General features: G+C 40.3%; 1 protein-coding gene across 1 annotated transcript; it reads left to right on the plus strand.

The window, feature by feature from the left end:
* The first annotated feature begins 16183 nt into the window (after positions 1-16183).
* On the plus strand, positions 16184-96105 carry LOC114453052 (cadherin-12-like). Its single transcript, XM_028432692.1, has 12 exons — positions 16184-16295; positions 42737-43152; positions 56779-57073; positions 60015-60134; positions 62645-62812; positions 64825-65012; positions 79512-79765; positions 84365-84501; positions 87350-87471; positions 91470-91587; positions 92774-93025; positions 95281-96105. Exons 2-12 carry the CDS (start codon positions 42907-42909, stop codon positions 95790-95792), a joined length of 2412 nt encoding a protein of 803 aa, XP_028288493.1. The 5' UTR covers positions 16184-16295; positions 42737-42906; the 3' UTR covers positions 95793-96105.
* The last annotated feature ends 48074 nt before the right edge of the window (positions 96106-144179 follow it).

Below are 144179 nucleotides of genomic sequence, written 5' to 3' on the forward strand. Positions count from 1 at the left end.
TCTACTGGAGATAATTTATTGTTTCCTCCTTAACAAAGTAAGAATTTATTTATCTATTCCTATCCAGGGTAAGCATATTTGCAATAAAAAAGCAGCATTGATGTATGTTTCAGACACCTGACTTTGCATCGAAACAACAATAATGTCCTCCACCTTGGGACACTTCTTAAAATTGATGGTATCAATATAATAGAGGACCTTTTTTTTCTTTCTTCTGGGACAGAGTCAACAGTACTGTCTCCTGAGCAAATACTGTTGCTATTCATGAAAGTGTTCTTGTTGAAGAGGTATCCTGGGGAATAACACGTCTGGAGCTTCCTTTCTGCTCTCTTCACCAGCTTGGCCAAACACCCGTGACCTCTGTGACACCATCATGTCCCAGATCTTTTGGTGAAAGCTGCTGGTTGACTTTGGACAGAGATTATATTACGTGTTTGTTTGAGTTTTGCTGTTGACATGCTCAAAGGATTAACGGCATCAGCAGTCAACAGGCTCTCAAAGACAGGCCAACTGAGACTCAACCGTTGTTCTCCATCTGTGGATCCTGATCCCTTACACTCATGAGTAAAAAAAGAAGCACAGTACTCACTGTAATTATCATTATTCATCGATACCATAGAATGACATATTTATAATCCAGCAATTAGGGAGCAAAACATGTCAAAGTTAAGTATACTTAATTCAAGGAAAATCATGCAATTTGCCTAGATATTTCACTGAGATGAAAAGACCAGATCCAAGCCTTCAGGCAGACATCTCTGGCACTATAGGATGGTTTAAATTTCTTCTGTAAGAAACAAACAAAGTTATTGATTGCCATCTGTTTTTGAAATGAGTGCTGAGAGATGGGTACAAGACACATTGAAAGAGCTAGGCAACAAAAGTATACGCTTTACGAGAAGACAATCTAGGGGATAATCCTATATACCAATGAGATTTTGTTTAAATAACACAAATATCACAAAGACGGTCTCACTCTTAATGTCCAAACTAGGCCTGCATAGGATTTCCCATTTCCGTGTCACAATGGGCTGCTCCTTTTGCCTGGCAACTTGCTGACACTTAAGTGTACTCTTTCTTTAGTCTGTCATATTCCCCAACCATACCTGGTGTGCAATAAATCCTGGGATAGATTGGGTCCACCCGTTGGATCCTTTGAGACTGAGTCACATTTCAAGGAACCATCAAAAAGTCTTTTTTAATGCCTCCTTTGAAGGATGCAGTCCCTCAATTGACAGCTTTACTTGGGACTTGGTGTTTCTCTAACATGTTTGATGTATAAATTGTATCATATAGTGTTTCAAAGTCAGACATTTAAGGCTATAAATACATTCAGAAAACAGAAAACTAAGCTCAATAATCATCTGCATATTTTTACTGACATTCAGAATCATTCATAACTGAACTAATAAATGTGTGCTTCCAAACCATTTTAACAGTTTTGCACAATGTGTTTTTATTACTATCCCAGATTCATACAAACAGGGCCTTGGATGCAAAAATTGCAATCCACTACATAAAATGGAGACATTGGAGTATTTCTTATCAAATAGAATACTTATAATAAAATGAATAATGGAACACAATCTGGCAAAGGTTGCTGTTCAGCTTATAAAAGCAATTAAAATTTATGTGCTCTCAGAGTTAATTGAAAGGCTGTTGCTCTCCTCATTAGTCGGGTCCTTTGTCTGCAGTCTCCAAAGGTATCTGGCACAAGTCAATTCTCTTCAGTTTTATTAGAAATCAACAAACAAGTCAAGAATGTTTGATTTCAGAGCAATCTGTCATTTAGAACAGGCAGAGCTCAATATGCATTCATTGTAAAAGCAGTGAAAAGCATGAAACTAGAAGAAATGTAAAGCAACGTTAAGTACTGGCAGCATTAGATTTGTGTTGGGCCAAGAAAGAAGCAATCATAAACACTGTGTAAAGCAGCCAGTGCCCTCTGGAACTCTACCAGCACCAATTATGCTACATCACTAGCATGCGTGTCTTATACCTCACTTCTAAACAGACCATGAGGGAAAAGACAGGCTCAGTTGGTCAGCTATTTATACAGAGGCAAACAGTGTTGCTATGTATACCCAGCACACATACAGACACTATGATCACCACCGTAAAAACATTATTTGAAAAGGACAGTGAGGTTTGTAAGACTCTTTGGTAAAACCTAACCATGATTCACCTGTATGGTGGCTTGTAGCTAAATTCACTTTTATCTAGTAACATGTCCAAGAGTTTAAACTCAGGCAACTGGACTCATGGATATATTTTTCTGAAGACGTTTCACCACTCCCCTGAGTGGCTTCCTCAGATCTGCTGAGTGTGGGGTGAAATGTCTTCAGAGAAAAAAATCCACGAGTCCAGTTGCCTCTTGGACATAACATTGAGTTGTAACTGTGAGAACCAAGACACAGACAGTGATATTTTACCTTAAAGTAACCTCAAGTAACCATCATTTCTAAATAAGAATGAATGGAATGGAATACATGTGTTGCAAAAAAAAAACTAATTAGCGAGTGAAAATAAAACTTAAAATGTGCCTGTCAAGACTCACTCATCCAGTAGTGTTTTCACTACCATTATAGCAGGGGTAGCCCACCGAGTCAGTTTTATTTTCTATAAAGCACCAGATTATGCACTCACAAACACACACGGACATGTGTGCGCACATACAGGTGAGAAAAGCATCTGTAACTACAATACTTAGTTCCAAGTAATTCCTGAATAATTTACAAGGGCAAATGTGCAACTAACTATGAATATACCGTATATACCAGATTTCTACATTAGTCTTGCAGTAAACCCATACAGTTATTTGTTCCCTGCAATATTAAGAGTGCTTTTAGGTGCTTCAAACTTTCTTGGAAGCACTCTGTGACTTCTGAGTGTCAGTAGCACGACAGGGCTGAAGATAATGCAGCCATCTTCTCAACGGTCTTCCTCCAATATAACTTCACTTTGAAGTCCAGTCAAGGGATCAAGCAGAACATTTTAAGTAGTTAATCCCTCATTTCTAGTCAAATGCGCACTATCCGCTTAATATTTACCGCAGAGGTTTCTAATTGTCCTGATTACTAGCTCCAACTTAAAGTGCCATACTGATGTTTTATGTGGCCACTAGAGAGATATGAATTGTATGCTGAAAAATTGGGTTTAAAATGCTTCCAAATTACATAATTAACATACCTTTGAAAGCGGAAAAAAAAATAGCATCTGCTTTTTCGTTCCTTGCGTCAAGGTCATGGTGTGTAAGTGTAGTAGTTTAATTAAATTTGCTGTCCATAAAGTTTTTGAGGAGCATTATGCAAATAAGATTTTAATTACTACCATTCCAAGTGTCATCAAAGTGCTTGTCGAAAAGGGAATACTGTAGAACCAGTCCTCTGTGATTTCCTCTAGCAGCCATTCCTGCCATAAAATAGGAAAACTTCCAGTTTATCACAACTGCAGAAACTTTTTTTTACCCCCCAAGAAACTGCCGTCCAGTCTCCAGAAAATAACTCCAAATCACTTAAATGCTCACTGACTCACTAAACTGTGAAGATGAACATCCATTCTGCTTTGTTCATTAGCACTTTAAATGTGCTCGTGTGACTAAGCTCACAGCAGATGTGTGGGCACATGCCTTGAATGCATTTATAGATCACAATCTTGGGTCAATTCAGAGTATGAGGAAGCTGATCATGCCTGAAATTATACAGTTCAAAGGGCACCGACTGTGGTTACGCATTTAGAAAATCAAATATTGGCAAACGCTGCCATCTCAGTTTAAGGGATTCACACATCTGGTCAGGGAATTAAAAGTCAAAATGGAGATGCATAGGCTCTTATGACTAGAACCTTGATCAAATATTGATTGTGTGGCACAGTAGGGGAAGGTGAAACTGCTGCGAAATCCTAAATCCATATGGTGGAATTTGTGAAACGTGGGCTTCCATTATTTAATTATCATTTCCCTGAGAGAGATCAGCTTTCCAGTCAGGCCCTGTCGGCTCCTCTTGAAAAGTACCTGCCAGAGGAAGCAAGGACTCTAATTTGCAACTTTTCGCTTTTCTTTCATTTCCGCATTACTGGTTCACACTGAATGCAAGAGTCGATTCAATCCCTCTACAGAGGGGAACACAGACCTGTTCCAGCATGAGTAATAGGCACTGGAATTGGGATTTATCACCAGAGACTGAGTGTAAAGGGTAGGAAAATGCGTACTTTTAGAACTCTTAGGCGAGCGTTTAGGGAAATGTGGAATTCAAATAGGAAGACTTTACTGTTAGTAGAGGCGATGACGCTCTTTTTAGCAGAGCTATCCCAGAGAATGGGTTGCATGTACAAACTTTTCAAGGTTTATGTATGGAGGCTAATTTTATTCAGTGTTTTTGCTTGTTTATGTGTAGAGCAATTCATGTTGAGTCACCTAATATTTTTTTATGAGGGAAACAAACAGATCTTCGCAACTTAAGAAATGCTACTGTCAAGGTTTTTCAGCCATACAAATTTAGAGACTTATTCAGTGTAAAGCAATAATTACACTGCCTGCATGTTTTAACTCCAGAACAGATGGACAGAAAACGGTTCAGTTCACCCTCTGATGACACTCAAACAAAGCAGGATTTATGATTTACTGTTCCACAAGCTTTCATGATCTAAATAGCAAAGAAAAAAAGACTATGAGGTGCCATACTATAATGGTTTTTGATGAAACAAGTCTCATACGTGTTGTCAAGTTCAAAATACTGCAGATTTATCATTCTACCATGACTAAATACCTGTCTGTACCTTTCAATTCTAATAAGCTGCTGCAGGCCACACCCAGTTGCGCCTCATCTTGCTAGTACCAACATGCCTTGGGGAAAACCAATACGGCTGGCTGATAACAAGAACACAAGAGTTCATCTATACACCAGCTGGGAATTGGGGTTATCCCCTTATGTACATAATAAGAGGCACCAAACTTTAATGGCTTGTTCAGCTTTGTGGGTCCCCTGACACAGTAATGTTGTTATGTTTAAAACAATAAAAAGATAGATTTGGCACATGCTGTCCCTTTTAAACAAGAAGAACCAGGACATCATCTGCTCAGCCTCATCAACAACTCAAGCAAGTAAACCAGATGTAAATTAACATGATACTTTTTCCTCCCTTGTGTTTCCATTTTTTAATGGTTGGTGTGAATAAGCTTAAGCTGCAACAATTAACATATTTTGTGTCCTATATATATGTGGGTGTGTGTATGTGTGTGTAGGCAGGCACGTGTATGTCAGAGAAATACATCAACAAGAGTAAGCCTTAAGCCCTGCTCTCATGAGGCCTTCATTACGTGTGGGGACCTCAGGTAATTAATGAACTATGAACAACCTCTGTGGTTTGTGATTTACACTATGAGATGATAATGAAAATCACTAAATCCACGAGCATGATTCAATGGAACAAAATGCACCATTTGTTTTGCAAATGCATTGAAAACTGTCTTTTGTCTTACTGTGGCCTAAATCTTTATGTCAGGTGAAATACAGGGCGTCAACAACAACACTATTTGAGATTTATGTCAGATTAAGAAGTGGAATTTTCTGCAATATTTAAGCCCTTTTTGTGGGATTTTGGCTAAACTACTACTATATAAAAGTGTTGCACAATAATCACAGCTACAGTAGATTTTTATCATATAAGGGGTTTAGTGATTGATTCTGAAGGGGTAGAGCTTAGTGACTAGGCAAAAGTCAGCCAATACATTTTTTTTTCTTCTTCTGTTTGGTGGATGAAATCTTAAGGAGTCAACTTGTCAATCAAGAGAAAGGTCAGGAGAAACTCAATAAAATGATAAGAATGTCTCAGGGCCTTTGGATGTTTTGGATCTATGGTGCAACTTTGAAGAAACTCTCAACCTGTAAACACACACATATGGAGAAACACCCCTTCGTGCATTGTGGGAACCGTTTTAGAAAGTTTGTCACTTAAAAGCAGCTGCCAATCCAATTTCAATAGGATGAAAAAAAAAAAAGTAATATGTTAACTCCCAAAGGACTTCGGACTCGCCTTCATAGAGAAAGAAGTTACCGCTGGCGCACGGCGCTTATTGCAGTTTATGAAATATCCTTACCCAAAAGGCTCAAATGTCCATCCTGCACTTCCTGTGAACTGAGCCCTAAAAGAGTAAATGCATGAAACAGATAAATAAGTAAACACACACTCAGCTTGATATTCTCTGTATATCCACCTTCTTTCATATTGTTGGGACCAGCTTCAAACAAAGTGAAAAGATATACCCTTCCAGACTTCAAAAGTGCATCTGATATCGCAAGCTGGACATTTGGTACATAAATAATAGATTGCGTGATTTTATTATTTAAAATGAATGAGTGTCTGTTCTTCTAGAACTGTTACCTTTTCATCATCTTTATGTGCAAGCATGAAGAACACCAAGAAGGCAACATGGAGTGTAATAAAAGGGGGGAACTGTCAAAACGGCACAAACTGACCTCCTTTATTTTTTTCAAAGACTATATGCCGCGAGAGGCATAATGCATTTGTTCCCCCACAACTATAGAAGGCGGAGGTGATCAAAGGGCAGTAATGGTGAATGACTCACAAAGCAATTCTCTCCTTTCTCTGCACATATGTATGTGGATGGCCTGCAGTTCACCTGTAGCATTCTCCGCTACTTATTGGCTTTCTTATTACTGCGACTCTCAGTGTCCATCTTTGTCGTCAGCCCCTTTAGAACAAGCAATCATAAAACAACAGGCTGTAATTCACAGAGAGCGAAAGTTAATCCTCACAGTTTACAGGTCCAATTGCAGGCCTGCAGCCGTCCTATATATTTATGTATTATTGATTTATTGAATTATTGACTACATGTTATCTCTATTTGCCAAGGAAAAGTACAGACTGCAAAGGACATAGATTCCGCTCACAGAAATGAACCTGCATTGTATGCATGTAGATGCATTCTGACGATAGGAACAACACAATCATCCAAGAAGAATAGCTGCAAGCTACACATGCAATACCAAACCTTATTATATAATCTGATTCTACAGTCTATGAATTTCACTGGTTCATGAAATCAGTTTGACAAAAGTGAATTTTTAACTCATTATTATTTTCTGAGGATATTTTTTAGCTGTATTCAAAAATGGCTTCTAATACTGCTTCACTATTCTTGTTTACCTTCCATGCAAGGACAACTAAATAATAGCAATATTCTTAGACTTTGTTACTCTTACAATGCAATGCCTAAACTAAGTATTGAAAAAAGAGAAAACACAAATATAACTTTCAATAAATGAAATACTGCAGTGGAATTTTCAATGTCATTTCAATGAAGTTTGCTGTAGTAGTTTTTTTTCTTTCCTTTGGCTTGGTTCTTTTGGTGAACTCATTGCACGTTTTTGCGTCATACAATGGCCTGCTCTACAAAATGGCCATTTATAAAACAAAATCATTAGTTTGTTATGAAAAATTATCAAAACAGAAAACGGCTATTCCTTATTCACATCCACATTTGGTATAACAAATAATGTTTTGTGTTTGCCACATGCAAAGATCATTAATATTCCATATTGCGGTTTTTCACTCATGACAGCACTTCGTTTCTCCTCTCCACATGCAATCCACTTCTTTCCCCTTCTTTAAATTTGTTTCATTACCAGAGTTCCTCTCTAAGCTTTGAACACTGTTGCGCTGACACATTCTGGCCTTCCTGACAGAGAGCAATTAGTGAGCGTAAGGTTGAACAGCTTGAGACCTAAGGCTGCCAACACTACTCTTTGGCTGTGCCTGTTGGAAGAAGCCATTTTATAATGGCGCCACCCACAACATCGCCACAATTTAAGTTCAATAATGACTAGACCCCTTACCAAGCTGGCTGCCACTGTTCATGATGGGTCACACAAAAAGTATGCGATGAAATACTGCGAAGTGACAACTATTCTTTAAAGCCCGCTCTAAGATGTTGTGCAATGCCACATAATAAGCCCCCAACAGATGCAGCGAGTATCCACAGCAGAACCAATTTATTTGGTCTACTTCAGTTGAAGTGTGCATGGCTTTTTTCCCCGGATTTGTCTAAATAGAAAAAAAAAATACATGCAGATTAAAATCTTTGAGTTAGTAAGAGCATTCGAGCAGGACAAGCTTTGTATGTGCCATACAAGCCTGATGACATAGTTGAAGAATGCCACGTAAATTTCTCGGGTCAAACAACACATAGAATGCAAAAGATCTAAAAACTTAATTTCTTTTGGTAAAAAGAGAAAATTGAAAATGCCCTTGCATGTAGGGAGATCACACAATGTACTGGCTCAAAGAGCCCTGATTCCAATATCCAAAGCTTGTTTCCTCCTTACTATGATGCACAAATGTGCGTCAGAAAAGAAAAAATACTATAAAGTATGAATTATATTCACAGCCAAGGACCATATCAAATGATATTCCACTATTAGCTTTCACATTTAGAGGCCACAGTAAGTCCCAATAGCTCATGGTAGAGATTATAGGAAGGAATGTGGTGGCATTTTAGCAACTACCAACACCATGTGTAATTTTTCCCCCTTTCCAATTTCCCCATAGAATCTATATAAATAGGGAATAACCCTTCATTTAATTTACCACACGTTGACCACCGTGTATGCCTAATGGATTGGATGATTCATGTATCCAATCTGCTAAATGTTAAAAGTACAGAAACACATGTTGCTATGTTATTTGATGAATTGCATTAAAAAAAAAAAAAAAACATGCTTATGGATGTTATAACCACCTGCTTTTATGGCTGCAAGATGTGGCTCAACATAAAACAACAACATCTGGCAGCTTCAGTCACTAAAACAGCTAGCTACATCTGATGTGTTTATGAGTTGTACTAATGAAATGACAGCAGGTGATAGGAGTTTACGAAGTTTATGTATGTATTCCAAGATTTTGGAGTCCCTTATTATTCATGGTGAGAACTGCCCCTCAAGGAGAGGTGAAGGAAGTCATTTGCCTGTGTCAATACCATAATTTTTAAATAATCGGTGTCTCCCATGGTCTTTATCTGCCTCACCCTGTGTGTTCACGAGTGTGTGTGTGCATCCAAACCAATCCAGCTAAATATTAATTTAAGCCCTGCTTGCCAAGAATGGTGGATGCGGCAGTGCTACAACGTGCTATCGCTCTGGCTCTAATGACACAGCGCCAAATGAATTAGACTGACAGCAATTTATTGACCCAATTTTGAAGCAGAATTGCTGGAATCAACTTCTTTAGTGGAAAATTGGGCTCTGTATGGCAAATGCTGCAGAGGTACCTGCACATCTTTAGTATGTAGGAAGAAGCAGGAATACCCGGAGAAAACCCATGCAGGCATAACGAGAATGTGCAAACTGCACATAGAATGGCCTGTAATGCAACAGTGCACCACGGTGCCACCCATATGCAATGTATTTTATAATGCATATCTTAAAGTATATTGTACAACTGTAATTTATGCAACTACAAGCAACTCTCAGTGTTTTCCTTGATATGTTTGTTACAGGATGGAGCATTCGCTTGGTGTCAATACCAAACGTCATTTGCAAACAATACCTTGGCAATCATGTTGAATTCACCATGTTCTCCTAAATGATATAATACTCCTGGTTGGAAGGAGGAGCTTGTTGGAAGGGAAGAGACATTCAGTTTAAACACATCTGTTGATTGGCCACACCGTGGGAATTTAGACAATAATAACCCTGTGAAGGCAGTGGGAGAGAGCTGGGGATGAGGGGATCTAAATCTGTGCCGTGGACAAACAGGAAAGCCGTTTCCCTGGCATCGTTCTACCCTCAGAGATTACATGTCTCTCATTTTCATCATAACATCCAAGTTGGCTTGCCATCATTAATAGGACAGACCTCAGTACTTATCCTATCGCTACGGACTGGCCAGAAAAACAAGACCACATCGGAGCAACTGTGTCACCACTAGGTCTTGACAAATGTACATCATAACACTGCAGTATACTTAGGGATATTAAAGTATATTACTTCTTTTCAAATGAAAAAAAAACAATAAAATTCTTTTCACAGCACCAGACAGAAGGACACAATTATGAAATACTAAAATACTTTCAATAGGCTTTAGTGTGAGGCTGTGGGCTGTATTCAGGTGGACAGCTAGAAAATGTAATGTACTGTAGCTGCAGAGCACAATTCAGAGCCTGCGGTGAGCTGAGGCAGTTTCTGCACCGCAGCCCTCCTGGCTGTTCATCCCGTCTTCGTTCACTCGCTCAATATACCTCCACCTCTGCAGGCTGGAGCCCATATACTGGTCGCTTCATCTCTCCACAGTATTTAATGTGTTCCTTCCTTCCCACTCTTACTTCAAACCTTTGCCAAACCCTCGCCTGACAACACATCCCTCAGCCTTTTTTTTCTTTGCGGCAGACTAGTAATACAGACTCACTCTGCAGCATCCCATGGAACTGACAGGAGTGGGCTTGTGTCTGCCAGAACTCATTACTTGCGAAGATTGCTGATCAAATTGTCAAATCATCCAAACTTTTGAGACTTTTTTTTTACCCCTACCTGCTGAAAATGCAACCCCATTTTATTTGCGGGGCAATTTCTGTGACATCACATACTTTGCAGATGGAGACTAAATCGAATTGTGTATCGAAATGTGTGTGTGTGTGTGTGTGTTTTTTTTCTTCTATATGACCAATATTTTTTCGACTACGAAAATAAATCCCATTTTCAGTTTCTGGAATCCTGGTCGAGAATAATTCGTCTCGTGTTATTACCTTGCTTTTATCTTCATCTGGAGGAAGCAAAACATCATCAGGGACACACGCACCAGCCTCTCTCAAATAATCGTTTTTAATCTCTTTCATTAGGTTGGCATTACAGCTTTGAGAAACTGATTAGATGTCTCATTCCTAGTGCCTGCACTGATTGTTGTTAATGGCAACCTGTATTGCAGGGGCATTGTCAGACTGAGTGTTTGGCACGCTCTGTTAAAGCAACTCTCTGGAACACATGGCTGTTTTAATTACTGCTTCGTTCAGATCAATGCAGCATTGGTGCTGTGATTACTATGCTGTACTTAGGCTTTCCTTTAAAAACTCTCTTCACTGTGCCTCAGGTCTTGATTGTGAAGAGCCTGTTTTGTATGAACAGGCATAATGAAAGATTCTGTTCTGGTTTCACAGTTGGGCTGCAGATGAGCTCCGACAACTAAATACAACTCACACAAACACAAAGGACTACTGTAAAAGAGATGTACAAATCTAAATGTTGATGCTAGCTTTTGCTTGGCTTTCATAATGAAGATGTTTTGTATGCAGCAATAATGACGGGTGTTAGGACAGCATGGATGACATGATTCTCTGGGAACCTTCAAAAAACATTTTTTTATAATATCATAAACAGCCTTAGCAGTACTAATGCATAATAAATAAGTGAAAGGGCAAACTGTGTACATGTAAACAAACTTGTAATATTAATGTCATAGCTTATAAGGATTCAGAAAAGACAGCAACACTAAAATAACCATAGGAATAAAAATCCAGGTTCATTTTTATTACTGCAGTTCCAACATCTCTGAAGCCATTAAGAAACAGAATTTCTGATTTGTTTTTTTTTATGTGTATTGTTTACAGGAAAAAGCCTTTGTTTCTCCCACCAGTAAACGCAGTGAGCCAGAGAGAAAGAGGAGGAGGCTCCAGATGCCCTCTTCTGGGCCAGACCTCCCTCAGGACAGACTCGTCTTGTCTGGAGCTGCATGATCCGGCGAGAGGCAGGCTGGTGATTCCATTAGCCTAGCCTCTAATAAGAACTACACCTGGGTCCTTGTTGGATGGGGGTGTGTGTCCTGCAGCACACACCCCCATCCATCTACTCACTCATGCTTCAGGAAAATACTCAAAGAAAAAGAACAAAATAAATATAGTCTCTTACTTATCTAAGATTAAAAAAACAGCCCCCAAGATTCATTGGAAATTATTAAGATATCTCCATCATAATATATTTATCTTGTTTTGTCTTTAACAACGTGGTTAAAATTTAATGTGAAGCACCTTCTCCTGCCTCGTGCAATATTCAACTATAAGGAGAATGCAAAATTCCTCTCTTTTTCCATTAATATTTGACCTCTTATTTAACTTCAGTAAAGTACCTTTGCTCTAAGATAGTCACCCACTGAAAGAAAAAATGAGCCACAGCACTCCACTGGTGGCCAATTAAAATGAAAAGATAATTCAAATGCAATTAATTGGTAATTATTACAGTGCATTGGCTTTACAATGCAAAAACTCCCTTAGCTTATTAACAATTCACAGACATAATTCACTGCTGCTTTTGATATGTTATTAACATTTCAATAACTTCTGACCACCACACTCATTTATTTTAAGTATATTTTCGGGCCACTCTGGGACCTTTATTTATTTCTATACTCATTTATATTGTTTATTAGAAAATTGCAGGTGCTTATTTTATTACCAAACAATCATAAATCTACAAATCCACTTCCTTGTTGTTGTTCAAATTAGTCATAGTTAGAAGTTTCAGAACACCAAGCACTCAGAGATTTATTCAGTAATTCCCATATTAGAAAAAAAAAATATATTTGACTTGTTTTTGTTTTTCTGTCGTTAGGATTCTCTGTGGACTGTGCATTATGTAGGGCTCAGGGCAGAGCTTCTGGAGGTTGTGTCTTCACTGCTGGAAACTCCATCATATCGGCGATACGCCTACAAGCCTGGCCAGTAACAATGTCTCATGGCCTTCAGTCACTCTTTTGTGTGGAATGACAGCAATGCATTTTGTCCTGTGCGTAGGCTACAGTAGTGTGGGCCACTTTTTTGTCCCATGCAGCAGTGGGGCAGTCTGAAATGCTCTGATTGACGCCTGACTCTGAGCATCCGTTCCACCTCTTGCTTAGCAAAGCTTGTGCCAAGAGGATTAAAAATGGAGTCCTCCAGGGCAATGCCATGCCATCTGGACAGAGTTGATCTGGGAGCAGGGTTGTCAGCCAGGACTGCTGAGTGCATAATATACTGCATAACTACATTCAAAAACAGCTTTCAGCTTTTAAGAATTATATGTTTTTTTAAAGCACTCTTTCCACATGACTCACTCTTCTTTTTTACACATTGTTCTCCCTTTATGCTAAATACAGCATTTTCACTGTCAGTTGTCACATTAGACGACAGTATGGTGAGAATATAAGAAATCAGAGTCATTGGGGCTTTAAAGGCTGCTGCAAACTATGTAGGGAGAACAATAATGCATCTTCAGAGATAAAATCAGTTTATTGTGAAACATTTTAATTTCACAGTTTAACAACAGGTCTTATGTGGTGAAAGGCAAGGGGGGGGGGCTATGTGAATCCTGTCCATCTTCAAGACAGTGAAAATGAAAAATAGAGAGGACTAAATGCTAATGCCTCAATAACCTTTTCCATAGAGTGATGTGTGCCACATTCGATCCCCTCTCCCCCACCATATCAAGGTCTAAATTTAAAGGTTAAAGCAGGAGGTTGCTCCTCTATATGCCAGAGAAGGAAGATGACATCTGTGTTCTGCATGACCAAGGAAGGCAAGTAGCAGAGCAATAAAATGATGAACATGGAAAATAAGGGAATTTAGGTCACAGTCAGTGACAACTGCCAGACTTCAGAGAGACCCGTAAAGTTTTGATGTTTAGATGATGTAATACTTTTTCTGGGGTGATCTCTGTTGGAAAAGGATGGGAAGATGTTGGCTTTTTTATTAGCTCTGTCTCTTTGAGAGGCTATGGGTATTAGCAGGAACCAGCTGATGCCTCCTTTTCTAACTAGATTCTCCCACCCTTGATCTACCCCAGGGCTATTACCCATGTATTTTATCACCTTTTTTTAGAGCTCACATCCATGTAAACAGACTTTTCACATTAATAATCTGCAGATGCACACGAATAATGATCTTACATTAGCAAGCCAACATCAGGTAACATTAGCCATGCTCCTAATCTTACATTAATCCTAATATTTACTCCAACCTTAAACCCCGAACCTGACCCTGATCTGGTACTAACATAAATATGAACCTTTTTAAATACATTTCAATCCATTGACTGTAAATAAGATGGACGATATGACAGCTTGTTGGCTTAAAAAAGGAGAAAATCACATTACAGTCAGCAGCCAAAAAAGGAGCCAAACTATGGAAAAGGCTAAGGGAGGGGTGGGCTCCAAGCAGAAGTAGATCGGTTTCCTTTCTGGACTTTTACTGTGTAAACTCTGGTGTCATGATGGCAGTGTGTTCAGGACATGTGCATCAAGTAATACAAGAAGGCATTTTTACTATGCATAGCATGAAGAGGAGTGTTGGCAACTCTCGCTAAATTTGCAGACTTTCCAAACCTTTTTTTTTTTTGTCAAAAGCAACTAGCGACTTTCTCTGGTTACTTTTAGAGGTCGACGTAAAAGTACGTATCATTCTGCCGTCAGGCTACTGTCCTCGATAAGCCGAGACCAAGAGCTCCTCCCTCTACCTTAAAACACTCACAGGTGGTCAGTCACTGTAGCTTCATGCAGCAGTTTCAGCTGCAGTAGGAGACAGTGGGAATATGTGCACAATATGTGTGTGTTGGTCTGTGCATGTGTCTGTGTGTGTACGTGCATGCCTCTGTGCATAGGCAGCAGCAATGAATTGTAAACATGCAACCTTGTAGAGACAGAAATGACATGCTGCCGTGAAAATAAGATAAATAACATACGGCTATTTGGTTTGTTTAAAAAGAGAACAAGAGAATGACTTCTGTTATCATCTGGCGCTATATAGAAAATAAAATGAAATACAATTGACTTGACCTTCTAATACAATGGTAGGGGAAACACTGAACTGATATAGTAAAAGCTGATGTATGGTATTTTCAGAGTGTTAAAAATAGAAAAAATCGAAACCATGTAAACTGAACCGAAAACTGTGAACTCAGAACCGTGAAACAAACCAAATTTTGTGAACCATTCCACCCCTAATTTGTATGTATAAAGATTCAATCTGGGAATGAGGCTGTAATTTCTCTAGATTACCCCTTTGTCAAGAAGCTATGGTGTGTATATCTGCAGTAAAGTTGGGTAAATTACTTCCGTACACTATATTTGCACACAACACATGATATTATGTCACAAATTATAGGTGCAAGTTGGTTTATTGCACTTGTTTACAAGCCTAACAGACAATTCAACAAGCATTTTTACCATATTCTTGGCTTTTCGGTTAGAGGAAGGATTTTCAGATGCCTAAAAATATGACCACTATCACTGTTTTGAAGCATGGCAACACTGGACAAACACTGGCAGTAACTACAACACAGTTTTTAGTGATTTAGCCAAAGCTGGAGCAAGTCTGTTTACATTCTCCTATATCAGTAAAGAAGAATGGTTACTCCCAGCACCCTTTACTCTGACGCCAAACAACCTCAAACCTCCCCAGATCATTACTGCATGTATCCAAAGGAATCCTCCATTTCAAGAAATGAATAATTAACACTTCAGACTGCAGAGAGAGACAAGTTGTCAGTAATTTCAGTTAGACTTTTAACGATCAGCAGCCACATGAGCTCCAGACAAAAGAACCATTTCCAAGTGTCTCTCTGATTAGAATATCCCCAGTGACCACTGCACACACCACTGGTTCCGTGTGTGGCGTTTTTTTTGGGGGGTGGGGAGACTGCTAGCTGGCTGTAATCTGTTGATGATGAAGATCCCCAGTGCTCAGGGGACCTGGTGGGGGGGATGGGGAAGGGTGGGCGCTAGGGGGGGTGTTGCGCTACTATCTTACGCCAATGCAATCACGACTGTCGCTCGCCACTGAGCCAGCAGCGCTCACAGACCCTCTCTCTCTCTCTCTCTCTCTCCTCTTCATACACACTTCCTCTCTCACTCTCACTGAATCGGATGCATGCACACACACAAGCCTCTTTCTCTCACTTCACTGCTCACTCACTCACTCACTCACTCACTCACTCGCTCTCAGTCGTCGTTCTGTAACCACACGGACACACTCCACTTTGGTACAGCTCCTGTGTATTCTTCAGCTATTCCAAAGCAGCTGTCTCTGTACCGCGCGCAGTGCACACACTTGCAAGCATCACTTCTGTTCCAGCGTGGGCTGAAAGTGAACACAGAGAAGCGGGATAATGAAAGAAAGGCACCAAAGAGGAAAGCAGGGTAAGAGAGGGAATTAAAGGAGTAAAAGGAGACAGCTCCAGCATTAAGGTGGGAGGACAGTTTGATTCAGTGAGAATTTGGATTAAACTGGCGACGTCTCCACTTTAAAGTTATCACTAAAGGTAAGTGTATTGTTTCTTTAAGCTATTGCCATATATGTTTCTACCTGCACCTTACATTTCCTCTTAATATATACTAAACTGATTTCCAGCAAGTGGCACTTCGTTCATGTAGTCGATATACAAGCTTGTTGACAGAGCTTGGCAGAGCAGAGGATGCTTTATTTGATTAAGTTTGTGGTATCATACCCTCAGCAAACACAGTTGAGAGACTTGTAACAGCTGGTTAAGTGTGATGAAATATGGTTCGTCTGTGCCCTTGACAATGCTGTAATGCTGCTTAAGTCAGAAGCCTGCAGACACTTAGGCAGGTGTGTACCTCGTGTGCTTTGCTTGTAAAACGAAAATGAGACTTCAGTGGGTGTCAATTAGACACATGTCAGGGACCACTTCACTCTGAATGTGCTGACCCCATTTGTAGGTCTGAGTTATTTTAGTTCATCTGCATATGAAAGGCTATGTAGCTTTTTAACTCTGTGCTGGAGAGTGTTCAACACTGATTATCACACCATGGCGTGTCAAGTGGTTTTGGCAAGTTGGGCTAACCTGCGCTTATGCCTATAAACTACAAAAATGATCACAAAAATAACGCACCATACTACATCCAGACTATAGGCTCAACAACAATGCTACTATTCAGTTTAAATGTAACAGATGTGTCGCATCTGTTTACACAGTGCAGTGCTAGTAAATTGTGTTCAGTTAAGAGTGAGAGCACGCAAGGTCTGAGGGCTCAATCACAAGCTTGGGATTATTTCTTTTGTTTGCACACAGTATATCAGCAACATTATTAGCGGGTATGACCACTATTGCAGTGTGGAAAGGGATTAGAGAGAACAATCTGTGAGGATATGAAAGAGGCTCGACAGAATCTGATTTGCTGAGAAACATGGGATCACAGATGCCACCTTGCCCCCATTCTACCGTGGCAGATGCTGAAATATAAGGAAAAAAAATAAAAAGAGATTTAGCCTCTAGTGATACCGATTTACATACATCTGCAGTGAACTTAGGCATTTGATTGTTACATCAGCAGTCCCACTGCAAACTTGTAATTACATTAAATCTGCATCTCTCGCAAGAATGTATCTAGAGTGAGCAACTGGCAGCCACATGGAGAGATATAATCCACTTTATGGACTTGTGGAACAATGAATTGCATACCAGGAATAATGCAGATCACTGAATTGCTATTCTCAGTACGTATTTAACATTATTTCAGAGATGCCTTTTTTAAGTCAATCCCATATTCACTTTTAGATTAGATAAAAAATAAATAAAGCTTCTTTAGCACATCTAATGTAACTCACTTTAGTGTCAGAGGCAGTGAGTCCTCTTATCAGCATTCAGCTGTAAACACCTGCTTTGGAATAATCAAATTACGCTCCAAGGAGTCTACTTCCAGAGGAAAAGAGGAGCTGGACCCTTTTGAGTACACAGAGGCTACTGTGCAGAAAATGAGCATTCAGGGCATGCAGCCACCAACCACTCAGGTATTATAACTGCATTAGAGAGGATAAATGAAGAGACATGCAATATGTGTGTGCTATATTAAGTGATGACAGTGATATTAAATGACTCAGGTCCATATGGCAATTATTTCACCTATCTAGTGTCAAAAAGGAAAACATTATTTTTACCTACAGAGGCCCCTTTTTTTACAATAATTATTTCTGTGCTGCCCTTGACAGATACAAGTTTTCTGCAAGGACAGAGAAAGCAGCACCCCCTCACAATGCATTGTATTGAACAGCATGATGATAGCATCAAATTGCCTTGTTTCACACTGTATCACGCTGCCTACTATTTACACAAACTATTGGTCTTGACCCATGGAAATATTGGAGCATAATCCACATAATCATGTTTTTTTTAGGTTTATGGATTTAAATACATTTAACCTAAGGAGGCAGTGATACCACTCATAACATGTAGTTATCAATGACCTTCACAACCTGACAGCTATAGATTACCACAGGATGTCCACTTTCTCAGAGAATTGTCAAGTCAACCTGCTCCTTCTTCCTTCCTTTACACTGTATGCATGTTAATTTAATAGTGAGACAAAGTTTCTGTGTAAAGGACAGCATATATGTATAAATATACACACATTAAGCTGTCATCATATCTGTAGATCTGCAGCTGTATTTGATAAGAGTGAGCCGTTATTCATGGATAGTCCACAGCCTTTACCGTAGGCACAACTACAGTGATCAGTCATACGGATATGCCACCTATCCCTGCATTTTAAAGTAAGTGTCCATCAAGTGCCCTGGGCTTAAACTAAATCAATACTCAAGATTATTTGGAGTCTCCACACTCCCTTTACCTTGGGCTCTTCAATCTCCGCCCCCACTCAATGGACTCATTTTGACATCATTCCGCTCTAAATGAGGTGTGTCTGAGTGAATGTATGTGTGACTCTGTATGTGTGTGAGCACCAAAGCATGTCTGTGTGCATTTCTGCAGCACCATAAGATGAAATAAGCTAACCGTCAGGAAATAGCATCTTGAATGCTAATCAGACGGTGGATTTGGTTGTTCCGTCTGCAGGCTCAAGGCCAATCTCGGGCCAAACTATTGTACTTGTAAGAACGTGATTTCTGTCAGGCAGCAATTTCTCCCACAGTGAGACACACTCAGCCAAGACTCCCGCAGACCTCTAAGACCGGGCTCTCCCTGGCTCTCAGACAATCATCAGCAAGAGTCCTAAACATCTCAAATTAAAGTCTCACAGTGATGGATGACTCTCAATCTCCAGGAGATATTGTGCAGGCTTCTGCTCTGAATGATGGGCAACTCCTCTTCACTCCACTTAGTAATTATTTATATAGATTTGTCTCTGTTCGTTTGTCAGTTTTGCGACATGGTGTTGCTTCCTCTCTGTGGAAGAAATATCCTACAGAGGTAAAAGCCCCACGGTCTCCACAGTCTACTGATGCCGAGGCTTTTTCAGGAAAGCAAAGCGAAAATAAGCTTCCCTGTAGTGAACACATGCTAGTGGTGGTGAAATAGATGCAGGGAGGATGCGGTTACCTGATGATACCGTGTTATATCAACGACACAACCATTCTGGCCTGAGAAAATACAAAACAGTCAGCTCTGTATGGTGTGTGAGATAAAATGTGAGGCTGGGCCTCTGAAACTGTGCAGAGTTTGAACATTGATTATTACTCATATCTGAGCGATGGTGCGGCTTTTCTTAGATTGGCCACAGTTGGAGAGGTCAAAGAAAACATTTTTTAAACCTCACTGACATGGTTAAACTGATTTTCTCACTCTTTTAAATGCTTTTTTTAATTCATCTGAAGTCATTTTAATAAAGTGAGGTCAGTCTGTCCTTTTGTTCAATTACTTTATGAACTTTCTCTTATACATGTTATGAATATTGAGGAGCAAAGTCTATAAACATCCCAAAGAGACCCTGGGGCTCGGTGTCTTTGAATGTATTTGTGCCATCTCTCTCAGAACTGCACTACAGAATTTAAGCCAACACTTGTAGCTATAAAAATCACTGGAGGGTCTATGGACAGGCACATGTACCAATGAATTAAGCAGGGTGTCTGCTTGCCAGTGCATTTCATAAGTTGTTCTTTGTTGTGTCTCCATATTTGGCAAACCCTCAATATTAGGTTTTTCACCAGTTGCCAGTTTCATAAAAGACAGGCAATTAGCAGGTTATATATGTAATCGCCATCCTTTGCGATTTGTGATAAAACGGCTTCCCATCTGACACATGTTTAATCATCGGGATCCATCCAAAGAATAAACAGTCATCTCTGGCTGGACTCAACTTTATAAACTTCAACACAACCTCACCGGCCCACAATGGCAACTTGGAAAAGATTTTCTGTCACACAGGTGAATGACTATTAGTTTACTGACCCTAGAGGTAGAGGGAGATTGTAATGATTTTTAGAGAGGGTGCTGGGGGGCCTTTCATTATATGGGCTGAGCTGTGCTATAGCACTCCTGCAGGAGACAGTAATGTAAAAAAACTGATATGGAATACTCCATTCTGGTGAACTGATTAAATCTTGGAGAGGACTCAAAGACCATTAATATATGCCTATTAAAAAGATAATTGCTTGAAGGGATCAATAAAATTAGAAATGTATTTTCAGTTGAGATGGTCTCAGATTTTCAGTTAACCCTTTAGTGATGATAAGATGACCAATGTGATGCAGTGCTATATCATTTTTTTAAGATACACTAACCATTGTTAATATTTCAGCTGGATGAATTGATTCATTTTGTTACATTAATTTTCTCTGATCCTGAACTTTTTACCTTTAACATTGCTAATTACTTTGGTAAGGTTTAACACAGCACCATATGGTGGAGTCTTATCACAGCTAAAAATAAACCCAGGTCTGTGATCAAATCATCTGAAGTAACAAGCGACAGTTGTGTTGCTAACTGCTTTCCTGTTTTCAACACGCCTGTGCAATTAATTCAGTCTTCTTCTATGTGTCACATAAAATTTTCATTTTTATTCATCCATGTCAAAACTCATCTTCATTTCATTAAAGGAATATGTGCTTCTTAAATGACATCATTTCCCAGTGCACAGCAGAGACCCCATCCCTGTGAGGTACTGCTCACAAAATATAACATTTCACATTTTTTCTTAACACACTTGAGCAAGCTAACCTCTGCAGCATATAGACTAAATGTACCCAGAGCAGAATAAATGTTTCAGTCTATTTCAGATCTGTTCAGGAATCCCATCCCTGCATCTTACAAGTTCAGGTGTCTGAAACACTGTGTTGAATGCTGCCTGAAGATATTTGAAAAACAGACAGAATGTACACTGTGTATCATTCACAAACTTCCATTTGTAATTCTGAGTGTGTGTGCATAGGAAGGCTTGTGTAGGTGCACAAGTTTGATTTGAAATATTTACCTGCGTAAGCCGCTCTTCCTGGTATCTCCTCTCCTTATCATTATCATGACAGAGAGGGAAATTACATCATAACTTACTGAAGTAGAACAGAGGCAGAGCTAGCACAGCAGCGGATATGCAAGCTAACTGCAAAACTCAGCTGCGCTTATCCATGAAATATCAGTCTGCTCATTTATATTATTATCATGCTCTGAGATTATACCAGGTTTAGACTGCCAGTCATGTCACACACTGCTGATATGATGGAGGTTCCACTCTTTGATCACAGCTACAATACTAGACATGCCACAGGACTTTGTTGTGTTTAGTATTATTATTCATTACATTAAAGTCAAACTTTGTTTTATTCTGCATTTAGAAGCAACTTCATTTTCATGTATTGACAGCAGATATGCTGATTTAATATGAAAGGAAAAGGCAACTGAATTCTCTTAAAATCTGCATGTCGGAGGAACCCATCTGCGATGAATGAGAGACAGTAATCACATTGTTAATGTCATACTGAACAGCAGAGCTTTCATTTCAATCCAAAACTTTTGTTGGAGTAAAACAATCCAACTTAGAAAAGCGGTCTTAGATGAGCGTAAGGACAAAGAAACACTTCCCTCTGTATTCATTCATGCTTATCTTCCAACCAATGCCTCCGTGGAAAATGTCATTGAGGAGATAGTGGGGACACTGTCGCCTGTTTCTTTATTCAGAAGAGTGCAGATCTAACATAAAATTATCCATTAAACCCCCACATGCCCCACCCCCTTGCACTTAAATCACTGTGACTCTTAAGGACATCTTTTTTGTATACAAGATTTTTTCAGTTAACAGCTCGCCATTTCAAACAGGTTTGTGCCTTATGCCTTATATAAACCATGAACCTGGGGAGTGATAAAGCGTTGCACTACTTCCATTAAATAGAATAAGAAATCATCCTGACAGACCCTAGATCTTGGCCTGGGTGAGTCTTCTTATGAACGAGACTTCTTCAAGGTCAGCGTGATCGTACTTTCCTCAGTGTGTGGAGAACCTGTGATGAATACGACACAGTGTATAGGGGAAGAGGACGTGAGGGATGAAGATTCAGGTGTTTAATGTATTGTGTTTATCTGTAAGTCGAGGCCACAGAGAGTTGCGTGCCTTTTTGTAGTTGCGACTGCGATTAAAAGGACAGCAAGACCAGAGCCCTACTAACTGTTAATGTCACTGCATTCACAGACATTAAGTTAATCATAATGAAAAGAGAAAGGAATCAACACTGAATGGACGATGTCAAAGGACTTCACAGTTTGACGTCTGTATTGAAGCAGTTTGTGTATGTGTATACATTATTTTCACATGTTAGGTGACTTTGAAAAATGCTCTGATGTAGTTCCTGTCTAATAATTAAAATATAGTGTTTAATTACAAAGGCTCATTCAGAACAGGAAAAATGTGACAGGTTGCATTTACGTACTGTTTATTTGGGTGTAGGATTACAGTGACAATCTTTTTTTTTTTCTCCTCACCGTGTCTCACCTGAGTCCTAACACTAGAAAAATAAATAAAAAAGCTTACTACTGGAATATTACACACTACAAGACGGCAGCTTTTCTCTGGAGGCCAGAGATGTGTCTCTAGTGTGCTTCAGAGAAAATAAGAACAGTATTTGAAAATGAGAGGGTTTGAATTCAGAGTCTGGATTGGAAGAGTCAAATGCTTTGGTTGCTGCAACAGACAGATGAAACTGTGGCAGAAGCATCAAACGGTGCTTCCTGCCTTGAACTTGGTTTGGTATAACTTGTGCCAGCATCAAATGTGGAACTGAACAGAGCCAAATTATATACACATGTATATACAAAATGAAAACGTGCTATATATCTGTTTCAGTCCACAACTTTTATCCATTGTTTTGTTGTTGGCCATGAAAATGTATCAGCAATGAATGTCACATTACATGTGGAGCTTGGAGCTAGATAACAACAGTGACTCAGCTACTTTAAAGAATGGTAGCATCTGTACGTGTTGACGCATGTTTTTAAAGCTGTAACTAATTTGTGTTAAGTGCTACTTCAATAATAACCAGTGTCACTGCTGTCTATGGATTCTGTGTTTTACCAAAATTCAAAATGAAACTCCCAAAGGCATAGGACTCCGTGTCTGACAGCTGTGACCTAGCCTGCTGAGTTTTCCTGATGAGGAGAGGTCCGTTGACTTCATTGTGTAGAGGATAAAACAACAATGTGGGCAGTCACCCTTCTGCAAGAAGGCCTCTGCCAGACGCATTTCCGACTGTCAACACAATCCACTGGACTGACAGATCTATCGTTTTTCTCATATAGAGCCATAAATCACTTTATGATTTGGTAAACATCTTAACTTAAAATTGGATAAGTTTTTGATAGTTCAGAAGCTGCAATGACAAAAGCTGCACTGGGTTATTACAAAATTTAAAAGGAGCTGGGAGACGAGGATCAGCAACGATTTGAGTGATCGCAAGTAGATGATGCCTTTGCCAATGTCAACATTACATAATATATATGACAGCATCCACTGCATATGGCCAACAATTGTGACACAAGACAGACTATGCATTTGGGTGGCAGCCACTCAAAAAGACACATTTTTTCAGGGTATTTGTGTCTGATTGTTTCATCTTTAATCATCTTTGACATTACAAAGCCCAAACATGTTTTTGTCCAAGTGAATGGCTATAAAGTCATCCTAAGAACTACACAAGCGACAAAAGACACTTCCAATTATTTGAAGTTTAACCTGCTATGTCCTATAGTACAGGGTTACAGTTGAGCTCGAGCCTATCCCAGCTGTTAAGGGGTGAGAGGCAGGGTACATCCTGGATAGGTCTCCAGTCTATCACAGAGCTAGCATAGAGAAACAAAACAACACTCACATCTATGGACAACTTATCAATTAACCAAACAGATACCACTGAGGTATGTGGGAGGAAGTGGGAGTACCTGGAAAAAAAAAACCCATGCTCTCCCTGTGCCTGCATGGCACCAGCATGCCATCCCCTAAGACACTGATATTTAAATGTTCACAGTTTGACACAGGTTTTGGAATCTTATGATCTTCATGTATTTGATGTTCATTTCCTTCCCTTATGTTACATCATATATTTCCCATTCCCTGCTGTTTTTTGGAACACTGCACCTGTGGACCAGTGAAATTACAATTACTACTATACTGTTCTGACACCAGATACAAGCTGCCCTATTACAATTCCTCAGGTCTTTAGTAGTGTGATCACGGTTCAGATAAAGAAATACCTGCTGAAGGTTTAAAGTTGCTGAAAGAAAAAGCATGTACTGCAATTACAACTTTGTTTGCATCACTCCTGCAGAAAGCAATTAAATATGCTGCAGATGTTTTTAGAAAGAATAGTAGTGATTCTCTGCTGGATATGCGTGATAATTGTATTTAAAAAAAAGAAGAAGAAGAAGAAAAAAAAGACACAAAACATGTGACTTATTCAAGAAACCCATGGATGATCTGTTATCTTATCATATGAGCATGAATTACATAATTAACATTTGCTCTGGGGAAATCACGATTTGATGGTTGAAGCTGCTGGAAAAAAGAAGCTGCATCGTGTCGTCACATTAGACAGATGATGCCTCAGAGTAGCAGCTCATCAGCCTTTAATCAATTTCTTCCTCATGTTTAAAAAAATCCATATGAAGATTCATGTTTTCAGTTATGCAGCAGACTGTTACTGATTGGTTAGGGACTCTAATATTTGATTTATTTTCAGTATTATTTCATGCAATTTACAGTCACTAATAGGAAACTAAAATTTACCTTGTACATGTTAAGAAAATCATTGATGCACCGTCAACTGTGATTACAGATTATAACCATGCAATAACATCCGACTTTATCAATTCAATTTATCACTACACATTAAAATTAAGGTAGATTGATGCATTGTATCTGGTGCAGTTATTACAGCCCAAAGTGAGAGAAAGCTTTCAAAAAATAGAACAAACAGAATAGTGTTATATTCACAAAGACTGTCAAAATTATGGATGAACTGTTTGTATTTTCTGGGGAAAGATTTTCCCATTTTCAAGAAATTCACATTAACCTGCTCCAGTTTGAACACATGGCACAATAGCTTTTCAGAGTTTACTTGCTAACTGGAACTGAATAATGTAGAGGAGATGAAATGCGGTACGTGAAGTTATTCATAAGCCTTTTATACCCATTGTCAGCATTAGACTCCATCTATTCAATATTTCAATACAGCCTGTGAAGAATAAAGTACAAATAGAAAGAGAGCCAGTGAAAAAAGTTCCTCCCTATGGGACTTTTAGGGCCAGTACTGTTGCCATACAGACCAAAGATATTATACTATCTCAAATCGTGAATAATCCCTTCCAAAATTCAGCATAGAATGAGAGAGGGTTTCCATTTCTAAAAGTTCAGAAAAGCGTTTCTGCAAACACTGTGCACTCAATGTTTTTGCAACAAACGCAGACCAGCACAGATAGAAAGTGACAAATAGAGCTTTTAAACCGGTGGAAACAAACTGACACAGACACACTATCAGGTACAGGAAACAAACATTGACCTCTTCTGTACTCTTCAACACCGTATAAGGGACAAATTAGTTCCATTCTCTTGTCACAGTGAGTCATGAAACCTCAGTGCAGAATCCTGAAATCGTCTTCCTCACAGTTTGGTATTCTATACCATTATGCAGCATTGACCCAGTGAGCCAGAGCCATTACAGAAAAGGCTAATTCTTAATCTGGGATATTGCTTTCTCATTATTCTTTCTCCCTCTGGCCTCTTGCGTGATAACTGTTTGATTAAGGTAGTTATGTCACTTGAGAGCCTGAGAGAGTCCACCTTTTAATATTACCTGGCTGACTGATTGTGCTGCTAGAGGATAATAATGTTGAACTGTGATGCTTGATTACGAATGCTGATGGGCCCCTCAGTGACAGCCTTCAGAGTAGCCTTCAAAATTTTTAAATGTTAATCAATAAACATTGCAAATTAATTTCCCAAACACTAGAAAGTGAATCTCATGGACAATTCGTTGGCATTTGTTTAATTCCACTGTAAGCTATTTCATTTGTAGCGCTACCTTTCAAACCAAAACCTGAACCACTTCAGCAAAATAACGATCGTCATACATTCAAGAATACTTTGATTAAACACTCTGGGAATTCACTTTAATTAAGTACTGAAAACACTGGTGCTTAAATAGCTTTCAGAATGCTTTGAGGTCAAATCACTCCACTTTAATACTGAGGATCAGTTGAGGGTCCATTAGATTATTTGTGATTTGAGATGGATGCTTGACAACCTAAAAAAAGGACCCTTATGAAATGGGAGAGACATGGCAGCCAAACTGGGCTTAGAGACAGAAAAGTCTCAAAGGAACAGATTATCAAACACTAAATAAAAGGTGCATGTTGCAGCTTGTTATTCACTAATAAAATCTGTTTTCAATTATAGACCAGCATCAGGGTTGCAGGCCGTGCGGTTACACTAAGTGAGATGACTCAAAGAAAAAAATACATCAGTTTTAATTGAAGTGCACCACCCTAGCCGGTCCTAATGTTCTGTCAGGTTTGTGTCTCTTATTGTTTTCAGTAATCAGCCAGATGACAGCAAGCAAAGGGAAGTGGCTAATAAACAAGATCACAACACTTTCACAAAGATAATCCCAAAGAACAGCCACCTCAAAGTCACTGACTGGAGTGCTTCCTCTCCTATTTGCACAAAAGGTTTCACAGGTTAGAGTGGACCTTTTTGTTGGCACTTATCTGAGAGTAATATCACCCAGCAGTATGGAGTGCAATGCTGCAAACATCAATAGCTGCAGTGCAAATTGCTAAAGGGGAGGAAGATGAGATTCCATGAGGCGTATCGTTTTTATCACATGCTGTGGTCACCGAGGGCCGCCTAAGGCGAAATCCTAAACACATTTTCTTTTGCTTGCATTCCTTTGATCTTCATTAATTAATTAGAAAATTATTAAGCTAAATTTCCAGTGTCTGCAATGTGCATAATGGCCCATTAGTCTGAGACAATGTGATTGGATCACTGGGTTTCTAACACTTGCAAAGTCAATGAAAAAGCTTTGAGGACATGTTTACTGCTTCGTTTGTCTGTCGTTTTACATTAACACTCAGCACGCTGAGGTACTCTCAAATTCCCATAGACATATAGCTATGCACTCACAAATACATTGTTCATGGCTGATGAACATGACCATTAGGCTAGGGCATAAACACATGGAAAACACAGGCACCCATTAGCATAACCAATATGATGATCGTAACTGTACATCACTGAGTTCCAGCCTTAATGCTTTTGAAGTTTCTCTTTTGCCCTGATAATGGGACTCGGCTTAATGTGACTCTGTGTGTCTAATAACCCATAGCACCATGAAGAAATATTTGCTTTGTTGCATCTCTTTTTAGTTATGTTTTGCAGCACAGTTGAGCAGAAAATGCACATGAACATGTAAGAGAAAAACAAAGAATATCGCAAGTGGAGGATGAGCTACAGTTGACTGGATGTATAGTAACCTGGTATATAGTTGATTTTCTCCCAGCCCCTTCCTCTCCCTCCCTGGCGCTGACTGGGGAGCAGAAAGTTCAACTGCATCATTTTAGGTTCACTGACTTGGCAAAAACCTTCTGTTTAATGAAATTAGGTCTAGAGTGCTTCGTCTGGAGGTTTCATTTCAAGGACATCACGCCAATAAAGAAGAAATCAGCTCGGTATTACTGTTCTACTGATAGGATACTCTCCAACCAGCTTCCAACTCATACTTTTGCATTTATTATCTACTGAATCCACATGAGTCATAATCACATTTGAGTATCATGGAAAAAACACCTTCATGCAAACCGTTTAGGCTCTTCTTTAAATCGGTTCTGTGGTCAGTTCAGCAAAAGTGGGTCAATGTTACTTGCATGCACTTTTTACACTTGAATGTGCCAAACATGAGATTGTTACCAAACACCAAGGCCAGAACTCCACAATAACAGTTTTCAAGATGACTCGAATAAACAGATTTAAATCACTGGCAACAATTATGTTTTGCATGGGTGATGCTGCTGCGGAGGTGTATTGTCCTTAATGGATTTTTTCAGCTACACAAGTAATCATTCTGTTAATGTGACAAAAGAAGCAAACATTTTATCAAATCTTAGAAGATTAAAGTAGGGCTGATTAGATGACACACACAGTTAAATAAAATAAAACAAATACAACAAAGCGAAAGAACAATTACAGCAGTTAAACAACAAACTCTGTGCCTATAGAGAAAACAACAGCTCACACTTGGTAATTTTTAAATACAGAGTCACTATCAGTCTGATCTAACAAAGTTAACTGGCATTTCATCTTCTCTAAAAAAAAAAAAAAAACTACACTCATTCCGCTCCACAGTAGGGTAAAACAAGCATCTCAAAGATCTATATGTCATAAAAACGAAACTGCTTGCTCAGATTTTGTCTTCTATGGAGCATGGTGCTAAAAGTTCACACAGCAGTGTGAATTGCTCTTAAAAAAACGTATACACTGAAGTTGTTTAAGTTCCTAATATAGGCATCTGCAACAACTTGCTGTAGCAGTGGAAAGCATTATTGATCAACCAGCAGACTGACTCTGGCTGTTGGGATCACACTGCATAGTTTTCCCTTGAAAATGGCCATTCTATTGGAAGGACAAACTAAAAGAAGTGAGGATTGGTACAAAGGACTTGTCACTCACCAAATAACAAAATCGGCGCAACATGCAAGCCTTGAGAGGATTGCATTTGATTCCTGAGTCACAAATTTGTTGCCGTGACATTGTGCCACTTTAAGCTGAAGAGAACATCGATTTGCAGACTCAAGGGGCATTTGTTTAACTATCCGCAGTGTAACCTCCACACATAATCTAAAATCTATAGGAAGTGTAGAAAATATGTCTATTTATAGGGCTGCATATTTGTGGCATATTTTCTATGACCATGGCCACGAAGCTGAAGCTGCACACTATGATGATTATTATTTTATTTTATTTTACTAATTGTACATTAATGCCTATCTAGGCCTGTCGCGATAAGCAATAAATCAATTAATTGCACGATAACTTTAAATGGGCTCGATAAGTTTTTCGGCCACGATAAATTACATTTGCACGCTCGTTTGTTTTCCTCTCTCTCTCTCGCTGCCAAAGAGGCTGGATGACAAAATAAGGCGTCACTCCGGTGCGTCCTGGCGTATAAAGTGTGCAAAGTCCGGCCGTTACAGCAACACAGAGAGCTGTGAAGCTGCACAACACCGGTTCGACACTTGGACCCAATTCACCATGAGACTAAACATGCTTATGTATACAACGTGCTATCAGAGAGAGTCCGCGTTGTACGAGTGAAGTCCTCTGTCTTCTTACTGGCGGCACTCGCAGCAGCGCCACCAATTAGTCCTCTTGCCCAGTCCTCTTGTGCCATCTCTGCTATCAGTTTATTTTATGTGTTTCTGTCTACATGGTGGCGTTTTTAAAATTCACTGCAGCTGTCTGCAGCGGCCGGATGCGCATACACACAAACACATGTGCGCACAGGTGAGCCCACTCCCAGCAGCAGGTAGAGAGTGCGTGTTGTTTGGCTCTGTTGCTCATGACGTGCTAGTTGGTTTGACTTAACTCCATTGACTATGCTCAGATAAGCCATGGTAATAGGCCTACCACCTACTAATAATAATATCAACATTAATATTAATATCATTAATAAAAACAGTAACAATAATGTTGATGATTAGGGCCTTTCCAGTGTTAAATGTTCTTTAGAAATTAACGTTTATTGATCTTTGAAAGGGTGTACTTGCATTATATGTGGTTATCATTATATTATTTTATTTGAACATGGTCTCAAAACGACAATATTATCGCTTATCGCAATCATTTCTCTTGGCAATTAATCGTCCAGCAAAATCTGTTATCGTGACAGGCCTATGCCTATCATGTTTCCCCAAGCTTTGTAAAGCAAGGAAGAGTTTCTGTATAGAGATGATTCTTTTTTGTATGAACTCTGGGACATTCCTCTTAGTTTCAGAACACTGCTTGAAGTAATTGGGGTCACATAGGGCAAACAAAACCAAGCTGAGTACAAAACTCAACCGTAAAACTACATGCAGTACCCTCCAACAGCGGGTTATGATCACAGATCCCAAGTGATGATTCAGCAAGAAAGGTGTGAAACAGAACGTCCGGATCTGAATATTTAGTCCAAGGTGTGACATGCTCGCTCTCAATCCATATTCATCTGAAATGACATCCCTTTGGATGGGGGTTATGAGGTCAGGATCAATTCACTTTTCCTTGTGCTGAAAGCATTATTCTAATGCTTCTAAAATAAAATGTCAAACAATCAATCCACACTGCAGCCATCAATTGTTTAATCATATGTCATGCAGCATAGTTAAGACGCACACTAAGCCTATGAATGTACACAACAGGTCTGCATCATAAATCTAAATGTTAACGTGCTCCTTCCTGTGCCAGGATTATCATGGACTTCCTGCAGTTACACTGTATTTTTCTTATCATTTGCTTCAACAAATGTAGGACAACAATAGCAATACCTGTGGAGTCGCCTAATCTTCAATCTTTCAAAAAAATATATAAACTGACTAGAGCATAATCAGCTTATCTGTTTTGATTTTGCATGTGCACTTTTTTGTTCTTTTATTCAGTAACTCATTGTTATCACTCTGTGCGATAATAGCAATCATTGTATTTTTTATATTACTGTCGGTTTGATCATATTTGGGAGAAGAATATGTGAATAGTCATTCATTTTTTTGTAGAAAGTGTTTCCTATGTACAAAACTCAAATGAATTTTTGTTGCTCATTCCATTTGTTGGAGGTTATACTAAATCCATTGTAGTCATTTGCAGTCATTGTAGACCTTTATCTACATCAAAATTCACTCATTATTTATTTTTAAATGATTACTGAACTATGCTCTCAAACATAATTAGTTAAATGATTAAAATACCCATTTCTTACTACATGGAAGCAAAACAGAATAAACTCAAATAAATGCACTGGTATAGATAGTTGTTGGCAGACTTAAGACTTTTAAAACTGACTGGCCATCTTAGGGAAAGACAAGACTTCTTTTTCATGCACATTCAAAGACACTGAGAACAGAATAGGAGAAATCAGCACTAAGAACAGAGACAGAAAACTAGACAGACTAGACTGGAGGCTTAGAGGAATCGGGCAAGTAGGCTGTGCATTCAAGGAAATAAAACACCTTTTAGAAAATTTAATTTTATCTAAATTGCCCTCTTACTAAGTTGTAGTAGTCTGTTAATTATCTTGTAGTACTTAAATTCTTGTTACTGTGCATTTGTCTGATCTATGTTCCCACTACTTCTGAGTTATTCCTGAGCAGAGCTGAATTATACTACTAAATGTCAAAATGTTAATTGAAACATTAAATCCCCTCATTTTTACATTCCAATAACAACTCACTGACAGCACAGTTTGTCAGCAGCTACTGTAAAATGTATAATTAGCCTTGACTGAGAGAGCTTATTTGCACTCATCAGTCTCTTATCAGGTACTTCTGGCTGCAATGATGGCACCCTCAATGCCCTCACTACTCTCTTCTTCACTTTAAAAGAAAATGTGAAGATGCATTGAAAAGTCCTGCTTTTCTGACATCCATGAGAAGAATCAAACTCTTTTGAATTTCTCAACAAAACCAACTATAGTTACTATGTAACTATTACATTCACAGCCTCCCCTCACAAAAAGTTTTTTTCCCCTGATATGTAATTATCACAGTCTTGTAATTCTTTAGAAAATCTTTAGAAAATGCACAAAATTGAGCATGTGATGTCGATTGAATATGAAGAATTCCTTCTGGTAGGTAATGCACTCAAAAAACATGCACTGTAGAAGTGTGTAATCTGTGTTTTTTATTACCATTTTAAACCATTTATTTCTAAAATTTCCATTGTTAACAAGATGATAGAATTCCCAGTGAGATTTAATCTGATAAAATCAGCTTTTACATCTGCTCAAGTATTTCAAAAACATTTTTGAAATATTTTAAGTTAGCTAAATTCACTTTTCATGTAACAGAAATATTTTTAAATCCTTTTGACCAAGATCTAGCATTCAGGCAAAATGCCTGCAATGAAAACCATGCTATTGTGACATAGGTACTTTTTGGGCGTTTTGTTGCTAGTAGCATGTGTAGCCATGGAGCTGCACCCTTCCCAGCCTCCAAATGAAGTAGAATCTTCTATGAGACTTGAGGTCAGTTCCAGTGTTGGGAGCTTTATTTTTTCTATTTTCCAATGAAGCATGAGTTCTGTTAACTCAGTGTTTACATCAATTTATTGTTTTCTAGCGCTTTCAGTCACATACTTAGCTGGGTTTAGAAAGTATGCCTAGTTCACCAGAAACACCAGAGTAGGGTGAATGACTTTTGTCTAAGTTGCAGACTGACTTCAAAGTAGACTTAGAAGAAGAGGCCAAGGACTTTTTTTCAGTTAGATGTTACTATTATAGCACAGTAAAAAAATACGCACCCCTATCCATATTCCACGTCATCCGGTCACTGATGAATAGGAGTAGATTAGGAAAGGCCATGGCCGGCATTCCTGAACACAATGACTTGAGTACAGCTAAGGGGCAATGCCAGAGTAGCAGAAGAAGATTATCTGTATCAGACCACGCACACGTGGGTTACACAAGGACGGGCACATTCAGTTCCTGCACTGTACACGTATTTACAGTGCTGAGGTGAAGAGACGAGATAGGAGAACGCAACTCACCAGGTGTCACTCAGCACCATATCCATCCAGGAAAAATTGATGACAGGGCAAGAAGGAAGCAGGAATGATGGAGCCTTTCATTGCCACCAATCCATATCAGTGTGTCCAGAATGTCTGTGGCTACACAGTGTGGGTTTATTAGGTGGTTCCACATTCCTTGTGCAATGAGAGTGACACCTTTTGTCAGGAATGACCTTCCCCTCCCTTTTAGCTTCTGATAGAAACTTAGAATAAAGTTCCAGAAAATTCTGTAAATCAATAGGCAGTCTAATCATAATTTCTACATGATAAATTAAGTATATGTCCCAAGAATCACTTTTTAATATTTTAGGGTAAAAGGTCTAGGTGCTGAAATAATATTTTCATGAATTTAAAATTAACATCTGAATAAGAGTAACACCCCAAATCTCTGATTGGGCCCTGAAATATATTGATTTACTTTAGCTTAGTGTTCTCTTCAATGCTCTCTGCTCATAGAGAGGTAGATGGTGTCAGAATTTAACTGTAGGGCTTATAGTCAAATAGTGGCATCTTTTCTTTTACAATATGTCAACATGATAAGGAGTCTTCATTCACAGTTAAATTTCCATATAACAGAGGTAGGAGGGGAAAAACACATCTCAATTCTAGAGCACATGCTGTGCCAGAAGCATCATCCTGGTGGAAAAAGGGACGGTTAAAATTTGCATTTAGATTACTGTGGTAATAGAAAAACCATGGTGATGAATCTTGTTCTGAAAAAGAGACTAATATGGCTGTATTTTGAATAAAATTGTAAAGTTAAACACTCTGTGTGAATCTGTATGAAAAGGATGTGTAATGGAATCGTCGTAATCAATCCATCCTCGTTAACAATAGCAGCTCATGTGTGGAAAACATAGTGGGCAAATAGACATAAAGGTTATGATGATGAATGTAACTTTACACTTCTGTACATATTGTGAAAACTAGCCAAATTGCTTGTTGCTACCATTGTTGATGCCAGGATCTGAAGTGTGTTTGGGGACATAAGAAACTCCAAATCTATTGTATTTCAGTCATGAGACCAACATCAAGCGTTGATTTTCATATTCATGAGCTGCACATTGTTTGTCAATAGTGCCTACCAAAAAGGCTTAATTTGTTTTCAGTTCTCCCTCATCCTCCAATCGCAAAAGTGACGGCTCTGCAGCATCAGAGGCACTTAATTAAGCATCGCCAAGCCTCTGCGTGTACACACTTTTTAGAGCTGTCTCAAATAATCAAATAATAAGGCTTTCATTGGGTGAGAATTCCCCCGTCGACTGTAGTCATTACTGTGGAAGGGAGAATGTAAACAAAAGGCAAGAAACACAATTGAACGCATGAAAATGTATTCAGCATGAACTTATTTTATGGGTTTTAAGTTGAGTGAGAAGTTTATATTGCAGTCCAGCATGGCAGCGAGCCTGGACTGAAGTCCATACTGCCTGCCTTACATTTTTAATCAAAGTTGAGTGTAATGTCAGATGCCATTAGCATTCAGTTGACTTCAGAGAAGGAAATGTTAGCCCTATTAAGCTTCAGTGGATTAGAATATTCAGGAGTTTACTATTCATGTATTTGTAAATGAACAGTACACATTTTTTTCTATCTGGAGAGAGTAGTTATCTATTCACTACATCAACATAAGTACAGCAGAGAGGCTGTGGTTGACTTGCAGACAGTTACTGAGTGAAAACCTTTTGAAAATATTGAATGTGGAATATATGATGAAACAATAAAGCAGACACCAATAATAGCTGAGCTTTTAAGTATTCAACCTGACTACTAAATGAAAAACAAAATAAACAAAATGTAAAGAGAAGGAACTGTTCGTAATATCTGTTCCACAACTGTTGATCAGAATAGATACAAGCACCTTTTCTTCCTGTCACCATTACAAAGGAGATCAGAAAATGTTTGGTCTCATTTCTGCCTCTCGCCGTCTCTCTCTCTCATATCTAATTTATTGCCATCTGCTCAGCCTGGGTGTAAATCTGAACGCAGACTGACTTGCTCGCCCAAGCTTTATCTGTTAACATTTAGCAATGTCTAATTAAGCAAAAATGAGAAGTGCGTCAGCTGAAAAATGCTGCGGCCGGATAATGACAGTCATAACAGTTCGGGATGTGTGTCTGTCATGGTAAAGCAAATGCACTTGTTAGATTCAGGATAATTAGACGACGACAACAGCTGTAAAAGGCAAAAGCTGTTCAGCTGTGATTAAAGAGGTCAACTTGCACTGCATCAGTTATTTTCTTCAGCTGAAGAAGGGTCAAAAAAATGGCAAAATAACTCAAAATGTGTGTATTCACTAAGGGTGATAGACTATTTTAAATCTGATAAAAACAACACTAATTACCTGTGCTGCATGTGTTATATAATCACCAATTTTTTTTAACATCCACAAGCATGCGGAAAGGGCAACATAGCTCAATTATTTATTTAAATCCTTTTATCACAAATTGCGTTCTTCAATGTTCTGCCTTTTTCAAATACTTTAAAGTTGAGCAGTTGTGTAACTGTCTTGAAAATAATTACACCGCAATCTGCTGCCCCCGTAATTCTAATCAGAACAATGTCACGGCCTGGTGAACAGGGGCAAAGGAGTGTTAAAAAAAACTCCTTATAAAACACCTTTTACTGTTTGCCAAATAAGTATTTGCATGGCAGGAGTTGTCTGTAGGAGTCCAGGGGCAGAAAGGCAGGAGATATTTCAAGTAAATAACAGTTAAATATCCAACACTTTGTTTAGTTTTTCTGCAAAACCCCTTTAACTTCCAAGAATATAGAAATTTAACACCCCCCCCAAAAAAAACCAAAAACAAAGGGGGGGGGGGTCCTAATTTGTCTTTCCACCTAGAGCAGAACAGGTGCTTGACCACTTGGCTGATGCCATCTGTCTTGTTATAATCGGCCTTGCCTTCTATAACCTTGTCTGTCAATAGTGAGCATTGCCTTTGGCAGAATTTAATGGCGCGCTCTGTAACACTACAACAGGGTTCAAAATTCAGCCTTCGAGTTTCTTTCTTTTCTTAGTTCAAACTGAAGCAGCAGGAACTGAAGCACTATCTGAGTTTGCACTGCATACTGTGGAAGCAGGTAAAGCAAGATTCCCCCTACTGTCAATTTGGCTTCTGGGGTTGCAGTCAAGCTGAGTACCGACAGGTCTCCACAGTCATGCCATTTATTTTAATGTACATTCATTCAGTTCAGATCAGAGAACAGCAGTAGCTCTGACTCAAACAACAGGAACCAGGGATCGGTGTGTGTGCAACACATCACATTATTCCATAGCTTCTAAGGTTTTAATTCAAAATTCCGATCCTTAATGCAGTTCTGAATTTTTATACCCATTTCCCCTTTAATCATACCCTTTCATTGGAGCAATATCTGTTGCATCATCACAGATTCTGAGCACAGGGGATCCAGACTTGTTCACGCTGGGGAGAGCTGAGTCAGTGTGGTGCTTTTTTATTGCCTCAGGCCAGTTTTGTCTCTACAGCTAAGCCTTCCATATCTTCAGGGGGGGAAAAGTTCAGTTTATAACAGAGAGGTATCCTTCGTTCAGTAGGACAAACAGCTAATTTATTTATTTTTTTCTATCATGGCTGGATCATATTTAAGATCAGGCTGGGCCGAATCCAGATAAATATTTAACATTCATTTTCAACTAAGGTATCTAAGTAGCCCCTTTTTTAATCTTTTCAGGGTTTTCTAATCATTAGGGTGGCCGCATTGACAACAAATGCACTATGCCTTGTACATACTCCACTACATACCCCTGTAAAACCCCTATTTTCTGCCGCATCCATGCATGCATAGACAATAAAATATTTAAATATGAGTGCTGCTGAAATTTCATGGTTCATTGATATTACAATTAACTGTAATCGACAAATTGTTCTTTCTATATGGCTTGCACGGTGTAAAACACAATGGAACGCATGAATATACAAACGAAATACACACATTGCTTGATTTATCCTCTGCTTACGACATACATTTTGAAAGGGTGACATGTTACACGTGTGTTGACAAAGGCAGGACTGATGGCATCTGCGCTTTCAGGGCCTTGTGAGCTCCTGTGAGTCATTTCTATTCTGTCCAGCAGTCCAGTTTCATGACGATCATATGTTAAAATCAAACACAAGGATGAGGCTGAACAATAATGGATGCCACAGGGCCTCAGAGACAAGAGAAAAGTTTCAAAGTGTTTTCAAGAAGCACATGTGTCACAGGGTCAAGAATTAGTTGTAGCTCTATGTGCTTGAAACCTGTCTGCCTGGATGACAGCAGTTACCTGTGCAGTGCGCACCAGTGGCACTCCATAGCTGCCTTGGGGCAACAGGACTATTTCATTTCATCTCAGTAGCTGCCTGTCTTTCACTGCTCCAGAATAAGATCAGGCATGTCTCCTGACTCTGAATATTTGTATCTGTCAAAACTTCAAATGTCAGAGATGTGATAAAAGATCACTCAGTACTGGTTTATCAGGACAAAGGAAACCTAAGGGAAAAAATATTTATTGATATTATTCTTTACCGTGCACAGATGTAAAATAAAAATAGTATGAGACCTAAGGGAACAAGTTTATTAAATGTCGTCCTAGAAATAAAGAGCTGTGCTGCATGGTCCCGTTTCTGTTATTTGAAGTTTCAGTCCGACTTTACAATTAGAGATGAGTGGAAAGTTTCACTGTGAAAGACAACGAATGTCCTTACTCTTGACTGTTCCCACTTTATGTGGAATAGGCATTTGTTTTGGATTAGTTTTGACACTATTGTCTTTGGCAGGAATGTGTCAGTTAAAATGGAGGATTGATGGAGTGACAGATATTTCACATAACAAGGGGGAAAAATGACATTTGTTGTATTTCAAACTGTGACAAACCTAACCTTGTCACATTTGTTTTTATTGTCAGACAGCTTTCTGGCTGTTGTATGTCAAGGTGTCTTCATTATAAACAAAGTGTATTTTTCTGAAAGTAAGCATGCCACGCTCTATTGAGCATTTGCTGAATCTTAATCAGATACTTTTTACCCTACATACTGACTAAATACGTACATCCTAAAATAACAGCTTTGAGAACTTTTAGCTGCTTCATACAAAGGTCCAGGTTCAATCCTTTGAAGTTTAAATTATTGATGTGAATAAAAGTTTTAGTGACAGTCTGTACCTGTTGAGACTGATACGACATGACCTGCCATAGAGAAGACATGGACCTGTGGGACTTACAAAAACACAGAGAGGAAGTTCTCTTCAGTTGGGTACAGACACCACTATACAGAGTACCTATAACCAGACAACAAAATTTACTGCTACACTGACATATTTCTTGGTCAGAAAATACTGCATCTTAACACTGTTGTTCTAAAGCAGCTTCCCCCAAATGCTACCAGAACCTCCTGAAAACTCTCAGCTGATGACCTCTTGGTTTTGCAGACGAAGCGCTTCAGTAAGCATCAAGACACATTTATCACAGAAATAGCGCTGGCAACGACAGCAGTCGCCATTTTTCACTATTAAAAGACTTGTGTTTTGGCCTGCTGTCTTGGCGTTCTAATGAACTTGATAAAAGATAGCGGTACTCTTCTACAATCTAAACCTATAGTTTACACAGTGTAGTGCTGGCAGTTAATAGTTGCATCATCTCTTTTAAATCACCAGGGTAACTGTATGGCTGATTCAGTTTTTGGCAAGCTGGCAAATTTAGTGTGCTGTGCTGCTGGTGAGAACTTATGTGTACAATGGGGGGGGGGTTCATAAAAGATACACTTGTCTTCTAGGAATATAATCCTACAAGTGCTCTTCTGTTTTTTGTTGTTGTTGTTGTTGTTGTTTTAAGAACTCTAATGGATGAAAACATTAGTAGGGATGTTCGATGCCACTTTTTCAGACCGAGTAAAAGCACTCACACTCACACGGCCGATACCATTAGCACTTTTGATGTGTATATATATATATATATATATATATATATATATATATAATGACATTTTAAATCTACAAGAAGCATTTTGAAGTCAGTTTAATCAGTTTAATCTTAATTCTCTAAATCAGTTCTGACTGTTAAGATAAATAAATACATTTTTACTAGAAACCTGCCTCAACTTCATACATTGAGGGGCAGACTAGCAGAATTAGTTTGCTCATACAAATACCATGACTTTATATTGGAGGAAGACCTTCATGAATTACTGTGTTGTATATGGAACAGCATCCCTGATGCACACAGGGGTAAACTCACCAGATTCCTGCTGTAAGTGCCCACGGCATTTCAAAAATCACCACAGAAGTCAACTGCCCGGATGATCTTCTCAGTTACATTGACTGTGTATTTATGTTCATATGTCTGCTGCTGTGTGTGTGTATGTATGTATTTTTGTTCCTGTATATATTCCACCGTTTTGAATGTTCATGGTAGCAGAGTTTGTGCTCACCTTTGTGAACAGACCTTGAATTCTGGGCACTCTTGTGAAAATAAAAAAAGGAATACTTATTTTCCTAACACAGCGACAAAAGTGTTTTGACAAAAAAAGAAGTATAGAATATAACAAGTTTTTTGCTAAACAACAGAATGTGGAAAGCCAGGCAGCTATGTAAATTAACAAATTCACCATTCATTGGGTGTGCTATAACCTACGCATGAGGTGTTCTTTGATAATTTAGCCTGACTGGCCAGCTGTGTTGTTACTCCCATTTTCATTACATTGCTTCCACCTACATGCTTCTCCTCCCACTCCCTCCCTGAAGGGTTTCAATGATATTACTGTCTTTGCCTCAGCTGCCCCCAAACAATGTCTTGAAACTGATTTCCCTGAGTAACACACTTTCCTCTATATATCCTCAGCTGTAGTGCACAGAATTTTTCGTCAATCAGGGTTATAGTTCAAAAAAGGTCACTTTCTTTGATCACTGTGTTAATAAGGGAGACTATACTGCTATTAATGTTTTGTGATCTGGTCTTACGAACTAAGGTTTAACCTTTAGCAATCCATTCTTTCTTCTTTCTTTTACTTGCAGACACAGTGATGATTGTCAGGTACTGATTGGGGGAGGGGATAGGGGAGTATTTGAATAGGTTTTTCATTCCAGTCCAAGTCTATGATCTCATAACCATGCTCTTCAGTTTCTTTCTGATATGAAATGCATCAAGTTTAACAGGCTTTACACAAAGTGACCCCACAGACTCATCTGGATTATTTACTCTTGTATTGTTTTGCTGTGTATGCACTACTGGCTGGTTCCTTGTACAAAGCAAAGTGCATGCTTTGGCTGCCTGATCATTGCTATTTTTTCATTACTATCAGCTGTAGGTGAATCCCAGAATGCATAGTGCTGTTCTGAATCATGAGCAGGCACACCCGTAAACTTATTAAGACATCTACTGCGTCTCTGAACAATAGTGCCGGTTCCTAATGCAAAATACTGCTGCTAATAAAAGGAGAAAGAATAACAGTTCTCCCTGACCACTTTTCTATCAGGAAATGAGAGTATGCAAAACAACACGTTGGTCCAGATGACTCATTTCTCCCCTTCTTTCCAGAAGTCAATACCTACTTATTTGTTTGTCATGTTTATGGCAGCCTTGACGACTAATAACTTTCTGTGGGAGTTTCTTGTGGGTGGTAATCTGCACCAGCAGATCGGCTAGCCATATGCTCTTTGATTATTGAAGGTGATGTGTGAGAACACTGTCAGCCTACTGCATTGTGTTATCTGAAGTAGACACACGGGTCAGGGCTCACAACCGAAGCCCGACATATGCTAATGAACTTATCTCATAAAATATGCATCAAACCCTCCCAGGACCGTACAGTGGCAGAGGCGTGATTTTGCAGGAATTATGGGAACAGTCATTTTCCATTATGTCGATGCTAAATGAGGAGTGACCTGTGGGAGAGGCATGTCTGACCCGTGTCAAGGCAGTTCCTGCCAATTTTGCACGAGGAACTTTGCAGATCAGTTTTGACTTTTAAGATACTGTGGTGACAGAGAGAATAAATGGATCTGGGTGCACAGCATAACCTTGGTGAAGTAATCTTCCTCTGAAGTCGATGTTCCAAGTCTGTATAATTAATCAAAGACAATGATGTCAATGAGGGCTCCAGTTATGAAATTAGAGGCACGCTGTCTTCCATTACTGTACAGCTTATAAGTGCATTAGGAGGAAGAGAGGAACAATAAACCAGGTGTGGAAACCATTAGCTCCATTCTTCATTCCAACCATTTGTGGTTCCCCTTCTCTTGTTTTCAGGGCAATTAAGTGTCTTGTAACAAGGCCAGGGCTGAATGCTTGAGTGTTGATAAGGTAGTCAAGTTTGTAAACAAGGTGTGAACAGCAACAGTGTTATAGTCGTTTGCTCAGTAATGAACAAGGTTTTACAAATTAGGTTGGTTCTGCAATATTTCATTCTCCATTCTGCAGTAGTCTTTGCTATGACTGATTGTTCAATTACAGTCACATCTTAGTCCTAGTTAGCTACATAACACATCTGGCATCAGTAAAAAAACAACCTATATAACATGTGGATTCAAAATTGGTTTTATACAACCCAAGTTTATTACTTGACTATGACTTAAATTGTAAACTTGTATAAAATATCCTTTCAAAGTACTTAATTCTCCTGAATACATCAGCGCTTTACGCATTCATATAAAAGCAGCCTCAGTGGTGTGACATGACAGTAATGTAACATGCTGCATCCTGGCTATGCATGAGGAACCTCATTTGTATTGCTACTGAATTATTTGTGAACACAAACCATACTGGAAATAAAACTATATGACAATTTCAATTATATGTCTGCGAGTGGGATTATATATTGGTTATCTTCTGTGTGAGGTGCCACTTCCATAGAATACTTGTATGTCAAATGACATGCTACAGCAATAGGCTCAATCTCCTGTGGCCGCTGGTTGTCAAATTGTGCTCCTCAGCAGAGTGATGTCTAAAGAAAGGAACGTATCTTAAAGAAATCACTGCGTGCGTGCTGCTTTGCACTGACATTTCATACAGTACACATGTCAATTTGATGTATCAAATGCCAATGCATCATGCTTTATCTTCAGATGGTTGCCTGCGACTGATGTAAAAACTGGATATTTCTGACAAATTTGTTTGAAAAGGGTTCATCTCCATCTCAAGCAGGTTTCTGAGATTGGCTTGATCAAAAGTACCAAGACAAGCAAACTGTGAAGCTCATCAGCACCCTCTCATTAAAGTGTCATTAAATAATACATGACTTTCAACCTGTATGGGCAATCAAGGCAGCGCAGTAACAGTGACAGGTCTGGTGGCACAGTATGCGGTGTGCCATAATTGACAGCAAAAATAAAACCACAGTTTTCACTACAAAGACATTTAATCTAACTAATTAGGGCATGCATCTATGAGGACTGTCTAGTGAAGAGGTAATTTATCACCAGACAAATAATTACAGCACTTATTTTTCTGCTTGAGAGTTAAAGTACTTTCATTTATCATTGAGCAGTTAAAAACTAAAGCAGGTAGGCGGTGCGGGAAAAGGGGAAAAGAATGTAGGCCACAAAGTGTCACCAAGTCATTAGTATTTATGAAAAAGAAGCCATTAACACCTCATAACTACTGTATACTTGGGCCACTAGCGAATTGCTTCTAATCTAAATGATATTGTAACTGCTTTGTTATTATATGTGACAGAAATACAGAACAAACAACCTTTTTTTAACTATGTATTTCCTTTTTTCCCCCCTTCAGGTGATGAGCATTCCAAATCTCTGAGTGGGATCCTGACAGACCAGGAGAACTGCTTTTTGGGTTCACCACACCTCTCCAATTCCCATACACCCAATCAGGAAATCCTTTCATTGTGGCTCAGTTCTTGTCACTGGACTTTAATTTGGGGACCTGAACCTCACAGATCGCCAATGCTAACAAGGAACTGCCTGTTGCTGTTCCTGTGGATTCTTGTCAACGAGAGTTCAGTCTCTTCTTTACGTCCGCCTTTACCGCCACTGGGACGGAGCAGGACAGCGAGGGAACACGTCAGGAGCTTGGTGGGCCCGATGAGGAATGGGGCAACTGGATCTCAGCGGGTCAAAAGGGGCTGGGTGTGGAACCAGTTCTTTGTGCTGGAGGAGTACATGGGGTCAGACCCGCAGTACGTGGGCAAGGTAAGAAGCCTTTTTCACTGTTATTTATGGTGCAGCAGAAGTCATAAATCTTATAGTAAAGAGCTTGGGAGAAATTGAATTGGTGGCAAATGGTGGGAGGGCATGTGTGAGAGATAAAATGGGGAAAGGGAACTGAAAATAACATTCATGTAGAGTTAGTTTGAAACTACTCTGGTTTCTGTTAGTAAATATCTTTAATAAATTTACAGTTAATAAACAATGTTGCAATCAAAACAGAAGGACTGACCCCTTAAACATAAAACATGAAATACACCTAAATGCAATCAGTCAAAGTTGCCTGCTTTCATTTTTGCCCCTGGAACCTCACCACTTTAATCTAATAATGCTCTTGTTGTAAAACTGTCCCCGTTTGTTAGTGTTTTAAAAGACAAAACCGTCTCAGGCATGGGGAGAAAAATCTGTATGCTAATGGAGCTGTGCCACAGCATTTCTATGTAAGACAAGCCAGACACACATGACATTGAGGTGGTGAGAAAATCGATGGCATGGTAGAAATAAATTTGAATTACAGTCCTTGTAAAGCTGTCAGAACATCATAGTTATGAGTCAGGGAAGATGCTGACAGCAATAAAAAGACAGCAGAGATCTAATAACCTGGACTAAATCTAGACTGATATGCACCTGATCTTAGTCATTTCTTTCTGTCCTCCTTCAAACCTAGACCATCTTTCTTTTTAGTGTAGGAATTCTTTTTAACTCACTGCTGTGGCTTAAGACATTCGTAAGCAAACTCTGTAGGGGTTTAAGGCTAAAGTTGTAATTTGGCACTCCTAGCTTACATAGGATAATAGTAAGACTGACTTATCTGCCCCAGTGCCACCGCAATCAGCCCTGACAAGCCATGCTGTTTGTGGAAGTCTCTGAGGCTACAGCAGGGGGAGGGAAACTGCTGTCTGCTGCACTCCTAAGTCACTTAATCCTGGGCTGTTGCACTGCTTCAAAATAACTGACTGTTCTTAAGGTGCATGAATGGACAGTGACAGCGCCTGCGAGTCTGTAATGAATATTGTATAATAAATCAGTGCCTTATTGTGAAAATAAATTCACTGTAGAGTGTAAACATGATTTTCATTCAGTGACCTGCAGGGCATTGGTGCTATGGAGGCTCAAAGACTGCTGCTTTGTCCTCACTGACAGCAGTGTCCTTCTGGGCCAATTGAAGTAGTAATTATCTGACAGCAGCCCATAAAGAACAGGATTTTCAGAGAAGTAGTTGAGGCACGCACATTTTAGTTACATTTAAAGCATCAGCCTGGAAACTTTACCATCTCCTGACGATTTAAATGCACCAATTACTATAAGCATGCATGAGAGGCGCGTGTAGTTTGATAGTGCTGTTAGTGTTACCATTTAAGATCAAGATTAAGATTAAGATTAACTTTATTAATCCCCGTGGGGAAATTAAGTAATTAATTAATTTTTGCATAAGATAACAGTAGAAACAAGTCAACTAAAGAAGTCAAATTATTTTTTCGGTTGTCCAGTTTTAGTCAGGAATGTTTTGTTAAATGCACCACTGCAGCATCCAAATCACTAGTTATTAGCACTGGCCATTAAATACATCATTGACAATACTACCAAGATTACTTTGTCAGTAACAAACATATACAGAATACAGGACAAGCACTGAAGGAATACGAGCGTGGCACTGCTGAAGCTGGAGTACAGTCAGTATTGGTGTTATGGATCAACTAGTTTGCCTATTAACTAGCAGCTTCTGGTTGAATGCACCAGTGGCTGTTTGTAGTGAAGGTACATTTTTGGAAGCAGCAAGATGACATTTAGTTGTCTCTGTGCCTTAGTGTTTTCTTTTTCATTAAAATGTCATAACGTACTCATTTGAGACTTTTACTCCACTAAAATAATATCAATGTAGACCAATCAAAGACCTCTCACTACACCGCAAACATAATAATCTCATGCTACTTGGGACTGATTTATTTCACCTCCAAACCCTTTTGCTGAAGAAAGTTTTAAAGCACCTGTAATGTAAGCAAACTTCATTTCTCAAGAGTCTTCAATCTATTTAAGATGGTTTTAAGGTTAAAACCTAACAAAGATTAAACACGGAAACAAAACCTTTTTTCTGGGTTCTGTACAATGAATTTAATATTAACATACAAAGATAAGGCATTTATCGACCTCTAAGTTACCTGATGCCATCTTTTGTGTTAAGCATTGCACAGGAGCTTGGATGTATTACATGGAAACATACATCTGTTTTACCTTTTCTTCTCATGGACACAGGTAAACTTCAGTGTAGTGCAGGGAAATGTGATGGGAAAGATAAATAAAAAACAAAAAAACTAAATTCAAGGGGGAAACATTGACTTCCACATGCTGTTCTATTTGCTGGTCTATTTTGGATTAATTAGTGCAAGCTAAGCACCATTTTCTTTCTTCTGCAACATGAGTAGAGAGAAATGCCATGTCTGCACTTCTACTTGTACTGGTGGTATAACTACAAAATAAACAGAAGAGAATTAATTCATACTCAGTGTTTTAAACCATTTTTATCTCCACATCCATAATTAAAAACAAAATCTGTGAAACTGTCTTTGGGAAAAACAACAACAATTTACTTTCTTAACTGATATTTAAATATTTATCTGAATTTACAGTATATGTTCTTGCCCTCCAGCTTTGCTGTCATGTGAGGAAGCAGACATTTAACGTGAGGAGAATTTTAGAAATGCTACAACTACAACTGGGAGCTACCGCTTATACCACTTACTTAATTATCCTCTTTGCTCCCTGAGGTGCAAATAAGGTCATGACAAGTTACAGCATGGTGTTTAGCACTACTTCTAGTTCCCACTGCTAGCATTAATATGGAAGTAAATGCTCTGGGCCCTTGCTGAAGGGTAACTGAAGTGCTTGGAAAAGTGGTGCCTGTCATTTTTCTGCATACGTATACAATGAAAACAATGTCTCCAGAGTCTTTGAGCCGCCAAGGCTCTTGTGAAAGATGCACCTTAATTAAATCTGCTATACAAATAGTACAATGAAAGAATTAATTCCAATTTTTATTCGTAGTCTCTACCAAGGAGATTTTTTTAAAACGTTTGCAAACCACATCAAATTTTTATAACTATTGTTCCTGTTGATTGCAAGGCTGGTTTGGCTTTAGAATACTCTTGAGAAGCTCCCAGGCTTCAATGCCACTAACAATAAACAGGGAAAACTAACAACAGATTATAATTTAATGAATGTCTTTCTCTAGAGTTTAAAAAGATATAAACAAATATTTAGAGCACATTACAGGCATTGGTGCAAAGTTACATCTTTGCAGGACCATTCCATACTGTGTATGAAAATCTCATTTTTCACAGTTTTCCTTCAATGCTGTTAAGTTAAGTTAACCATAACATTAGCACTAATTTAAGCATACATATTTAACTTTAAAGTGCATTTACAATAAAGCAGTTGGCTACAGTAGAACAAGATCTGAAAACTCCATCTCAAAGTATTAGCTAGATGTTTTCTGTATGAACCACTAGCAGATTCTACAAACAACAAACCAACAAAAAGTTAACCGTTAGTTTTCTATTCATTCAGCACTGGTCCGATTAATCATAAAGTTGAATACTTACAATAAATCTGTTCAAATAAAAGTATTGGTACTGAAATCCTTACCACACCTTTCCCCACACCTACTTCAAAACATTGTGTCAGGAAACTTGAGAACCTTCTGATGACAACAACATTATTGCATTTTAGCGATTGAGGGGGTTACACACAAACCCTGTGCACTCATAATTAGATAACGCTGAGGCCTTTCCTGTGCTGAGCAGTGATTATCTGCAAAGAAAATCTGCCATTAATAGTGTGGCTGTATATCAAACCAAGCCGCTTCCTCTCACTCTCCAATAAACTCTCCACTGAGTTCAGCTGCTATTTTTCAGAATGGTTTTTTTTTCTAACATCATGGCACTCATAAAATACTATTTGATGTATTTTTTTCCCCTCAAGAACTACAATAATGTGACAAATCAGATGCCATTTAAATGATCTAAAACTGTCAATTTCTTTCAGAAATACTAAATAATATGATCATTTAATGAAAACCAATGTTTCTCTCAAGCATGTTAACCAAAGTGTTTGGATTTTCTACTGGATGCTACCATTTTGTATGGACAACAGAATGCAGAGTGCCTGGTGAATGCACATAAAGGGTTCAATTTCAAAGCAGAAAAGACATGTATTGGGGATTAGATACAGTGATAGGACTGTAAGCAAAAGAGCTCAGAAAGACTGTATAGCATTTGTATGCCATCCCCTTTGCAGTCTTAATGATAAGGAACTGGACTGGTGATAAATCGACCTCTAGTTTTCATGAAGCTAAAAAGTACCACCTTTGCACATCATTTGCTTTGCTGCCATGGAAACACCAGGAACACCATGTTTTCTTTTTATATAAGTTGTGCACATGTTTTCTGTCTATCAAAAGGGCATGTGTGAAATTTGCTCAATGGATACTGTATTAATTTTACAGCTTAAAAAGCTAATATTTCACTCATATCAGCGCATACAGTGAATGCTGAAAAGAAATACAATCAATTTAGACACTTTGGGCATCCAAAAAAAAAAAACATACCCCATTGCCACATAAAGCGTTCAATAGCATGCAGCAGCATGCTCCAATGCCCTGCTTCTCACACTTGCAGACAAAAAGGTCACTTATTTACATACAAGTCAATAAGCCATTTTTGCTGGAAAGGGCATCCCTGTTTCTGCTACAACTTGTTTATCCCCTTGCTTCCTGCCTGACACGGGATGACCATCCTTCTTTTTATTGATGGCTCTTGCCCACAGTCCCACCCCACACCTGGCTGAGATTTATTACTGACATAGAGCGTGCAATTTAATCTTTCAATGAGGACCTATGAGAAGGACATAAAAAGCTCTTCAACAAGACTTATATACCAGGGCCGACAAAAAGAAATTCCATCAGCTGACCACATGAAATTTACAAGCCTTAGTAGAGGTGGTGTGTTCCATGTTGTTGAATTTAGCTATAAACCTAAAACCCTGATGAACACATTTAAAAGCAGCAAACCTGTTTACACGTGAGGATGATGACAGCCACTGCTGTTAAATACTTCAGTGGGGTGGGATGCAAGGCAAAGCCAGTAGCTAATTAACTCAGACTCCAAAATCACAGGCTTCCTAACCTGATTGCTTTTTTCCATGAGCTATGCACTGTGTCTATTCAGAGACCTACAGCTAAGAAAGGCGGCATCATGCAGAGCCTGCACCATGTGCCCAACAATAATAACGCTGCTGATTTATCCATGAAATCCATACAGCATGTCAAATACAGTGACTGATTGTCTGACACCACAATCACCGAGGAACAGAACATACACAACCTAGAAATTAGATTATCCTGGATTCTCATGTTACACAATTGTTATTTTTCTGGTGAAGAAAATGTGTTCATGTGCAGATTATGCAAATTATGCATGAAATGCTAATGCAGCAGTCCCTAAATTCATCTTAAAATTGTTGCCTATGTAATTTACTGTCACATGCAGAGTAATCTGGAAGGATTGCTCTCCTGCAAATTATGCACCGAGTGTGTGGATGATTCAGCTGCTCGTTAGAACATATTAAGAGGTTGAAAGCATTTACAATTGTAATGTATGTTGATGATGAATGTTGCAGGAAATTCTGAGAAGAATGGCTGAAATATAAGCTAATGATGCCATTCATCTGTCCTGCCAAAGTCATATTTTTCATGTATTTTGTCCTCATTGGTAATGGACTTTTCTGCTGAATTGCCCGGATCATATATCCAAATGGTGTGTTAATGCCCCAATCAGTATCACTTACCACTGTGGTCAACGTTTTCCATTTGTGCATTGACAGTGATGGGCAATATTGTTTTGATTCTGGGCAGAAAATTGCAGTCTGTAAGTTGTATCAATATCCCTATATTGTTTAATCAAGTGTGATATGAGAAAAGGGAATCAAGCCTTAACCCTGGTATCCACAATCAATAGCAATCATGTACATTAATGTGGTATGTCAGAAATCTGTCTTACGCCTTGTTATTTGCTATGCGAAATATAATCTCACACGACAACAAACTCATATTTTCGGTAACTTTTAGTTATGTTTAATAAAGCTGCTAATTAGTCCCTACGCTTGTTGACTGACTAACAGGTGCATCAATAATCACAGTTACAAGGGCTGACAATATATTTTGAATAATTCTTATTTAAACAGCTTTAGAGGTGCACCTCATTGATTTCTGTTGTCAAAGACCCTAGCCCATGTGTGTCAGTCTTTCTCACTCCCTGTCCCACATATGTTTCCTGTGGGTGTGCATCCACCAGTATAGTGTGTGTGTGTGTGCATTTTTTTTCTCCTCCATCCCTATTACCTGACTGAGGCATGACACAACCCAGATAGGGAGCTCTGAGCTGTCAACGGCAAAGAAATGGCTCGCAAGCCAATATCGATCAGCTATAATAAGCTTGCAGTATTTGACATAGTGTTTTCTTTCCATCAGCTGCTCACCACACACTACAGCAGCCTCCCGCAAAAACTTTCCGTGAAGCCAGCAGTCGTGATGTGGTGTGACATGGCACTGGCCTGACAATACGCGAACTTGAAGCCACCTACAGGCATACCAACATGCCAACATGCTGCCACTATGTCATCATACTACTCGGCTGGTAGGACAGTGTTGAATAGTGGCTGGAATGAAGGGTGGTTTCATACCTAATAATGAATAGAAGCATAAATATAAATTCAAGAAAGCAGAAGTTACAAGATGCATACAGAGAGCTGATACATACTGAATGATTTACTCTTTATTAATACACACAGTCCCAATCGTGCTCTAAGTCTGTGTGTGCCACACATTCAATATGGATCTAAAAAGCATTTACAAAGTATTATATTCACAATAGGCAGACTTTTTTATACACTGACTGTTTAAATATCAACAAACAAATTAAATTACAACTGCAAAAAAAGCCTGTTCTCCCCTTTTTCAGAATGTTTACAGATTTGTGAAAGGCACTCGCTGGTGCAGCACTGCTGGACCATTCAAGGAACAATGTTGGCTCGCTATCAGCAACGAGTTGCAGCTTTGATATGCATTCCTGAGAGGAGCTCCACATAATCCTAGTTGCAGAAATCCAATTACAGCATTTTCTATAGAGGTTGGTTACATTCTCCTCTGAAATCACTCAAATTAATCAATATGGGGGTTTACTGCATAGCCAATGAGTTACCACGCGCTGCAAATCTTGAAAGTAACAGGGAACACCATCTTCCCTTTGAGTCAAGAAAGGTATAGGTGCTATGTAAGTATGTTGCTATTCCATAGTCACTAAAATGAGCGATCATTCCCCCTTTTCTATTGCAGGTGTAGTAGCTTTGCCAGTTTGAACAGTGTGAAGTTTATAGGTTAGGACTTTAAACCCTAATTACTCTTCTGTGTACAAAAAAAGTATCATGTTGCACAATGAGGTTAAGCAAGAAGCTGCTAAATGATCTCGGAAGCATCTGTTTGACAAAAGTGTTGAGCATCTAAAATGTAAAATGTTTTTACAGCTCTTCTTGACACCTTGTAAAACTGTCAACACTGAGCAATGATCTGAGCGCACGTGAACACAAACGTAATGACTCAAACAGATGGTGTGAGTTTGGATGGTAACAGGAATCTTATTTCAGATCCACACACACAAACTGTTTCTTTTTATAGCTGCCATGTCAACGGATACCCAGAGCAGACCTTCTTACTAATTATGCTTATCATGGAAAATGGAGGGGAAGGACACTCGCCATAATATGGATGCATATCATCACGCTGTTGCTATGAGCCGGCTCTGATTCAGTTACTGAGCACATGCTGATTTACTTAAGGTTATCGGCAACGCCATCATTGAAATTCTGCACCACAGACTGTATAGTTGGTGTAAACTGTAAAGACTATTACAAGAAAGGACTTTATTTATCTCTTTAATAAAATGAGTTATTCTCTTTTGACATATTGTTAAGAAGGCTGTGCTCCCTGCTTCATTTCTGTAGTCCAATGGGTGTTTTGTAGTTTAAACAAAGCCCTCTTCTGCCTTCTGTTTAATGAATGTTTTTTTTATGAAATTGATTACTATTGTTAGCGTAATGGAATTTTTAATTAATATCAGTCAATTTCACTTATAATTAATGAGGCAATGTGCCTGTTCACTTCATATTTGCATTTCTTTTTCGTCTCTGATTGTGCAGTTCTGAATCAATGTGCAGGTACCTCTCCTGGGTGCTTGTATTGAATAAGCCTCAAATGTTGGGAAAAATATGCTTTTTCATGCTAATATACTAAAGAGGTGTTCAGTGAAAGGACAATCAAATGTAAATTCCCCATTAATCATAAATAGATGGAGCAAATGTATTCGGCAGTACACAGAAAGGGTCAGCACAGAGTAGACTAATGCCCAATCCAGCTTCATAAAGACAATAAAAATACTTCCTGTTGATAATTAGGTGAACAGCGATGGCCTTTTGAGCTACTGAGCACAAAATAATCATTGGATTTTCTCTCTGTATGTGTTTAAATGCTTTTGTTCAGTGTAGTTAACGTGATGGAAGCTGTCACAATGCAATCCAAAACATCTGCTTTGCAACACATTCTGCTGCAAGGCTCACTTTTTGAGACTGTTTCAAAAAAAGATGTTGACTCAGCTCCACAAAGTACAGACTTTATAATAAAGTGCTCGTTATTTTGTCCATTGGGAATGAGTGGCATGTTAAGATGAACATCTTGTAATATAATGCAATAACAATCAGAAACTGTACTGTGTGTCATCAAAAATTCATAACAAAAATTGATCTTGGTATTTTCACAGCAGAGTTTGTTGCAGGCAATTTGTTTTGGATTGCGTAAGACTGGACAAAGGTGTTGTGTTCTTGTGTGCGCCCCCTGTATGTTTCCTGTCAGCAATGTGTTTTGCTTGGCTAAGTTTAACTAGCAACAGAATGTGGATTCCTATTGACTACATCATTGCAACAGTCAAGGACCTCTGTGGTATGTTATACAAAAACATGCTGCTCAATAGTAATCTATCTGTTTGAAAAGCTTGCAACACTAAACTCAGACAGTTTAACTACATCTGATGTTGCAGACAAAGCGAATTGATTGTAGAATTACACAAAAGAATACAAGATGGTTAATAAATAAATAATAAATCTTACACCATTATCTAACTAGAACCCCAGGTACTAGAAAACACAATGTTTTATTAAAAGCATAGCAAACCTGGAAGCTAAAGTTTCTGGGGAACACCTGAAGGCAACACAACTCTCTAAAAAAACAAAACATCTGACTGTCCTTACATTTTGCTCAACAAGTAGCATTGTTTATATTTATTTAACACAGTATATTTTACGTTACGTAAGTTAAAAAACCATAAGCATAGCACTCATAGGCATCAAGGGAGAGATCAACAGATAGATTTAACCCATAGGCATCAAGTTAGTCCTTGAGGTTTTGTGCTAAATGGTATTATTCTGCAGTCTGAGCTACAGGCAAGCCAGACACACTATTTTATACGATCAAACAATGACAGATAACTATTGATCATTACAGCTCAAATAAGTGCTTTCCAATTAGAGACGGGGCTGTGTGCCCAGTTGATTTTACAGGAGACTGTGTCTAACAAAAGCAGATAGAAAAAGTAAGCAAGCAAGCAAGCACTGCCAACAACCACCTCTGCAGGTTTTGCTAAAGTAACCACACATACACTCTGCCATGCATGCCAGCCAAGGAAATGGCAAAATGGATTCAACGCAAGAAGCAAAAAGAACAGAACTATGTAGGTTTCAGTTGGGAATAAAAATGGTGATGCATTACACTAGAGCCAAATTAAATGCATCGGTGTCTATAATAGCCAATTCCCTTCAGGCCTCAACATTAACGGTTGCACACTTAACTGGGACCAGTAAACTCTATGGTCGGGCAAGTGATGTGTCTCACGGGTGACTGAAACAATAAAGAAATGCATTTGCATTTCATTGCCGGACCAAACACTCTGTAGTAATCTGTGGTATGGAGGACAGAAACTACAGAGTCAGACACAGGTGTTTCAGAAGCTGGGAAAAAAACTATTGGTAGTGTATGATATGATAATATGATATATTTTAGTATAATGGCACATAAGATTCTCACAGTCAAAGCACACATTTAAAAAAAGTTAATTTAGTACGTTTCTGACTTTTTCAGGCGGCGATGAAACAGATCTATTTTGAGCTTGTAAGCTGCAAGTCATAATATAATTAGCAGATGTTTATGTATAAAAGAAGTCACGATCCTGGCACTCCTTCATTTACCAGAAGGAACAGTACAATAAGCTGTAAAATCGCTTTTGTCACTCATAAAGTACAGCTGCTATAAAAGTTCTGTTCACTTTTGTCAACCAAATTTCTCAGAGAAATTCAAACTTTAGATTTTGCTTATTTAAAGGAGCCATATGCTTTTAGTACAGGCAGCTTGACAGCCGTATGCTGGAACTTTACATCCACTTTATGTGGCACACCTTAACTACTGAACAGACAACAGAAAACAGCTGTTATTTGGTATCAACAGAGCGTGTGCTCGTTTAAATAAACTGTGCTCTCACTTTTAGGTTAGGCTCTGTTTAGTTATTCTTTTTTCTGCGTGCAAAAGTCCAACAACTTCCAAATGTAGACAAGCAAAATGTATATTACAACTTAAACTTGTCAAAGGACAAGTGGCTGAAAAAGCTTATTTCTTACCTATCATCATATCACATTATTACAGCTCCACTTAGCTTCTCCACTAGTGAGATGACATACCATATTAAAAATAACTGATAGTAGGACAAATGATCAAATCTGTAAATACCATAATATGCAGTATGTAAGTAAACAGTAAAGCAACAGCCTGCACAGAACAGAACGGGATATGTCCTATAAAAATACATTTGAATATGAATAATAGCCTATTAACCACCAGATCCTTGCTCTTATTTTCATTTATAGTAGCAAGAAAAAAAGCTGTTTTTGCAGCTGGTTTTCCTGAGTTTCTAAATTAATTCGAACTGAGCTGGAATCATTCATTTTAACTGGGTGAAAATAATTTATTGATTTTGGAGAGTCAATGAATTCTTATGAATTAACACCCAGTCCACACACACACACACACCCATGTCGCATGTCTATTAGTAAACGCTGCTCCGCAGTCTCCAAATACACACAGCTGTTACGTATATGTTTATTTTACCTTTTCACTAATATTATCGTTTACAAGTTAAATAAGAAGTATGAAATGTGCTCCTTGCCTTCCCCACGCAGTCACAAGGAGAAGCCCAAATTGGAGAAACAATAACTTCCGGTTTAGCTGTGACGCCATTGCGCAGGTGCGTTCCCACTGTCAAAGTTAGTATTTCAATGATTTGAACTCAGCTTTGATTTTATATACAATTAAAGTAGTGCACTGTGTAACTGGCTGTAACTAAATAAGAAAAAACTGGCCCAGAGCATTTTTTTATTATTATTATTATTTTAATTCAGGACACATTAAAAAAACATAAGCCCTAATTAATTATCATAAATTAAATAAATTAGACGACCTCTGGGATAAATGAAACAACTCGAGCATGGCAGGGTAGATGAACTTGTAGGTTGCTAAGTCGACCTTTTTGACTCACTATCATGTTTTAAATGTATTTTTATTTTTGTTTTATTTATTTATTTTGATTTGATTTCCTGTACATTCAGTGTTATGTCATCACCCTCTTTGATTGACCAGTTTCAACTTTCTGGCTCAAGGCTGACAGTCAAACTGTTCCTCTATGTGCAGCGGGCATATTTTCTTCACTTCATTTCACAAATGCCTTTAAACTCATCATGTCAGGAAATGCTACATAAATGCACATATTCATCACAACATATTTACATATAGGACAGTATAGGTCATGCATGTAAAAAATACTGCACGTCACATGCATTAGACTCGTTGGCTGAGGTAAACAGTCCTGGAATAAACTCTTTTTTTCTTGTAGATAATTTCTTTGTCAATCATGGGTTCGAGTTAAAAACATCACAACTCATTAGCAAACTGTAGATGACACAGATTAAAATAGCCTATGTGTTGTTTGTCTGCGTTTTTTGAACATAATCTACAAAGTAAACAAAATGTTTATCTGCATAATTGGCTGACAATTAAATTGCTTTTTAAAGAGCTGGGCTTGGACAATCTCTCCACTATTGTCTCATTTTGTGTTGCACAGGGACACATTGCCTTGTTTACATTATTCATTCAGACAGTAAATAATCTACATTTCAGATTTTCTGCTCATTCCAGCAAATAATTTGGGGTCTAGTTGTCCCAACCAGGGTCGTGTACTAAAAATAATTCACATTCATTTGAATAGCAATGAATAATGCACCATGGGTGACAACATTATAATGCCATGCTATGCTTGTGTGAACTTGACAGTTTTCACTGAATTACCAAGTACTCCCTGTGTGTTTGTGTGTGTGTGTGTTTGGAACCGAACCCATAGAGGATATTGGAGTTCTTGTCAAAGCTCGGTGGAAAATGTGCAAATGATAGCTTTCATATTTTACAGTGGGAAGCAGTGTGTGAGTCTGTGAGAAGCAACCCAAAGTTTCAGTCAAAGCACTGATACAAAACGGTCCCCATCATAACCTGTGGAATTATAGGTAACTCAGCATAAGTTAAAGGAACTTTGTTTGGTGACAGTTGAAAAATGAATCTATGTTGCCCCAAGCCGGTAGGTACCATGGTGTCAGCTTGCTTTTTAGTGTAAAGCCTCTGCTTCAGTGCTTAAAATATCTCTTCTTGTCTCCTGGAATAACCGTGCTGGTGCTGTTCAGCAGCGCTGGTGGAAATCCCATGCCATCAAAAAAAAATCCATATATGTATGATGATGATTAGATTGCATTAGGTGCCTTTTAAATATTTAAAAAGCTTTGAATTGTGCGACGGGTTCTCTGCTGCAAGGTAAACATATCTATGTCAATAGGCCTTCCACCGGCAGCACAGAATTTGTTTGTCTTGTACAAAGAGCGCTGCCACAGCTCTGGATCTATATTAACCAGAGATGTTCTTCGGCTGCAGTTCTGATACCTTACAACTGAGTCCTTCGGTCGCTGTCAGGTAAAGATATTGAAAAAAAAAAATAAAAATCTTTTTCTTTTTCTTTTTGTGGAAAACAAGTGTTTACAGTGCCAGACTGATTTTTACAGTCTTGCACAGGAGAAGATCTTTTTGAGTCATGCATGGATAGAAATGGGTCCGCGATGTTGAAGAGTTATCACTGCAGCATAATTGCACAGAGAGGATACATTATTTATGAGAGATTTAGCCTCATTAATCGGTGAAATGTTCTGAAAGCACAATCATTTTATTTTTTTCCCATGACTTAGTGTTTTGCAGGGAGATGAATCTGCTCTTTGATGCGCAGTCAGTTTCCTTGAGTGTCTTTGCGAAATAGTCTTCCTTGACAGCTCTTCCCCAGTGCTTTCAATGAATCATTATCTGTGCCAATGTTTGCACTCAACCTGTCTTTTTTTTCCCCTCTCTCTCTCTCTCTCTCTTTTGTCTTGCAGCTGCACACTGACCTCGATAAGGGGGACAGTGCGGTGAAGTACACTCTCTCGGGGGATGGGGCTGGCTCCATTTTCACAATTGACCAAACAACGGGGGACATCCATGCCTTAAGGAGTCTTGACAGGGAGGAGAAGCCTTACTACACCCTGCGCGCCCAGGCTGTTGACATCAACACCAATAGGCCCCTGGAGCCTGAATCAGAATTCGTAATCAAGGTCCAAGACATCAATGACAATGAGCCAAAGTTCCTAGAGGGACCGTACACAGCCAGTGTTCCTGAGATGTCACCAGTAGGTAAGAGACAGTACTCTTCTACCACTTCTAGTCACTAAAGATAGAGAAGTCAATACTGTCTTTAATGGACTGGAGTCTCTTTCTATAAGAGTGGAAACTTCTCCTTTTGAACATAAAAAAAGTTTGGTTTCAGGAGCATCATGGGTAGAACCAGAGGGGTAAAGCTGCTCCCCATAACAACAGACTCTGACATTATAGAGAACCGTTTATTCTCGGTGTGCCCTGAGTTATATTTCACAGCTTTGTCTTTACACCCCCCCAGGGAGAACAGATCAAGGTAATTCACGGGGAGAATGGCTTCTCTCGATGTGAATTGTAATGAAGCCCTCAAAACCCCACAATCAGCAGTCTCTAGAGGACAGGTAGAAAGCAGGAACAACACAGCATACAGCCCAGGTGAAGACCTAAATCACAAGCTACACTGTAACTGTTCATCGCAGAATACAAAAAGATGCTTTATCTTTAAAAAAACATCTCATATAGCCATAGCAGCAGATATTAGAAACCAAGTAAACACATCACCCACAGTTAATCAACTGAGCGCATGACTGACAGATAACTAATTAGTTTTAATGTTGATTAATACATATCTGTGAGTGAATTTCCATTTTCAATGGTTATCTGCCATTATCTTTGACATTTTAAGTAGTAAAACATTCATTTAGTATGTCACTAATACATATGTTGAACTTGTTAGAACCAAAACAAAAAAAAACGGCCAGAGTCAGAGCAGTGAGCTGGTGATATAATGATTTCCAAGTAGACGTCGTGCCCTCAAAAACTCCCACATAAAGCAGCAGGATAGCGGTTTTCATTGGTGAATGAGATAAATGACTACAAATACACCCCCGGTTTGTTACACTGTATCTCTGCTATAAGTGCAAGGTCTGTATATCCCAGATGACATCATTAGGGTTAGTTTCTCTCAGACTTTAGATAGCTCCCTCAGGAGACGTAGAAGACTTCTTCCAACTGTTTTCACAGGCTGGGTAGTGCTTGTTGTGATGGGATGAGTCGAATGTGTTAAGTGTTGCGTGAACTACACCTTTATTTTGCTAAGTAATTAAATTCAAAGACATGGGCGGTAATTTTATTGGATGTAGAGTTCTTTACCTTTAGAGGCTCAATTTAAATGCACAGTATTTGTGTAAGCAACAAAATAGTATAATAATAAAACATTAACTTTTATGAATGTTTGACCTAATCAAAGCTTAGACCTTCCACCTCCAGTGGACACAAAAACCCCAAAGCATATCTATACGGAAGTTGTGAATGTGACCATAATTGCTTGTTTGTCTGTCTATGTCAGCCCTAGCCCTAGTAGACTGGTGATATGTCCAGGATGTATCCCGCCCTCTTGCCTATTGACAGCTAGGATACGCTCCACCTAACCCTGTGACCCTTTAGTACTGAATAAAAGCATGTCCAGGATGGAAATGGATGGATGGATGGATGGTTGTTCATACTGAGACCATTGCAATTATCAAACTCAATTCATCAGTGTTTAAAGCGACAAGAGGGTTCGCTTGTTTGCAAAATAAAGACGGATAATGAAAATGCAATCATATTGGTAAATACACAGAATCTATGGCCAATCACTCGTGGCAATAATCCCTTGTTAGCAATTAGCTGTTTCAAAGTGTTTCAGAGGTGTGCTTATAAAAATGTAAATATAATTAGAAATCCACACTTATAAAATATGTCATCACCTCTTAGTAATTTGTTGTATAGAATATTAAAGGTAGGTAATCATTTTTTTTACAAAACAGCAATGACCTTTGAAACAATCCCTTCTCTGTTTTTTCTCACTTGCTTTTAAAATCACAGAAAGAGATTGTATCCAAGCGTAATTGCATAAAGCTGCTACTTTTGGCATCCACACAAAGGTGTCATCAGGCTTTTGAAATTTAAACAGTGGATTTCCTCTGCGTGGATCAAAACAGAAAAAGGCTTTAGTGCATTATCTTATTTACTGTATACCTGTGTTAAAAGCATAATCAGGCATGTGTCACTTTCTTCTAAAGGTTTGAAACACTAATCTCTGTCACCTAACGTTTTAATTCCATTGTTACCATCTGCTCAGACTGAAAAGCTTTTTTAACAATACAGCCTTGTGTCCTTCACGGGCAACAAGGAGCTTACCAAAATGGCAGTGTAAATGCCATCTCTCTGGTCACTGTCTCCTGATCATACAAATCCTTCAATTATATTTTTGCCCAGCTATGCAGATGTGGGGATTGATACATGGACATATGTGAACAGAGCTGTCTGTCTCTGTGATGGCACCCATGTCAACCTGTCTGCAAGTAAAAAGTATGGCCATCTGCCCAAGAAAGACTTCTGGTGTAGCGTTATAAAAATAGTTATGCTGTCAAAGCATTTTTTTTTCTGGGAACTTTTGATTGAATCTGTTAAATTTAAATGCATGTAATAAGGACTGTGTTAGTGAAATGGTGTTTTTACTGCCAGCTAGTTAAAGGGGGATGAGCCAAACCTCCAGCAAGTAATTATTCTGTCCCTGTTTCTGCAGGAGGTTGGAAGACTGCCATCTTAATACTATTCTTGCCACGGCCCTTTGTTTGCTTAATGATACTATTGTTTAATGAATGGCCACACAAGAGGTTCTTCTTCTTTTTTTTAACCAGTGCTTTATTTTTATTTTTTTAAATAATAGCCACTTTATAACACTACAAATGTGCAAATCAAAATATACAACGGGAAAATTGAACGACTCCCCAACTCATTATTCCTCCCTCTCACAATCTATCTGGGACTATGACGATCAGCATGAGCTGCAGCTTTTCTCAGTTGTGATTCACCATCCATTAGTGTCAGGTGAGATCGTTTAGTAAACTGATGAACTTCAAAGAGTTTGGGTTTAAGCCTCGCTGGGATGCAAGATTAGGTCAAAGTCAATATGTCTTCCCACTCTTTTCCGCAGGGACGTATGTGACGCAAGTAACAGCCACGGATGCAGATGACCCTACCTATGGAAACAGTGCCAGAGTCGTATATAGCATCCTGCATGGCCAACCGTACTTCTCTGTTGACCCCAAAACAGGTAATGTGCTCATCTTTGAAGAGTCAGAAAATAACCTTGTTGTTTTTGCTTTCTTTTTTTCTTTTTATATAAGTCTGTGGTGCAGAAAAATAAGGTTGCTCATTAATCTTGATTGGGATGATTTGATTGTCTTCTCATCAACGAATATATCAGAGGAATAAAGTAGGACTAAGAACTGACCCCTGGGGGCGCTTCACAAATCAGTGTGCCACAACAGGTGTTCTCTTGTAGATACTCTGAATTATTTATTTGACAGGTGTGAAATAAAAGGGTCAGGGGTATCAAACGCTGCACTTAAATCAAGTAACACTGATGTTAAACATTTATAAACACATATTAGGATGTGGAAACAATCAGAATTCCAGTAAATGTCACATAAACAATAGTTCTGCACCAGGAAATTAAGTTTCAACACTGTGGCTGTACAATAGAATCAATGACTTTCTTTTGACCGACGATATTAAAGGTGACTTGGTGAACTTCCTAAAGGAAAGGTTTGACAACGTGTGGTTGCATAGTCTATTGTTTACCATTTTAGGCAAGGGCATACCAGACTAACAGGAAACTGTCTAGCTACCATGAACTGTATATAAAGATGGACAATGTGGCTACAAATCATCTCTGGGAAAAACATTTATTAGTGTAATTTTAGGCCTTGTCCACATGAGCTCAGGTGTATCCAGAGTTTTGGGAACCCAAATTTGCACATTTTTGAAACCGTTCCGAGAGGTCCCAGAACAACATGCGCATGTCCCATGTATTCTTTTCTGTTTTTGGCATGTTCCTGTGGTAGCGTTACAGCACCCAAGCATTTATACTACAGCACGTTCAGTGGATATGTGTGGACAATGGTGGACACACACATTGATTAGAAACAATGATTTTTTTCTGTGTGGAGGTAGCCTTAGTTTTTAGTTGGGTCCCATCAACTGACATGGAAGATGCGGGGTTTCTGACCTATACTGCAGCCATCAAAAGGGGAATCCAGATGTTTTGGTCTCACCACTCACTTTGGTCTTTCGGGGAGGTGTCATGTTGTCTGTCTAGGGCTATTGAAAACATAGTCTTTTCTTTAATGTAACTGAGTTTTGAAGGATATTAGGATAATAGAATAGGCCAAAAAGACAAAACAAATGTTGGCATCTAACCAGTGTAGAGTGGTAAATTAATGGCAGTCAGCAGAGCATATCCACTCCCCTGCTACTCCATGATCCCCATGCAGTTCATCCTAGTATTGCGTGACACTCAGTTACCGCATGTTGCCAGGAAGTGCTGCAGAAGGAAGCTTAAACACCCCTTACTCTTTTGAGATGAACAGTTATCCAGCGGCAGGCGCCTGAAAAAGGATGTCGCAAGCTCAAGCTCCTGCAAAGTGTAATCCATACACAAGCCATGTGTGTTTTATATATAAAAAGGGTAATCACTATTTTTTGCAAATGGATTAGAATGACTGGTCAACACATAAAGTGAAAGTCTGTACTGCATGGATTCAAGGAGCCAATGCTGTACTGAACACAAATACTCTGCAGAAACAACATTTACTATTCTCCCTTATTTACCCATGCTCTTTCCTGTAGTAGGTGGATGTTGTCCTGGGAGGAAAATAGCACTAAAAATGATTGTGGAGTGGCAGATGACTGCTCTAAATCTGAAATACCTACAGGCCGCCAGTGTTTGCTGGTAGTGGGCTGCTGTTGGCTTACTATCTGGGACAGTTCAAAGCGTATGAAAATAGGTTCATACATATCACACAGCCAGATACGGTGGAATCTGTTGATGATTATGCTGCTCATCCCAGAGCTTTGCAGAGCGCACACTGTGACTGTATTTCAAACTGACGCCTAGAAAAAAAAAAGAAAAAAAAAAGCAAACTGTTAAAGCAAATGTTTGCCCTGCTGGGTCTGCAGCTATCTCCAAATGCACATAAACAAGGGGAATAAACACTGGGAGGTAAAAAGGTTGACGAAGGGGAGAGGGACAACAAATCGCCATGCAAGTCACAGAGAGACATTCCTCATTGTCTGAAAAAAAAGTGTTCATACATGTTAGGGAATTTTAATGGGACATCCTCGCCATGTTAAATGATATAAGAGAAGAGGCAAGTGAAGACCAACCTATGCTGCCTGCTTCTTTTTAGCCTGCCAACCTCCTACTGACCTAGCTATTAATCTGCAGTACAAACGCTCTCTGATCTCAGGGTCTCTGATCCTCAAGTGAATCATTATATGGCTTCACCAGAGCTCCCTATTGAATGTCAAGTGTTTCCAGTTTGTGAGATGACCTCTATTTCAGCCCTGGTCAAAGGCACATGTGTAGCTTCTAACAGGAGTGTGATCTTTTCTGATGGAAATATATAATTGTGCATTTTTGAAGAAAAATTGTGCATCAGATGTATTTGTGTGAATTGTATTTTTCAACAGTGTTTCTCTTTTTGCCCATCACTGTCTCCCCTTCTTTCCTCTATTTCTTCTTTATTGTTTGTATTTTTCATCAATCATGGTGCACACCAGGAGTTATAAAGACAGCCTTGCCCAATATGGACAGAGAGGTGAAGGAACAGTACCAGGTATTAATCCAGGCCAAGGACATGGGAGGCCAGCTGGGGGGGCTGGCAGGAACCACCACCATCAACATCACCCTCAGCGATGTTAACGATAACCCACCCAGGTTCTCTAAAAGTGAGTTTAATGATTATAAAATATAAAATAAAATACTTAACAACAATGACTTCCTATTATTATTTTGTATTTTATTTTATTATTTTTTGTTGTTGTTGAATGATAATGATTCAGATGACCTGATGCGGTTTGCATATTTCTTCTGATAATGAAATAAACACTCTGCAATTACTGCAGGGCAGGGGGGTGTTCATCACATCTACTCTTTGTAATTGGTTTTCATTATTTGTCATTACGTGCTGTCGTAAGCAATGGCCTGTTTATCAAGTATGATTGCATCTACGGCTACAACTCCTGGCAAATACACCGGGCTCGGTGTTATTCCACTCATCGGGGCATCCTGCTATATTTAGATCAGATTTGAACATGTTGTTGGTGCCGCATCAAGGATTGAGTCAGTGTATTTAAACACTGTATTTAAGTCAGTATTTTATATAAGCAGATTAATGCCTGTGTTGTTCACCAGGTCATGCCAGAGAGAGAGAGAGAGAAACACTAATGCTGAAAAAAAAAATCATTGATCTGTGAAAGCTTCTCTCATTTACGGAGCATAAATATTAAATTGTATTCTATGCCAAAACAGCTAGTGTACGACAGGAAAGCAAATAAAAAAAAATACTGCTCTGTATTTGGTGCAGTCTCCTCAGGTTTTTTAGGTGACACCAGGCGGTCTCCTCTGAATGTAAATACAGGCAGTGAGACGGTCAAGCTCCTTTGGCTGCGAGGAAAAAGATGATATTTCCATAATGCTGTCACAGCACAGAGGTTTGGGGGCAAGTATGCCGGCTCCTCTGCCCTGTCCCAAATCCTCTCTTTGTCTTCTTCTCTTTTCCATCTACAGAGAGCTTAAAAGAAATGAGTGGTGGAAGAAAAAAAAAAACGTTATTATATTTCTGCATGAATCCACCTCATATCTGTGTTTTCTTCTGCCGTTATTATAGATTATAATTGTGAGCTATCAATCCTCTGATGTAAATCCCGCAGATGTCAATAGCAGTGTATATAGGTCCTGCATCTGGCTGGGATTAAGCCAGTTAACCCTGCTGTATAAAGGGAACAGCTGTTAGCCTCTAATAACCTGAAAGTTTTGGCACTGCAAAGAGAAAAGTTTTTGTCCCATCCTTGAAAGGACATGAACCTAAAAAAAGGCTTTGCATGGTCCTTCAAAAGTTCTTGATTATTTATTTAAATTATAGCACTCAAATTCAAAAGTAGTCTTCGGAACTATGTGAAGAATTTTCTCCATTAAACAGATGATGGATCAAAACAGTAAAGGGGGAGGTCCGACGGTCAGGCTGGAGTGCCAAACAGAATTTTACCCATTCAGTCATAATGAATAGCCCAAAAATAAACACTGTGTAGCCTTTATTAAATAGCGCCAGCTACAAAATGAATGTCACATCGATTTCCTGACATTTCCTTAAAGTGAGGAGGGAGTCACAGACGTAATTACCCTAAAAAACTGTTTAAGTCCTTAGAATTCTTTTGCGATGCTACTAAATTGCCTCTTGATGTCACCAGGTGCAAACATCAGATAATTCAACAGTAAAGTTCTCATTACTCCTGCACAAGAAGAGTTCAAACAGAATGTCAGCTCTGTGAGCGGGGAGGGAAACAGCAGAGAAGATTTATTTCCATCCGCTGTCAGGTATAAGTGGTAATCAGTCAATCAGATGTTTGTTTGTGTGTTTGTAGATTTCTTCCTCCAAGTCCTCGGCAGTGATTTCTGCTGTTAGAAGTATCAAAAGGATTGAGACTCCTGTGTTTGTCGGTTTCACAGGTTGAGGCAGCCAATTACAGGGAGCCTTGATGTCCAACAACGTCAAAAAATGAATAATATCATGCCTATAGCTACAGGCCTGACTTCAGACAGGGAGAATATCGGCTGCTTTCGTCGCCTGTGGGTGCACTCAAAGAATACACGAAGGACAGGAGATGTCTGGTTCCATCTGATGTCAAGCGATGATTAAAAAAAGGAGCCTGAGTCTGGTCCTGATGTTGTTTGTTGACAGGTTTCTTTCATCTAAGAGTTCCCGAATCCTCTGCGGTGGGCTCTGCTGTCGGGAGAATCAAAGCCCACGATTTGGACATTGGAAAAAATGCTGAAGTGGAGTACACTATTGTACCAGGAGATGGAGGTGCTATGTTCGATATTACCACCAACGAACACAACCAAGAGGGGATCATCATCCTTAAACAGGTAAGGAGTTTTCCCTTGGTTGTTTTATTCATTCATTCTCTATATGATTGGATTTGGGCCTGGATGGTTGGTTAGATCCTCATGATTGTTTGTAATGATTGAAATGCAGGGACTGTATTAAATGAACACTTGTAATTTATAAATATCTCACATTTCAACTTGATACATTTTATTATACTTAGCAATGTTCTAAAATCCTATGTAGACTGTGTATAAAGATGGATGACATGGCACCTCCCTAAAAGTGAAACCAAAGCATCTTGATTGCCCTCTGGTGGCTGGCTGCAGTATAGTTCATTAAGGTCAAATCATGGACTGCTCAAAATATCTTGCTAATGGCTACTGTCCTGTTGGAAATAAGAAGCCATCTTGGAACTAGTTTTCAAAGGTCTAAAGGTGAAGCCGCCTCATCATCATTCCCTGTTCACCGTTCAATAACTGATTATATACAAACATATAAAAAATAGCATTTGGAAACAGATAAGCACTAGCTTACAAGCCATAAACCATCTCTGGGTAAAATGTATTTAGCCAGCCACAAAGGGGCAACTGTGATGTTGTGGCTTCACTTTTGCAGAGTGTCAGCCATGACATGATTTAAATACCTTGTTAAAGCACCAATGCAGCTTCACCTCTCGACCTTTAACTACACAGACTCTGGTTCCACGATGACTTCTTTTTCTATGATAGGAGCACTCTAAGGTGATATATTCTGGTCTCACTTTTGTACAATAGGCAGAGGCGGTTCACCTTTGCATACAGTTCATGGTTACTTCCATTTTTCTATTCTGGCCCTCAAATATAAAATACATTAATCTGTAGCAGGTTTGCTGCTCCATCTACTTTTATCACTAATGTTGTGTATAGGTTGATCCTTCTTCATCTGTACTTCTTATTCTACTTCTTGTCAAGAAATCACAGTATCCAGTTTACAAAAAGTTATGGTACATTCAGCATAGGTCAACTTTCAAATTCGGATTTTGAATAAAGTATCTACCTGCCCACTTTTCCAGAAATTTGATATGGACCTTGTATTTATATATTGGTTCTCATGTCATGTATAATGGCCTAAGTATCAATAATAGCTAGCTACTACATGCAAAAAAGACTGCTCTCTACTCAAGGCTTAGAGAAAAATAAATAGGAATTCAGTGGAAGCTACCATCAATTGGGATAAAGACATGGGGAAGGAATGGAATTAATTAGATAATAAAAGCAAAAATTCTTTTGGAGAAAAGAAATTGAGAGTGGCAGTTGGTATTAGTGCAGTGAAAATGTTGCTGCTGATGATGCTTAAGTGTTATAATAAACTGGAAAGCTGGCCAATAGAAACATGTTTTTATATGCCAGTCTACATACAGAGACATGTTTTAGGGGGCTGTGATGTAGAGAATAGCACAGTCGCTCAGGACACTTCTATAAAGTGCTGTGTTCTAGCATTTGAACTCTAGTGTTTCTTTCATGTTGGAGAGGCTGTCTAAATCCTGTCCAAAACTTCCAGATAAACAGAAAAAACAGGAATATTGTACCATAGGAACCATCAGCTTGCTCTGCTCACTATAATTTAAAAATAGAAAAGGTATCTCACATGACAGGGAACGAGAGAGGTGGGATGCAAAACAACAGGAAAAAAAAAAACATATTGCAACTATGCAGACATATAAATAAACAGCCTAGCTCAGCCACTTAGAGAAAGACACATACTGATTTTTATATTTATAAAATTTTTATTTTCTCACATATTATGTCATACAGACCTGCAACTCTGCTTTAATAATAATACAATAATGTGTATCTATATATATATATATATACATATATCTGTCTATTTGTCTATCTTCTCATATGAGTCATGTGCCATATGCTTGCAATAGTAACTTGGCACACCAACCCTGATATCGCAGGATAAGGTTACATGTATAGAGAACTAAATAGAATATAAAATAAGTAGCAATTACTGTGCTTGGTAGAACCTGGGTTTCTAATTCTTCATAAATCTGTAGCAGCAGGAGGCTTCAGCAGGACAATGCTGGACCTGTGATCTGTGCGGTGTTGCTCTCGGCTTGAGACCTCGCTTGTCCGTTCCGTAGAGCACAGTTCAGAGCAATGGCATAACTCTCTCTGAGCGCCTCAGTGTGCTATTTAAAGCATTCTCTCAGCATGTCATGGCTCATTTACTATGCCATATGTTCTTTTTTGCTAAATGGATTAATACATCGTCTGCATGGTGACCCACAGCAAGGTGTCTGGGTCTTCGATTGTACTTTCTTTGAACCACAGAGCGAAAAGTGTCTCATTCAATGTCAACTTTTTTTTTTACCACATATAGTGTTTGTGGGGCTGTGATATCACTTTCCAAAATGGCACATGAGCTCTAGTGATATTAGAGAATTTTATTACTCCCTGGGATTAACCCTGTTGAGATCTACCATCTAATTTTCAAGAGGGACTCACAACTGCCAAAGGTGAAGAAAAAGGACACTGCAGCCGCAGACCAGCCAGTGTAATGAGTGCTAATCTGCTAAAAAGCTGTACTATAAAAAGGCTCATTATGCAATCAGTTATTACTTTTGCCTATATATTAAAAAATTAAAAAAGTTCTGGTCCAAAATTCAGCTCATTTATGCTTCATCATGACTCTGTGAATAAAGAAATGATAGATATTACATTTTATTTCAAATATACTTCAGTGCAGATTTATATGGTCAATTCAATTTATGCTTTTTTAAATTGTGGATGAAAGGATATTGTGACCTAGAAGAGGTCAATATAATAAAACCTATCAGATATATTTTTCAACATAGTCGCCTCCCGCAGCATCACTTCTAGAGATTAGCATCCCAGATCACTAGAAAGTAGTGTTTAAATTTGGTATATTGTGCTGGACAACGGCAGCCAGCTATCCCATTGGAAATGCACCACTCTTGTTGATGGCGTCTCAGAGATTGGTGAAGTTACTTCCTCTAACAGTGTGACCCTTTTAAATGTTCATCCACCATGAGCAAAAAACAACACCTTGATGCAACCCTCACTAATTATTTAGAGACTCTGGTTGATCCATTGTTGCTCTAAAGATGCACCTTAAAAATTGCAGATTGTCTCCTGGTGTGTGTGCAATGACAAGGGGGAGAGTTGTCCATTGTAAATTGGAAACTGTTAGGATATGGTACCAACCAACAGAACTCACTGCTGATCTTAAAAAAACAGTATTTGAAAACCTCACCTAAGGAGGAGGGTGAAACAGCTAAATGTGTTTATAGAGAGATAGAGTTGGGTATCATCTGCGTAGTGATAGAAATGGATCAAATTTTCTGAGGATATGTCTATGAAGGATATATAAATCATGAATACTAAAGGGCCAAAGACTGAACCCTGAGGCAGAGGTGACCTACAGTGCTTCAAGCTTTTTATACTAGACCTCACCATTTTAGAGGCTCCTGCAGTTTCCTCTCTTGGGATTGTTCTTATGGTGGACCAATTAACGGTTACAACTAATCAAGAAATTTCTCAGGATCCACCTTTAAAATGTCTTTTTGACATGCTGAGACGAGGACCCAGAGAGCTGAAACCTCAGTCATTTGGAGTTTAATGTGGATATGCATGTTATCAACTTCAAACTTTCTGCATTATCACTCTGACTCTTGAACTACATGTAATGAAAGCTGTATAACTCATTTCCTTCCACCTAAGGCTACAAACTTATCAATCGTCCCTCATTGCAGTAAAAGCTTTACAGCTGCCTTACGGAAAAGTCAGTCAGTGACCTACTCATTAAAAGTATTCCCTCATTTATGTCTTTTCCACTCTGCTGTGACCCTCCTCTCCCCCTCCTCCTCAGGGGTATGCCTGGTTAAAGACTTGAAAATCCATCATGTCCAAATACACTAAATAGAAATAATATCGTTCTTCCAGCCACAGGCTTGACTGCAGAAAGCAACAGCGTGATAATATTTCTCCGGACATTGAAAGCATTCAGCTCAATGACAGCGGGTGGGTAATGTGCATTTATGAATGCTGAATTCGCAGAGAGGCTCAGTACAGTGTCATTGCAGTTTCAGGGACCGAGTCATAAAAGGTACACATACTTTATAAATTACGGCAAGCATCAATAAAAAAGGGTATTAGCAGAGAAAATAAAACTTCCATTAGACTGATTAATTACCTACATTTTGACTTAATTAGAATCAACATCTAACTTATACAGAGGGCTTCCTGTGGCATGAATTATTATAGATCAGCCTCATCTTCATCTGTTAATTTCCACTGTCATTTGGAGCCACAACTAACTAACAATAATGCACACACACACACACACACTCCTGCCAGCATTTGATTAAAATGTATCATCATGAACAGCTGCCATTTTTTTTGGCTCATAGCATCTGAATGTGCCATGTAACAGTTAAAACAGCATATCATCTAAATGTGTTGTTCTTGGTAAGTGTTACCCACACAGAGATGCACTTGTATGGAATTTTCCAAATTTTCTTTCTCACGTGCCACAGATACAAGCTTTCAACCTGCTATTGTGTTACGCTCACAGTCGGACTTGCTCACACAAGCTCCTGCACGTTGATACCTTCACACTCGGTTCTGCATTTCCCTTTTGGCGGGATGCCACAGACCCCCGCGGGGAGTTTAAATGCCATTTGTTGTCAGTGGTATTGAGAGTCAGAAAAAAGACAGAAAGAAAAAAATTGCAAAGCAACTGCACTATTTTCTGACTTTTATTTTCAGATTTGGTTAAGTTTATGTATTAAAAATATTTGGTTAGATTTCAGCAATGGTCATAGTTTTGAGTTACACAATTGTTCCACATCATTACAGAAATTCCATTTTCATGGCTACCATTAAAGCACTGATTTGATTGGACACTGCAAAGTTATAGCTTCACTAATAACTCATAAATATGTCTTATCTGCTTATTTATTTTCAGTGGTCTCTTATGTTTTTTTAAAAAAGTAATATAAAGTCAAGGTTTTATGCTGAATTTTGAGCTAAAGTTATAATTTAGATTCTAATCTCAAACTTCCTCCACGGCATTGCATCTCTACACAAAAATTCCCTTCTGGAAGATCAATTGGATTTCTCATTAAACCCTGCAAGGAAAATACTTTAAACACGTCTGTTTTTTTGTCACTCGTTTCATTCGGGCACACAGCATACATTTCATCTCATTGCAAGAAGTAATGACAAAAAAACCTGCAACCTTTTCTATCTGTTTTTGTGCCTTTCAGGTTATTTCTGATGTAACTATCTAAAATGTTCTTCGGGGGAATGCAAATCCACGTTTGTTTTTCTGATATATCATACCGAGGTGTTCGTTAACTGCTACATTTTTAGTACATGCCCCAGCACACAAGTACACAACGGTGTGTGATCCTTTGATCCCCAAAAATATACAGCTGAGTGAGTAATTGATTCCCTGCTTAGTGTAAGCGCTCCTGCTGTGCATGGGTGTAAATTATACATGTGCAGGCGTATATTCTGCATGGGCGATTATAGACATAGATCTTGCTATAGTGACCTTCTTATTGACAGTAATAGAATAACCAAATGAGACAGCCAGCAGTTCTGATGTAAATGAAGACAGTTATTTGTTTACATCGTGTATACCCTTGATTGATGGAGAGGACGCATCTCTCCTTCTATTGTTTTACATCACAGGTCCGATACTTTGCCACAGCAACAATGAAGCATTGTGTTGTGTATTCCCGTCAGTGTTCTGCACAAAGCCATTGTTGGCAGGGGACATTTTGAGCCCCTTTAACTGACCAAGTCTCCCAGTGGTGTAATTTACCAAACAACATGTGCTCCTGCTCATGTGGGATTGTGATATTAGCAGGACATGGACAGAGTGAGAAAGAAGAGGAAGAATGAGCTGTTCTCTGGAAAGGTGTTTGAGGTAGGTAGCCACAGATGAAGGCTTTATGAGTTGTATGCAGCGTTCCCAGAATACTGACCCGCCTACAGACTTGTCTTATTTCAGATTGGTGGAATATCCCCAGAGACAGGTGTGCAAATGTGTGCAGACAGCCACCTCGCTTTCCCTCTACCCCTCTCTCCCACTCTCTCTCTCTCTCTCTCTCTCTGCCGCTTTCTTTTGACTTCCCTCCTCGCATTGAAAAAACACAGCAGGACAGAGACGAAAGCCACATTGTGCTCAGAGCAGAGTTTGGCAGACCCCAAATTAGAGACTCGGGAAGGTTGGTTATGATAAGAGGATCAGGCTGAGTAATGGGTTCAAAGGATGATCATCTGTTTCCCAGTCTGCCGATACAGGGGGAGAGGGGGTAAAAAAAGAGGCACAGAGGCACTGAGGGGGTTTGCACATCCCATCTGCAAAACATAAGATTATGAGAGACAATAGGTAAATCCACCAATGAATTCCCAGGGAAACGTGCAGACAAATGTGTGCATACAGAGTGACATACTGTATATGAAAAGGAAAGTAAGAAGGACACAGCTGCATGAAAATCCTTCAATGTAGAACAACAGCACTCCCACACAGGGAGAGATCCAGCACGATAACCTTGGCTTGTCGGAGTGCTAAAACAGTTTTTCCGTCAGATTAAATGTTGTTCGTCCATTTGCATGTTTATTTACCTGCTCCTGGGAAAAGAAAAGATGGCAGATACGCATAATTGAAATGTACTGTTCCGAGCCTAAAGGAAAGGCATTGTTTAATGACAGCTTGTGTGGCATAATATTTGCTGGCTCACATTCAAGGAATCCATTTTAACACAGGACTATGTCCTCACTGTACAAACTGAATGCCCCTCAGTATAATGAGCATTTGCTGCAGACCTCTGGCACTCCTTTCCAAATCCTTTGCCCCAGTGTTTCGGAGGGGTTCAAGCAAACACTGCAGAGAAGTGTAGGTGACTTGTGAACTGCAGAACTGCACATATATGTAGTTGAAAAAAACAACATATTTTAAGCAGCACTGCACACCAAAACAGTTGGTGGTTGCTTGGATCTTTGGTGCACAAATGAGCTGTTATTTCTGAGTGGTTGTGTTGCTAGGGTCCAATGCCTGTTGATTAGTGTGGTTGCTATGATTTGCCAAAGTTGATATATTGTTCATAGGTTGAATCAGAACAGGCCCATTAATTGCAGCACTGCAAGTCTCTCAACCTGATTTTCTCCCAATGGCCAGCTCAACACCTTGCACAGGAGCTCCGCCAACATGGGGGTGTGAACGGGAAAATGAAAGGCATATTGTGTTGTCATTTGAAAGGGTTGCCAAAGTATTCGGAGTTGTCAATAGGGACCTGTAAGTGCTAGAAAGGAAAAATAAGCATCTTTATTTACATTTCCGTCGTCTTGTTAGGAGTTTCTAAATTCAGAATGTGAATTAGAGAATGTACAAAGGCGTGGATAAGGTGTCTACAACCAACAGGGTACTGCCTGGTTTCTTGTCTATTGTTCCAGGTGGCATATTGAAGGTTTCTTAAGACCTTAATCAAACTTGTGAAGCAAGAAGATTGCAACCAGGATGTTAAGATACAAAACCTGTACACATTGTTGTTGCATTCTACAGTATCCGTGGGTTCTACTTCAGACCAAGAAAAGGTCTCATTTACAGAAGCATGCATGGAATGAATCTATCATGGCCAGGCCTGTCTTGAAAAGTAGATTAAAATAAATAAATAAAAGGTATATGAATAAAATTTTAAATAAAGGTATATAAAATACACAGGGACTGACAGAACTCAGCCACCTTAAACAAGTTCTGATGTTTCAGCACCATAGACAGAGGCAGCAAAAGTGAGGTTTAAAGGCTTCATGCAGCACCAGACAAGCTTGATGATTTGATCTATTATAAAGGTATACGCACTCAAGTTGATGATATGCCACTGCAAACAGATTCCTTTATGAACCAGGTAACACCAAAAATGAGTCGATGAGTCACCCAGCTTGCATAAGGTGACATTCTCCCCAAAGAACAGGTGATTAATGTTAGATATATGTGTGTGTATATATAATGAACGCACAGATAGCCTCACATCAAAAGTGGCCATATTTAAGACATCCTCAAAGTCAACTGACAGTATTAAGACAAGAAGCCTTTGTCATCCTTCTTGCCATCAATTAGGGGTTAATTTTACTAAAGCCATAAAGTGACTGCAGTCTAATTTCTCTATCAGACATGTCATTACTGGGCTGTTTGAACAGTAAATCATTTCAGAGAATGGACGCCCTTACTGCATTTCAATCTTTCTGTGATACTGCCAGCAGTACAATAAAAGCAATGGTCAAAGGACAAAAGTTGACTGAAAGCCCGGAAACAGTGAGGAATGTTTGTGAATACTGAAGAACGCAAGGACATTTCATACAGTATAAAGTAACATGTCCTCATCTTATTTCAGACATATATATATATATATATATATATATATATATATATATATATATATATAGAGAGAGAGAGAGAGAGAGAGATTGCAGAGATTTTATATATGTATGAATATATGTATATATATATATATATATATATATATATATATATATATATATATATATATATATATATATATACATACATATATAAAATCTCTGCATGGCCTTAGGGTAATTGGAGTGTCTTATAGCTTAAAAGCCCATGATACCATCTGCTCGAAGACAGGAGTTGAAACTAATGTATTGATTATAGTACTGAATGTTCCAGTGGGAGGTGAAATGAGTTATTTTAGGCCTTGGCGTGAAAGGAGTCAAAAGAAGGAAACAATACCTCCGAACAGCAGGAGATTTAGGTGCCCAACACAAATGAATAACACCTCACCAAGAAACCAAGCAGGGAGCAATGTGTGAGTACGTATGCACGAGCTGTGTGTGACTGCATTAGTAGGGAGTTGGAGGGGTGGGGGAGTGAGTGACAAAGAGGCAGCCGAGGTGTTATGGGAGTCGATGAAGTGCCTTCTCTCCGGTGGCCTGTGGAGGCGTGGGTGTAATAGATTAAACTAGTGTCTCGGGGCTCATCCCATGGCTAACCCTGTCCTATTAAGAGTGGCAGTCTTTCACAGTCAGCTGCGGTGTGGACAGAGCTGCTGGCGAGGCTTTCGGATGACAGTCCACTGTTGTGAGCCCTGGACGGATGGAGATGCTCCAAGGCAGCCAAGGACACAAACCGATGTGACTGATGGCAGCACAATAAAGGGAGCATCTCTTCTCCACAGTGTTAGGACCCCCTGGTATTCAGAGGAACATGAAATGGTTCTCTGGGGCATGTAAGCTTTTCTCCACTGATGATAAGCTCTTTGTGTTCTGCGGTCAGTTGACTGCTGATGGCGCAATAGCGGTTAGAGGTCCTTAGTATTCTTCTGCATGGCCGAGTTTTGCTGAACTGTCAGTCAATGACTGCAATGACCTTATAAAGAAGTTGCTCATTCAAAACAATGATATTTGCCCAGTCTCATACCACTTAGTCATAATTGCCTATCTCTGAATCTCAGTGGCATTTTCTCGTGAATTGGCTTTGCATCCTCAAAAATAACGTTTCAGCTTATTGAGCATTATTAGGACTATTACAGCTTATAGTCCAACAGGCATATCTTTATGTTTCCAGTGATGCATCATGTAGGATCAGAAGGTTTAGGTCTAATAGGTGTAATAGGACAAAAGCATCCAGACACTGCCTAACGCTGAAATACAGAAATACATTGGCTCACCCAGCTGTGTGATATTCTAGGCATGTTTGGCTTCGCTTTGATTTTCTCTCTGAGGATAAATCACGGGAGGGGGTGTTAATGATTCATAAGTGGTATTGTAAATATATAATACTGTGGTTAAAGGGATTTAAGGCCACTTTGCATATCACAGATTGAACAATACTGCAGGATTTTTCACCTATTAAATCTTCTGCCTTTTCAGGTAATACAAGCAAATGGAACCAAGCCTGCTAATGACTTGCCGTGCTGTGATAGCAATTCCTTAATGTGCTAAAGCTATCCTCCCGTATTAGTAGGTGAGCATATAGGTGAGGTTTTTAGTGTATTTAACACCGCTATTGTCATACTGAACTGAACACACAAACAAACTGAGAGCCTATTAAAAATGCATATCATCCTGCTTCTCTCATCCCCAAAATAACCACCAAGCAGGAAAAAAAACAGCTGCAACTAAGACTTTACAGAGAAAACTGAGAAGAAGGGACCAGGAGTGAGAAATAGATTTTTATATTATCTCTTTACAAATGTGAATCTGCTGATGCATGGGCTTTTCCATGTGTTTAATACAGTACCTGTGAGACCGTGTTGCCGTGATTAGTCCCCTCTTCTAAATTAACAAATTCCCTTGCAACATAACAGGTTCAATTGGCAAGAAGAAAAAAAAGTTCCTTCATTCAGTATCACTGCCAGTGCAATGAAGGTGCACATTTACATATCAAAGGGCGCAGCATCATGTCTAGAATTTCAAGTGCGTTCTGTTGTGATGTTGAAGAGCAGCAACACTGACATGAGAGGAACTCAGTCTGTCCTCCTTACAAATTCCACCGTTGATACACTTCCTTGTTGTGTCCGCAGTAACCCATGAAAGGTGCATAACAACTGAGGCTATATAATGAGACACACTTCAAACGTGTAATTGAACACAAGCATAGGTGCATGCAACTTGTTTTAGAATAATATATGTGTGGATATGGGTAATATTTGCTGGTTCTGAGTGCAGAAGTAGGTCATCCTCAAGCAGGAGGGGGGAAAAAAATATAAAATGATACATGCAGTAGAATGAATGTCCATTTTTTTTAACTTCATGAGAAATTTCCCCTATGGCCTACAGATCTGATTTGATTCTCCCTAAGTCAAGCGTTGACACATTAGCACATCTTCTCATTAACTCTGAGTTTCTCATTACCCCCTCCTGGTCCCATTTTATTCCAATTTAAACATAGACATCCCAGGCACACTTGGACCATCATGGGTCTCAGACACATTTAAAAGGCAGTGGAGCTCTTAACATTAGTGTTTAGCAGCCATATCAGAATATGTAAATCAATCTGTGGAATTTTCCTGACAGTTAATCATATGGCTGTCCATGCATTGTTCCGTCTCCCTCCTCCATTTGTTGAGGAAATGAGCAGCACTTTGTTCCGGCGAGTTCATCGTTCTAAATTTAATGACAGCCTTACAATCAAAACCTTTCAATTCTGATTAAATGCTATAGTAGTGAACACCTGATAAATATGTCAAATCAACTTAATAGAATTTTATAAGGAACAGAATATTATAGTCAAATATTGTACAAAATAATGACGTGCAATCTCTGATGTTGCCCTTGTTACCATACTGCATATGTAACAATCCCTAAAAAACCTATAAAAGAATATCATCAACAGACTGTGAAGAAGTATACCTAAGACACTTTGTATTCCCTGATGCGTTAACAAGGGTGAAGATTGACTAATGACATGCATTACATGCATTAGCGTATTCTGAATAAACCTGTGATGTACACTTGTATGGCAACTTGGTGGCAACAACTCCCATGCCATCCAAGGAAAATGTACCCAAAACCATATAGAAGTATTAATATATATTATCTATTGACAACACTTACTTTCTTATTATTATTAACATGCTAAAAAATGAAGAAATCACAAGCAGAGCCATTTATGCAAAGAACCCCAAGGGCAGAGTTCACAGGCAGGACTGGTGGAAAAAGCAGTAATGGTAAAGCTCAGAGATGCAGACTAGAGAGACATTACATGGCAACATGTGTTAATTTGATTATGGCTTGCCACAAATATGACCTTAATAAGGCTCTTGTATGCTCATATGTCAGTTACTATTGAAGTATGTAAACATTGTTAATGAATGCCATTATAGCGCAGTACATCATGATAAAAGTGGCTTATGTGTCTTGAATTCAACACCCGCAGCTGCCCCTATAAAAAAAACAACTCTTCTTTAGGCATATGTAGAAGAAGGAAGGCGTCACTTTCAAAAACACAAAAATCCAAAACAAGACAAAACCGGCAGCCAAAGTGAGAACAGACTTGGAGAAACAAGGAAGACAGATGAGGAACACAGGAGAACATCACAGACAGGTGCGACATGCACACACCAGTTACACAAACTGACAAAAGACACACAGACTCAATACACATGGTGAGGGTAATGAGGCACAGGTGGAAACAATGAGGGCGGAGCAGCCAATCACAAGAAGAGGAAGTAACATGAACACACGAAGGAAAGAGTACTATCAAAATAAAACAGGATGTATGCTATAAATACAGTGATAGATACACACATTGTAAGTCTGACAAATGCCAAAAAATGAAAAAAAAGCCGTAAGCTCTAAGTATTGCTTCAGTGTCAGAAAGTCATAGAAAACTAGTCACTCTTAACATTCCTGAATCCACCTACACCTAAATAATATTTCTCGTGCTCAACAGTTTCCAGGGGTTATTTACGCAAAAGTAATTTGTCAGCTGGAGTTCCGACACACCAGCTGTGCCTGCTTGCAGATTTGTGTCAAAACTGTAGCAAGAAGTGCGCGTGTGGAAGAAGGAGCATTCCCCCCACCACCACACCCCACAAGACTGTCTTCAGCTTGCTGAAGATTACATGAAAATTAGACAGTTATAAAGGGTGAGTTTTTGGGCCTGTACCCTAATTGTGGTGATGCAGCATGTTGAGATGGAAAGCATGAGCTTCTCTACATCCCCAGTGAGATTCTGGCTAATGAGGCCTGGTGTACACCTCCTGCTGTCCACCTCCCCAGCATCGCCTTCCCTCCTCTTTCTCCACCTGTGCACGTATTTCAGCTGAGCTATGCACGGGGTGTCTGCAGGAGCAGGTCCAGGCTCAGTATGATATACAGAGCAAGAAGGCCTATTATTAGGTATTTCAGTGTTATTTGTTTGGGTTCATTCCTGCTGGGGTTTGAATCAAATAAGCTCTATATAATGACAGCTTTTTGATGACATTATTGATACATTTATTTCTCACTCTTTGAGGAGCAAAGTACACTGAGCTCCTCTTCATACTAATTTGAAGGAATTCATGCGAACCAGCAGGAATCTGAGCAATAATAAGCACTGCACATTTTTGGCTACTTGGTAGGTGTAAATTGGCAGCCAGTCTTTTGGATTGATTGTGGGGTTCTGCATTTGAATGACACCCACAATGAATGCGGTTTTAACGTGGGACTGTTGCTTCGGGAAGCTCGGTCTTCTCTCTGTATTGTCACTTCATGAAAGTGATTGAAAGGGACAGAGTGTATTTCCTGTTAAAGGATCTTATAGCTGTGCCTATCCAGTTGCATCTGGTGCACTGTAATCAAACCAATCATGGTGGTTGATGGTCAATGATTGCTTTCAGATTGGCTTGCCTTCACATAACACAACTTTTTTTTTCCTGCGGACACCTGCTGTAGCTGCAAGACTGTGAAACCATGGAGATGGAGTAGAGACGGAGGGCTTGAGAAGCATCTGCTATCACTGAGAAATCATGACTGCGTAGCCTCTGATCATAGTGGTTGGACTCTAATTAGATCGCTATTTCATGTGCATTTAATTTGGACAGATGATTGGTTGCATTTATCTTGCGTCGCAGAAAAACACTTTTTTTTGTTCCCCCCTACCTTCCCGCTCACATCCGCTGTCTCTTCACGTAAGTGCATTTCGCAGTGCTATTACCAGCTGTTTTCACTTGGTGTCTTTTAGAAACAACTTGTCATGGAAAGCCCAGGACCTGAGGCAGGGAGATAGCATTCCTGCCGTAGTGGCTACATGTTAGTCAATTTGAAATACACAGAAAGGAATGTCTCTCATGTGACTCCAGGGCAGCGAAGCGTGACCGACTGCAAGCTCGCCAAGTATGGTTGGTCACACATGAGAGGGCAGGAGACAGGCAGAAGCACGAACACGGGTGTCATTGCTGTCGGATGCATGCACCTCAGCCGCAGACATGCCGGGGATGCTGATTCCTCCTCTCGCTTTTGACTAATTGACCCTGAGCTGATATGTCAGAGGCTCATGGAAGGGGAGGAGTAGGAGGAACATATGAACCTCTTAAGCTGTTGTTTAGAGAACTCTTGTAAAGGGGGTGAACTGAGTAAGTGCAGCTTGACTTTCTCGCTCAGAGGTGGTTAAACATTTAACCTGGTCAGGACCTACAGTACTGTAGGCGTTTCTCATGGTGCTGCCTGCCATCAAAATCAGCATGTACCTAGGTAGTTTTACACATGCACATGTCTTCACCTTGTCCTTTTCAGACATTTGAACAACAACGTAAAAACACATGGATTTCACCCAAACACTAGAATTTGTTGGATGCGATTTGACTGATGTTGACATCTAATAGTTGTTACTCACGCTTGAGAAATGGTGGAATAACAAAAGTGAACCTAGGGCAGATGTGCTGTCAGCACGGATGCTTGCTGGGCTTTCCCTCAAAAGCTCTTAGCTCCCTACTACAGAGAAAGCACGGGGTACAATTGATACTTTTGTTGGAGGCAAAAGTAACTGTATTGTTTCTCCTTTGTTTTTCATAGCCCCTGGACTATGAAACCAAGAAGGCATATACCTTTAAGGTAGATGCTGCCAACGCTCATCTGGATCCCCGATTTCAGAGCTTTGGGGCCTTCAAAGACACGGCAACAGTGAAGATTAACGTTTTGGATGTGGATGAGCCCCCGGTGTTCAATAAGCCCTCCTATTTGATGGATGTGTATGAGGACACTCCTGCAGGCACCATCATCGGAGCAGTGACGGCACAGGATTTAGACGCCAGCAGCAGCCCAGTCAGGTATAGTTGAACTCTTTCATACACTTCTGTACTTCTGCACATGATGGCGTTTCCATTCCACACATCCTTTAAAGTTTGACTTTTAATTTCTCGATAAAACTCTTTTCTTCAATCTAACACGAATGTCATAAGATGTCAAGATGTCCTAACCCTAACTCTAGAAACTAGAAAGCAAAAATGAAAATGCATTGCAGTTTCCTAATGATTAATCATTTAGTTTTTCCCCCTTTGAAAAAGCAAGTACTAAAAATAATCCAGTAAAAATAGTTTGTCTGCTCCAACCAAATCGTACAAGCAGGAACTTAAACACCAGAACAGCAGAAAAAATTTTGTCGATTTTCAAAATAAAATACCACAACAAGATTGGACTCAGGGAGGCAGGTTGTAATACTCCTGGTTGGACTTCAAATCATGCTGAGGACAGAAAAACAATATGGCACAGCCAGAATGCAGAGCAAATGTACCTGGTAGGACCTGACCTTTATCAGTAATCAGTAAAATGGCAAAGAAGCTTGCTGCAGATCAGAGAAGTCTGCCTTGCCTTAGCATCACTGTATCAGAGTCTAGAACACCTATAGACAGGCCTGAATCTGAAGGCACATTACCATCTTGAGACGACTGTCAAGCCAAATATCCTGTTAGTCCTGTTAGGATTAAAAGAAAGAAAGAAAAAGCAAGCGAGAGAGAAGCACTATGACAATACAACCAATGATTGAAGGTCTCTAATACATTCATCAATGCTTCCAGTCTTTATTCATCAGTGTCACTGTACCCTTAATCTTGAGAGCTGTGTCAGTTTAACTAATCAATCCACTGTATGTAGAACATTTGACACTGTCATGTAGGATCATCTCTTGGCAGGGCAGTGCTTGTTGGTGACATTATGAACACAATATTCCAGCTTTATTAGAGGCCTCATTAAGCTGATTTGAAGCCGATATGTGCACTCTTAATAATGAAACTGATGTCTGAAGTCTCAATTTGAGTGTGGAGATGTTATCTGACTGAGTTGCCTAACAGAGGCAGACAGCTTGATGTCTGGAAAACTGTAGTTTTGGTAGGAATAAAAAAACAATTCAAATAAAGTTGACTTGTTTCTTGGTGCTACTTGAGCATTAAATGTGTTCATAATTTTAGAATATTTGTTTAACTGAGATTGACAAATCTTTGTGGTACATTTTATGGCAGTTTTAAAGGGATTGTTTACTTTAAATCAAAGAAAGATAGATAGATAGATAGATAGATAGATAGATAGATAGATAGATAGATAGATAGATAGATAGATAGATAGACAATATTAGCGTATTTCACTGAGAAACAAGCTGACTGAAAATGAATGCAAATCATTTCCTCATATATATGCCCAAATCCTTATGTGCCTTTTTAAAGTCTCCCAAAATGTACAGGTCCTAAATACATCATAGCTGCTGTCTCCTCTGTAATTATCAGGTGAGACATTTTTACATCACCGCTCAGTTTTATAGGTCTGACATGCCTCGCTCTACTCCTGATTTACACTTAAGGCGAGCCATTCTTTATCGCAATCTCACAGCCACAACACACACATATGCACGCTGCCCTGTTTTATAACATTAAACTTCCGTGGTGGATAACAATAGACTGTCCTCTGTAAAGACAAAAAGAAGTGCATTCTTAAAAATGTATGAGGAGCCTTTCGCTTTTTTAAAAATACGTTAGCTTCCTTTACTCATCCAGATTGCTCCGCTGTAATGGCTCTTCGAAGATAAATCACAAGTGTGAGTGTTGCACAAAAATGGTAAGAAAAATACCTGTTGCAAGGACAGTGGTTGTTTTATTATGAATATTTTATTCCATAGAAAACAAAAGAAGAGCAGCAGCAGAGATTTGTACAGCAAAAAAAGAGCTAATGTCCTCTATTCTGTAGATTTCCACTTTGTCTCTGTGAAGCACTTAAAATATTCATCAATACCACAGCTGACATTGTTCATTTGTGCGCCTTCAGAGAGCAGCCTTACATTCTTCACATCACAACAATAGAACCAATGACCCATCATGCATAGGGAATTACGCTTTTAGACTTCAGACTCTGCTATTTAGTGGTATAGTGTCGACTTATCTCTAGCTGGGGAAACAAAAGGGCATCATGAATACTGCATTGTTGGCTGATTCCCGAAGAGCTTTCTTAAAGTTTGAATGAGTTTTAAAGACTGAACTTCTGCCCTCTTTATAAAATTGTGACACCACAAATTTCAAGATAGTCCCGGTCGTTCATTGAGATGAAAACAGACACATGACTTTTCATCTCTTTGAAAACAAAAGTGATTTTGCCCACTAACATCCTGCTAATGGATGCTGATTGGTCAGTTCAGATTAGGACTGATTGCTACATCACCTTTAATGACATTTGGAGTCTTCATATATATATATATATATATATATCCCTATAGTGGTTGAATGTGGTAAATGAAAACAACAAATACTGCTATAACAGGACAGGAATTCTAAAAAGTGGGCATTCTTGTTTCCAAGATGTTTACTGTCAGAAGCACTATGAAGCTAACACAGAAATAAACGAGGAAATAAAGGGTCACAACATGACCCTTTGAAAATGCCAACACATTACAAATAAGGTGCAAAATTTGCTAGGTTTATCTGCATTAGCATCAATAATTTAACATTGAAAAGCCCATAGACGTGCTAACACATTAGCATCACAGTCGTTTTATATTTCCAAAGCATAAATAATATTTATCCGGTGAGAATCACAGAAGAGTTTAACATAACAGTAAATACTACTTATAGACACCACGTGCTTTGGTTCAAGTGAAGAAAGTAGGAATAAGTAGCGAAAAACGGCATCATGCTTTACGACTGAGGGAAGGTTTACAGAGTACTATGGCAAGGACAAACAGCAACAGATTGCACCTACCTCAGTCAGACTCAAAAAGAAATTGTAGAAGTAGTAGTAGAAGAAGAAAAACATCCTTACAATCTAAAAATGTAGGTCTGGTGCAAACCTTACTAAACAGGGACTGAAAGAGAAATTAAAGAGAGAGCATGGCCCAGTATGAGTCATAAATGATCTTGACCTGTTCTCGCTTTAAAAAAAAAAAAAAAAAAAAATCAAGAAAAATCAAGTTAAAACATACCTTCACCTTTTTTCTTTCTTTCCCATGTGTATTATGTGTAATGTTCAGCGAAGTGAATTAACATCAGTTCAAAGCAGGAGATAACACTGTAATTAATTTTCATATCTACAGCTGCCAGTACTGAGTACATAGATCTTTAAGATATGTGCTTTCCTTTCACAGCTGTTCATGAGCTCTGCTCTATTTAAAGATAACTTAAAGATTGAAGCAATTACAAGTTTTTATGTTTTCTCTCGCACAATATTCAGTGTGAGAAAGTGAGGATTTCTTTCTAAACTGAAGTTGTGCATTTTGTTATTCACTAGCTCTAACAATACCCCACTTTTCCCCGACAAAAAAAAAGGTTTAAAAAAAGAAAAAATGCAGCACATTGATCGTTTGAACTCCAGATGGGAGTTTGGCTGTAATATGTATCAAAGAGACTTACACTAAACTATTTTGACATAATCATGTTCACATCAAGGCCGCATGCGCCACAGGGTTAAAGAGAGGACGTGGACAAATGAAAATTTAAACAGAAAATGTGATTTTTTTTCATTTTTTGCTAGAGTGGGTTTTGCTACGAGAGTCATTACAGTAAAACGAGGGTGTGGACATACATTATGCCTGTTTTTCTTAATGACTGAGTCAAGTCCAGTTTGAGGCTCTGTAGTGTAAAAAAACAAGCAGGATAAATATTCATGAGAAATCGCCTTTTAAGATCAAATAGCTCACCACGAGAAAGAGAAGTTAAAAAAAAAGAGCAGAATGGTGTCTTAGAGAGGCTGTCCACGCTCAACCCCAGGAGAAATTAAGCATCGGCCCTACGGAGGGTGCCCACGAGCAAGGCACTCCTGCCCCCACCGCCCCCCCAAAAAAAAAAAATCTCTGACCCTGCTTGTGAAAGGGAATCAAAGATGACAAACACGCTTGTATTTTCTCCTGATGGGACTCCACTGACTATCACAAAAATTATTAATGAAAAATGGCCTTTTAAGATCAAATAGCATGGGATGATGAATGGCGCTGTCATTGGCATGCGGTTTGCTTTCAGATCTCTCGTGTATTTCATAGTTTGTATTCAGAACAACCACGTAAGACCAAAGATGCATTTCACAAAGAGAGGACATCGTACCTTGTGCTCTCAGACCAACATTTTCATGCCTTTTCTTTGGTGTGTGTGTGTTGTTGGTTGGTATACGTCTTGGGAGATTGATAATTTCACTTATGTTTCCACAGAAACCGTTAGCTCAGCTCAGCATGGGCAAAAGTAGGCGCACACCCTCCCATTACTAGATTGGACTGTGTATGCAATCCTCAGCACATTTTCTTGGAAATGACCATTCAAGAATGAGTAATGAATGAAGGCTCTACGCCATCATTACATTACAAGTAACTTATATTCATGAGCCTGGAGGAGGAAATGACTGTACGGTTAATTCCTGCGAAATAAATGCTGTTAAACAAACATTTATTTTTGTTTTTCTAGGTACTCCATTGACTGGAAGAGCGACTTGGACAGTTACTTCGACATCGATCCTGTGGAGGGAACCATCTCCACAAACGAACTCCTCGACAGAGAAAACATCGCGCAACACAATATCTCCGTCGTGGCAACCAAACTTAGTAAGTATAACAACCCGGATCAATTGTGATTAATGCAGGTGTCGTTGTCCTTCCCCCCGCCCCCTGCTGCTGCTGCTGCCATAATCCGTGTGAAGGATTTAACACACTTTTACTCAAGTCAATACACAATTCCATTTTGCTGGAAAGGTTTATAGGTGACTATAAACCACGATGGCTCTCCCAGAGGGATGTATCTTTAGGACATTCTCTCCTCTAGCATACTTGCTTTAACTCTGTTTTCATTTTTAACTGCGTTTTTTTATTTTTTTTTCATGACATTGGCATTGGATGAGGTTGCTTTTCTTGCCATAGTCAACTTTTTACTTACAGCGCAGTAAAATGTGAAACCCTTTCGGAGCAAGCAGATGCAGAAGCAGCTTCACAGCGTGTCGCGAGCCAAGCTGAGGGAGAAGATGGAACTAATGCGTCGCTGTGGCTTTAAGACATGTCATCAAGCTAATTATGTTTTTATGGAGGAAGTGGAGCAAATTTCCGGATAAATAAGCAAATCCATCGTCATCAAGTCATCAAATCTGCTAAGAACCGTCAAAGTCATTATCCCAGAGGCAGGCTGGTGCTCAATCAAAATTACACACGCTGTATATTCATTAGGACACGCTGTGAAATACGGGCTGTGTTAAACTTGAGTCATTGTCGCCTTGGAAACTGATATTACTCACTTCCCCTCAAGGTCACGGCAGTGACATGCTAATTCTGTTTTCAGTGTGTGCGTTTTCTTCTTCTTCTTCTTCTTCTTTCTCGTCTTTGTGCACAAGAAACCGGAGGAGTGACAGGAGGATGGTGAAGGATTTTTACAAGGCTGTTGCGTGTTCGAATCTGGGACTATTTCTGTTCATTTCACCCACCTGCCTACTTTCTTATCACCACCTCGCAAGTCAGGCTCTCTCTAGCTCTCTCTCTCTCTCTCTCTCTGTCTCAGAGGACCAGAGTTCGTCTAGAGACACTTTAACTCTCCAGCAGAAAAAAAGGAAAACTTCCAGAGCCAGTGTTTAAATATAATGGCAGGACTGGTGCAGCAAGAATAGAGATAAAGCCAGCACCCCTAGAGTTTATGTCCCAGCTTGAGTTCAAATCTGTTTTTGACCTTGAGTTACATTTGGCAGAAGTTTGTGTTGTGGGTATTGGATGGTTGTTAGGGCTCCTCTGTGCCGCATTCTCTGCGTCGGGGATGTTGTCTGTCTGCTGTTTTGGTTTTAAACCATGAAGAGCGACAGTAAATACAGAAGCCTGTACGTACCCACACAAATAATACAGAAGAGGTCACACACAGACAAACACACACACATGTTCTGACTTATCTCCAGTGTCGAGCAGCCTTAGTCGGCATTGCACAGCACTTTTCAATTAACAGTAATGATTGCAGACCTGCATACAGCACGTCCTTACTTCATCCTTCCATGCCTGTTTAATATTATTGTTATTAATAATTCCACAATGACACATTAAAAACACATGACACCCCTAAATAAAAGGCACCTCTATTGTGCAATTATAAGCACGACACCTGAGTTGGAGACGAACCTTGGAGATGTGACCGGTCATCACTAGACACTGCAGTCATGCAGCAAAATGAGAGCAGCATGTGTGTGTGAGTGTGTGTGTGCTGCTCTCCTGAGACGCAGTGCACAGCAGCCAGAAGGCGGGCGAACACAGGAGCAAGGGCTGGATTAACACTTTTTTTGGGCATTTTAGGAGTCAAAGAGAGAGGGGGGGATCTATTAAACACAATAATGACCTTGGCAAGAGGCAATTAGGAGGCACACTTGCTATTTAGTTTCACACTCATCATGGAAGTTTTGCTTACTTATTCTGTCTAGAGCTGCACTTTTTTAACACATGTACAAGGAATGGTTCTCTCTGTGGCACATTTTAAAAGATTTGCATTTGTAATATGCAATGAGAAACATTAGGCAACTTTTACAGCAAAGCACTGGGCCATTCTACAATTCAATAAAATAAGTAGAGCATGTGTTTATGAGGCTGCAGATGAATGAATGTAAGCACTATACCATTGCTCCATCTAGTGGGCTGAATGATACATCACTCATCTCAAGAGCAGTAATGGGGAATGGGGAATTTGTAAGCATCAGTAACCAGGCACATGTGACACTAACGATCAATATTATAGATGTTATTGGTCTTCAGGAACTGAAGTTTTTTTCGCAGGGTCAGCATCGCTTGCTACAAAAAAACCCAGCAAATCCCAGTGTCATTTCTACCTCAGTGGGGAGATTGCTTTTCCCATCAAGGTCAGAAACAGGTTACTAACTGAGCCGTGGCTGCTTCTCCAATCCCTTTGAGACAACTCCACAGATAACGCAACAGCCCCCCCCCCACCTCCACACGAAACCTATGCACCGGCAATCGCACAAACAAGCTTGCGCTAAGCCTTCTGCTGCACCGCAAAGCCTATTCCCACATCGAATCCATAAAAGTTTACCTCCAAAAAAAAAAGAACATTTCCCCATTGTGCACAGAGACGTCGTAAGAAACAACCCTGGATTTGAGCTAGTTCCACCCAAGGGGGCTTTTACACAATAATTAAAATGGGTTGCACATCCTATGGCTCAAACTTGAGTAAAATAAAGGAAATGTCCTCTCTGTAGAGCCATGTGAGGTGTGTTTTATTTGCATAGCTTCCTAACATCAATCAAAAAGCATCATAAAATGTGAAAATGAATTTATGCATCGCCATGTCCCAGGTAAAACTCACACTGGAGGTTAAGCAGGGGCTGCTACAGTCTGCAACTTAAAGCGTAATACTTGATTTATCCACATGATGTCAGTGCTGTGAAGAAATATTAATGTTGTGTTTCTCTCTCTGCAGACAGTCCAGTTCTAACCAGCCGGGTGGCAGTGAAAGTCCACGTGCTGGACATCAACGAGTACCCCCCTGAACTGGCCAGTCCCTATGAGACCTTTGTGTGTGAAAATGCCAAAGCGGGACAGGTATGTTCACAGCCTGTGCAAACATTCTGGAATTAAGACATGTTGATTCGTCACCAAGGAGACAGCTGCGGCTTTGGGGCAGCTGATCTAAAGGTGTTAAATTGAATGTGAAAGGTGTGGATTCATATAAACGCCTGCAAAGTGTCATTGTTTACACTCAATTTATGATGTGTGGGGATCAAATTTAGTGATGCGGCACACATTTAAGCCCTCACACACTGATACCTCACCACGAGTTTTGTTTCTATAGCGTTTTACTCAAGGTCACTTGGACAAAACCTTTTTATTTCAAGGGATCTACTTCTTGTTTCGTTGGAGTTGGATTCAGGGAGGTAGAAGCAATCATAAAGCACAGCAGTGCTTTGCATATCTGTAACCCGGAGTACATTTCAGATGATATATTTGAGATGCAGCAGAGAACTTGCCTGTGCGCATTGTAAACCACCTGTGCCTGTAAATTAGCCCATTAACCAGCATCTATATGCAGTTAGCGTTGTGAGGGAACAGCTTCTTTGGCAGTCTATCAAATCACTGTAGACGCCTCATCACACTGAGGATGTTTTGCCTGGTCCTCAGGCCTTTTGCAATCAAAACAACGGCTGTGCCCTCCAATTGAAGTCAACGCTGTCGTCCTCAGCACGTGAGTTCACATGTTTTTTTTTTTTTATGCAGAACACACAGTCCTAAACTCTTAAATAAGTATCTTTTTTCTTTCCGAAAGCTCAGGGTTTTCTCTCATGATTATTTTGACCTTGCAGAATCCTGCAAAGTATGTGCATAGTTTAAATAAGACAGGATGTTTTCTCCTTTATTTGCTCAAGGAAGAGTTCTTGGCATTCACCGAAATAAATAAATAAATAAAGGCCCGAGGCTACATGTACTTTCACTGCCTGCACTAAAAGCTTCAGCGACACCTTGTGTTTAATACGTAGTTACAGAATAGTTACATTTTGATAGAAATAATGCAGCATCTGCTCTTTTCACCTGATCTGGCACTTCGTCTGTGAAAGAAAGAGCCATGTTGTTGACAAGTCTATGGAGCCGCAAAATGCTGACCTATTTATGACCTAAGGCCATAGACTTTTCAATCACCCCTGTTAGATTAGGCTATGTTATATCCTTCAGGTTGAGGTTGATGACACTCAAATCTGATTTCTGTAGGTCTGTATGGACACACTGTTTACTTGTTCATGACCATACTACACAAATCACAACAGACCGGTGGAAACGCAAATGAAACAACAGTAGAAGCAGGAACAGACACAAGGGTTGCAACCTAGACAAAGTGTAAAACGAGATCTAAATATGCAAAGGTTAAACAAGACACAGGTGGAAACTATCAGAGTGGGGGCAGGTCATCACAGTGGCGAAGTGGAAAACAACAAGTAAGACACACAAGGAAACTTGCCTTTCAAAATAAATCAAAGGATAGGGCAAAAACAGGAAGAATAACTAAACCATGCCTCAAACAAATTCAAGAAAAGCAACAAAACAAGACCACAAAATGTGTGATCTGTGTGACCTGGCCTTAAGCACATAAAACTGAAGTGCATGCACATTGAGCTTCAGGATTACTTAAAGAACAGGTTGGATCCAACATATAGCAGAATTCACTGCACAGAGGACCCCACAAACAGCCAAGGAGTAAACCTTATGTTAGTGTCTACAGGTTGCTAGGCAACAGGAGCATGATAAACAGGAAGTCTTTCACAGACATCATTCAGCATCCATTGGTGCTTCCTTCAAGGTTTACCAAGGACACACCTCCCTCCCGAAGGATGCAGCTCATATGTTTTGTTTTCATGCCGTAGCCTACAGATAATGTTATATATGGCAGAGTGAAAAAGAGTCAAACACTGCCCTGTATTAAAATGCATCATCACCACCTCCCTTTTTACCTTCTTCTTCTTCGAGGTCCTTTTACCTATCCTTCCCTTCCCTCCTCTGCCCTCGTTTTCCACAACGTTCGCTTCACCTCGGTGTTCCCACAGCATGACTCCACCAGGTGTTGCACACAGCTGCAGAATGATAAAGATTTGCAGATCCCCGCGTGCAAAAAATCCATCACACGTTTCCCTTGATGATTATCTGCACTCAAGCCTGCAGGGAAAAAACAAAACAAAAAAAAACACACACACAAACTGCTTGTTTTGTAGTGTTTCACGCTGTGGCACTAGCTCTAATTGAAACTCATCTGTAACCAGGATGAAACCAAGCAAGAGGACTGATTATTTTCATGTAAATGTGTAGGGAGAGCAGGATGAGACCTTATACTGAGATTTGCACACACACACACACACACAAAAAAGAAAAATTATATAGGTAGGACATTTTTTATTTTATAAATTAATGTACTCAGAGTCAACTGGTCAAGTGTGAAATGAGAAAAAGCAACCACAAAGGCAGCATAATGCAGGCTATTTCCTACTGCACAGTTCTTCATATTAGATTTTAGTGGGACCTGTGCTCCTGCTGGTTAAAGTATTTACATTTCTTTCTTTCTTTTTTTGTTTTTCAACAGTACCATATTGGCGATGCTGTTTGTTATGTTGGAATAATTACATTTACATTTACAGCATTTAGCTGGCTGCATGCAAAAGAACAACACACTTGCAGCCATTTACTCTTTTCACGAGCAGTTCCTGCAGCAACAGATCCTCTTATGATCAAGAGGAGCTGGGAAGCACTTTTGACTGTAAGAGGAAGGGGATTTGTGCAAGGCAGATTCTAATTAATGTTGCATTAAATATATATATATAAATAAATAAATAAAAGTTAATACTGTCTATAGCTGGTTTGTCCACAGGCTATGCAGCTGTGTTTTAAACTTAGGAAAGGAAATGTTTTTTGTAAGCTAGCACTCACTGCGACCATCCTTCCATTTTCTGAACCCATTTGTCCTGTACTCTGGCATCATGACAGGGGGAATGGACCCCTGAATGGGTCACCAGTCTATAGCAGGGAAAACAGAGAGAGAGAGACAAAGAGTCACACACATCTACAGCTAATTTGGACTCCCCACTTAACCTAACATGCACAGTGCCAGAATAGCCTAAGTGCCAGAATACCTGGCACTGGAGAGGATTGCTGTGAGGTAACGTTTTATTACTAAATAGGATTGGTAGCTGATTCACCATTGTACTTGGGGCTATGGTAACATTTGATGAACACCAGCCATTATTTCTGACGTGATTGATTTACAGACCGACTGACTGATTAAACATTAATGGAAATTAGTGTTAGTTGTTGCTGGATTTATTCATCACAAAACTCATTTGATTGCGGGAAATCAATAATGTGAACCATACATCTGCTGTGGGGGAACACAACAGAGGCACTCATTACACTTGGTGTCAGGTTTACTCCCCCTGGAGCTGTGCAAATACAGAGGAATAATCAGGGTGATGTAATGTATGGGGCAAGAAAGCTGATGTGGGGGCGGGGGTGGAGAGGGTGGACCCAGTGAGCAAGAGGAAGAGCAGACTGGCTGCACAGCTGCAGGACGAAAGACAACAAAGCTCAGAGAGACGTTTGGGGAAACAGAGGAAAGCACAGAGCAGTCAGCAGTCTGGTGCACAGAGCCGGCTGAGTCAGCAAGTCGGGGTGGAAGTGCAGGGAAGATGGATGCCGGTTGGCTCGGTTGTTGTTTTAGTTGAAGTGTGTTACACGTTTTCACAGTTTTCAGCAAGCAGGATTGATCACACTGTGTCTGTAATACAAGTGCGATATAGAAACAGCTGTTCACGACCACTGAACAAGCTTCAGCAGTGTTGAATGCAGTTAATCCATCACCACCCGCCCCCCAACGTGTTGAGAGCGATTCAGAAATTTCAACGCGTTTTCAATCAGGTGCTCAGCGACTGCATCCAAAATGAACAATTCAAAGCCTTGTTTTGTTGCTGTCAGCGTCAGAGTATACAGATGGAAAGACCACCGGAAGAGTAAAGTTTAAAATGTATAATTAAAAGCAAATGTATGTTTTTTAATTTCTCCATCAGGTGATTCAAGTCTTCAGTGCAAAAGACCAGGATCTACCTCCTGCAGGACAACAGTTCTCCTTCAGATCACCAAAGGATGACCTAAAAAACAAGAACTTCACTATCAGGGACTTTGGAAGTGAGTATATACCTACATTAAAACCTTATTTTAGCTGATAGAAAGCAAAAAACACATAGATATAAAACCTTGTTGCAAAGGCTTGCAACTAATTGGTCTTTAAAAAAAAGAAAAAAAACTCAAAATCAATTACTGGTTGAAAGGTTTGCTGCTCTAAGCTCCTAAGAGTGGTATGCCTCTGTGCTATAAATAACTCGACCACATGCTGTCACACGTTATCTTATGATAAGGCCACATATGACACTCCATCCCGAGCCCCTTTGAAGTCTAACCACAAAGACGGGCAATAAAAAGTAGGACATGGCAGGATGAGGCCTGAGAAACGAATGCATTCACCATCTTTAACAAGCTGCCGTCCGAACCTCTGATCCACTTTTAACCTTGTGGACACGCCGCCTTGCAGTTACACTGACTTGCCAGGAAGCTCTTGGAAGCACACTCTCCACATACACAGAGTAAGATCTGATAGGCAGGGACAGGACATACAAACACCGCGGGCACGGCAAGACAGGTTCCCACCGGAGAGAGAGAGGGAGAGCACAAACAATATCGCGCCCATGCACAACATGCAAGGTGTGCTAAAACGCCTGACCTCCTGTCAGGGAGAAGTGCTAGGCTTCGTTGGTGGAACAAACCGGGCTTGACAGGGGTCAGACAGTCTAGCTGGAGCAGACATAACCAGGCAGGTTCAACCTGACACCTTCGCTCTCCCTCGTATACATTGTCGACCTCTATTCAGCTTGCCGCCCTCACGCCTTCAGATGACTTCTCAAATTGTTCCCTTTGTGTACTTTTTTTAATCTATTATCTATCACTGCTGATATCTCTGGAGTGATGCTACCTGCTCAGAGAACGTTCAGCAAACAGGAATGTTGTACAGTGCTTGAACAGCTTTAAAACTAAGTGGTGAGAGCTTTGATAAAAAACAGGATGGGTCTTTGATATGTGGAGATACATTTGGAGAGGATTGGTTATCAAACATAAGGAGCTATGAAAAAAAGTTTTATCTTTCTCCTGTTTGGACCTCTAGACTAGCTCAGAGGGTTGTCTGATTGATGTAAGGTTGTTCGTGAGGAATGTTCTCTTTCATTTTGGTCAGAACGCTTTCTAACCCGTGCAGATCAAGGAATAAAACTACTTCAGGCCTTTTACATAAAACTTTGGTATCTGATGATACTTCTTCTAGATAACACAGCTGGAATCGTGACCAAGCGGAGCGGCTTCAGACGACGTTTGCAAGAAATCTACCTTCTCCCAGTGGTGATCGACGATAATGGATATCCGCCCAAGAGCAGCACCGGCACCCTGACCATTCGGGTGTGCGGCTGCGAGTCGGACGGTTCTCTGCTGACCTGCAGTGCAGAGGCCATCTTTCTCCCTGTTGGTTTGAGTACGGGAGCTCTGATCGCCATTCTTCTGTGCATCGTCATCCTGTTAGGTGAGATCTCCTGTCTTACACTCATATCTTGTTGTTGCCACTTGGTGGGGTGGGGGGAGGGGGGCCTCCACCGACAGCTTACCTGACAACCAGGATTGTGGACAGTGGTACTTGATCAATTTTACATCTAAGTTTTGTCAAAGTGACATTTTATAAAATGTCAAACTATTGACATTTCTATTCCACAAAATATTCCTTTACTTTTTGTGGCTTCTGCCTTGACAGTTCTAAACCCTTTCCTCAAAGTCTATTGAAACACACTCCCCTGTTTTTGCTAACACCTGCCTGAGGTGACCACCAAAGTTGCACTGGCCCCTTTCCAGGAGTTTCTACAGTTAATTATAGGACGCATAATGAATTTTGTCATTCAACGAGATGTTAAAGATTGGCGGGCGGGATGCTTGGCTCTATAAACTAAATCCAATCTTGCCGCCCTGTGGCTGAGTCCCAAGCTACAGCTTTTACATATCTCACAAGGTCACAGCCGTAAAACTCCTCCTTAATTCTCCGCTATTAATGTCCAAAGTCATCTGCATAGAGGAAGTAAATGTAGGTTTACGGCGGTTATGTGGGGCGGTAGGTTGTTAAAGAAGTTCTAGTTTTACAGTGGATGTCAAGGGTAGCCGTGACCTTTTATGCATTTAGCTGTATTTACTTTTCCCTCTATCTCCTTCAAATTTACGGCCCAGAAAGAAACCCGCAGTTAAACTCTAACGACGGCTCGTCATTAATCCTTTTTCATTACCCTCATGAATGTATTCATGTAAAGGATCAGCTGCAGTGTTTTATACGTGACCCAAACATAAAAGCACAAAGTAGGATTGTAGTGGTGTGCTGCAGAGCTGTGTGTTCGCGTCATATGAGAAGAATGTCTTCAAAGAACTCCTGAGCCGACTCCACCCCCCCAGGCTGAGAGCTCCAGCCAAAACTGTCATGCTGTCCCCAAGAAGGGAAGAAGCAGAGAGAATCAGAACTCACACTGAGAACATTTCCACAGAGCTGCTCGCTCCTGTGTGTGCAGGAATTGTCAGGAAAACCCGGTCGTCCTGTGAGCAAGAATGATGAGGTAAATTAAACAGGAACCATCGCTGAGAATTTCATCTGCTTTTTTTTTTTTCTTGAACTGATGTGCAGCTGATGACAAGCTGCGTTTCAGCATCTGTTTGTCAAAATCTGCAACGTCGCCACTAGGGGGAGCTGGAACACTGCACAACACCTGATAACAATCACATGGGAGTGGAGATGCAGAGAGGGTGAAATGAAGAGACCTACTTAGGGCTTTTTTTCACCCCAATCTGAATGTATTTATGTGACTCTTTCATTTGAATGATTTCAGTTCTTATCTTGGCTGTGGTTTTTCTTCTTCCCAGATGCAACTGTATATTAAAACATGGAAAAAAACACATATTTAATGGCATCTTTACAAAGAAAATAACAGGGAGAGGGACACACACACAAGAGGGGGGGGGCAGACACACAGAGACAGATTGCACTGACAGGAGAGATGGGAGAGAAGCAAATTTACTGCAGCACTGTGTGTTGGAAATAACACTATGGTACTGAAACACTGTACGAGGAACCTCACGTAACCTGATGGGATAAAAACAATGAACAGGTTCAGCCGACAATGTTTACAATTTAAGTCTGTTTATTAAATAAATCTGCAGATCTAGACATGGAGGATTTCTCCAAACAGCTACTTCAACAGTCTATTTAACTGTAAAGTGAGCTCTAACTGTGTAACTGAAATAACAGGGCAACATGCTGTATGACCTAAATGTCTCAACAGGATTATAAGTCTCCAGTCATGCTAGCTAGCAGCTCTGTAAGGCTGCAACCAGGGGCACAGTGGAGCCTTGAGTTAATGGCTAATATCAGCATGCTAACATGCTCATTATGATTACACTAATGCTTATTCCTAGCAGGTAATGTGCAGCATCTTAGGGTCTTAGCGTGCTTTAGTGTGTTAGCATGCTAAAATTAACTAATTGCATACTAAGCACTGATGGGACCACGAGGACTAGTTTTACAGGTGCACTGGACAAATGAGAACTTCAGAATCATAGACACATTACATGGGAAGGTTCTCTGATCTGCAACAGCAAGTTTCTTGGTTATCATAGTAACAAGTTCCTAACAAACTAGAAGATTTTCAAGCACATATCAAAATGGACACAGAGCTCACAAAAAGTACTGCATATTGCCAGTGGTAGTAGACTATATGACTAACATATAGTCCTGATTTGTTCCCACAGTTATTGTGGTCCTCTACGTGGGCTTAAGACGGCAGAAGAAAAAGGAGAGCCTCATGTCATCCAAAGAGGACATCCGGGATAACGTCATCCACTATGACGACGAAGGAGGCGGGGAGGAGGACACACACGCATTTGACATGGGGACGCTACGCAACCCCAAGGTCGTGAAGGAGAACCTGTACCGCAGGGATGTCAAGCCTGAGATTAGGAGAGGTCCAAGGCCTCCCGTCTCCCAGGACAGTGCAGACATCCGAGATTTCATCGACCAGCGGCTTAAAGAGCATGACACGGACAACTCGGCCCCGCCCTACGACTCCTTGGCCACATACGCGTACGAGGGTGACGGCTCTGTGGCCGAGTCGCTCAGCTCCATCGAGTCCCTCGCGATAGACCTGGAGGAGGACTACGATTACCTCAGTGACTGGGGGCCCCGCTTTAAGACACTGGCAGGGATATTTGGGGAGCAGTCAGAAACTCAGTCGGACTCCACAACCACAGAGAACACACATTGATGTTATTCACAGACTCCAGAAAGCAGATATGTAACAATTTCGGTTGGCACACACAATGTGGGTTTTCCTCCCATGTTTTCTGTTTCGTTTTAGCACCCTGTTTATTTTACATGGTACTTTATCATGCTCAGTCCCACCATTGTAAAAGAGAACATACAGTGTGGAATTTGAGCAAAGCAGTCATTCAATTTTCTTTCAATTGAACGTTGTTTCTTGTCTAGTTTCGTTTTGGGGGAGTAGACATGGAAATGCTACCATTTCCTAGAACATCCTTTAAAGTGCCTCGATATGATTCTTCTTTCACTTGCTACATCATGCCACATATCCTTTGTTTGTTTGTTTTCTTTTTCTTCAAACCCCATTGGTCACTTTGACTGACCAATGTCAACCTTGTGGGGACAATGAGGTGGCCCAGGTATGGCCAAAGATGTTTTGAATGTTATTTATTGTTCTATTTATTTATTGGCTGATTGAATTTTTTTGTGTGTATTTATCTATTTATCTCTCAGTCATTGATCTGTATTTTTTTTTTTTTTTTTTTTGGAGACACTCGAGAATTTTTGTAATTAAAATCAAGGCCCACATGAAAATGTATGTTTCTGTCAGGTGGGTCCTGTGAATAGACTTCTACTAGAGATGTAAAAAGAGAAATTAGGGCTAAAAACTACAGTTCGGTCATGTAATAAACACTGTTTTTCTTAAATAAACCACACTTGGACAAAAAATATATACATATATATATATTTACCTTTTTTTGTAAATGTATGCATCACTGTATTTAAAAAGTGATTTTTTCTGCATTAATTAAGGCAAATCCTACACTGGGAAATTCAAAGTGCTTTTTTGAATTAAAAGACAAGACAAAGAATAGACCAAGATTTATAATAACAAAACAAGGAAGGTAACTGAACACATTTTAGCTTAGATTAAAAAGCTTAGACAGTAAAGTTATTCCAGGTTTTTGCTGTATGAAACTGAAATGCTCTTGGGACAGCAGGCTCGTCCCCAGAACTCCTCAGAGTCCAAAAAAAGGTTTATATGGCACAAACATATCAGAGATGTATTTGATGTATCTAGGCTGTTAAGAAATGTATACACCAATAGCAGTGTTTTAAAGTCAATTCTCTGTACGGGGGAAAGGGGAGCCAGTGGGAGTGCTATGGTCATACTTCCTGGACCTGAGCAGCAACATTCTGAATATACTGAAACTGTTGTAGGCTATAGCTCGTTTTGAATGGCCCAGCGAGCAGACCTTTAGATTTTAACATTTTGTTTAAAGGTTTTAATAAGATTTTAAAACTCACACATGGATTAGAATTGTGGTGGCCCCTAAAATACCACTTTGACAGCTTTAAAAATCTGCTTCAATCTTAGGCTAAAGGAAGTTGGATGACTCTCTTCTCTTATTGTAAAAACCTTCTCTTCAGGTTTGCTGGTTTTCCTTCCAGGAATCCACAAATAAAAACAATTTGGAGTGAATGTTTCCATATTAACATCCCTGTGCTGGGAAAAAGGCAATCAAGCTCTCACAGAGGCTTCTGTGAGGTATCAAAAACGCCTGTTCTTCCACTCACTGAATAAAGTGGCCTGGGTGTTTCTGGCCATGGTCTGGTGAGGACATAATGGAAGGTCTGGATGAAAGCCAAAGCAGTGACATACAATGCACAGTTTCTTCCAATGGACGGTAAGTGATTCCCTTCTCTTGTCTCTCTCTCTCTCTCTGCTACATCCAACACTTACATCAAGCCTCAGTAAACCTGTAGTGGTGTGTTTAAATGGGCATTAAGTAATCCATGATCCTTGGAAACAGCCGATGTAAGGTGACGCCCACACCCTCTCTCCTGTTTTGAGCGATGGTGGTCGGTGACTGATACCGACGGTCCTCTGTGCACAGCCTCCCTCTCACAGTCTTGTTGATGCCATTTTGTGCTCCTCGCAGTGGCAGCTTGTTATTACTTATTGAACCAACCGAACCTAGGAATTTACTCATTCTCAAAATTGCGAGTGTTGGTGCTGAAATAATGACTCTATTAGTAGATCGACAGAAAATTGTAGGGATCCACAGTAAGGATTTGGGTTGGTGCTTGTCTCACACCATTACAAGCGCTTCAGTGTTTTGGTGATGGTGGTGACTTCGACTACGATACTGGTGCCACCTTTTACGGGAGATATGTCTGATATTTTGTACAAATACTCCTATTCAATGACCGTTTCCTGAGTCTTATTACTTGCTTGCTCTGTACTTGCTTGTGTAGACATAGCTTCCACTATGTCTACGGAGACTCTACTATTCATCCAGGTTTCATCCAAACTGAAGCAACTAGACTCTAAAGACATTTTCCCCCGGGTGGTTCTCTCAGTTCTGCAGTCCTGACTGGCAAAACGTCTTCAGAAAACTATGCCATGAGTCCAGTCGATTTTAATTCTCACTTCGGACATGAACACCCTTTGTTTGGTTCGGGGATATAAAAAGACCATAAGGAAACTTGCTAAACATTTGCTGACTATAGATACTATAGAGGCCACCTACAGTTTAGCCTACGATGCATGCAAGAAAATAATACTGCGCAACCTACAACTGGAATCCAGTTAGATAAACTGATGAAACTGCTTCAGGGAGTGACAAGATGTCTTTAGAAAACTATGCTAAGAGTGCCTTGATTTTAACATATGTAAGAGATGAACTAATGATAGCCAATAGTACAGATTTAGGAGTTCTTTGGATATCTTTTATATATGGGCTATGGACTTACCCCAATCATACATCTAACATTCAAATAAACTGTGACAGGTATGTAGCCTCACATAATACCCAACTAGCAAAATATTCTGTCCGCAACAGAATTGCATTATCAGCTTGTACTTTTCTAATTATTAGTGGAAATACTTTGTAGTCTGGTTTGTTGTTTTTAATTTGTGCTTCGTGTCCTCGACACAAAAACTTAATTTTATAATTAAATTGTTGTATTATTTGTTGTATTAAATTATTAATCTAATGAGCAATAAGTTCATCTTCATCTCAGTTAGCTGAAAAGCTGAAAGAAGTAATCATTAGAACAGTTAGTCATATTGCATGTTTGTTATCTAAGATGCTGACATATTTTGTTGTATTTTAGATTTTTAATTTCAATTTTCCTGGGAATTACCTTTTACAGTCTAATTTTTAAGCTTCAGTTCTCATAATTGGATTTATTTTATGTCTTAAAAGGTTATTTTATTATTATAAAATATGATTGACTTATTATCTTACGATCTGCTTGTCATGTTTTGATTGTGTTTTAATACTGCTCTCCTTGTAAAGCACATTGTTAGGTTATGAAAGATTCATAATTTATAGGATGATAACATCACCCAAAATGTTAGCTCACATAGACTATTTGCAGCTCATGATGCTTTTACAATGCAGTCTTGGAAACAACCACTGTATGTGTATCTGTCACCCCCCTGTGGGCTTGCATAAACAGTGCATGTAATGTGCGTGTAATATGTGTTGTTGAGGGCAGCACTAGCCATCAAAGCAGCAGATGGGGGTAGTTTACCTTGTTAGATGTGCTTTAATCATGTGTTTTAGATCCCAAAACAGTATATTCAGCTCACCTTTTTAAACATCTAATCTAAGTGTAAACATAACAGTAGCTCTGTTGTTCATTTTGTGAGCTTGCGATGCCGCATGTGTAACAATTACACGAGACTTGCCAACGGCGGACCTTCATTTCATTGTTTGTTGAGGCGGACACACACCGAAAGTAATGGTTAGCTTGAATTGATACAGCAGACAGATGTCATCACTAAACATTATATTTCCCCTGTGCCACCGTGTGGCCTTTCCTAAAACACATTTCCACACCACTCATGACTCACCCTGGTGTGTAGTGGCAACCAGGATGTGTAGACAAGACCAAATAGAGACATCAGCCACTAAAGAGGGGAGTATAGTGGTGAGTGTGGGTTGGGGTGAGGTTGAGAGGGGTAGCTGCCAACCTCTGCATAAACATGAGAGAACTGGCACAATCTATGTAATAGCTCTGGGGAGAGAGACTATTACTGCCAGCAAAAAAAAAAAAAAAAAAAAAAAAAAAGCGATGGCATTGATACTGTTTATGTTGGATGGGGTTCAACCTTCTGTGCCCCAGTGAACAACACTGTCCGGGTTCATTGTCTCCTCTCCTCTCCAGCCTTGTTACTGCAACTGCTCCACTTTGAGTGAAAGTGACTTCATAAAATCAAAGTGTCCTTTTCCTTCTAAGTTACTCATCCAATAATTTAATCGGGGCATGAATTTGTTCTTGGAATGTGGAGAAACATCCAAATGTATGTGGCATTCGAGCACGGGAAGCATCGGTTTTGTTGTGAACCGAGGTGTTTACAGAATTCAGTGTCTGAGTCATACAAGTCTGTGCAAACCGAGCTGTCATGATTCAACAACAATGGCTTGTCAGGACGCCCTTTGAATATACTCCTCTATTATTGTAGGCTCTGAAAAAAATGTGCTTATACTAAAATAAATGCAACAGTTTCCTATGGAAACATGCTTCTGTTTTTTTTTTTTTAATGAACCCTGAATGGCACACAGCTGCAGGTTAGGGATTATACTGCTGATGCATACGGGTGCTTTAATTAATGGCAGTCACTTTGCATTACTCTGTGTTTAGGCTGTTTTCTGAGACTATATGAAAATAAAGCTGTCTGAGAAGCTGACAGCTTGGCTTCACATGAGCGGGCTGATCTTAGCTTGCTTTTCATTGTGGCCGCTAACCTTTGTTAACCTTATTAATTATGCAGCAGCGACAGCAGCAGCAGCAACCTTGAGACTCAGACATGGAAGTAAACACAGCAGTCATTAGAACATACGTGCTGAGTGTTTAGCTGTAATTAATACAATAACTGATGGAGAAACAGGGCCATTAGCATAGAGCTGAGAGATTTTTAGGTGCACTTAGGTTGTGCAAGCTTAAAAAAAGTAGATTTTTTGTAATGCTGACATATACCGAATTTTCCGGACTATAAGTCGCACATTTTTTTCATCCTATGGCTGGGCAACTTATACTCAGGTGCGACTGTTATATTAAAATATATAATTTCACAGTAGCAACTAATGCACCTGTTCAGCCTGTTGTTCTCTATTCTATTGTTATTATTATAACTTGCCTTTCAAGATGAAATGTCTGTTCTTGGTCTTGAATTTGGTCAAATAAATTTTAAATAAATTTTATTTTTTGGCTGGTGATACTTATACTCCGGTGCGACCTATAGTCTGGAAAATACGGTAAGTGTTGATCGACAGCTTAAATCCGAGGACACAGTAAGTGTTTTATCTATCGTAGTACATCAAGGAGGGTGAGAATTGTCCTTATTTTCACCGTGACACCCAAAGGATTTCTGGTACAGCTCATTTACTTGGAAATCACTTAAGAAGCCTCAGCTACCAAACAGAACCCTATCTCTGCTGTTACACTAGGGTTGAAAAGAACTCAGCCAGTCAATAACAAAAAAAAAGAAAAATCCTTTGAAGGTATTACATCCAAATTAAGCTGCAAAGCAACTTTTTAAATCCATCCACATATTTCTGGTGTAAAAAAAGTAGTGAGAGTCTTCTCTTGTATTAAGTGTTGTTTTTTTTTTTCTCACAATCTGTCACTGTTCTCCTGTAACGGTGTGTGATCCTTTAAAAAAAGTCAAATAAAATCTCCTTTTCTTCTGTGCTGTACTGCATTTTTCTACCCAGCAAAGAAAGCCAAGAACCATAAAGAGTCAGGATTAGTCACGTGGCAGGTCTGATAATCCAATTTTTTTTTTTTTTAGCCTGCACTCACTAAATGCGGCAGAGATTGCACATTCATCATGAAGCAGTGTAGCATTACATTTCCTACAAATTGTATTTCCACCCTATAATCCTACTGCTGCTTACATAGCCTATATGAAAATTGTCAAGAAACTAAGATGATTAGACAAAACAAGAGACATTTTCTTGAAAAAGCTTTGTGTCATCTTTTGTTAACACAATAATGTTGAATCTCTAGTTCTCACTGGCTCCTGGGATATCACTAAACGGCAAGTGTAGAAACATTAAAAGCATTAAAAGTTAAATCATGACTCACTTTACTCCAGTGCTTAGTCATTCTCTCTGGTCTTAAAATGGTTATGGCACACTCCGTAAAATGGCAAGAAATGTCTGTGCTATCCCTGCTGCAGGTTCATATCCAGCACAATCTAAAAATAGTTCTTATTTTCAGTAGTGTGAGCATCTTACCTCAGCTTGCAAATACTTAGTTTGTTGGTCATGCTTGGTTGAGTAAGATATCAATATTCAACTCATTAATTTATGTTGTCAGTCATTATAAGCAACAGCCATTAATCACAGTACTGCGATACACTAATAGAAGTTGGACAGTGCAACGAATTTAATAATAATGTTACTAAGCTGTACATTAGTAAAGCTTTGACATTTTGAGGTCAAGGTAGGTGAGCTCCTCTAGACTGTAAATAAAAACTGGTTAAACCTTCTGTGATGTCCCCAAGAACACTTTGATTGTTGCCATTTTGGCAGCATCTGAGTACACCTAAATTCCCAGGTAATCCAAATACAGGCAAGGAGGTGAAGTGTGAGTGAAGTGGGCAGGCGGGAAGCAGGAAACTCAAAATGTGTGTCTCCCTGCAGTGGTCATGTCTTAATATTGTGCCCCCCAGAGGCCATAAGGAGAACTGCAGTTTTTTGACACTTAGGCTTAGTTTCTCAGCCATGCTTTGTCAGTCAGAATCAAATTTGTTGGTTGTGGAGGGGTGGGAGGCAGTGTAAACCTTAAGACAGGTCAGCCAGACTGTTGTAGCTCTAACAGACAGACACACGATGATTCATGCTTTCATTCATGTCGAATGTGGGAGGAAAGCTAGACTACCGAGAGAAAAACCCATGCAGGCCTATAACGACAGGTTAGAACCACAAGACGAAACACCAATGTGCAGCCCCCCCTTTTGGGAAAAATAAAAATTTCCAAATGGAAAGAATGCAGCATCCAAACATCATGTAGAGCTGACATTATGATCTGCATTTGCAGTGAATATCAGTACTGCTGCAGTTAGCACCCATAGAGACATTAAATATACAGTATGTTACCTCTGATCCTCTGTTTTTGTATGGAAGGAGGCTGCACTTATTAGCCAAAAAAACACCAGCTGGTCACAGTCAGCCATGTTTTGTTGTCCAGCATTGTGTACCTGGAATGCTTTGTCTTTGTATGTCCTTCCACTGCTCCATGGTCACAAATTAAACACACGACGAAGACTACATTAAGGTACATTTGTCAGTGAGGTGTGTTACATGTTCAGCGGTAGTAAATGTAATTGTCACAACTAGGAATCTCTAAATAGTCATCATCTCCTTTGCCAGTTCATTAACCGAGAATGAGAAGCATCTTTCTCATTTCACCACTGACTGACTTAGCATGTAGGCTACATGTGGCTCCAGCTCATTCTTCCTATTCATTCATTCAGTCCACTGCTTTGTGTGGTTTAGTAACAACAACAGACACGGACCATTTCCTGTGTGGTATCTGCCCCAGGGGGACTGTGTGTACGTGTGCCATTTTTAAAGCAAACACAAAGCAGGTTGAGACACTAATGTGTAAGCCAACATCTACAATTTTGTATACTTGTATTTTTTTTGTCTTGTTAAAGGGACGGTTGCCTCACTAAGATGGTAGAATATGGGATTATGGGGCAGATGTGCATATTTTGCTGCTCAAAGCTGTTTATTCCAACTTTTAGATGTGTCTTTTCTGTCCAAATCCAGCTCCAGAACTGGGCCAAGGTGATTTAAAATGCAGTTCTCCAGTCTCCTTCAACTTGTTGTGGTATTTAAGTACAAATGATGTGCCCCCCCTCCCCTTCCCATCATATTTTTCACTGTCTGCTGAAAGTGAGGGTTTAGCAGAGCAGCTCTTACCTGAAGCTTTTCCTTCCGTTCAACACTGATACAGTAAATGTGCAGCAGAATCCAGACTCCTTGAGAAGATTTGACCACAGACCTGTGAAATTAAACAGATTACTGATTAACACCAGAAAGCGCTCACAGAGGACACACTGCAGTACAGGCTGTAGTAGGCTCTTACTATAAATAATTGAGAAAAATCTGGGAAGATTTGAGATATATAGGCTACATGACAACACAATATCCAAAATTAATTGTTATCAATGAAGGTGCTTCTGTGAGTATGATCGTGAAACCGGGTTGGAAATTAGAAATGTGGAAAAAAGGGCCAAGAGTCAACGGTGATGAAGACAAAAGAGATCATGAGGAAGCATATTTATTTGACAATGTTGATGACACACTGTTGCAGGACAGAGATATAATGGAATGGTAGTGAAGCTGGTTCTATGTGTTAAAATCACTAAAAATGTAAATAACAAAAAATAAAAATAAAAATAATATAACAACAGAACACAAACAAAAGAAACTGAGAAGTGACACTGATGCTAAAGACCTCATAGAATTTGTGATGGTCCTTTTAATTGTCTTGTTGTTTGGGATGGGTCTTGTTACCAGCACATCACACAGCAATCTGAAACCTGGCTGTAAATTCCAGATTCTGTTTTTGGCATTCATGTGTACAGATGTATTAAGAAATTAGCAAAAACCCTTCTAAGACTACACAGTATTCATTAACGCCTTCTTGATACGTATAACCTAACCTATGTCAGAGTCTGTAAAAATGCTCTTCATGAAGTCATCACCCCCGAGTCACCACATCTGGCAAATAAATGAAAACTAGTCCTACAGTCACTGCAAGGCAGGAAATCTCAATCCAAACTCTTCTTCCTCTTTTTCTATCCCCCTGGTGATGGAAGAAGTTATCAGCAGAATCTCTCACTGTCTTCACAAATTGCTGGAAGATCTGCTAAACCTCTTCTGAGACATTCCCACCTAATACACTCTTTCCTTTCTTTCTCCCTGTGCCTGTGAAGGAAATTTGCAATTCGCTCGCGTGTTACCGTGTGCACCTGCAGCCTTGTGGCACAGGTGGAAAGTGAAAGAGAGTGTTGAAGCACTTATTTCCAAGAGCCTCTCCTCAAATCTGCTGTGACTCAGATCGTACTGCATCCCATGCACTGATCTCTAATAACACTTTCTAACTCTGTAAAGTGTTAATGCATCAGCTGGATGTGTTTTTTTGCTTTCTGCTTTCTTTGCTTGTCTTTTTAGACAAACATGTTTTGACAGCTTATCCTTGCTTATGAGCTTTAATGTTGTCTGACAGTTTTTATCGGATGTCAGCTTAAATCAACAGTTGAGTCTCTGGTAGGCTGACGATGATGAGCAAGACGATGTGAGGTAATGTTTACCTTTAAGGCTGACATGTAGGTATAGCTGCTAAATGCAATGTGATAGAGACAGTTTGAGTCTGGTCTTTAAGCAGGTTTAAACAAATTTTCTGTACAATAAATCTTCTTTTTGTCAAGGATATTTGGGATCAGAGAAATCTGACTATTTTGATCAGCTGGTCATACACGTGGAGCTGGCCTCAGAGGTAATTGTCAATGGCCCTCTGATGGACAAACTACACACTCCTAAGCTCCTAAGCTTCCGGCGCGGCCTCGAGGTAGCAGCCAGCCAGAGAAGCTCCGCACACCGCGGGTGTATTAAGTTGTTTTTCGTAATTTATTTTTACTCTAAACACTCTACTTCGTACTAAATCGAAGTATAAGCGGTCAGGCACTGCAATAATGCGTCTTTTTCGGACTTTCTTCGTGGTCTTCATCGCTTTTGGAGCACTTTTATCATGCCGCGTCTCGGCCGTGACGGAAACACGCCAGGGCTCCATTGTTTACACCAGGGATCAGCTGATGAATCTCCAGCACAGCGGGATGTATGGCCAGCGACACGAAATCCCCAAAGAACTAAGAAGGAAACAACGCGGAAGCAGAGGGGGCAAAAGAAGACAGCTGAGGAAAAGAAGATACAAGCCGTATCTTCCTTCTATCGTCATGGGTAATGTTAGATCACTGGGTAATAAGATGGAAGAGTTAACATCTCTCACAAAGAGCGAGTGTGTGTTTCGTGAGGCGTCTGTAATGTGCTTTACAGAGACGTGGCTGCACGCAAACATTCCGGACTCTACCGTGAGTTTAGCCGGCTTTCAGTTGGTACGGGCGGACAGGAACTGCACCGAGAGCGGCAGGAAGAAAGGAGGGGGACTTGAGCTCTACGTGAACAACCGGTGGTGCAGCCCGGGACACGTTACGGTAAAGTAGCGTGTGTGCAGCCCGGACATTGAACTGCTAGCGGTGAGTCTACGTCCATATTATTCGCCATTGTACTCGTTGTTTACATTGCTCCCTCGGCTGAGGCGTCGCGGGCTACTGACGTCATCAGCTCTGCGACCGCGAGGCTTCAGACCCAGCACCCTAATGCTTTTTAACCATGTTAATCTGAAATCAACTCTGCCCACTTTCAAGCAGTTTGTGGACTGTAAAACAAGAGAAAATAAAACTCTAGATTTACTGTATGCTAATGTTCAAGAGGCATACAGCTCCATAGCTCTCCCTTCCTTGGGCAGATCAGACCATAGCCTAGTCCACCTCAAACCCCAGTATATACCAGCAGTACAGCGGCAGCCGGTGACCACCAAAACTGTACGGAGGTGGACACCGGAAGCCCTGGAGACCCTGCAGGGATGTTTTGAGGTGACTGACTGGGATGTGTTCTGTGACACCCACGGTGAGGATGTAGACACACTCACAGACTGTATCACAGAATATGTTAATTTTTGTACAGATTCTCTAATCCCCACCAGGTCAATACGTTGCTTTCCAAACAATAAACCATGGGTGACAAAGGACATCAAGGCATCACTCAATAGAAAGAAGACAGCCTTCTTGAGTGGAGACAGAGAGGAGATGAGGAGGGCCCAGGCAGAGGTGAGGGAGAAGATTGGAGAGGGCAAGGAGAGCTACAGGAGGAAGCTGGAGAGCCAACTTGCCCGGAACAACTTGAGGGAGGTATGGAGTGGCATGCGAACCATCACCGGCCACAATAGGATCTCTGACCAGCTGATGGATGGAGATCTGCAGGAGGCCAACCAGCTGAACCTGTTTTTCAACAGGTTTGATAGTCCACTCCCTGACCACCCTCCCCCTCCCTGTGATGCACCATTAACACCTGTCTATAACAACAATGTACCTCCTCCTCCTCCTCCCCCTCCCCCTAACCATACTAACCAGTCTCACCTCCCCATCAATAACATCACCCTGCCCCCCTTACCCCACCTTCCATTAACAACCCCCCAGCCTCCCGGCCCCCCTCCCCCATCAGATCTCTCTCTCTGCTCTTCTGTGTCCACAGTTGCCATCACCACAGAAGATGTGAGGAGGGAGTTCAGTCGCCTACGACCGGGAAAAGCTGCAGGACCGGATGGACTCAGCCCCAGAGTACTCAGGGACTGTGTGGGGTCTTCCAGCACATCTTCTCCCTGAGTCTGAGCCTGATGACTGTCCCTGCCCTGTGGAAAACAACATGCCTTGTTCCTGTGCCCAAGACCAAACATCCAAGCACACACAGCGACTACAGACCAGTTGCCTCGACTTCACATGTGATGAAGTCTCTGGAGAGGCTGGTCCTGAAACACCTGCGTGCTGTTGTGGAACCATCGCTGGACCCCCTGCAGTTTGCTTACCAGCCCCGTATTGGAGTGGAGGACGCCATCATCTACCTGCTGCACAGAGCACACACCTACTTGGAGGAGGCAGGTAACACTGCTAGAATCATGTTCTTTGATTTTTCCAGTGCGTTTAACACCGTGCAGCCTGCCCTTTTGAATAGGAAGCTCCTGGACATGCAGGTAGAGACCCCACTGGTCACCTGGATCACTAACTATCTTACAGGTCGACCACAATTTGTGAGGCTGAGGAACACCGTCTCGGACACAATAGTGAGCAGCACGGGGGCACCCCAGGGCACAGTACTGTCTCCATTCCTGTTCACGCTCTATACATCGGACTTCAGACACTGCTCACAGTCCTGCCACCTGCAGAAGTTCTCGGATGACTCTGCCATTGTGGGCTGTACCAGCAGAGGTTGGGAGGCGGAGTATATGAGTGTGGTGGACAGCTTTGTGGAGTGGTGCGGACAGAACCACCTGCAGCTGAATGTCACAAAGACAAGAGAGCTGGTGGTGGACTTCAGGAAGCACCAGACACTCCCTAACCCGGTCAGCATCAAGGGTACCAACGTGGTCATTGTGGACAGCTACAAATACCTGGGTGTCCACATTGACCACAAACTGGACTGGTCCACAAATGCAGAGGCAATATACAGGAAGGGACAGAGTCGCCTGTATCTACTGAGGAGACTCAGGTCCTTTAACGTCTGCCAGACCATGCTGCAGATGTTTTACCACTCGGTGGTCTCCAGTGTCATCTTCTACGCTGTAGTGTGCTTGGGCAGCAGGATGAAGACGGCCGACACCAACAGACTCAACAAGCTCATTAGGAAGGCTGGCTCGGTACTGGGAGTGGAGCTGGAGTCTGTGGTGGAGGTGACAGAGAGGAGGATACTGAGGAAACTCCTCAGTATTCGTAACAACACGTCTCACCCCCCTGCACGACACACTGCTGTCCTACAGGAGCACATTCAGTGGTAGACTGAGACTACCGAGGAGCAGCACAGAACGCCACAGGAGGTCCTTCCTGCCAGTGGCCATCAGACTGTATAACTACTCCCCTTCCTGTAGGGAGAAGCGCTAGATAATCATGTCAGGCATCACTGTCATTCCCTCCACTGGTCTATATTTATGTTTACTTAGCACCTTACGTCTCCATATTTGTATCCATGTATCATATATTGTGCTCATACTGCGTACTGTACTCTTATTTTGGATTATAGTGACACTTATACTCTGTACTTAACTGCATTTAATGTAACTTGATACCTCTGGCACAAGAATTTCCTTCGGGATGAATAAAGTTTTATCTTATCTTATCTTATCTTATGGACAAACTACACAACTTCAACACGCACAACACAGTTTCTCCGCCATTTTGCTCTTTTTAAACTTCATAAATTCATTAATTCATTCATTTTGGCAATCTACCCTACAAACTGAAAAACACATAAACAACTAGCTATTAGCATGATACTAAGTTGCACTGAAATACCCAAAGGGATGCTAACAATATTAGCGTCTTATTTTTATCCATTTTTTTTTTTTTAGACATGTGCCTCATGCGAGTATCTAACATAAAGTAACACCTTACTACAACATAACACAGACAGATATTCTTAGGTGGCCAAATAACATCTAGCAGGATGGCTCAACACTGCAGAAACATTCATGTTTCTTTTATGGCTCTGGAACTCACTGTGCAACTACGGCAAGCCTTGTAGGACAAACATCAAACTCAAACTCAAAATTCTCTCTAACTCTACAGGGCAGTGCAATAAGGCTAGATCCTTTTTTCCAAAAGACTAGGAACCTTTAAAAGAACTTTGTCTCAACCACACAGTTAGGCTAAATGAAGCCATAATGGACTAATTTTTACATACTCATCATGCCGTGATCTATACTGTGATTAATTTATTAATACACAGGCATCGCCACCTTTGGGACAGACATTCTCCTCTGTGCGCCGTGTCTCTCCTTCTAGGAGTTGTTTGCCAGCTGCTTATCTAAAACTGTCCGTCGTCGTTGTACTTCCCCCCTCCAAGTCTGTGTGTTCTGCACCTGAAGAAGCTAATGCGCTTCACCACATTCATCACGGCCACTAAATTCTGACCAATCACACAATTGTTCTTGCACACCACTGAGAGAAAAGTTCTGCCTTGGCCATGTGTCTGCGAGAGCTGCTGAACAAGGGCTCCAAGAACAAAATGACTTCATTTTGTAGTCGGAGTGCCAAAAGCGAGAAGAAAGTTCTTGGTTCTCATGGAGTATGGATCCAGCTTTACAGTCTCAGCTCATTTTTGACTGCCTCAGTGCTGCCCCTGAACAACACTTTAGAACTGCACTGTATAAACTGCTACACCCATTAACTACACACTGGACTAAGGGATGTCCCGATCAGGTTTTTTTGCCCTCTAGTCCGAGTCAGAGTCACTTGAGTTTGAATATCTGCCGATACCGAGTCCCGATCCGATACTTTTAGGGTTCTCTACAAAGGCTAATCGCAGGTCACTCATTGAGATCATTTGTGCTATCTTGGCTGTGCTGTCCTGCACCTTCGCGCTGTCACAGGGCATTTTTTCTCTTCTGTTCAAACCTATTACCTGTTACTGTTTGCGTTTCTTCTCTGGGTGTGTGAGTCCAGAGAGGAGCACTCGCCACTGCACCAACTGCCCATTTCCACGGGCACAATACTTCAAACTGCCCGAAACGCATTGCTGCAGACAAAAGTACTTCATCCCTCCCTAAACTGGGAAATTTCGCAAAGGAAACATCTCATCCAATGTCTTGAACCCAGGACCTCTCACACCCAAAGAGACAATCATACCCCTAGACAATGCACCAGAGACTCAGTAATAACTCTAATACATATATATCCAAGTACTGATCATGAGGTAATGTCTGATTTCAATTGAGTCTGAAACCACGTAATCAGGTGCGATTTCCGATCACATGATCGGATCTGGATATCCCTACGCTGGACTATTTAATGATGTTGAATTATCAGCTTGTGTGTACATTCTCTTCAGAAAAAGAAGCTCACTATTTTCTCACCAACTATTTTGCCTTATGTGGTCTGGCCATGTGATAGACAGACACATCTGGTTATTGGCGTTTTTACTTTTGTTTAGACTTAGCCAATAAAATGAGATACTTAGATTTAATTAAAGCCTTCGAACACATTATGTTAGACCAAATTCTCCCATCTGCAACAAGTTTCTCTGCCTTTTTTTGGATCAAGACACAAGACACATTTATCATTTATGTACTGTATTCATATAACCACAACACAATCCTGAGCAAAAGCAGGGAGAGAAAGTTCCCATTCACTCTCATAGGGCTACATAGGATGTTATCTTAAGACAAATATGTACCGTGGCTCAATTCAGAACAAAGCCACCAAAATAAAAGAGGTGCTGCAGCTTTGTAAAAGAAGAGACTTTAAATCTGTTGAATACGACTTTTCATTTCTTTTCAAAGCCAATATTTATTTATACAATAAAGCTGGCACGCGATGTCAGTTCAACTTGTGACAATGTGTTTTGCTAATGGCCGCCATTCTCAGTTACGACACAGAGACACAGTGCAATTGCTTTTTTTGCTCTGGCTGCTTTAGTTGTCAGTGGAGAAGTGACACATGCTGTCATGTTATTCAGGCAGCTTGATAATAGTAATTATGTTTTCAACATTCAGTCAAGTACTTTATGTGCACTGAAAATCATTTAATTTTTCTCCCCCTCACACACACACACACTTAGACAAATTTCAGTGTTTGATCTTTATCATTTGATTTAGTGCATTTTTCAAAGAAAAAAGTCGTCAAAGTGTAAAGTTGTTGTTATACAGTTTGTTAATTTGTGTTGATTAAAACCTCTGAGCTGGTTACACCACATTATTTGTGAAAATCTGCGTGACCATGACGATGGTGTAATCTACATATCATCACGCCCAGTTGTTGTACTGTTCATGTGGAACAGACCGACTCGGGACTGCCTGTTCTTCTCCAGGGGATGAGCCAGTGTGGAGGTGAGAGGGCTGCAGATATGGATCTGCATGATTCTATCTTAATACTGTCTGATCTTAATATCTATTTGACCTTCATAGTCTGAGATGGACAATGTGAACTTCTTAGATTTGGCCTTTACGATTTCTGTTGCTTCCGTCTGTGTCACAGTCATCTTAATCCTGTGAGGTGGGGATCTCTTGAGGCCCGCTACCTCACCGTGTTCGGTTTAATCTCTTTTGCAACTGTATGCATCTAACATGCGTGGGTGATTGATAAGATGGGAGGAGATGGAGCCATTCGGCTCTCATTCATGATAAGTTTGAGTTGATAACTTTTTTATTTCTGGGAAATAAATTTTCCACCTGCATCTAGCAATCGTACACCACACTCTCAAGGGCTTATCGGTGAATGAGGTTCATAATAACATGGTGAAGACGGCTTCAATTCACCATAACAAGATCCATAATCGGATGTATCAAAAGAGTGTGTCCATGCAGTTATCTGCATTAGAACATGTCAAAAGTGTAGACTGTGTATAAAGTTGGATGACATGATTGTCCCCCCCGGTGGTTGGCTTTAGTCCCAGTTTACTTCATGTTAGTGTATGGGACACAGACCCAACTAAAACCCAGAGATGGTATATACAGTATATATATATGCTATAGTTTGTTCGCTGGTCTGTATTTAAATATGATTTTTTTCCACATTTTATTAGTTTTTTTTTTTACAAAGGAGGAAGTAATGTCAGCACCCAATGGAGCAAAAGTCAAGGGAGGTGTGTGCTTGATATAGAAGTGGGTGAATAGGTGAGAGGAATGGCAGCCATACCTCTCTTGACCTCTAATGCACTGACTCTCTTGTTCCAAACGTTTTTCAACATGGCAGTAAGAGGTATTCTCATTTTTATACAAAAGCTTGAGGCACAGCCATGTCATCCATCTTTATATACAGTCTATGGTCAGTAGACAGCCCGAGAGACTCAAATCAATGAGGGGATGGCCTCTGTTTTCTTCAAAGGAAGTGCTGCTGGTGAAATCCCTGGAAGTGTCACCTGATTTTCTAATTTCCCTATATTTGTCCAACACCGTTCGCCTAACTTTTCTTTATTATATTATATTTGCTGTTAATTATGAATCAGGGATCTCGTGTAAATAATGATGGTTTTGCAGTCGCTACACTTCATATTTGTAGCCCATTGGCTGCTTTTCATTAATTGGTTAATTAATTTGCTATGACACTTACAATAAAAATCATAAAAACACACCTTTTTCTGACTTCCTTTGTGACAATTTCCCAGAGCACATGACAGCACTGCTCTGTTCACACTCAAATAATTAATACCTCACACAAACCACAAGGGTAACAAAACAGTTTTACTAAAACTGGGGCTGATTAGAGCATTAAAATAAGATAGCAATTACAAGTGGATCTCTTGCAGGGAGGATATGTGAAAGTACAACCCTAGCATTCAGTGAAAAGAGAACCAGTGCAGTGCAGTTTAATACATTTATTAGGTCATTAGAAGGTGTATTTTTACATTTGAGTTGAGGTGATTGAAAATTAGCCTGTCAGAATTGTTTGGAAAAAATTCTAGCGGACAAAGTGACACAAGTTCAACTCTAATGACTTTGCCAAAAGCAACTGAAGTAGATAGTCGCAGGAGAGAAAATGAGGAAACTCATTACCCATGTCAGTTTTGTTCAATGATGAGAAGCACACACTACTCCAACTCAACAACTGCCAGGGGCGTAGAGGGAAGATAGGAGAGAGAGAGAGAGAGAGAGAGTGTAGTGACTGGCCACTTCATTCAGGTGTGTGTGTGTGTGTGTGCAGACTTTTACTGTATTCTTCATGATGAAAGTCGCATTGTTCTTCTTTATGCATCACCAAGATAATAACAAAACTGACAAAGCAATGTGGAAAATACTTCACTGTAGACACCACACTAAAAAAAACAAGCAAAAAGAGACTACAAATGTCTACCTATGGGAAGTATAAGCTATAAGTAAACACAATAAGGACTGTGTAAGGCTGCTAATCAAAGCAACAGTCGATATTATACACTTGTTTTTCATTCAGATGTTTGTTTCTGAAAATAGCTACTACTTAAGAGGTAAAATGTGTTATAAAATGTGATTAATGTGTGTGCTTTAAGTCTGTTTTTACCTTAACCAGTAATGTTTTTATGCTAAACCCAAATGCAATTAAAAACAAAACATAACCATGGCTGAAAACAAAAAGTAACAAAACAGTGAGTGAAAACACAACAGCTCGGGGTGTCAGGTGGACTTATGCATGTCTCGGTCGCATATCCAGATAATTTTGGGCAATAAGATCCTATGTTTCGTTACCATAAACATAACATAATGTCATATGTCGGCAATACAAAGATATTTTGCAAATATTTATACATTATATTTCTTTGCTAAAATTATGCTTTTTTGCCTGACAGTTGTTTTTATTTTGTTTATTTATTATTTGTACTACTTATTACTTATTTTTATATTGATTTGTGATTGCAGAATCATTATTACACATCAAGCCATCACGGTTTTGTGTATTTGCATATTTTGGTGTGTATGTAGGTTGCATACTCATCATTCACAGGATAATGGGATTGTGACTTAACCATGCACTGAAAAAATGAGACTGGCCATCTCATGGATTTACGTAATGATCTTGGATGTATTTAACACAGTTGCCTCATGTTTTAAAGTTACACTTAACTCTATAGTGTAGAACCTACATGATATGCAGAGAGGGCACATTAATTTGTTCAGATCATGTTGATATAAAGTGAGTCCATAATGTAACAATGTTAATTATTGCGATACCGCACAAGATCTCATCTTACGCACGTTGCATTGTTGGTAGAAGGCGGAAACTTTCAAATCTCCAATGGTTCACTCCACTGTTCTGGTCGGTAAGTCTGGATTTTTCAAATTGAATATTGTAGAAGTCTCAGCCCAATATAGTGTGCTGTATTGAGAGTCACCATGTAACGTTAAATAATTGTCGTTAGCTTATTTGCTTGCATTGTTTGATGTTACATTTTAATTTTATTTTGGAACATTAATGTTGTATTTACTGCAGCACTCCTTTTGGCTGTTTGAATTGATTTGCCACTGACTGTTCAGTTATATTGTACATTGATAGCACCTTAACGTTAGTGACATTTGACAACCGCTGCTTTTGCTAATGTCATCAGCAGTAATAAATTAGCTTACTCCACCACTAGGTTTACAGTTTTAGGGGCGCAAGGCTGTGGGAGGGGGTGGGAGGGGGGCATATGTTATGCTATGTTATTAGCCGAGTAAGTGGAGTTCAGACTAGCATGTCACAAACAGTGAGCAAAAAACACACACTCTCTATCCGCTGTACTGAACTGTATGGGCGCACACGTGTCAGCATGTGTGTTTGTAGGCGTCTGTGTGTGTGTACGAGCATTGAGTCTGCTGAGAGTGTTTGCAAAGCGATGGGGGAGCAGGGCAAAAAAGCCGAAGGACATCGCTGCCATCACAGTAAGAACTTTTAAATTGTTTAACTATAAATTGCAGATACATTGCATTAGGTCAGTAAAAGATGTGTATTCAAAGCAAAGCTCAGCTTCCTTGTCCTGTAAGTACCAATTCCACTGAAAGGACCATGACATTTTTATCATGCATTTACTCTCCCACTGTGAGAAATGTATCTACATAATATTGTCTTTGGAGATGATATACAGTCCATAAGATAAAGGTCAGGTCCATACAGGTAGTTTTAATGTTGTGTTGTAGATGCTGGTGTCACATGCTGAATGTTTAAATGTTTTTGTCTTTGATCACTATTGACTATTTTCTTTGTTAAAAAGGATGACATTGATGCCAGGAGGGAGTCCCTCATTAAACGACTCTGTATCTATCTGAATGAGATTCCTGATGTCTTGGTGCACAAGTACGTGGTGAGTGTTTTTTAATCTTTACATAGTGTAAAGCTTCAAGGCTCCTCTTCATTTGATCTGAATGTGGTTAGGTCTGTTTTTTCTCTCTCAGGAATTGACCATGAATGGCAGCATGACAGAGCATTATGTGGTCGCAGTAATCTACTATGCTGCTTTCATGGGTTTAAGGAAGCTATAGCATTAGAATTGCTGCATTTAAAAGCAATCAATTTTGTTTTGTTTAAAAATGCCTCAAGAAATGTTTTTTTATTTAACCAGGACATGACTGAGGCCTGTGCACCATTGAGAAAACAACAGTGGGAATCTACATCACCAGAGGTATATCTGATGTTGGCATCATCAAGGGTGTGTGGGTCAGGATAATGTGGCTCTTGCAACAGCCTGCTGTTTGGACTTTTTTACTCCTTGGACACGAGATATCCACCACAGCTCCACTACACTTTCGAAGTGATTTCAACAGTGGTAATAGGAGTTGGATGTGACTCAACTCTCGAGGAAAGCCCAAAGCTTTAAAGACAAAACTGCTCCAGTAAGGAGAGCTCACTGTTGTTGTGCATGAGAGAGAGGACATTTACATTTGCTCACACTTGCTCTCCTGCATTTTGGAGGTTAAATTTCCAGGTGAATTATCAGCAACAACACAACAAATCACAGTATTCATTGTTAAGTCCACCAACAAAAACAAGAAAGTGTCAGTTGGTTTATACTTTTTGGTTTATACTACTTTTTGACAATCACCGTGTTGCTGGTTATCCTGTTATGTTTTGAGAATGAGGAGATCCAAGCGCAGGCTAAAAAGATAACGATTTATTACAAAATGAAACAACAAAAAACTTCCTGAAGGAGAAAAAGGTAATGATGAGCAGGTGCTCTGGAAGGTGCAGGCTGGGCTGGACGGGACCAGGCAATTTCCTCATTGTGGGACTAATAAAGGTTTCTTGATTTAATTAAAAGAGGAAAAAAGGTTTTAGAATGACGAGGAATTGAAAGGACATTTAGAGAGCACAGTGCTGTTACCATGAGGTAAGCTGAAGAACTGACGACGAGTAGAGGTGAGGCAGGTCCTTTAGAGTGCAGTAGGTAATGAGGGGAATGGAAACAGGTGTGACCAATTTTCCCAGTACTCTGCCCAGCTAGCACAGTCACCTTACCAGGCACCTGAAAAATAAGAAGAGAGGCAAAGCCAGGTCGAGCGAGAAAAAACATAAAAATAGATGATCAACAAATGATGATGATACAGCTCACCACAGTGCCAACTTGACAGTAACTGGATTAATGATCTTCACTATCCAGAAGGGACCAAAGAACCAGGGAGACAGCTTACGTGACTCAGTTCTTATTGGAATGTTTCTGGTAGACAAAACAACTGACTGACCTTCCTTGTAAGCAGGTGCTGGTGTCCGGGGGCAGCCCGCAAACCGTCTGTTCTGTTCAGAGGTCCGCAAGAGTGCCGCCTAGTCTGTCTCCAGATCCGACGGCACCGCCTCAGATGGTGTTGAACGGACGGAACCGCCCGTTCTTCCTCCTGGGCAGGAAAGAGGGGAGGTAGGTAACCCAGGGAGGCCTCGAACGGGGTGATGTCAGTAGCCATGCTGGTCTGGGTGTTGTGGGCGTATTCTATCCAGGGGAGGTGGGAACTCCAGGTGTTTTGGTTGGCGGACTCCACACAGTGTAGTGTAGATTCGAGATGTTGGTTTGCCTGCTCGGTCTGGCCGTTGGTCTGTGGGTGGAATCCTGAAGAGAGGCTCACCGATGCCCCCAGTGCCTGACAGAACGACTTCCATACTCCCGAAGTGAATTGAGGTCTGCGGTCTGAAACGATGTCCAGTGGAATACCATGAAGACGGAAAACATGAGTAACTGGGAGTTGAGCAGTCTCTGAAGCAGTAGGTAACTTGAGGAGAGGAACAAAATGTACAGCTTTGGAAAACCGATCGATGATAGTTAGGATGGCTGAGTTACCCTCTGAGACAGGAAGTCCAGTGATGAAGTTGAGGGCGATGTGTGACCACAGGCAGCCGGGCACTGGGAGAGTGAACCAGCGGGAGGCTGATGAAAGGTCTTGCCGTGGGCACAGACCGAGCAGGCGGCGATGAAATCCTTAACGTCCCACTCCAGCGCAGGCCACCAGAAGTGACATCAGAGGAGATTTACCGTTCGTCGGACACCAGGATGGCATGACCAGCGAGACGTGTGACACCACTGAAGGACCTGAGAGCGGACAGAGGGTGAAACGAAAAGACGGTTAGCAGGTCCACCTTCTGGATCAGGCTCGGAGCGCTGAGCCTCCCTGATCTTGGACTCTATCTCCCATCTGACCGCGCCAATGACTCAGGAGGGAGGAAGGATGGACTCCAGGTCAGCAGATGGTTTGTGGGTCTCATACAGGCAGGAGAGAGCATCCGTTGTGGTGTTGCGGCTTCCTGGTCTGTAAGTCAAAGTGAAATTGAAATGAGTAAAAAATAGTTGCCAGCGAGCCTGGCGAGAGTTCAATCCTTTGGCACCCCAAATGTATTCCAGTTTTTTGTGATCAGTCCATACAACAAATGGGTGTTCTGTTCCTTCAAGCCAATGTCTCCACTCCTCCAGGGCGAGTTTTTCTGCCAGCAACTCACGGTTTCCCACATCATAGTTACGTTCAGCTGGAGACAGGCGGCGTGAAAACAGGACCAGGAACAGGACTGCTCCCACCCCGGAGTCAGAAGCGTCAACCTCAACAATAAACTGGAGAGTTATATCTGGCTGGACTAGGATGGGCGCTGAGGTGAATCTAGCCTTTAACTCATTGAAAGCCTCTTCGGCCAATGGCGACCAGTTAAACTGTCTGAGAGTGGAGGTGAGTTGAGTGAGAGGAAGTGTGGCCAGGTGAGTTAATTCCTCTCAGCTGCTGGGGGCATTCTCTTGTCTTGGTGTGCTGATTGGTGGTGCTGTACCTATTTAAGCAGGCAGGTGGCTGCTCCTGTCTCTCTTCCTCTTCCTGTGTGGCAGAAGCTCGCAGCAGAAGCTCGCAGCAGTAGCCCGCAACGATGCTGTGGTGGACGCGGGGCCATGGTGCCTTTGCACCCAGGTATGCTCAGTTCGCTGTGTCTTTGTACCAGGATGAACTGAAATCAATACCGCGTGACTTTTTGCAGCGTGTGTGCGGCGGGGCTGTGGTACTCTTTTTGCCGGGATTCCACCTGTGGCGCTGGCCCGGTGAGTTGCCACACTCCTGCAATTAATTAGATCTCCCTGCGCTGACAGTGCTCTCTGACCTGCTGCAGTGGTGGTGGCAGGACTAATCGCCTGAGATCAGCGTGGCTGTGCAACATGGCCGCACAGCGCAGTGTGGATTTCCTCCCCCTCTGCTTCAAGTTTTAATATAGCCACATCCACATCTACATGAATCTGAGTTGCTGGGCATTTGGATTCCTGTTTCGGGTTAATTTTATTGTCTTTATTTTGGGGTTATTGGGGTGTGTGTGTGAGTGTGGATGGGTGCTTTTATGTTGTTATGTTGTTGATGTGGTTGGGTCCCTGTGATTTGTGATTCATTTTCAGTACAGTTTTGCTGTACAGGTGCTGTGGCCCAGCGGTGGTGGTCCCCCTTCCCTGGTGGTGGGTTTTCTTCACGTCATTTGTTTGGAGTGTATTGCCACGGGTGTGTAGTTTGATCCCTTATTGGTTTGTTCCTCTGCCCCTGGTGAGCCACAGCTTTGTCAGATATTTTATATTTCTCAGGGCCTCAACCCATCTCAGGTTGTGAACTGGCAACACCTTTCTAAACATGCTTTTTTTTAAACATGAAACAACAACATGATTTTAAACATGGTCTGCAGCTATTTTTATTTTCCTGTAAGTAAATAAAATCTTCTTTTGTGGTACACGATCCTCGAACCTGTGTGTCATTTTTCTTATTTCCTGGGTTTGAGGTCCCCGCCTCCCCAGGTGGTGTTGTTAGCACCCTAACTAGTCTTCCCCCTCCCTCCTGAGCTCCGTCAAAGTAAGGCTAACTGGGTGTAATTTCTGATGAACCTTCTATAGATTACTGCAGTGAAATCAGACATTTTCTTTTGAATGGTTTCTAGTGGTTTCAGGCCTTCGTTGAACATTGTTCAACACATCAAACAAGTTGTTATTTAGTGCCCACTGTGTGTGTCAAGAGTTTTCAGAGAGGAGACCAGTGACGCTGGGTGCACCATCAGCACTTCCAATAATCTCTGCAAAGAGATAGCCGACAGCAGCAGCAGCTCTGCAGCAGGTGTGTGAACTGCCGGTCAGGATAACATTCAGCAAGACAAAGCAATAATTATTACACCACTGTCTGTAAGAAAGGTTCAAAAAACAGTGACCTGAATAATTATGAAAGATGCTAAATATTCATACAGTGGTCATAGAGGCTGTTCTTTGTCACATTAAGGCCTGCAGGATTTTTACTAAGGACAACTAAGGACAATACTGTAAAATCTTTTTTTATGTTTTATGTTTGTTATTAGTTAGCATCAGGTTAAAAAGAAACTTAATTAAATAATCATCACATTCATTGTAAAAAGATCAGATAATTACAGGACAAGAACCTGCTGTTCACCTAAGCTAATGGGGGAAAATGAATTCAGTAGAATACAAATGAGACCAAAATTTGGAAAGACACAGGAAAGAAGGAAAGTTCCTACAGACGAGGGGAAGTGACTACCAAAATAAAACCGAAAACTGAAGGAATGATAAATTTTTTTCTACACCTGAGAAGAAAAACTGTATAAGAGCAGTTACTCAAATCAATCAATCAATAAATTTTTTATGTATTATATATATGTGCGTTACATAATATTCACAAATATCTAAAAAAAGGATAAAATAACTTTAATAATAATAATAATAATTAGGGATGTCCCGATCCGATCACGTGATCCGATTACGTGATTTCAGACTCGATCGGAATTGGATGTTGCCTCCCGATCAGGACTCAGATATATATTTATTAGGGCTCTCAAAGTTAACGCCTTCTGTGCAAGGTGGCTCTGTGTCTTGTAGTGTAGGGGTATGACAGTTGGTTTTGGTGCGAGACGTCCTGGGTTCGAGGTCTCGATGAGCTGCTGCGCGTCTGAAATCACCTAGCGTGGTGTTCTGGACACACACACACACACACGTTTCACGTTTTGCCGCAATGAGTGACTTGCTATTGCGGCATTTATAGAGAATCTTGAAAGTATCGGATCGGGACTCGGTATTGGCAGATACTCAAAATCAAATGACTCGGACTCGGATTCGAGGGCAAAAAAACCTGATCAGGACATCCCTAATAATAATACATTTTATTTGTAATGCACTTTACATTTATGAACAAATCTCAAAGTGCTACATAAAAGCAGCAATCAGTAGTGTAAACTAGTCAATAAAATCAGCAAGGCAATATTGTAAAACTAATCAATAAATAGGGGATAAAAGAATAAAAGAAGAAAGAGCAGCTGGAATAGAAGGTCTTTAAGACTTTTTTTAAAGCATCTGCCATTTGTGGAGCTCTAAGGTGGTCTAGCAGGGCGTTCCATAGATGGGGAGGAGCAGTCGCAAAGGCCCTGTCGCCCATACTTTTCAGATGAGTCCTGGGTGGCTGCAATTTGAGACTGTTGCCTGACCGGGTTCTATGGTTGTCATGGTTTCAGCCAGGTCTTTTATTTTGTAGTCCATTTTCTGTTTGTATTAGTTCTAAGTTTTACTAGTCACTTCCTGTTTTATTTTGAAACCCGATCTTCCCCTTGTGTTTCAGTTCTGTTTACTTCCCCTTCCTCATGTGTGCTCCCTTCCCCCTCCTGTGATTACCTGCTCTGCCCTAATGTGCTTCACCTGTGTCCAATTGTCTTCCCGCCCTCCTGTGTATAAAGCCTGTGTGTTTCCTGCCCCTTGTTGCCAGTTCGTCTTGTGAGTCTTCCATGCGACACAGCCGTCCAAGTAGCCTTTCTGCTCTTGTGATTTTTCCCTACGTGTTCTCGAGTAAGTTTTGGATTCTTGTGTTTTTTTCCCTACGTGTTTTCGAGTAAGTTTTGGATTCTCTTGTGTGTGACTTGGTTTGGATTTGACTACTGCTTTTTTGCCTTTGCCTTTTGGATACCTCTGCCACGTTGACTGATCACCTGTGTACCGAACCTTGCCTGTATTAAAACACTGAGAATTGCCTGATACTTCCGGCTCAGCTGCATTTGTGTCCTCCACCTTATATTAACCCTGACATTACGAACTGGCCATAACTGGACGCAGCAGACTGAGCAGCTATGGAGGATCCAGTGGAGGTAATATTTTTATGGGAAGGAATTTCTGAAGAGAAAGCCCAGCTCCAACAGGCTGTGGACTGCATAGACCACATGTCCTCTCCTCCTCTGGAAAAGACAGAGGTTCGGCGGTTGTGTTCCCACCGCGTCTCACTGCTGCAAAAGCTAGGGGCCCTTTGGAACACGAAGAGCCGTGGATGAGAATTGACTATGAACCCGTGTTCGAAGAGATGGACAATTTCCATTCTCCGGTGGCTCCGGTGCTCCCTGCCTGGGCCGTTCGTACCGCACCAGCTCCGTTCACGGCTTCACCACGGTTATCACCACTCACTTCCGGTTCCGCCCGGAGGCGGGCTCCCGACGACGTCACCACTTCCGGTTCCGCCCGGAGGCGGGCTCCCGACGACGTCACCACTTCCGGTACCGCCGGGAGGCGGGCTCCCGACGACGTCGCCACTTCCGGTTCCGCCCGGAGGCAGGCTTCCGGTCCGCCCGGAGGCGGGCTCCCGACGACGTCGCCACTTCCGGTTCCGCCCGGAGGCGGGCTCCCGACGACGTCGCTCCTCCCGTTTCGGCCAGAAGGCGGGCTCCAGACGGCGTCCCTTTTCCTCCCAAGAACACGCCCCAGACTACACCACCCCACCACCTGGGGCCTGCCTGTGTTACTCCTGATGGAATATCTGTCATGGCGAAGGACTTGATATCTGTTGGGACCAAAGAAACGCAGACTGAGACTTTGGGGAAAGCCTGTTTGGACTATGGGGGGTCTTCTGTTCTGGGCTCCCGTCCTGACCCAGATGGACCCTCAGCTCTAGTGACCAGCTCTGTCACTAGAGAATATCTGGCTCCGGGTTCCAGCCCTGATCCCGCAGAGTTGGCTACCCGTTCTGACCCAGAAGGACCCTTAACCATAGTGACTGAGCCTGACACTGAAGGGTCCTCAGTTCTGGGTTCCAGTTTTGGCCCTGGAGGGCTTCCGTTTCCTGTTTCGAGTTTTGGCCCTGGAGGGCTTCCGTTTCCTGTTTCGAGTTTTGGCCCTGGAGGGCTTCCGTCTCCTGTTTCGAGTTTTGGCCCTGGAGGGCTTCCGTCTCCTGTCTCCTGTTCCGACTCCGGTGGTCCACCGCTCCCGAGTCCCTGTTTCGACCACGGTGGTCCACCGCTCCCGAGCCCCAGTCCCGACGCTGGTGGTCCATCCCCTACTGTGATCTTCAGTCCTGACCCCAGTGGTCCTTCGCCTCTGGTCTCCAGCCCCGACACCGGGGGCGGACTCCAGACGACGTCGCTCCTCCCCGCTCCGTCAGAGGGCGGACTCCAGATGACGTCGCCTTCTCCTGCACCACCCGAGGGTGGGTGTTTCTGTGCTGCCCCCAAGGATTTATCTGCTGAGCTTGTGGATTTTTTATTCTTTGGTGTGTTTGCGGCACTGACACTGACTGTGGGGGTGCCTTTCCTCAACACTAGAGGGTCTTCGACCCTGGGTTCCAGCCCAGGCCCTGATGAACCCTCAGCTCCGGGTCCCAGTCCTGATCCTAGTGGGGTTCCGTCTCCGAGTTCCACTCCTCATGGGGTTCCGTCCCCAGTCTCCTGTCCTAGTCCTGGTGGGGTTCCGTCCCCAGCTTCCTGTCCCGACCTCGGTGGTCCACCGCTCCCGAGTTCCTGTCCTGACCTTAGGGGTCCACCGCTCCCAAGCCTCTGCTCCGGTCCTGGTGGGCCTCCTCTCTTGAGCCCTCGTCCTGACCCCGGTGGTCCACCGCTCCCGAGTCCCTGTTCCGACCCCGGTGGTCGGAACAGGGACTCAGCTGCATTTGTGTCCTCCACCTTATATTAACCCTGACAATGGTTTGTGTGTGGAGTGAGGAGTTCCCTGAGATAATCCGGGGCACTACCGTGGAGACAGAGGTGAGTGTGGAGGAGGAGTTTGTATTTTATACGGGAGCGGATGGGGAGCCAATGGAGTGTGTGCAGAATGGGGGTAATGTGTTCATGTTTTCTGTTTTGTACATACTGTAGCTTTTGTAAGCTCTCGCCAGGAATCCCAATGAGGAGTGTGCTGTGTCACGCCTGGCTCGCACAAGGCTGACAAACAAAATACCAAACAGGAGGGATGCCAATTAAGCTGCAATTTATTAAAACAAATTACACCAAATGATCTCAAATATGTGGCCTATATGGGTCAGATGTAGAATCAGTAGTGTATGCAAGCTTGGATGTGTGAGTGTTGTAGATGAGCGCTAAAGTGAAACAACCGCTGGTGAGCAGGCCAACAGGAGCAGCGCAGAGCAGGGCTGGCAGAGCTGAGCAGGGGCAGATCAGTGCTGAAGGACTGGCTTTTAAACCCAGCAGGCCACACCCCTGCCAGGTGGCACCGTAATTAGGAACACACCTGAGAATAGGAAAAAAAGCAAAGAAAGAGGAGGAGGCAGAGCTGGGAGCTCCCCAGAAACACAAAATCCAGCCTGCTCTGGGGTTATCACAGTTGCTGTAGTCCAGCCTATAGTGTAAGGAGTTGACGGAGGTAGAGACGTAGTTGCGGGGGGAAAGCGGCGAACAGACGGCGCCAGCGTCCTCTCCCCCTCACTCTGAAATGAATGAAATTTGAATAAAAAAAATTATAATATAATATAATATAATATAATATAATATAATATAATATAATATAATATAATGTGTTTAATGTCTCTTCTGTATAAATAATTGTTCTACCAATAATACTATTAAGCTTTCTTATCCCTTTAAGACATGTGGCTTAAATTTGCATTGTTCATTCGATGTGCTTCTTTTTCCTTCTCTAATCATTAGTGCTGAGTACAGAGTGAAGCACGGCCATTATGGAGACGACAGTCATTAGGAATATTTAAGTTGTAAATGTACAAGAAAAGTTCAGAACTGACCATTTTAATTGGAAGTGATTCAAGTAGTAATTTGCCACATGTATGAGTAATTACTTATTATACTTTTAAACAGGATCATTAGTGGTGTAATTAATTAGGGTTTGGATGAATTTTGATAGGAATGCATTGTGTTTTATTTTAGTACAGCTAAAGCCACTTGTGATGAAATAAATTAAGTATGTATATTCTTTACATTATTTACATACCACACGGCCAAAACTCTTCCTCTTTTGATATTAAAGGATTCTGTGGTGTGTAAATGAGTATACTGCTAATTTAACTAAAAGTTTGAAGTGCATATAAGAGTTGAAAAAATGCTTGTTTCTTCCTAATGAAACATGGAAAGTCTCCTTACTGAGTCTCTTAGGATTAAAGGTGAGGATCTTAAAAATGAGGAAACTAACCTTTTCCTCACGAAGAGGAGCAGGAAGCCTTTGAAAGCAAAAAATGGGCTTGACCTCTGCACAGATGTGTTGCCGGTAGAGATTTATTAGTTTACTCCGAGTATCATCTTCAAATAAAATCTCTCCTTTGATGTGACTCAGATGGGTCAAAGAGAGAAAGGTAAGTTTAGATGTTGTCTTAATATTCAGCCAACTGTTGCTTCTGGGAAACATGGATGAAATGATTGGATCTGTGATGGAACAACAAAGGTCAAGATCATGGACTCCACATGAATATTAATGATTACATATAAGCAGGTGGTCCGAGTCCATCCATTATATGAACCCGCTTTGTCCTGCAGTGCAGGGTCACTGGGGGCTGGAGTCTATCTAGCTATCTATGGGTTAGAGGCGGGATACACCCTGGACAGGTCATCAGTCCATCACAGGGCAACAGACAGACAGACAAGCATTCACAGTCACACCTACAGGCAATTTAGAGTAATCAATTAACCTAACCAGCACTTCTTTAGAATGTGGGAAGAAGTCAGTGTACCCGGAAAAAACCCAAACAGGCACAGAGAGAATGTACAAACTCCACACAGAAAGGCCGAACCGGGAACCTTCTTGCTGTGAGGCAACAGTGCTAACCACTGCACCACCGTGCCGCCCCTGGTCTGAGTCCAACTCTTAAAAAATGATCCTCCATTTGAACTTTGTCTATGGAGTTTGACTCACTTTTGAACCAGCCATCAAGTGGCCAAAGGGGGAACTGCAGCATTCAGCATTTGACACTCCCTAAAGAATCATAAAAATAATGGCACCTGCATAAAAAAAGATGGCACGCACGGAAATAGCGGAAGAGTAGACATGATCCGAGCTTTTCTCTATTGTAACATTCATAAATTCATATTCTGCATTTATGTGCTCGATATGACCCCCCCTTCCCTCTATGGGAACTCTGCACACCAGTTACAAGTGATTGATTTGATCAGTGCCAAACAAACAGGATTGACAGAACGTCTCACACACTGGTGTATACACACACACATCTTGCAGAGTACATTATATACAGACTTTAAAAATATTTGTGCATGATGACTTAAAACGAAAAAAAAAAAAAAAAATCTCAGAAACACTCAGAGCTTTGGTAGAAATAATTGGTCATTATGGGTGCTTGGCCAGGTAAGCCTTTTGAAGTAAATAAGTGATGATGAAAATTGGGAAGTGCAGTAAAACTCATTATTTTTTCTGTTTTTGTTAATCTTTTGTCCAATTATCCACGCCTGATTACCACTCTGTCCTTTGTGAAAATATGTGAGGGCAGTTTTGTGGTTTCTGGATGTTCGTAAAGATGTGTAATTTTAGGATAATAATCAGGCAGAAACTTTTAAAAACCCTTTTTCTCATTCCTCTGGATATATTTGTATGACATTATTTTAAAAGTCCTTGTAATTTCTTATTATATTCATTTTTTCCCCCCAGGGTCCCAGGGCAATGTTTACACAAAATTTAGGAAATTTAAATATTTGTACCTCCTACTTAATACAGTGTCTATAGTTATCATTATATCAGCACTACACTTTTACACTTTTAAGAGGCTTAAGAGTTCCTTAAACAGAGAGAACATGGCGGAACGACAAAGAGGAGAAATGTTCACCAAACTATGAATGACGGTAAGCTATTACAATGCTGCAGATTAGATGAAGCTGGCATAATGTTTGTGGTCGACCTCATCTTAGATTGTCATCACATGGTGTTCACATTCTTTTACCTCTTTCCATTGTGTTTGCAGGTAAATCTGCACCAACAAGCGCATCTATTTAACAGACAACAATCACAGCTGAGCAAGTCCTCCCATTTTAATATCATATAGGTTGAATTCCTTCCAAGCCATTTGTCTTTATGATCACATGGTAATTTGAGACTACAAGACATCATGTCATGTCCATTCTATGCGTTTATATTGTTAGGAATGTGTTCTCATGTTTTTCCTGTCAACCACACATCACATCTTGGGGTCAAACATGCCTTCTGCTCCTTCCTCAAAATCACTCTGACAATGTTCTTAAATCACTTTAAGCTAAGAGTCCTTACTAGGATTTTTTTAGGCTAAGATAAGAGCTCTCTGAGGGGCTTCTTAGAATCTTTGTGAATACAGCCCCTGGTTCCCAGCCACATGTCAGTGTTCATGGGCCGCTGCTTCTTTGATAAGTTTTGAGGAATACTGTCATGTCCAGCTGCAGTTTTTTCCCCTTACAGAAGGCAGCCATGTTGCTGGTTGTTTTACGAGTTATGAGGGAAGCATTCTGCTGCGAGAGAGAGAAATCTTCTTCTCTTTGTGTTAATAATTGAAAAATATATTAATAATAACTCTTGAACAGATGAATAGTCAGATTCTATTACTGATAGTAGCTACTTATGTCAAGATAGTTGAGCTGAACCTTTCAAAGATGTGTATTTGAATCACTGAAAGGTTTTTTTCCCTGCTTTGTGCTTTGTAAAGGTAATTAGCAGCAACACAGATCATGGACAGATTCACTTGCTATTGTGCTGCTGCAGAAATAAATTGTCTGCACAAAGTCAAAGTTAATTCTGTGCAATTCAATGTTATTAGTATAACATCTTTCAAATAGACTCTCAGTGCTTTACAGATAACTAGAACCTGACCCCCAGGCAAGCAATAAAGGCAATGGTGGCAGTAAAAACCTTCCCCTTAGGAGCCTATAGCTGCAAAACTAATATGATGACTAAGGGTTAGTCAAGCCCAGCATATGGCTTTAGCCAAACCTACAAAATGTGTATAGCTGTTAATCCTGGCACACACTGTTGGGCTTGTCTTGTTTCTCTACTTTCAAAATGAATCTCTCCTCATACATGGCTGTGTTTCTCTGCAGGTTATTTTAGTGTCATTGACTAAAATAAAGGCGTATCAACAGTGGCTGTCGCTATGCTTACGTTACGAGTCTGGTGTAAATCCATATTTAGACTTACTGTAGGCTTTGTTAAAGAGGAAAGTTTTAGGTTGGGGGTGGTAACCAGCAAACCTGCACTCTTATGGCCTTTCTACACTGTGCGATTTTTAGCGATCTTATAAGACCATTGCATGACACACTATGCGACGTGAATCTAATAAACTTTGGTACAATCGCCAAGTTTGATGCGTGCACATTGTATGATGACCATTTACTGAATCCCAGGCGACCACAGGTTACGCTGTACATCAACATGCGAGGAGGAGGAAGACGTGGATGCGGGGTGACAGGTCGTAGCAGTGAGTCAGTCAACCTAAAATTCTGACACTACTAGAATTTTATCTCAGCTTATCTTTGGTCGCAAGACGCTGCCAACGGCCGCCGTGGAACCTGTCTCACAGTGCGACGTAAGACCACCGATTTAGAGCCACGACCAAAGATATCTCCACGATTCTCCTACGATGCTCGTCTTTCGTCTGCGACAGCCCAAAATCACACAGTGTAAACCAGGCATAAGAGTGGAGCTTTCTATTAGGAATATATATATGGCATATTCCTCACTTTACAGGGCGACAGCGTCACATGGGTATTTTTGTTAAACTACATTCAAAGAGGGTAATATTTATTATTTTTTTGTTTTATTGGATTATATTTATATGGTATTTTTTATGTTTTCATGTTATTAGCCTTTTTATTATATTAAAAAGTCTTTTTTTTACAGTGGCACATGAATATGTATGGAGATATAAACAAGAAGAAAAATAGTGCCCTCAGCCGTTATATACCCACATTATTACAAGATCAAAATCTTCAATCTCAAAACAGTCAATTATTATTGTCAAATGTTTTAATTTTAAGAAACAAACATTTGTTTTTTAATTGAACCTATTTTATTTTTTTTAAACTATTTTTGTTAGGTGTAATTGGTTGATTTAGCAATGTTGTGGCATTGTGCAACCATGCACATGGATCATAGTGTTTTCAACATATAGCTGTCCACATGTGGACAGGGAGCAAATCATTATTAATATAAATGCAATACTCAATACAAGTGGTGTTACAAACAGTGGCTGGAAAAATTGGGTGAATAATTTCTTAACATGCTTTATCATTTCAAAAGCTTCTCTAAGGTCAAAAAAACACTACATATTTATACATTATTGATTACTTTGGACTTAATGTAAATTAGCAAAGAGTTGGACTGGACAGACAGCTGGAGCATCACATGTCCATCATTCAAATATTCTTAATTTTTAATCAAGTCAGGAGAATAAACTGAATAAATGAATAAAGACATTATAATGTTTTCAAACATATTGAATGTATTCATTAGTTTTAATGTAGTGTGTGTGTCTGTGTGTAGCCCAGGTATTATCACATAATGTTTAATAGTCACATAATTGACTTGACTTGTATTGTGCACAGCAACTCGAACTGCAGGCGAGAAATTTAATGTAATTCAACTGGAATCATCTTTTGTGTCCACGGCATTTTAAGTGAAATATTGCCATTTTTAAAAAAAAAATTTGCAGACTGGCAGGAATCATTTTCATGAAAGCCAGCCTTTCCCTGCTTTTTAACACCTAAACTTAACACACATGTATTTTAGGGGTTTACACCAACTGCGAGTGGAGAATGAGATGGAAGTGAGGAACAGTCATTAAACACATCGAGCCCCCTGTGGTCCTGCCTGCCTCCTTCTAACACTGACTTTTGCAACTTTATAGTATACCATGAAGTGCCTGATTTGTGCATATATGCACAAATCAGGCACTTCATGTATAAGCTACACATCTACATACAACAGTAATACATGAGGTACTGTAGTGTTTCACCAATAGCGAAATACATCCAACAACCTCCAAATACTGCAGCTATGAACTCCACAGGGTGTCTATAGCCCTGACATGGAATTATAATAGTAAAATAATAATAAAAATAATAAATAGTAAAATAATAATAAAAAGTAAAATAATAATGATGATAATAAAAATATAGCATAATAATGTTATGTAGCTTAGCTTACCTACAACATACACACAACACACACACATTATTTTTAAAATACCCATCTTCTACACAGAGGCAAATGTGGCTTATGCATTGCAATGCTATACAAACAAACTACTCTATTTTAACATGCACTTATAGTAATATGCTCATTACATGAACCAAGGGAAGAATTTGTGTGAGGGATGCACACAGAAGGGTTGTAGGCAGGTTTTTTAGAAAGGAAGATGCTTATGTATAAAACATGCAGTATTAGCCCATAATGCAAATCATTCTTAGTTATAATTTTTTTTATTGTTTATGTGCCTGGAGGTACTTCTCATTTTTTATTTGCTACCTAATCATGTCTTAAGTAGCTGTTGCAAAACAACGCTTGAGCTCTTGTGTACCCTTGCAAAAAAACAGCAGCAAAGCTTATAGGATTTCTGCCCCTTCATGCTGAAACCTGTGAAATAAATGAGCGCGTAAATAACATTGCCATGATGTTCTCTCTTCTCATGAGACATTGTAATTCAACAACTCATCCCAGCTTCATCTGTGTGTGTCCGTCACATGTTTGACTTGCCCACCCCGGCTGATTTAGGTGTGGATCAAAAAACTAGGAACATAAGCGCTGCTGGCATGAAACTCCAGCTTAGAGTGTGTGTCTGTAAAGCCCTGTGTTTTCAGAGCATGGGAGTGAAATGCGGGATTATGCACGAAGCCCTTTTGCAACAGAGCAGTCGGACAAGGTGACCCCCAGAGAACGAGGCTGTGTTTGGAAGATATGGAGATCAGCGTGGTCATCCATGACCGCCTGTCTCTTACATTACACACACACACACACACACACATACTACTCCCCCACAGTTCCACTTTAACAGCTAAATTCAAGATCTGCACACAAAAGCGCAATTTTATCTCTGTCATTATGTGGCATTCATACCCAGATTTGGCTAATGATGAGTAAGTATCTTTCCAGAGTATAATCATGCTTTAAATTCCACTGAGGTGAAGGATTTAAGTAAGACCTGTAGAATTGTAAGTTTATATCTATCTATCTATCTATCTATCTATCTATCTATCTATCTATCTATCTATCTATCTATCTATCTATCTATCTATCTATCTATATATATCTATATATATATCTTATTACATAAATACATAAAACAAGGACTCCAGAGATGGATTGCCTTTGTGCATATATAAAAAGGTCAATTTAGTACATATGGCACATGCTGCATGGTATGTGGTTGAGTACTGACAGCTGCCTATTGCATTTCATTTGCAGTCTATAATGAGAATTAGAGATAGTTTGGATGCCCTGGTTGTGTGAAACATTTTTCCTTTAACGAAAAAAAAAATTGTGCACCTAGTTCCTTGTTTGTTGATATTAGAATTATATATGTTTTGTATGCTTATTTTTAAAATGATTCTTGGATAGTGAAAGTGGAAAACTGACAGGGAATTAGGGAGAGATTGGAAGCGGATGTTGCAGTTCACGGTTGCCATCATTTCCATTAGCAGAATATGGAGTTTGAACTGATTTCCTGTACAGTTTATAACAGAAACAGCAGATGGATATAAAGAGAGGAAAAGAGGAGGGGTTATGAGGGCCAATCCCCAGTTTTACAGCAGCAATGAACACATTTATAGGTACAGAGTAACAGACATAGAGTGCTGCACAGATGTCAATGGCCCAAGCCTCGGTCCTTGTTGGGTGTTTCATCTTGGTCAACATTGTCCAAACCTCCCAGTTCATGGACTTTTGTTCAGCATTAAAGACGATAACCTGGGTCATTTTGGGTTATGCAGGCAATTGACCCATACTGGGTCATTTGCAGTTTCTAACCTTGGGATCAAAATACATCTGTAAGAAATGCGGTTGTCTTATCTTCAGGGTCTAGACCACATGCGTTTAAACTCAAACACCTGTGGGCCACATATGGCCTGCTGCAACCGTTCTATCTTCCAGTTTCAATTTATATGAAACTTCCAGTTTCAATTTATTTTTTGAAACATTCCAGTGAATAAAACCACAGTCATACTAACATTTATTTATTATTTATTTATTTTGTGCAGCAAAAAATAATGTCAAAGATCAACGGTAGGCTCTCATATTCAGGCCGTTGTTGGTGGTTGTTTACTTGTTTTACAGTTGTGAACAATAAAGGTATTTCAAACCTAAAAGGAAAGTGGATGCTGACCACAGTTTCAAAGATGGACAGAGCAGTATATTTTTTTTATACTTTAGGGAGTTCGGTGGAAACAAAGCTGCCCGATAAGTCTCTGTCCTAAAGGAAAATAATCTGAAGTGTGTGTGGAGAACAAAAGGATCAGAGGGACCAGAGGAAAAACAAGGCATGCAGCTACAGAGGAGGCTAACATCTCAGCAAAATATTTTCTTCATACAGTCAGTTTCATGGTGAGTACCAACCAATAATAGTGATCAAATCAGGGCATGGTGTTTAGGACTACTTTCTGGAGGGAGAGAGAGAGAGTACGCACATGGCACAGCAGTGTAACAGAAGAAAAGAAAAAAGAAAAAACGGACCCCGTCAATTCAAGGAAGACAAGGTAGTGGCCCCCTGTCAGTTTGAGTTTAACACCCCTGATTTTGAGCATTTAACAGGGGTTTGATGAGCAATCGTCCTGAACAGGGCAGATCTAAACTTTAAGCTCATGGTGATAAGACGCAGCAAAGTCATTAAACAACTCTCACACAGTATGTCAGAGTGTAATGTTATGATAAGGAGAGCCCAAAAGTACTAACAGTCAAAGAAAAGCTCAATAAGAGTGGCTGCTTCGATGAAATAGGCAGACAAGTGTGTCCAGAAAAAAAGAAATGTGGGGCTGCCCAGACTTAGAGCCATCAATCCAGCTGAAGGCCCTGGATGACACCAAAGAGCTGAACATACCTACCAGGGAGTTCAAAGCCAGCAGAAGAATGACGCAGCATAAAGGATTATTCTCTCAATACAAAAATTAAACTCTGAATATTTTCAGTGATCTAAAAACCTTTTCCAAAGGGTACATCTTCGAATCAGGGTCGTCTTATCTTCAGAACAATACAGTAATCATTGTTCAAAGTACCAAATTGAAAGAACAATTGCTTAACTATGATAACTGATGGAATATTAACATGTTTCAACTTAACAATTTCACACATGGATGCATCACTATGTGCAGACTCAATCCACTTCCTGCTCATAATGTCCATCATGACGCAGTTACGCTTATAGGCAACAGCCGAGCTGGCGCCAGAGCAATAAACTTTCAGCAGTCCTCCAACTTTCTGCCTTTGTTCCGACACCTTTGAAAGATAATTTCTTACATTTCTGTTCCCTTAAGATGCCTCCTGAAATCATGTCAGACTGTTCAAAGGAACTCAGGCTGATGCTGCCCTATTTCAGTGACAAGACAGGCGAGGGAGCAGTCTGCTCCTCAAAAACAATGATCCGCCACAGAGAGACGATCTTAGTACTGTCTTTTTGTGTGGCGTGGATTCACTCACTGTGCCGCCATGCCGAACCTCAATAAAAGTTGAGACGGCAAGAAGGGATACCCCTCACTCAACCTGTAGGAGCGCAGCTCTTACATCCTTCTGTATCAGTGGTCAAATAAAGTGCTATATCATTCCAGTCAGATGGCCTCACTTGGAAAAGTTTTTGAAAGCAAACAAAGCAGACTTTAGCCTGCTGTAAAGCCATTTTCTGATGTGTCATCAGTGTCCTCTCCCAAACCTTCACCCTTCTCAACCCCATATTAGTCTTGTCAGAAAATCACCTTATCGCAGTGAATTTCAGCACAAGCCACCCGCTGACACTCTTCCCATGCAGGAGGAAAATTAACAACAGAACGCTGCTTTCCAAAAGCCAGTTTTAAAGCCAAGTAATTATTGATGGAGGTGCGAGCCAAGGGCAGCAGACTCACTGTGTGAAGGCTGCTGAGGCTACAAAGCACAGTGACCTGAGTGGGGGAGGGCCCCTTCTATGCAACGCCTGTGCGGTGGAGAAAAATAGAAGTAAATGTGCTGCAGAGGTTTCTGTTTCATGATTTGATGAAACAGCTGCAACTCTCAAGATCATCAGGTTTCATTTTGAAATTGTCATAGCAGCAAATCTTTTCAAAATATACAACAGTGCAGAAACACTGCACTAAATATACACACGGAGTTCCCCATGGCTCCATTCTAGGGCCTCTACTGTTTAACATTAAGTTCATCTTATGCAAAGAAAAAAAATAAAGTACCAAACTAGATGACACACAGATATACATAACTATATCATGACTGGATGTTGGAGAGTTACTTAAACAAAGTTAACACCTAAAAGGAAATCTGAAATCTGGGTGCAGTCACAGACTCAGGACCTGGTCTTGAAAACCCACATTAAAACAAATACAAAGCCAGCCTTTAAAACACACCAAGAATAAAAAAGATTAAAACCTGTCTAGGCTTGACTACTACTATATCGCTGTCTTGACAGGTCTCCCCGAGTAAGAGATAATAACACGGTAAAGCAGCATATTGTTTCTATGCTGGAACAAACTGCTTCAGGCAAACCCAGAAGCTTTCGAATCCAGATTGAAGACTTTGTTTACCACTGCTTTTTCTTCAGTTATTAGCTATTTTATACACATTTTTTTGTTTTTGCTACCTTACTTTAAATTGAAATATTATTTGATTGTGTATTTCAAGCACTCTGAGTTGTATGGCTGCAATCTGCTATACAAAAACATTTTTTTCTTGGTTTGCCCCACACAGAGAGATCCCATACTATATGATGCTGAAGGCAGTTGCTGGAGGTTGGCCAAAGACTGTGACAAATTCCATCAGAGGAGTTTGGAATGGTACAGGCTTTTTTATTAGGTTGGGTTTTTGCACCTTCTCCTAATGCCCGTGTGAGTTTTCTCTGAGTATTCTAGCTTCTTCACACATACCAAAGATGCGCATGCTAGGTTAACTGGGGACTCTAAATAAGCTCTAGGTGTGAGCAGATATTTGTTAGCCATCGAATAGATTGGCAACCAGGATGTATCCTTCCTGTCAACCACTGACAGCTGGGATAGGTTCCAGGCCCACCATGTGACCCTGTAGTAAAGGACAAAGCTGGTTCAGAAAATGGATGGATGAATTGTTTGGTTTTTAGTTTGTAGGACAAAATGTGCAGGAATGTGCTATCATATTATGACTATTAAACCCAATTAGGCTAATATCACAAATAATTGTCTATAGGAGTCACAAAGTAATGCTACAAACAACTCTAATTACCTTTTGGTAAATGCAGTTCAGTGTATTATATTTATCTGAGAAATCTCTTCATAGTAAGCTTCCATCACTCTGTTTTTATGTACATTTTGATGTTTTTATGCTTGCATAAGGTTATTTTTGCCGAAAAAAACAAATCAAAATGGGAGACTGAAACATGCCAAATGTTGTGATGTAGCAACCATTAATATAACATAACATAACATCACAGCTAGAATAAGAAGCCTGACCTTACATGACAGCTGTTTCTGCTGACAGCATTTTTCTACTTTCCCATAATGTAGGAAAAGCAACTTGGTCTTATAAAGTATGAAAACTTTACAAAGTTTTGCTTCAAATTTACATGGAAACCAGTCAACTGACTAAATGTTCCATTGTCCCCACCAACTGTTGTCCAACTTTCTGCCCATTTGTTCTGTTACTGGGGAAACATTCAGCTTCTGTTTCCAGATTTTTTGAGCCAAACATACAAACAAACAATGTGCATAAACAAGGCATTACAGCAAAAGTCTGAAATAAACAATAGTGCTACTGAGGTGACCTGACTGGCTGAGTGTGTAGGGTGTGTACCACATGGACTAAAACCCTCCTCAGTGGCTGAGTCTCTTGCTGGACTTCCTGCAAGTTTTTTTTTTTTTTTTTAAACAGCATCTCTTGTTTGTCTGAATAGATTAAATACACCAAAAAGGGACAAAAATACATCAATGTACACTAACTAATTAACACCTTCTGTGGTGAGACGCATGAGCACCCTCTGTTGGCCTCCTGGTTGTTGTTTTGTTTTTCCCTTTGCTTTTTCTTTCAGGCGCTCTGTTCGGGCTGCAGCTTCCTCTGGGCGGAGTACTGGGCTGATTGGTCTCACCTGTCCTCCTTCCACATCAAGTTCCCCGCCTATTTAAGGACCTCACTTACCTGCCTTCCTCGTCAGTTCTTCAACTCACGTCGTGGTAACTAGACCGACCTTCCTGAAGCTGTGTTTCTTCAACCGCTCGTACTCATCCTTTTTTCCTTCCGCCTACTAGGAGTCTCAGCCTTGGTCCCGTCCAGTCTTCCGCTGCAGTCTCCAGAGCGCCTTTAAGGATTCCCACCGTCGTGGACTTTTGTTTTCCTCAAAGACCTTTTCGCCGTTGTGGTTGTTTTTCGTTATCTCCAGAGAGATCTTTTCGCCCTAGTGGCTGTTTTTGTTCTGTAATTAAATCCGATCATTTTGAGACCAGCATTTGGATCCTGAGTTTATTGGCACATAACACCTTCACTGTTGATTAGTGAGTGAAAATGTAAGTATCTTGTAAGGGTGTTGCAGCATTTATATAACATGTAATATAATAACACAAATTGCTACAGGCAGTTTGATTAATTTGAGTTTTTGACAGCAATTCGTTATTTTAGTTTCTTTTAAAAATTGGAAAAATACAGAGCCCCTCTGATGACATGGTAAAAAAATTAAAAAATCGTCGCCACAAAATATGTATACAAATTTGTGGCGAACTAGTTTGCACGAAATACTAATTCGTAGCCTCAAATTAGTATTGTTTTTGACGGGGCACACAGAAGCGGACTGCCCGGCCAGGGCGCACCCTCTCCGGGCAGCAGGTACAATGAGCGTCTCTCTCTGGGGAAATGTGTTGGAGCACTGGGGAGCTCCAAAAGCGCATGGAAGCCAGCACGCACCCTCCCTGGGCACCAGGGAGCAATGACTGTCTCTCTCCCTGTCCATCGTGTCGCTTGAACGCATTAGTATTACGAATTTGTATACATATTTTGTGGCCACCATTTTTACATTTTTTTTACCACCTCCTGTGCGCCCCTTCAATAATAATTATTGTGGGAATATTTCGTGGGTATTTCGTGGGAAAGAATTAGCATTTCGTGCAAACGAACTAGTATTTCGTGGCCACAAATTAGTAGTTCGTGCATATTTTGTGGCCACACAAATTTTTTTACCATGTCATCAGAGGGGATCCGTAGAAAAATGCAAATTCATGGTGGGTAATTGCTTTTTTCCCTATAACTGCAACAAAAATCACCTCTTTTAGCAGGAAAAATCAAGACAGCTTACAGAAACCCACTCAATATCATGTTCTAACTCGCTTTTTTTAAGCTTTTTTAGTTGCCACCTTTTCACTTGTAAATTGTGGCAGCAAAAATACTTATAGTGTCACACACTTGTTATGCGTTGATCAGTGTATGATCTCTTTAATCGTCATTTCCAGCTGCAGAGACTTCCAACAGTTACAGCAACCTCAGGAAAAAAGACTCTTTGTGGTGCTTCTAAAGAGATTTTTCACTGTTATAGTAAACAAAGGACATAACAAGGTTATGTGCCTACACGATACATTGAATTACAACACGTATTCACGTTACTGTAGGTGTGATCCTGCTTGCGCTCACCCTATTGTTTCCTCTAAACCGCACGGTGGGATACAACTGCCAGCACAAAAGACGACATGCAGTGAGACACAAAGGATATGTAACTGGGAGGTGATTATACTCAGATGTATGCACCGGATAGAAACTAAATGTACTAAATGTGCATCAAATCCCTGTGAAAGGGAAAAAAAATGTTGTTTGAACTTAATGAGCTGCAGGTTGTACAATGGAGAAAGCTTTTTTGTGAGTTTTTTTCTGTTGTTTACAACAGTAGGCTACATTGTAGTTCCAAACAAAAAAATAACACAAAAAATACTCTACGCAGCCTCTGGAGAGTGCCTCCAAAAGCAAGTCTATCCCATAAACTATATATAAAGATAGATGACATAACAACTTCTCCAAAAAAAAGAGGCCAAAATATCTGGATTGCCCCCTGATGGTTGGTTGCAGTATAGCTTGTAAACCCTGCATACTCCATGTTAGTGGATGGTACAAGAATCCAAATAAAAACTAAAAATCAATACATTTTCAAACTAATTTTGGTTTATGGCTTGTTAGATGGTTAGCTAGTGTTACACTGGTCTGTGTTCAAATGCTATTATTTGATACTTGTGCATTTAATTAGTGATCTTTGGCTAAAAAAAAGGAAGACATAACATAGATAGCAGCTTATGATGCAGCCAAGTTATGCAACACGTCAAGGGAGGGGCGTGAAGCACTGGCAGCTGGGTAAAAACAGCAACCTATACGACTTCACCTCTCAACTTCTACTGCACAGACTCTATGGCATCTATGGTGATTGGCCATAGACTGTATATAAAAATGTTCAATTTAACAGCATAAATATACATGTTTACAATCTCATCTTAACCTTGTTTTACCTCCTCTTGATAAATTCCCTGTCTTAGCAGCTCTATGATCATATTACAATCTAAAATTTGGAATAATTAGGTGTGCAGCTTTAAGTGACATGCACATTGTCTTTTTGTATGACTGCCCACCCACCTCTTTGCCTGTACCTGGATTAACTGGAAGTTTTGACACAGACTAAAAATGGCTCTTCAAAACTCTATGATTCACCCTTGTTTCCCAGTCAATCTAATCTTTATGATTAGGATATGATAGTTTAATACCTTCCTTTCCTGTGCCTATTTTTTCATTGTTAAAATATATTCTAGGATATCGCATTAACTATTGTCAGATATTAACCCCTAAACCTGATGGTTGTGCACGGAAACCACAAGTGCCTTTACAAATCCTTTTTCATTAATTACTAAAGAACACTGTGCACAAAACTAAAAGTGTCCCCTCATGAAAAACATCAATTAGCTCCTTCTACATAAACCCTGCTGCAACAACAACAACAACTGTTTTTCCTTTTGGGAAGAATAAGAAAAAAACTCCATCATCTGCCTCATCTACCTGGACATACCAGAGGACTTTACAACATAATCTTGAGTAACTTAAGAACAGAACATTTCGTTGCAATGCCAGCATGTAGTGATGCAGCTAATGAGATTTTAGTAATGGGCCGAACTCTCCCACAGGTGCCATGAAAGCAGTGTATTTGATGTTTTTTTGGTGGAGTCAGGATATTGCCTTGCTGTGAGCCACGTACCCTAATGAGCTTTAAACGTGTCAGAGGAAACACCAACACCTTTAATGATCTCTGGTCTTCTGAACAGTCTGTTGCTTGGTTTAAGGGCTTAATAGGAAGCATTTCAGATTTTTTTTTATTTATTTATTTTTGTGTTTTCTGTCATTTTTTCTGTATTAGTAGCATAGCCATGTTACATTTTTAGTATTAGTGTCCATGATGTTACTTCGCCATGGTTAGACCACTGTTTACATATTCCCCACAAGCTTTAAACTAATATATAACCACAGTAAACAAGCTCCTCTTTACTTTATACAGATAAAATATAAATTACACAATAACTTCCTCTTTTCTACAATTCAAGTCCCTCTTTTCCTGAATCTTTCCTTTTCTTCGGAAGGTGTGAAGCATCTAATTGAAGAGTGAAAATCTCTCTAGAGTTGTTTTGCAAAGCGAACTAAATTAAAATTCGCCTCACTAAGGACGATAATTATTCACATAGGGGCTTTAGCTGAACGCCAGCCACCGCACACGCAGCTCCAACTGAAGTAGATTCAAATAAAATACCCAAATGAAACCAGTATCCTGTGTTTGTACGAATGTGTGAGAAAGATCTGAGTATAAGCTGAAAAACAGACTTGTTTTAATATATTCAGCAGCATTACAATAAAATAGAGAGAGTGGATATAAAAACACTAGTAAATTTATCATATATATTTATCAGATATAGCTGCTAGTATTGCTGTGAATCAAATTACTTCATGCTCTGCACTGCAGATCTGAAAAAAAGGAAATGAAATCAGAGTTCAAGTTCCAACAACCCCTTCTTATATACATGTGTCAAGAACCCTGATCATCATTCGGTCATGATAGAGTGCACCAGAGCATATGGTTCCTGCAAAATAATGTGCAGAAGGTGCCAACACATGATGAACCTAAGGAAGAGTGAAACTTGTGACCGGGTCGGATGTAGAAAGAGAGGAGGCATCTGTCAAAAGTACATGAGTCAGCTATTTACATTCTCAAAGTGTATGTGATTATTCAGGGGACAAAAAAACAACAATGATTTATGTATGAAGGTATCACTCCACAGAGGCAACAGTGACGCATAGAAAGTTTACTCAAGTGACATTTTAGTTGAGGGAGAAACTGAGGCCACAAGTTATGTTTGACCATATATATATATATATATATATATATATATATATATATATATATATATATATATATATATATATATATGCTATTATGTTGTAAAAGCTTCAATAGAGATTGCATAGAAATCCTCATATAGAAATGAGCACTGATCTTGAATGCACACAACTAATGAGATCGTACCTGCATCGCCCCGGGGTGTGCAGCTCCATGAGACTCTCAGCGAGTCTGTGAATTATGTGTGTTCGCACATATTACACCACATGTGAATATGCATTCTATCCAGCCCATATGTTAGTCATCATAATTATAATTTTTAATTAGATGTGCAGCATGTTGCAGCAGGGTTCCAACGAGGTTCAGCAGCAGATTGAAATTAACTCCATAAATCTTTCTTTGCCCTGGAAAAGCATGTCATTGCTTTATTGTGGTCATTACAGATAGATGAAAACATGTATAAATCCTGCACTAGATTGTATCAACGCCATCTGGGATCCGAAGTGAAAAGACATTGACTGCCAGAAAGGTTTTCTTCAACTACAACCAACTCTTAATATTGCCCGAATTTCTGCTCAATCAGACTACATTTTCTGCCACAAAGGTTTCGGTTGTTTGTGTTGGGTAAAAAAAAATCATGCAGCTCATTATTTTTAGCTAGTCTCACAACTTTGCAAGAAGAGAGGAAGCAGAAACATATTCTACTAATGCTAGTTCCAGTGTGTGGGCTGTGCTCTGATTCACTGTGGTGAGAAAAAACTGTGCCAAAAGCAAGGCTCTCAATTTACTAGTCCATCTAAATTCCTACCAGGTTGAGGAGCTCAGCCATCCAGGAGGAGCTTGGTGTAGTGTCGCTGCTCCTCTACCTCAAGAGGAGCCAGTTCAGGCACCTGGTTAGGGCACTTCCCATGTGAGGTGTTCCAAGCATGTCCAACTGGGAAGAAGCCCACGGGCAGATCCAGGACATGCTGGGGGATTATGTATCTCTCAGCTGGCCAGGGAACACCTCGGTATTCTCCAAGGTGGAGGGGGTTTCTGGACAGAGGGAGGTGTGGGCTTCCCTGCGTAGGACCCCATGACTAAACCCCAGATGGAAATGGATAGACGGATGGTTCTATTGAGATACCTGCTGCAGCCATACAAACTCACAACAGTGACCAGGTGGACTATGGTGAACACATCCTCACCATGAAAACATAACATAGGGAGTTTTTGACATGTGACAGAATCTGGCACCACCCTGTACTCATATGAATACGAACGCCTATATGAATGTCAAATGTGTTGTTCAGGATGGGGCTCATCACCATGGTAGCCAAGAGAATCCACATCTTTGTCGATAATCGCCTACCCCAGAGACCTTTACACCAGATGGCCAGAACGGCACATCTGGCCATAGAACTGACGGCATCTGGCCAGGGGACGGATACAACCACGGCAGTCCACCTTAGCAGGCTGGCGTGGTGGATGATGGCTTTAACCCTGCAGCAGACAAGTCAGAACCTCCACCTAACCAGGTAGGTTTGATGCTTGTAAAGTTATTTATAAGCAAAAATAAAAGTGAATGATGCTTCCACACCAAAAAGAACTAGCCTCCATTTTATTTTTAGCAGCTTTTATTTGAGCAGAGAGTTGTTGTTGTTGTTGTGTCAATCCAGCCAGACATGGCTGCACAAGGCTTTTAAAGATGAGTTTAAAACCTTCAACAAGAGCGTCTGTCCATCATATAAGTCAGCGCTTGTGTCTTAGTGAATCAATTTTACTCTTGAATGATTAAAGAGAGGATGAAAAAAAGACTTTGGCAGAAATGTTGAAATTTGTCTGTTCACTGGTCAGAAGGGGACGAGTAAGAAGGAGAAGAAGATTCGATGTGGTCTTAGATCCACCAAACTGGCACAAATAACACATAACTATTATTTGAATGATATTTGAAATGCATCATGTAGACAGAAAAGTGTTCAGATAGCATTGGTGTCATGTTGAAGCTTGTTTTCAAATGTCAGGACAAAATATCCTACAAGAAAATTAGATTTTTGTTAGACCAGACCCAGGACACGACTTCACGCGTCCCCTCCCTTAGACTTGGTAATTCCTTATTTCAAAGAGCAAACCCTAGAGATCTTTAATAATGAAGGACCTCTCAGTATTTCAAAGCAGCTTTTCACGGTTAATTTTGCTGAGCTACGTCTGTCAAAAAGGCGGCACTGTGTCAAAGACTTACATTTTTTATGAACTTTCATTAATTTGATTGAATAATTCAGCAGTCAGCTTTGATGAAGGCGACATCGGTCTCATCGCTCTCATGGTTGTCACTTTTTACACTTTGTCTAAACAAGATTACCCAAGTGCATTATGCAACCCATGTGTTCTGCATGTGACAAACCAGGTTTTGTTTGGCCTATTTTTAGAATTATAAGCGTTAGAAAAAAATCAGCTTTTATTTTTTGAAAGGCTAATATTTGATATGTCCATCAAATTTAGACTGAACATCATACGACTAGGAGGAGGTATTTCCTGCGTTTTCTAGATAAATGAATGACAGTTTTCAAACTTTTTTTTTTTTCTTGCTTCCTGCATTTTATATGACTTTTTTTCTAGAAAATACTCATTGATCCATTTATACACAAGCAATGTAGGAACAACTTAGGTTTAAAGTTGAGTTCGGTTCTCTTGGACCGGAGAAAAAAGTTTGAATTCGACTTGGTTCATACTTTATGGCACAATGTCGTATCATAGACTGTATATAAAGAAAGACGATGTGGGTCCTTTTTATGGCGGGGTACTAAAACTGGCTGCATGTGAGTGAGACATAGTCCTCACCAAATGAGGTGAAAGTAAAAGTAATTTGTGTTTAAAATTTGCAGTGTCAATTTTAGATCAAAACTCAGTTAAAAAATGATAACATGAATTCTACTATTAGATACTGATTGGTCAGGTAAGAATGTGACAGGAGATCCTCCCCTTGATAGCAGCCAGAGTCCTCAGATATATATCTCTAATGGGGCTCTGCTGTGGTTTGTTAGATGCATAGACTGTATATAAACATAGCTCTAACTTCACCCATTGTACAAAAGTATCTCAAAAGTATCTAAAAATATCTCATCTAGGGGCGCTGCTATGTATTAAAATTAAACCATCTTGGAAACAGAGTCTGCACAGTGGAAGTCGAGAGATGAATAAGTATCTAAACACAAAAACTAGCGTACAATCCATAAACCATTGCTGGCAAAACATATATATATATATATACATACATATGAGGCGTACTTTTATTTTTTAGCAGGGTCTGTGTACAATCTACTGAGGACACGGCAGGGTTTATGGCCCATACAACAGCCAGCCACAAGGGGGCAAAACAGATATTTTAGCCTCACTTTTGATGAACTGTCATGTCATCCCTTTTATACGCACTGGTCCACACTGCCATAAGCAGACAATACACTTGCACCATCGATGTCAAGCTAACCAAACACAGTCTGAGGAGCACAGACCAATCAGTATGTGTAGTTACAAGCAGGAAAACATGTAGACAGAAAAGTGTTCAGATAGCATTGGTGTCAGTCTGAGGAGCACAGACTATTCAGTATGTGTAGTTACAAGCAGGAAAACCACTAAGTCACATTGGCAGTCTCTGGTCAGTACAGCAGATTGCATTGTAATAATTGAGAACTTGACCTTTCCAGGTCAACAATTTTGTGTGTGTGTGTGTGGAAGAAAAACTTTTCCCCTAAACTTACAACCAATCCAACTGCAAACCCTGTGCTCCATACAGCCCACCTATTCAGCGGCCTCTAACTTGATTTTCTCCAGACCGCTCGAAATAAGCCACTGTTGTGGCTGCATCAGTTTACTGCCGCCATGATAGATGGCCGAGCGGCTGATTGAACTGATTCAAAAGTGCATTTCTGAAGGGGAC

Source organism: Parambassis ranga, chromosome 20, assembly GCF_900634625.1.
Source record: "Parambassis ranga chromosome 20, fParRan2.1, whole genome shotgun sequence".
Lineage (NCBI taxonomy): Eukaryota > Metazoa > Chordata > Actinopteri > Ambassidae > Parambassis > Parambassis ranga.

Bases quoted from the DNA above. Each gene is read 5' to 3' on its own strand.
- LOC114453052 (XM_028432692.1), top strand. From the start codon at position 42,907: ATGCTAACAAGGAACTGCCTGTTGCTGTTCCTGTGGATTCTTGTCAAC. The intron at 60,135-62,644 runs GTAATGTGCTCA...GGTGCACACCAG, and splicing joins CTCTGTTGACCCCAAAACAG to GAGTTATAAAGACAGCCTTG. The intron at 87,472-91,469 runs GTATGTTCACAG...TTTCTCCATCAG, and splicing joins AAAATGCCAAAGCGGGACAG to GTGATTCAAGTCTTCAGTGC.